General features: G+C 43.4%; 1 protein-coding gene across 1 annotated transcript; it reads left to right on the top strand.

The window, feature by feature from the left end:
• Positions 1–57,471: 57,471 nt before the first annotated feature.
• On the top strand, positions 57,472–110,676 carry LOC124594278. Its single transcript, XM_047132644.1, has 3 exons — positions 57,472–57,666; positions 105,072–105,233; positions 110,338–110,676. Exons 1-3 carry the CDS (start codon positions 57,472–57,474, stop codon positions 110,674–110,676), a joined length of 696 nt encoding a protein of 231 aa, XP_046988600.1.
• Positions 110,677–144,179: the final 33,503 nt, after the last annotated feature.

Here is a 144,179-nt window from a genome sequence, read left to right on the forward strand (position 1 = left end):
CTTCAGTTTGGAAAAAAGATATACTAATAGCACTCTACTGAGTAACTTTAGAGAACCAGCAGTAGATATATTAATTTGTCTGTGTGTAACCTAACAGGCGTGGTGTTACATACTGCTCGGGGAGAGTATTGTGTATCCCTATGCATTCTTACCGACGAATGATACTTGCGAACGAGAAATTACAATTCGAGTTATTACATATGAGAGCTTAACTACTGCTCGGATTTATCGTTTTATTTGCACGTGGAGAATGACGCTATGGGACAACGTGTATTTTCAACATGGGACAGAGATCGTGGTGAAGTTCGCGAGAGTAAATTCCTATGCGGGCATGATATGAGAGTTCCGTGAATTGCCGGCCTACACTGGAGAAACGTGATGTCCCAGGAACAAATGCATAAAACGACAGCAATGAATGTAATTACATTGAATCAAATGAAATTTTGATTGAAAGTTCGGTGTGTGTCCTTCGTTCTCTGTAGAAACTTGTATATAGTTGATTCGAGTTGGATATTATGAATGAAGTTTGATGTTCTCTGAAGAATACTGAACATCTTTGTCGACAAAATATGGAGTATATATACTAAAAGTGTCCGAGTAATTATTAAAAAAAAAGGTCTTATATAACATTTTCTTCAGCAAGAATTAGTCAATCAAAAGAAGTAGTTCTTTACCGCCACATGCAAGGCAACAGTCAAATAAAACTAAGAAGTTAAATCGGAATAATATTACACCTCCGCTGAATTAAATCCAGCCCGAAAGCTACACAGGTAGGAGTTTCAGCGCCACGACCCTGTCATTTTGAAAATGGCCAACGAGTGAAACAGTCGCGAGATCTATGGAGTTAGTACGATTTTGATGAGAACGAAGCCTTATTACATACGCAAGCTCACACATTTCATTTTTTCGGTCAGAGTGGCAAATAGAAGGATAACATCAGTATATAAGTACATGAATTCGTTTCTCCATGCGTGCAGAAAAGATATACCCAGTGCCTTTCCGCAAAACTGGATCAGTCTGATGCAACTGGATACTTTATTTAGGTGGCAGTCACTCGTTCGCTGTCTCCCGTTACCTGTGGTAGTGACGAGAGCGCAGGATACGACACTCGCGAAAACAGTTGCATCACCGTTCGTGCTAATATCGCCATCAATCCCAGTGTATACACGAGAGTTATCTATTGGCTTCTTAATGAACAGCTTCGATCACTGTTGTCGGGCAAACACTTTACCCAACGTGTTTACCGTATTCTGTCACGAACTATAATGCCTCGTTTAATAATTGGGAATTAGTGCCAAGGGCTAAGTTATGAATCACACAGTACGGCGGGAGCCATCTCTCTCGATAAGCAAACTGCTATTTAACTTAACCAAGTAGTTAAGACACCTGACGATTTATTTGGAATGGGGGAGGGTTAGCTGAGGTTTTCCCACATGTGTGGCAGTAAATAAATTAAAATCCGAACTATACAGACCAGCGGCTCACAATGCACAACTGAACACAACTGAATCCAGGTAGACAAGCAAAAGACACTCATAGATAATATGCCGTACGCCGCAAACCAAAGCAAAAAGGTTCAAAAATGGCTCTGAGCACTATGGGACTCAACTGCTGAGGTCATTAGTCCCCTAGAACTTAGAACTAGTTAAACCTAACTAACCTAAGGACATCAGAAACATCCATGCCCGAGGCAGGATTCGAACCTGCGACCGTAGCGGTCTTGCGGTTCCAGACTGTAGCGCCTTTAACCGCACGGCCACTTCGGCCGGCTAAAGCAAAAAGGTATACATTATAACTGTATGTTGCAGCAAACCAACACTTTCTCATGAAATGATACAGTGACGACTGCAGTGCATACAAATATGTTTTCGTGGCGGATTAACTTCTTCATGCGTGCAACAAAGATATGGGACCGAGTAACGAAAGATGACCCCATACCTTGTAATAATGTACATGAGGATATACACAAATTCCCTGCAGTAGCGCTAGTCAAGTGTAGCCCCGATTCAGCCTAATGCATCCGATGAATAAAATGCAGAAAAGTAAGGGGCAACCCCTACTAAGGAATACGTTGTACCTACAAAAAAAAAAAAAAAAAAAAAAGGTTCAAATGGCTCTGAGCACTATGGGACTTAACTTCTGAGGTCATCAGTCCCCTAGAACTTAGAACTACTTAAACCTAACTAACCTAAAGACATCACACACATCCATGCCCGAGGCAGGATTCGAACCTGCGACCGTAGCGGTCGCGCGGTTCCAGACTGTAGCGCCTAGAACCGCTCGGCCACACCGGCCGGCGTACCTACAAAAACTTGCTCTCTAAATATGTAGAAGTCAAGGATAAAAAATGTCTACAGTTTGCTAAAGAAGTAAAAACAATGCAAGAATCAAGGGTGAGGTATTTCGGCGATACGAACGAATACAGAAAAAATTAATTAATGAAATTGGGCGAACAAGGCTTGTACAAAAACATCACACAGTAATCCGATAGATATGAAGAATCAGAATCGGAGAACACATAATTCCTATTCATGTTACAACATGAGTCTGCCACTTCCGCATGATTCGTACGTTTAACATGTCTTATGTTTCTGCCAACAAACTTCGTATCTGTAACATTATTTTCAAAGCAGTAGTTAGCGATACCTAAGAACAAGTATGAAGAATCTTGAATATATAAGAGTCGATGGTATGAAGTTCACTTAGTATGAGCACTCGAGCGGCAATCATTTCAAACAATAAAAAAAATGCATTTACAGACAGTGCATCTCGTCGATACAGATTCCTGCTAAGCCGATTTTCACTCCCCGTTCTAAACCGCTCTTCAGGAACTGTAAGACACGAGTGAAGTATGCTGCATGCACGGCTTACCTTAATACAGTGCTGGCTACCGTAAATGCAACACCAAGAAAGACAAGAGGTAGCACAACACAATTTATTTTGTAGATAACATGTTGACCAAGTATCAAATGATTACGTTTACAGACGTCTGTGACATGTGGTTCCTGCCAGAATCAGTAGCCGGAGTAGCCGCCATTGTTGGAGATCACTGCTGCCACACGTCTCGGCATTGAGTCAAAGAGACGTTGGATGGTTCCTGGGGTACAGCAGCCCAAGCAGCTTCAACACGTTGCCAAAGATCATCTGGTGTGGCAGCTGGGGATGTAATCTGGGTCACTCGTTGAGCAACCATGGACCACATGTTTTCTATCGGCGAAAGATCCGGAGAGCGAGCCGGCCAAGGAAGCAATTCAATCTAGTTATTGACGAAGAACCTTTGGACAATGCGTGCCACGTGTGGTCGCGCATTATCCTGTTGAAATATGGCTGTGGCCGAGCCCTGAAGGTAAGGAAGGACAACTGGCTCCAGCACCTCGGATATGTAGCGCCGGCTATTTAAAGTACCGGCAATGCGTACTAGAGGCGTGCGAGAGTAATATCCAATACCGCCCCATACCATAATACCCGGTGCAAGACCAGTGTGGCGGTGCATAATGCAGCTGTCCAACATCCTCTCTCCACGGTGTCTCCACACTCGAATCCGACCATCGTGGTGCTGCAGACAGAAGCGTGCCTCGTCACTAAAGACAACGTCATTTCATTCTGCCGTCCACATCCGTCTGTCATCACACCATTGGCGACGGAGACGTCTGTGGTTCTGCGTCAATGGTAGACGAAGCAATGGACGTCTTGCGGACAGACCACTCTGCTGTAAACGGCGTCGAATGGTACGCGCAGACACTGGATGATGAGTTACAAACGCAATGTGCTGTGCTATGGTTCGGGATGTCACTGAGCGATCCGTCACTGCCATGCGCACAATTTGCCTATCAGCACGTGCAGTGGTGCACCGAGGTGAATGCGATCGACCACGTCGGTCCGTCGTACCCTCCTGCATCCAACGGTCACATATCCGCATTACAGTTGTTTGGTTTCGTCCAACACGACTAGCGATTTCTCTGTATGATAATCCACAATCTCGGTAAGCCACTATCCTTCCTCTGTCGAACTCGGATACTTGATCAAACGATGTTCGCTGTTGTCTACGAGGCATAACTGATCGTCTTGTGAAACAACCACAAGGTAAACACACGTGCCGAACGTACACTCGTCGAGATCGCCAAGCCTTAAATGGCGCTATGAGGTGGCGCCACAGGCGCGAGTGATGTGCGCCTGCGCTGAAATTCTAATCAGTTGCATATCTCATCGCTGCAAACCCATGGTGTAAATTTCACTTGATTCGGATGCTTCCTTCAGGGTGTTGCATTTACGGTGGCCAGCAGTGTATTATGAAGATCAGGGATGCTGAACCTGAGAGCGTCGACTGCCGTGCTTCTTAAGAAACGAAGTACGTCAAACCGTCTGATATTTATTCGAGCAACACTGAAGGGTATTTTTTGCGAGATACATTTGTTACATCATCCATACTCCAGTGCCAAAAAAGCGTCGGAATGGGTACAATGAAGTTTGGAAATATCCTGACTGTGCTCCATCAGCTCTCTTATGTTTTATACTTCGCTGTTACCTATGTACTTTCATTCTCACGACAAAAACGAGATACATTTCTCAACATTCGACCAAGACAGGTGCAACTCGAATCACAGAAGAAGGGCAGCTCACATGGTTCAGAACCGGTTGCTCCAAGTTGAAGTTCTCTCTTGATCGCAGGGAAGAAGCTCGGCAGCTGATGTCTGTGTCTATAAATTTTTCTTGAAACTTCATATTTTCCTATTTGTTACACAGGCAAAAATTTAGTGCACTTCTTCCTTGTCATTTATTTCCAAGCTGAAACTGAACGGTATCCTTAAGGAAAAACGTGCCACTTACTCATACCTACGCAACGAAGAGATAGCTCGACTTGGCAAAACGTCAATAAGGAAAATGGCAACAGTCAGTAAAACACACACAGGCGTCTCTTTCCAGCTGTTAGCACCAGACCCGAAGCTAGGTAAACACGTAAAGCTACCTATCTTGCCTAGAGACCCAAATTACACCGCTGTTTTATTTAAGAACATTTGCAATCTGATACACTTAAGACGTTGAGAGACGTAGCCATTACCTATACTCTGATCAAAGGTGTTACCTTGTCTCTGAAGCATGATGAATTAAAATTTACTGATGCTAACGTATCTCACTGAAAATGTTGACAGGGAGAGATGGCATCATGTTCCTAGCAACTGACTCTTACATTAGTGGAATACGGTTCAGATGTGCAGACATTGTGTTTTAGAGTTTCCATATGCCATTTATACCAACATCTGTAACAACGATAGTCTTTGATGAATTTAGCCCAAAAGGACAGGTGCTCAGCCTCGTAAATGTGAAAGAAAAGATTTGTCAATAATATTCTCACCAACAACAAACTTCACACAGATATCGTGAAAATCTATACAACAGATGACAGTTTTCGGTAATCCACGAACAAACGTAAAAAATGATTCCATTCCGTCTCTTTCAGTGTGCAAAAAAAAAAAAAATTAAAAAAAACACACACACACACACACACACAAAGACAGTATTGTGGTTCCGGGACCCAGTGTTAGGAATGATGTTCACATAACACATTGCTCATTAAGTCTTCCAGTGATTATCCGCGCCTAGTTCGACAATAAGAACTCTGGTAAGCATTCGATTTGTTACGTTATTAGCTAGTTGATTAGAAGAATAACAATTACCAGGCTACAAGTAATCTCTCAAAGTGAACAGTAACCACTAAAAGCCAAAATACTTAGGTACTCGAGCCATCATAATCAACATCCATTTAACATACACTGATGGATAAAGGCCTTGCCTAGACCTTCCCAAGCATTTCGGTCCTCAGCTCCACGCATTAATGTAGCTCCTGTGGATTTTCTGATTTAATTTACCCTTTCCATGAGGTCGTTATCTTCAGTCAATTGAAGATCGCAAAACGTAAGCTGAAGTTTTAACTTTAACGTCCACACAGGTGAATCGTCCAAACATACCGTTATTTGGCCATCGGACAGACTACCGTATGGACGACATAGTAATAATCGTACCTGGCGTAGAGAAACAACTAAAAGATATGAAAGCAAATAAATCACCGGGGCCGGATGGAATCCTAGTTCGATTTTACAAAGGGTACTATACGGCATTGGCCCCTTACCTAGCTTGCATTTATCGGGAGTCTCTCGTCCAGCGCGAAGTCCTAAGCGACTGGAAAGTAGCGCAGGTGACTCCAGTATACAAGAAAGGTAAAAGAGCGGACCCGCAGAATTACACATCAATATCCATATGTTCTGATTGCTGCAGAATCCTTGAACATATTCTCAGTTCGAATATAAGAAACTTTCTTGAGACTGAGAAGCTTATGTGCACGAATCAGCATGGTTTTAGAAAGTACCGCTCGTGCGAAACTCGGCTTCCCCTTATCTCACATGATATACGGAGAACTATGGATGACGGGCAACAGGCAGATTCTATATTTCTAGATTTCCGGAAAGCATTTGACACGGTGCAGACTGCTAACGAAGGTAAGAACATACGGAATACGTTCACAGATTTGTGAGTGGCTCGAAGACTTATTGAATAATAGAACCCAGAATGTTGTCCTCGACAGCGAGTGTTCATGACAGACATGGGTATCGTCAGGAGTGCACCAGGGAAGTGTGATAGGGGTGCTGTTGTACTCTATATAAAAAAATTGATTTGGATGACAAGGTGGGCATCAAACTGCAGTTGTTGGCTAATGATGCCGTGGTGTACGGTGAGGTGTCAACGTTGAGTGACTGCAGGAAGATACAAGACGACTTAGACGAGATTTCCCTAAATGTGGAAAAATGTAAGTTCAGGCGGATGAATAGAAAGATCAGACCTACAATGTTCGTATGAAGTATTACGAATATTCTGCTAGACACAGTCAAGTCGTTTAAATATCTGGACATAGCGTTGCAAAGCGATATGAGGTGGAACGAGCGTGTGAGAATCGTCGTAGGGAAGGCGAATGGTCCGGTTTATTTGGAGAATTTTGGGAAAGAGTAGTTCACCTGTGAAGGAGACCGCACACAGAGCGCTGGTGCGATTTATTCTTGAGTACTCCTCGAATGTTTGGGATCTGTACCAGGTCGCATTGAAGGAAGACATCGAAGCAATTCAAAGGCGGGCTGCTAGATTTGTTTCCGGTAGGGTCGAACAAGGCGTAAGTGTTACGGAGATGCTTTGGGAACTCAAATGGGAATCCCTGGAGGGAAGGCGACGTTCTGTTCTAAGAACACTATTGAGAAAATTTAGATAACTGGCATTTGATGCTGACTGCCGGAAGATTGTACTGCCGCCAACACACATTGCGCGTAAGGACCACGAAGATAAGATACGAGAAATTACGGCTCATACGGAGTCAGACAGACAGTCGTTTTGGTCTCGCTCTTTTTGCGAGTGGAACAGCAAATAGAATGACAAGTAGTGGTACAGGGTACCTACCGCCACGCGGTGGCTTGTCACGCGGTGGCTTGCGGAGTATCTATGTAGATGTAGAGGTAGTTTCCACCAGAGAACTTCCTTGGTCTGTCTATCGCCCATTCGCCTAGTCCCATCCCCCCTTTTCACATCCATTTTATTTTCATTTCAGTCATTGTGTCTTCTACTTTGCTTTCTACTCCCTCCTACTATTTCCCAATAGTTATCTCTTCACTGTTCACTGTCCATCACCTACTTTTTGATGGCCCACTGCCACTGGTACAAGCCAAAGTTTTTAGATTCATCGGTAGCTTAGTTTTAATATCGCTCCACCCCTTTTTTTACGCATATTTATTTTCCATCCAATCGTTGTCTTCAAACGCCCTAAATCCAAACACTCGTCAACTAGTTCTATGATTACATTGTACAGTTTTATTTTTCATGTGTTCATTGAACATAATGTTAGTCTTATTGTAACTGATATTCGAGCCTACTTTCAGGCTTGCTCCGTGCAGTTTCTTCATTGACCGTTTAATCTTATCTGCACCAGAAGAAGGATACAAGGTCCTCATCGAAAAGAAGGTGGTTCAGGTACATCACAATAACGTGTACTCCTTGAATGGCTGAGAATGTTTTTGGTTACATGGATTCTCCTTGCCTGGAGAATTTCTCACTGGTTTGATGAAATAAAATGGAAGTTTGAAGTATTATTTTCTATAAAAGTTTTATCTTTAGTGTAACATCCAGTATGAACCTGTTTCACGAACGTGTTTTCTTTGAATACATGAAAGTTTTACGTAAATCTTTGTGAGTCAAGAACCACCCAATGTAAATATAATCGCAGTAGTACATTCTAGAAAATCAGCGATATAAAATCAGCCTGTGGCTGAAACAAAACACTTATATGAAGTTGGCTTTCTCTCGTCTTTTGTAAGAGCATAGCTCTGCATATTTTTCATATGTCTCCTTCCTCGGTCTGGCTTAGTGAGCAGATGCATATTATAGGTGTATAGATGTTTGCTAGTTTTCTTCTTAGAATTAAATAGGAAACAAATGTAAAAAAAAGCTCTTGTAATTATTCTTGTCATAAGCTCTCATAGTCTGGATATTTACATTTTTATGTATTAATTAAAACTGTTTCTGATCGCTTTGGCTGAGACAGCGAAGTCGCAGATCATTGTGGACAGAAGTAATGGCGGAACGCGCATTCTGTTCAGTCCTTAATTTGTCACTGATCATTGCAAATCACGGTTCTGAAATTAGATACCGAACATTTTAATGTGTCTTGAGCTTATTACGGGGAAGAAATTATTGCGAATGAATTCATCAATCGTCTCTGATCAACGATGCTGGTGGGCTTCGATCCCGTCAGATACAGGCCCCACTAAATAATACTGACTGCTGGTGGTTGATGAAAACTACCTTAAGTATTTGTTAGTAATACATCTATAATTTTAGTGAGCGTGCGATATTAAGACCATATTTCCGCCATCTAATTGATGTTAATCTCTCTGGCGATGGTTGCATTTTTGCTGAAAAATTCCAGGACTGTCAGTTTCCATTAAATTAAGCTGATCTCCTCACTTGATAACCTTACGCTCAAGCAAAGCAATAATTAACTTATACTGAGAGATAGGGGAGTAACGCATCAAACTGTAACAACAACGTATACATTCTTCAGTAAAATCACATAAGTTGAAGCAATCCTTCTTTGAGTACCGCTGCAAAGATGCCGCTGAAACCACGCTAAAAGCTTGTTCCCAAACAAAACGATAATTCACACTCATGGTTACGTTTTATAATTTTGTTCACAACTTGCAAGTGATCTACTATGACATACGGACCTCCAAAGCTAGCTTGTTAGTTTGCCCATTTGAAAGCTACTTTCTTTTTCCTGCGCTGTTGGTGCCAATAATAGTAACATTCTTTTGAGGCTAACACATTTTAAAAGTTTTCAACGTCTTTCTGTCTTTCTTATGAAATACATTAGTTACAGAATTGTTCCATTCTTGGGGAACAGTCTTTGTGCACAGACATTCTGTTAATAATTTTGGAAGTTTATTTTGCATTTTTTTGCTTCCGGTTTTCTACTGGAAGACCACAATCTCCAGGTGCCTTTCCTCTCTTCCTAACTACAATTGCTTTGTGCACCTCACCTGGCATTATTTCTGACAGTTATTTTCATTGATAACTATCTAGCTTTTTGAACTATGTAGACATTTAAAGACGTTGTGAAATTCTTGTATAATTTTCTCCGTGTATTTAATGTGTCAACTGTCACCTTGTCTGATGAAAAAATTGTGTCTATTGCACGCAATTTTCTGTTTTATTTTTCTCCGAACTCTTATTATCGTCATTTGTTTCATCTTCTGTCGTCCTGTCGATGAAATTTCCCAATAATATTAAGTCAACATTTTCTACATGCTCACTTTAGCGTTTGTTCGAATCGATCACCTTCATGTTAATAGCTCCAACGTTATATTATCTTTACTTCTGATTTCTTTTTTACCTTTAACATCTTTCTCCTTTACCGTAAAAAACTTTTGTCAAATGACAGTCCCTTTCATCTGTGCCCGCATAACCTATTTTAAGATACTGAATCTTATGGTTAATTTAATTTTATTACACTCCCTCTTAAATAAATTGTTATAATATACTTTGTTGATTTCCTGCCTGATGTGATCAGTTCTTTCTAGCTTTGTACCTGTATTCTGCATCTTATCACTTCGTGAGCCGCCACAACCTGTACAATTCCTTATCGTTTCATTAAAAGTGTTAAGTTCATTTTCGTTCTTGTCGAGTCTATTTTCTACTTGTTTTCTTTTTCTCAGGTAGAATGTGCTCAGGACATGAATGGTGTTCTGGGCAACTAGTATTGACGAATGATCTTTTCTGGTATCGTAACCGAAGATTCCCAGCGAAAGTCATTGTTTACTTCCCATCCTACTTTCACATGAAAATCAGTCATCATCATCATCATCATCATCTTGTTGTGGGATTGCTGTTATCTATCAGCTTCTGTAATTCTTCGTATAAGACTGGTTCAAATACATGAACGATTTCCATGGAAAATCTTTTGTTTAATGTAAAAATAAGTTTCGCTATATATTCTTTAAAATATCAGTAGTTTCTGCTGAGACTCTGAATACTCGTGGCGTGTGACCGACAGACAACAGTTACAATTTTTTTTTTTTTTTTTTTTTTTTGCCGAACGAATAACATTTGAAGTTTATTCCACACTGGCATGGAAAATCAATATCACAAAATCTAGAGCTTAAAGGCCATTTCTTGTTAGGGCAGTAGCTGAACTCAGAAGCAGACATAAATTATAAATGTAATTTTTACGTTCACAACAACATTTATCGAGAAACAAACTCTTCAGGCAGCTTATGTTACTGACATTGGAGTTCGTCGTGCTGTTAAGGCTTGGTATCGGCCCTGTTGTAGAGTTGTTACTACTGGCCAATGTTGGACCCACCTACCGCCAACACCTCGCAAGTGTAGCGAAAATATCGGTATGCATGCTATCGCATGCGTGCCTAATACACTGACGGAAAAAATTGTAACAAAAAATAATTAATGTGGGTTAATGAAATACGTTTGTTTAGGAAACACATTTAAGTGATAGCATTGCAATATTACAGGTTAATATAAGCGTGAGATAAGCCATTGCAAATGTGAAATGTAGGTACATTAATAACCGGTGTAACCACCATAATGTTCAATCCAAGCATGCAAACTTGCTTGCATTATGTTGTACAGGTGTCGGATTCAGTTAGTAGGACGGAGTACCACGTCTGTTGCATTTGGCCGGGCAATGCAGGAACGGTTAATGCTGTTTGTGGACGACGCTCGAGTTGTCCGGTGGTGCTTATATGTGCTGCTTTGGGTTCAAATCTGGCGAGCGACCTTGCCAAAGCAACATGTCAACACTAGAACACGTTGGATTACAGCAGTGGTAGGTAGGCTAGCGTTATCCTGTTGGGAAACACCCCCTGGAATACTGTTCATGAATGGCAGCACAAGTCGAATCACCACAACGACTTACAAATTTTCCAGCAGGGTGAGCGGGATAACCGCGAGAGTGCCCATGCTGTCATAAGGAATCGTACCCAAGACCACAACATCAGTTTGTCTAGCACGCAGACAGGTTGTTTACAGGCCCTGAACTGGCCCCCTCGTAACCAACACACGGCCATCACAGGCACCGAGCCAGAACCAGCTTTCATCGGAAAACACAACAGACCTCCACCTTGCCCTCCTCTCGCTTGACACCAATGAAGTCGCAAATGGCGGTGATTTGGGTTCAGTGCAACGCACGCCACAGGGCGTCCGACTCGGAGCTATCTTTGAAGTTACCGAAATGTAACAGTTCCTTGCATCAATGTGGTACAAACTGTTGTTCAAATTGCTGCTGCAGATGCAGTACGATGCTACAGAGCCACACGTCGAACACAATGGTCTTCCCTCTCGGCAGTGCTACGTGATCGTCCGGAGCCCGGTCTTCTTGCGACCGTACATTCTCGTGACTACCGCTGCCAGCAACCTGCCAAGTCGTTTTGCAGAATTGCAAAAGGAACATCCAGCTTCTCGTAGCTCTTCTACACGGTTTCGTTCCAACTCAGATGTGCTGATAGTGGCCACTTTGTCGCCTTAAACGCATTCTTGCCTAACATCAACTCACCACGTCCAATCTCAAGAGCAACTACGGCTCACGACTGCTATAGCGTACCTGATTTGCATCCTCATAGTGCTACTACCGCCACTCTCACGCGGCTGACGCGAAATCAGAAAAGGCATCACCTTTCATTTATAGAAACACGCCTACCAACTTTCGTTTATCACAACCCATTTTTGGTGTCGTTATTTTTTTCCCCATCACTATGTTCCAAATCGCCGCGCATACAAACGTGATTCTCTGGTGTTGATTACTCGGGTTCTATTGGTGATAAAAAGTTTGCGTCAAGTGTTTTGGATAACCCTTGGGCTAGGGGACCATTTGTACACCCAGCAGATACATAGACTTAGTGTCACTATCCTACACGGTCACATATGAATATTACACATTTCTTTCTGTTTAGGGAAATGGAGGAAATCCGTTGCTTCTTTATCCATTTGATGTGGTCTACGCTGGGCTTGATGGGACTTACGGGAGGAACCCTATTTCAATGGGTGTTTCCTTGAAAACTCCCACAAAACGATTTTTTACTATATTTTCAACGTTCCAGCGGACCAAAACCCAGCCGATGATTCCAAGACGCTATGCACAGCAAATGGCTGCAACTTATACGACATACTCTTAAGATCCCGATCTCGAACAAACATTTTCTTCATATATTTATCCGTTTGCGAGATACAGAGATTCAAAATTACCCTACTTGTACACGTAAAATACGCACCTAAAATCCTATGTAGGCGAAAACGTAGTTTATAAAGTGCCAGAGCACGGAGGAATATGTTGTAAAGCGTCTCCGTTAACATCTGGGAACCCCATGTTGCACTGTAGCACATGTACAGTTATTTGCACGTAAATTCTTGTCTGAGGTGTAAAATTACTTTTGCGTTATTTCAGTTTTACGTAAATAAACTTTCTAAATTTTAATGACCAATACATTTATTTCCATATTAGTAACATGCCCTACTGCAGCAGAGAAAAGACGGGAACCAGCACAAATATGCTCCTATTGGAATACAAAAAATGCGTGTATGTTCCCTTTTATTTAAAAGAATCTGAAAAGCGGGATACCAGCTGTCTCATTATTCCTTCCTCAACACCTTTGAAAATTTTCCCGAACGTTTTGCCATGCGAACATATGTTGTTGTTGTGGTCTTCAGTCCTGAGACTGGTTTGATGCAGCTCTCCATGCTACTCTATCCTGTGCAAGCTCCTTCATCTCCCAGTACCTACTGCAGCCAACATCCTTCTGAATCTGCTTGGTGTATCCATCTCTTTGTCTCCCTCTACGATTTTTACCCTCCACGTTGCCCTCCAATGCTAAATTTGTGATCCCTTGATGCCTCAGAACATGTCCTACCAACCGATCCCTTCTTCTAGTCAAGTTGTGCCACAAACTCCTCTTCTCCCCAATCCTATTCAATACCTCCTCATTAGTTACGTGATCTACCCACCTAATCTTCAACATTCTTCTGTAGCAGCGAACATATAATTGCCTTTTTATACTGAGTGATAAATGCGGGAAAGTAATAAACACTGTAAGAGAGAAGACGGTGGCTGCGTTACAGTCTCGGAGCTTCTGAAATATGATGCTGCAGAAGAATGGTAAAAATTAGATGGGTAGATGAATAACTAATGAGGAGGCACTGAATCTAATTGGGGAGAAAAGACATTTATGGGACAACTTGACAAAAGGAAGGTTCAAAATGGCTCTGAGCACTATGCGACTTAAATTCTGAGGTCATCAGTCGCCTAGAACTTAGAACTAATTAAATCTAACTAACCTAAGGACATCAACCACATCCACGCCCGAGGCAGGATTCGAACCTGCGACCGTAGCGGTCGCTCGCTTCCAGCCTGTAGCGCCCAGAACCGCACGGCCACTCCGGCCGGCTAAAAGGAAGGAAGCAGTTGATAAGAAAAATCCTAAGGCATCAAGGAACTGTCATTTTGATAATGACAGGAAGCTTGAATACAGCAAGCAAATTCAAATGGATGTAGGTTGTGGTAGTTACGCAAAGATTAATAGAGGCTTTCACAGAACAGCCTAGCGTGGAGACCTGCAACAAACCAGTCTTTATACTGAAGACCACAACAACAACAACAACAACAACGATAGAAAATCCACAGGCGTCTTTGTGGCATCACGTTGCAAACTTTATCAAGAGACTACACCCTGCTCACAAGGAATTGTAAACACAACTGAGACATCACAGGGCCAATCCAACGCTTTTACTTAACCTTTGAAATTTTTGGAAATTCGTGGTAAGTTCTATAGGACAAATTGCTGACGTCATCGGTCCCTAAGCTTACACACTACTTAATCTAACTTGAACTAATTTACGCTAAAGGACAACACACACAGCCATGCCCGAGGGAGGACTCGAACCTCCGGCGAGAAGAGCCGCGCGAACCGTGACAAGGCGCCTCAACCCTTTCATTACGTCCCTATTTAAAGCAGGAAATTTTGCTATGAAAGTCTCGCAATTCCGGAAATTAAATTTACAGTGATTGCTCTTTTCATCTTTCCGTTTTTCTCTTTGCCTGACAATTTTTTTTTTTTTAACTGTGTATTATGACACATCGCTTTACAGTCATAGGCGGGTCTGACACTTGGATGGCACCAAATGCACTGGGCTAACAAAGCAGTGGCAGGCAGACACGTGCTGTGCGACACCGCTGTGTTCCCATTTCGCCCGTTACGGCGCTTCCTGCAACGCTCGACCCAAACAAAACAGAAGCACAGCTGAGCCGTCAGGTGCTGGGCACGAGGCAGCTGGCGGCCGCGTTCCACAGGCGCCCAGTCTCGCCTCAGACAACACGGCTACCTGGGCCCGGGTTAGGGCCGCAGCTGTTGCTTTCCCCCCCACCCTAAGCCGCAGCCTGTTGCGCGCTGGTCGCCCTGCCTCCAGTGACGTAGCGCCGTCTTCCAGCTGTGGCTGCCTGCCCGGTACACGGAACTGGCCCCGTGCTGCAGCACGTACGTTTCGCTTGGAGCGTCGCATCATATCGTCGCGCTTCGCTGTCTTACGTGAGGCTTCGCACTTAACGACCTGTCACCAGCCTCGACTAGAACTGTCAACGAGCTGCATCGTAAGTTAATGGCGCAATACTGCGTAACAATAAAAGCTTCTGCATAGCTGTATTTTGCCATGTACTGTATACGGATCAGGAGGCCTAGCATCTGACTATCGATCGACTTCAAAGTGTTAGGTTTTCTTCTTTATTTTTCAGCATTTTCTAGACACTGACACGTTGTTGGGACTATATGGTGACGAGGCCGCCATTGCACATACTGTATGTGTGGTGTCACCGCCAGACACCACACTTGCTAGGTGGTAGCCTTTAAATCGGCCGCGGTCCGTTAGTATACGTCGGACCCGCGTGTCGCCACTATCAGTGATTGCAGACCGAGCGCCGCCACACGGCAGGTCTAGAGAATTCCTAGCACTCGTCCCAGTTGTACAGCCGACTGTGCTAGCGACGGTTCACTGACCAAATACGCTCTCATTTGCCGAGACGATAGTTTAGCATAGCCTTCAGCTATGTCATTTGCTACGACCTAGCAAGGCGTCATTATCAGTTACTATTGATATTGTGAATCATGTACCGTCAAAACCGACGTTCATCATTAATGGATTAAAGTTAAGTATCAAACTAATTACGTCCGCTTTCTGAATTCTAATTCCTTGTCATATTCCAGACCTCACGTCAGTATAGTCCTTCCCTCCTCACGCCAGCCTGCGTGAGCTAAAACGCGTACATTTCGGCCTCCACTACTAACACCGTGTTGGCTCTTCTGCCAACACAACAGTATGTCCCCCCGGAAGACAGTGCGGAGCATCATAATCCGGACTCCACGGACAAAATTTCGGAAGTTATTCAGTGGTATTTTCTGAGTATTTTGGTATCCGGTGGCTCGTTACAGAGTAATAATATATTTATGTTCAGTTCCATTTGTTAGCACGATTCCTTCGTTTCTGTAATAACTTAACAACAGTGAAAAAGCCAAATACTTTGAAAATATTCCTGAAAAACCCTCGAAATTTTGTCGGTGGAGTTAAGATTCACTTTGTACACACTGTAACCAACACCGACGTCCCGCTGAAACTGTCTAAAACATTGACGAGAGCAGCTAACGAGTAGACACGTGTACCACCGTTAATCCAAAATATAACTTAACTTGCTCTTTGTACCAATTTACCTTGAACAAAAGCAGAACATTAAAATACATCGATCACTATCTTTCTTTTCAATATTTGGTCATTGACATACAGCCATTAATCACACTTGGATAGTATCGTTTTGGAACTATTGTAGTTTCTTAACTTCAGTTAGCAAAAGAAAAGCAAAGGATTAACGTCTCGTAGCACCAAAACGAACAACAATATATATGGCCGTCAGTATCATTCGGGAAACGGTTACGACCATCATACTACTCCGTGCACAAGTTGTACAGTATGTGACATGTCTCCTCTATGCAATGGCTTCCGCGTACTATAATGATGTTTAGTTTTTACAGGTACAGAGCTTTTGGAAGCATCCGTCGTGGCGTTTGTTGGAAGAGATTCAGGGAGACAACGGTAGACCTACATCAAAGCAGCCTCCTACTGAATGCATATCCAGTCTTAACTTTTGCGCCACCTCTTCAGTATTGGCACGTGACCACAAATTGTACTGGGGGACAAGTGAACAGCATATTCAGAGGCAACTTAGTTGCAATGTAATACACATTGTGAACATCTTACTGGATAACTCGACTCTACTGTTGCTTGTTCCAGCCACGATGTCCATGCCTCCGCTAAAAGACTTGCCTCTACAGGGGCATAGGGTATGCCTTTCTGTTGGCGCTTTGTTAACACTTGTTCGTTATATGCGTTTTCGGCTACAGTATGTCGGTTCCACTTTTGGGTAGATAAGAACTGCAGCACTTGAACACGCGACGTGTGACCATTTCCGTGACATTTACTCAATTGTCAGCGTCGCTCAAATAAGCAGCTCGCCCCATTCTCTTGAAATTAAACTGACAATCGTACTCTTCCGTTTCCTGAAGAATTTTAGTTGAAGTAACGTATCATGTGACCTCTGGATGAAATTGGCATACTCAGGGTTGAGCGTCCCGTTGATACCTAGGCCGCTAAAGATGGAGCAGAAGCTCTCATTCTGAATAAGTTGGGGAAGAAAATCAACCGTGTGCCTTTTCAACGAACTACCCTAGCATTTGCTTAAAGATGTTTAGAAAAAAAAATTCTGGATGGCCGGACGGGGATTTGAACCGCTGTTCTCCTGGATGAGGGTGAAAAGTGTATCACTGCCTCACGTCGCTAGGCCTTTGTAGACAAGAACATATTAACACTGACGTAGACAAAACCCAATTGCAAACTGCTGATACAATGTTGAAAGCATAGTATTGCCAAACGTATTCTTAAATATGTGTTCGGTTTGCATCGTTCGAAACCAGTGAACCGAGCCCAAAACAGGGAGAATAGTGTCGCACCATAGCGCCATTTACTTCGGATTTGTCTACTGCCCAACAAAGTCAGAGATGAGCGAAAGCCTTTCACTTGACGTATGCCATAACCATGATGTTATGTATCAGATTATATATAACGGATTTATCACTTCATGAAATTTTCCTCTGCTTCACAAAACAAAAACGACATTTTTTTGCACAGTATCAATCGACATCCCGCAAAGATGACTCTGTCACTGTACTGTTTAACGTAGCTGCGGATGAATTATGCGCAACAGTCGACAATGCCATTTGATGATTGGCTCGTATGGTACCTTATATAGTTCAGCAGTCCCCATCAGTTAATTTATTAGGCATGTAAGAACGATAACGATAATTGAGTTTAGTATTTCCCATAATGCTTCCATTCACAGTGACATCGTTAAAATGGCCACAGGCCACCACTCCTACTGAACTTACAATTCCCGACAATCATGTTCCTTTTGAAACCGCTCATTATGTCTTTTGACTACTCCAACATAAAACAGGCCTCTGACGATGACACATGATGTCTGTACCTTTGAAACCACAGACTGTTTGCCGGCCGCGGTGGCCGAGCGGTTCTAGGCGCTTCAGGCCGGAACCGCGCGACTGCTACCGTCGCAGTTTCGAATGCTGCCTCGGGCATGGATGTGTGTGATATCCTTAGGTTGGTTAGGTTTAAGTAGTTCTAAGTTCTAGGGGACTGATGACCTCAGCTGTTAAGTCCCATAGTGCTCAGAGCCATTTGAACCACAGTTAGTTTATTCAAATGGTTCAAATGGCTCTGAGCACTATGGGACTTAACACCTGAGGTCATCAGTCCCCTAGAACTTAGAACTACTTAAACCTAACCAACCTAAGGACATCACACACATCCATGCCCGAGGCAGGATTCGAACCTGCGACCGTAGCGGTCGCGCGGTTCCAGACTGTAGCGCCTAGAACCGCTCGGCCACTACGGCCGGTATAGTTCATTCAACACAGTTTCCAGGTATTAGGACCTCAGTGAATCTGGAGGTCGTCTGCATGAAAATGAGAAGTACTGTACGAGTAGGAGGAAGATTTGTGATTTAAACGCACGGAATCCTTAAAGTACACCTACTGTCAACCTCTCCAATGCGCTTTTAACATTGGTATGGCTTCTTGCCGGATGGAATATTTCCACTGGACTGAGTTTCAGCTGCTAACATGTCAGAGATGTCAGATATGTACCTGCAAGGGAAGGGAGAGGAGTAAACCATGTGCTGGCACATACCTTGCTACATATCGACCAAAGTTACTGCTGAGCTTAACGTCCCCATCCAACGGATGCGCTATAGTATATTTCAAATCGCTTCCATATTGGTAGGAACAGAAGACGAGGACCAGGAAACAGTTGGAGGAAGGTGAAGCCCCAAGACTAAAAGCTGCTTCTGCTGCCAATTGGAATTCCCACGATCGTAATTCTTCAGAGAAGACGTTCTTAGCTAATCACACATTCCCCTTTGATAAACGTGGGTAATACGTACGAGGAAGAATTGCGGAGGAGACCCTAGGTTGGCGATAGCGCGGTTGCTGTCGTGCGAGCCGTACACAGGAAAGAGGGAAGGCCCGCGCGTCTGGTGCTTCCTTATCTCTGAGCGCCTCCTGATAGCCGGAGCAGAGGCCGGCGCAGGTCTGCTCGCTGCTCACCCCAGGCGCCCCGGCCACGGCGTCACAGGGAAACAGCCTCTCCTCGCTTATTTTCTGTGACTGGAGTTGTGAAACTACCGTAGGCTTCCGTAAGCTACCATAAGTAACCAAGGACTACGGTGGTTTTTCTAGTAGCTTTGGTCGGTTATGGCCGTACCCGCGTTACCTGTACGTTGGGTATGTTGCATACCTATCGGGCGTTATCTCATAGCAATCGCTTTCTTTCCACACGCGATCAGGAAACCGGGAGAGATGAAGCATCTAGAAACTGAATGAGGATATATAATGGGCCAGGTAACTTACATAACATTTTTGTTCTACATAGTTATCCTTCTGCCTGTAACTTAAGAATAAACAGTGTTTGGACAGTGTCTTGAAAGGAGGATATAAGATGAACATCAACAAAAGCAAAACGAGGATAATGGAATGTAGTCGAATTAAGTCGGGTGATGCTTCGGGAATTAGATTAGGAAATGAGACGCTTACACTAGTAAAGGAGTTTTGCTATTTGGGGAGCAAAATAACTGATGATGGTCGAAGTAGAGAGGATATAAAATGTAGACTGGCAATAGAAAGGAAAGCGTTTCTGAAGAAGAGATATTTGTTAACATCGAGTATAGATTGAAGTGTCAGGAAGTCTTTTCTGAAAGTATTTGTATGGAGTGTAGCCATGTATGGAAGTGAAACGTGGGCGATAAATAGTTTAGACAAAAAGAGAATAGAAGCTTTCGAAATGTGATGCTACAGACGGGTGCTGAAGATTAGGGGGGTAGATCACATAACTAATGAGGAGGTATTGAATAGAATTGGGGAGAAGAGAAATTTGTGGCACAACTTGACTAGAAGAAGGGATCGGTTGGTAGGACACATTCTGAGGCATAAAGGGATCAACAATTTAGTACTGGAGGGCAGCACGGAGGGTAAAAATCGTAGAGGGAGACCAAGAGATGAATACACTAAACAGATTCAGAAGCATGTAGGTTGCAGTAGGTACTGGGAGATGAAGAAGCTTGCAGAGGGTAGAGTAGCATGGAGAGATGCATCAAACCAGTCTCTGGACTGAAGACCACAACAACAACAACACCTGAACTGGAAATGTCGATGTTTAATTTAGGTTTTGTTTGAAAATTGTTGGTTTGTGAAGTGAAACGGAGGGATGTTGTAGTAAAAATGAGGAAAACAACGAAAATTTATCATATGGCTCTATAAGATGCAATTCCCTCAACAATAAGATTAAAAAACAAAAAAATATCAAACATCGTTTCAATCCTTCATTGAACTTAAATAAAATATGTTTCTGTAATTACAGACAGATTTGGCATTTACCAATAATAATAGCAAACTCTTGCCTTTGGTCATGATGAAGAACGTTCTACTGAGTACAAAACAAGAACAGTTATACATATTTTTTTTATGTTTATGCATGTAAACTGTACTTGCATAAAAAGTAATTCAAATCAAATGTGTGTGAAATCTTACGGAACTTAACTGCTAAGGTCATCAGTCCCTAAGCTTACACACTACTTAACCTAAATTATCTTAAGGACAAACACACACACCCATGCCCGAGGGGGGACTCGAACCTCCGCCGGGACCAGCCGCACAGTCCATGACTGCAGCGCCTGAGACCGCTCGGCTAATCCCGCGCGGCAAAAGTAATTCCTTTGAAATTACAATGAAATGAAGACTCTTTGCTGCTTACAGGCGTTGACATACGTCAACGGGGACAGATGAAAATGTGTGCCCCGACCGTGACTCGAGCCCGGGGTCTCCTGCTTACATGGCAGGCGCTCTATCCATCTGAGCCACCGAGGACACAGAGGATAGCGCGACTGCAGGGATTTATCTCTGGCACGCCTCCCGCGAAACCCACATTCTCAACGTATTGTCCCGCACTACATTCGTAGTGCCCCCGCCCATTATACTCATTAGTCGCGGCGCGTTGCCGATTCCCGTAAGAGTTCGGGCACTGTTTGTGCATTCGCACAGAAGAAGATGGTCAAGAGGCTGGTGAGCCTTAACTATATATATATATATATATATATATATATATATATATATATACTATGATGGTATCTGTTCTTTCGGACGTGTCCGAATTAATGCAATGTATTTACAGGTAATCACGCTGTAACAGCATGCGTTCTCAGAAATGATAAGTTCACATTGGAACAACCGAAATAAAATGTTCAAACGTACCTAAGTTCTGTATTTTAATTTTAAAAACCTACCTGTTACCAACTGTTCGTCTAAAATTGTGAGCCATATGTTTGTGACTATTACAGCGCCATCTATCACAAAGCAAAAAGTGGTCCAACTAAAACATTCGTATTTCTTTACGTACTACACGAATATGTAATAAAAAGTGGGGGTTCCTTTTTTAAAAAAGGCAGTTGATATCTGTTTGACCTATGGCAGTACCATCTAGCGGGCCAACCATAGCGCTATCTGGTTTCCCCCTTCAAGCTATACAAGTTTCGTCTTTGTAGTTTTTTCGTTTGACGCTTATTTCGTGAGATATTTGGCCCGGTCACGATCAATGGACCACCCTGTATATTTTCACGAGCAAATAAATGAGGACAAATAAATGAGGATGTTGTGAAATGTTTGGACGACACTTCCCCTATTTTTTCGGATCTCAGTTTACCATACGATATATGGCAAGAGCATCTACTATGGATTTCACTTTGATCATTGTCATTGCTTGTCCCTACATTCTGTAATTATACTCCCAACTTCCGTAGAAAGCACGGTCTCTCGCAAACTCACTTTCAAGGTTCAGGTGTCAAACTGGACAACAGGAAGCTCGCACGCTATATTGTCGCTGATGTGTAAATGAAAATGGTCGCCGGCCGAATTGGCCGTGTGGTTAAAGGCGCTGCAGTCTGGAACCGCAAGACCGCTACGGTCGCAGGTTCGAATCCTGCCTCGGGCACGGATATTTGTGATGTCCTTAGGTTAGTTAGGTTTAACTAGTTCTAAGTTCTAGGGGACTAATGACCTCAGCAGTTGAGTCCCATAGTGCTCAGGGCCATTTTTTTTTTAAATGGTCACTCATGACTAGCGGGAATCAGTACAGGAATGAAACGCCAGGGACGCTTCGGTAAACTTAACTTACCAGGAGTAGTCGTAAAAGGGGCTCAAGCCGGCGGCGAGAGGTGATAGGAGCGCTGAGGTGGAGGGGAGTCCCGGGGCGGCAGCCGACTGTCCTTGGGGTACTTTTCCGCCCAGGGCTCCCTCCGCCGGCCCTGCTGGGGGCTTTCTCGCCGACGAGTCCTCCTCCCCTGGGCCCATCATTAAAGGAACACTCTCTCCGCAGAAGAGCCCACTGGTGACTCCAAGGACGCAAGGTACTCACAAAGCACGATCGCCGACTTACAACCACATCGGCCGTCCACGCGGCACACCATTAGTCGATCTTCTCTCTGGTCTTGGTGAGAGCATCACCAACAGCCTTTCTCGCTGTCCTAAACATTTATTCGTCTACATTTACATATACATATAGTAATCCACTCAACAAAGCATGGCGGAGGGTAAGTCATACCAAATCACCGGATTTTCTTTCCTGTTCCATTCTCGTATAGAGCCTCTGTACGCACTTTAGTGTCTGTTATCTTATTCTCATGGTCCCTATGCGAGACATACGTTAGTGGCAGCAATAAGGTCGCATTCCACTTCGAATACAGGCTCAAGAAATTTAGCCGACAGCGTTTCGCGAGAACCGGGCCATTTTTTCCCAAGGATTACTATTTAATTTCCACAAGCGTTTCTATTACATTTTGCTGACCTGTTAGGATCCTAGATATGCACCTCTGAATTCCTTCGACGTCTGTTGTCAAGCCTAGTTGATAAGGACCCCAAACACTTGGACAGCACTTCCGAGTTTGTCATGCTAGCGTGCTGCATGTCATTACAATTTCCCACAATAGGTATTATACAGTAGGAATTTGGAAAGGAAACTATATACATCACCTACATCTACGTCAATCTGCAATTCATAATTAAGTGCTTGGCACAAGGTTCACAGTACATTTTAGGCTATTTCTCGACCGATCCACTTTCGAGTAGCTCGTGGGAAAAACGAGCTCTGGTTTCCCTTACTTTATTATGTGGGAGTCAATAAAATGTTTTCGCATTCGGCGGAGAAAGTAGGAACATTTCATGGACAGGTCCAGTCGCAATGGAAAGTGCCTTTCTTTTAATCACTGCCGCCCAACCCGCGTATCATATAGGGAGGGGGAAAACCGAACGGTTATAAGCGATGCCGGTATTTTCGTTCTGAATAATCGATATTTTTCGGTATTAGCTCTCGGTTGTAACAAGTTTCTTTTATTTTTACTAATTACAGGGTAACAGAACCGACATACCAATTTGACATCGCAGCACTGCAAAAATTTTTGGTTACTAAATAACACTTTAAAAAAAATCGAGTAATATTTACCCGTAAAATTTCCATTGAAACTGGGAAGAGCGATCACTACTAATTTCATAAAAAACGCCTGCAGTTTGAAAATCGGAACAAATACATGGGATAAGAATCGCTTCAGCACAGCAGAGAGAATAATGTAGCTGCTGCCGTGCGGCGTCGCCTGCTCGACGGTACGCGCGTGTACGTGCAACAGTCTGCAGTACCCCCCCCCCCCCCCCCCGGTAGTTTCTCCCCGTCGTCATCGGGCATCAGTAGTATTGTATTGCAGAATGACACCATCCCTAGTTCGGAAGTATTTTACGAAGTGCGGCAGCAGTGAAACACAATGCTGCATTTACTTTAAAAGATTAAAAGCGGGAGGCGGCACAACATACTTGCGACATCATAATTATCAGGAGAAAACATCCCCAACTTCCTTGGAAGAGAAGACAAGTTCGGTTGATATACCCATAATTTCAGTGATCTGCTCTAAAATTATTGGATATAGGTCCCGCCTTTTGTGCAAAACTGTTTTTTCTTGTTACCCAGACACTGAAACTAACTCTTAATTATTTTTATTAAACTCTGGCCTACAGAATATTTCCTGACAAAGACAACTCAAACTTAATCTATTCATTTATTACCTACAATATACAAGCCCAACGGAATCTGACTGGTATATATTGACAACATGACTTCCAATAATCAACACAAAAGAATGGCCAAGAAATCCTAACAATAATACAAATCCAAAAAATAATATATTAAAGAAATACGAAACTACCTCCAACTCTATTAATTGCCTAAACTCATTTCAATCACGAATCCCAACAGTGCAAACCCCATTCTTCTTCATAAGTCACTTACCTCACAGAAAAATCTTCATAACACGAACTACATCAATTACGGCAAGTAGCAACTACTAAAGCCAGCTAAATAAAAAGATTCTAACTACTATAGACTAACTACTAGGAGGCTTATCGTTAACTAACGAAAGAGTTTTTGAAGAGCAAACTACGTATTTAGAAATTTTACCTTTTTCATGTGACATCCACTTCCAAAAATTATATAGTTGTCAACAATTCCACTGCCCAAACATTATCAACCAAACATCCATCATCATATATTTCCTTAACAACAAAAACTAAAAAAACTGTCTTTAGCCCTCATTTTGTTAGATCAGTTACAACCTAAAATATTTTCAGTTTTTGCAGTTTTTTAATAAACAAAACCCACCGATGATGGCACAGAAGTGCCGAAACATGTTTGGGTAACAAGAAAAAACACTGTTTTCCATAAAAAGGCGGAACCTACGTCCAATGATTTTAAGTGCAAACACGGAAAAATACAAGAGCTGCCAATCCAAAAGATGAGTAGAACGTGCTATAAACTTGGGATAGTAACTGATCCCTTAATTTTTTTGGTTACTTCAGGGTGAAAAACTGATAACATCTAAAAGTGACAATGAAGGGAAGTCATCGACTTTTGGGGCCTTTCGTTCTCGCTGTCGCTGCGCCCGTCTCCTTCACTTTCACAATCTTTGCTGGAGACAATGGCAACTGATTTCTGCTGCAGCCTCAGCCCACATCGATCGTGACCTCTTACTCCATCACATCCAAGAGAATTTTTCAGTCTGTGTTTGAAGTCTATGTTTATTACTGAAAAAAAACAATAAACCGGAAGCCGGTTATTTTGAGCGACTTTGGCACTGAGTTTACCCTGTGTAACCGAAAATCGGTTGTTTCAGGGATAACAGCCATCCCCGGTATCATATCCGTAACACTCTCTTCACTATTTCGCGATAATACAAAAATAGGTGCCCTCCTTTCGAACTTTGTTCTCCGTCAGCCTTATGTGTTAACGGTGTCATACCGCGCAGCACAATTAAAGAGAACGGACAAGCGTAGTTTAGGCAGTCTCCTTCAAAGATTTGTTGCATCTTCTAAGGGTTCTGCCAATAAAACTCTGTCTTTGGTTCACCTTTCCCACAACATTTTCTATGTTTTGTTTCCAATTTAATTTGATTCGAAAGATTTGTGTGATTTTACCGTGTAACAAATTTAGCTGATTCTTTTTCACACTCATGAGGAGGACTCGCCCTTTTGTATTGCTCAGAATCAATTGCCACTTTTCGCACCAAACAGTTATCTTATCTAAAAAATTTTGTAATTCGTATTGATCTCCTTATGACATTAGTAGAGGTAAACGACAGCAACATTTGTAACTAATCTAATAGGACTGTTCGCATTGTCTCCCAAATCAATTAAATAGTGCAAAGAGACGAAATACGAACTTTAACGGTTTGCCGATGGCATTGTAATTCTTTCAGAGAATAAAAATCTGCATCACTTCGCGCTCCACAGCTGAATAATGCAAACGTCAATCAAAACCACCACAGCTGTATTTCAGGTACGTTTATTACGCCACAACCGTTTAGGTGTTCCGGTGACTGCAATGGTGACCTGCCTGCAATTCAGCAAGACAAAGGGTCACTGCTAGGATTCTTCTTTTCTCCCCAGCTTTTTAGCTATCGGCGACCGTGGCGTTTGCAGCCCCGCTGTCCCCCACTGTATCCACTTGTGCGTGCAGCGCAGCGCGTCCTCCCAGAAACAGTTACAGCTCCACCACGAGTCCGCTACCCTGACGCAGAACAAAGCAACGGAACAGCACGTGCAATATGCTGCTCGTCACTTTCCAGAGAGGCTCTGCGCTTATTGTCGGCTCCGCAGCCGGGAGCACTCTCTTTGCTTGAAATAGCCGCACAGAACGTGAGCAACCTGTTGCAACCCTCTTCATCCAGTGTGCACCAACTGTGTGTGTCCACTACAAATGACGTAACGGAAAACTCAGTCGGAGAACAGCCAAAAATGGTTCAAGTGGCTCCTAGCACTATGGAACTTAACATCTGAGGTCGTCAGTTCCCTAGACTAACTAACCTAAAGACATCAAACACATCCATACCCGAGGCAGGATTCGAACCTGCGACCGTAGCAGGCGCGCGGTTCCAGACTGGAGCGCCGGAAACCGCTCGGCCACAGGAGAACAGCAAAGAGAGGATAAGAAAATACTTCTACATTTACGAATGATTCATTCTTTATCTCGCTATCATTGGCTGATGATGGAGAAGGAAGAAATTTCCTCACTCGTGGCGAAACGACACCAGGACCGATCCGGATTATATAATCCACAGAAGTGCCACAATGAAAGTAAGACAAAGATCTTCATTCTCAGGTAACTACCTAACAGTATGTTGGCGAAGATGTACAATAATGTAAAGCATTCCGTGGTGTGAAGTTTCATCGATGTTCCATTACATCCTTAAAGGTCACGGTGTAATCTCTGAATCGTTCCACTCCACGCTAATACTGTGGTGGTTCCTGGAAAACGTAGCACAACTGATTTACGGGCCATCATTGTTCAGTCTGATTTATTCCCTCTCTGCAAGTTGTGCAACTGCAGAGAGAGAAGCCGAAAGCAGCCCACTTGGGTACCAATGCGAAACAAGAGCGAGAACGTTCAATGTGTAGACCGGACCCATTCAGAGGCCTCGAACGAGTTGTTGAATACAGTGAACACTTACTCAGAAGGAACGAAGGTTCAGATTCATCCTGCACCAAAAGTCGTTCTCATATGCAATTTTCTTGTTTTTCCTAAACTAATTGACAAACAAGGGGAGGCCGCGACGTTCGGATCACGGATTTACTTCAAACTTTGTACACCTTTAGTAGGCCATTGAAACCATATAATGTGCAAGTACTAAAGTACACTACTCTGGCAATTCCGAGAAAATCGCAAGGGAAGTTTTACGCAGCTATTACGTAACTGATGTATTTCTACATCTACAGCTACATATATACTCCGTTAGCCACCAAGCAGTGTGTGTGGCGGAGGGCACAATTCGCGCCAAAGTCATATTTCCTCCCTCTGTTCTACTCGCGGATCGCGCGAGGGAAAAACGACTGTCTGAACGCCTCAGTACGAGCTCTTATTTCCCTAATCTTCGAATGGTGATGATTTATATTTGTGAGTGCGTAGAGACCAAAAGTTAGACTTCACGGTGGTCAAGTGGTTCGCGTTGGAGCTTCGTAAGACGAACGGTTCGACTGCCCCTCAAACCTTCATTTTTGTACTACAAGGGTAAATTCTGTGATATTCAAAAATTTCCACGTACACTATTATACATGAGCAACGTCTCACGGCTACGCAGGTTAACTGCCAAACGGGGTCGATAGTTATAAATATGTTTGTTCTAATAACTAAATTTAATTAAAAATAGTAAGTAGCCAAATAACATGAAATCCACAAAAACTTCACGCAAATACACTATTGGCCATTAACATTGCTACACCACGAAGATGGCGTGCTACAGACGCGAAATTTAACCGACAGGAACAAGATGCTTTGATATGCAAATGATTAGCTTTTCAGAGCATTCACACAAGGTTGGCGCCGGTGGCGACACCTAAACGTGTTGACATGAGGACAGTTTCCAACCGATTTCTCATACACAAAGAGCAGTTGACCGGCATTGCCTGGTGAAACGTTGTTGTGATGCCTCGTGTAAGAAGGAGAAATACGTACCATCGCGTATCCGACTTTGATAGAGGTCAGATTGTAGCCTACAGCGATTGCAGTTTATCGTATCGCGACATTGGTGTTGGCATTGGTCGAGATCCAATGACTGTGAGCAGAATATCGAATCGGTGGGTTCGGGAGGGTAATACGGAACGCTAGGCTGGATCCCAACGGCCTCGTATCACTAGCAGTCGAGATGACAGTCATCTTATCCGCATGGCTGTAATGGATCGTGTAGCCACGTCTCGATCCCCGAGTCAACAGATGGGTATGTTTGCAAGACAACAACCATCTGCACGAACAGTTCGACGACGTTTGCAGCAGCATGGACTATCAGCACGGAGACCATGGCTGCGGTTACCCTTGACGCTGCGTCACAGACAGGAGGGCCTGCGATGGTGTACTCAACGACGAACCTGGGTGCACGAACGGCAAAACGTTATTTTTTCGGATGCTGTTTACAGCATCGTGATGGTCGCATCTGTGTTTGGCGACATAGCGGTGAACACACAGTCGAAACGTGTATTCGTCGTCGCCATACTGGCGTATCACCCGGCGTGATGTTATGGGGTGCCATTGGTTACACGTCTCGGTCACCTCTTGTTCGCATTGACGGCACTTTGAACAGTGGACGTTACATTTCAGATGTGTTACGACCTGTGGCTCTACCCTTCATTCGATCCCTGCGAAACCCTAAATTTCAGCAGGATAATGCACGACCGCATGTTGCAGGTCCTGTACGGGCCTTTCTGGAAACAGAAAAAGTTCGACTGCTGCCCTGGCCAGCACATTCTCCAGATCTCTCACCAATTGAAAACGTCTGGTCAATGGTGGCCGAACAACTGGCTCGTCACAATACACCAGTCACTACTCTTGATGAACTGTGGTATCGTGTTGAAACTGCATGGGCAGCTGTATCCGTACACGCCATCCAAGTTCTGTTTGACTCAATACTCAGGCGTATCAAGGCCGTTATTACTGCCAGAGGTGGTTGTTCTGGGTACTGATTTCTCAGTATCTATGCACCCAAATTGCGTGAAAATGTAATCACATGTCAGTTCTAGTATAATATATTTGTCCAATAAATACCCTTTTATCATCTGCATTTCTTCTTGGTGTAGCAATTTTAATGGCCAGCAGTGTACATGTGGTTTTTTAAAAATATTATTATCTACCAAATGTAATATAAATTAAATATAACCAGTGACGAAAAATAGGTGAAAAATTAAGTTTTTGGGGGATCGGGCCATCGCCTCTTACACGCTCGTCTTCCGTAGTTCGAACGCTAACCACTTGACCACCATTAGCTCTAACATCGCAGCACCTACGGACAGATACATCAGTTACATAATAAACGCGTAAAACTTACGATTTTCTCAGAATTGTTAGAGTAGTGTACCTTACTACTTTCACATTACGTTGCTTTAATGGCCTCCTAAAGGTGTACAAAGTCTGAAGTAAATCTGTGATCCCAATGCCGTGGCCTCCCCTCGTAAGTGCTGATAATTTAGCACCTATTATCTTAAAACACTAATCGTCACAAATTAATCGGCGCTAATGACTGGATGACTTCTTCAACCAGTTCACGGCCGATGTCCTTCCCCATCCTACTCTGCCTGAGCTAGTGTCCCGTCAGTATGATCGCACTGTTCGGCGAGTCGTTGAACCCTGACCTTCCTTACTGTCGTTCAGAAACATGTACGAGAGCTGAAACACCTGTAAGCTTCCTCTCAATATGTTGTCTTTGTCTGCTGCCGAACGCCGATGAATAGGCCAGTCTTCCCTACGTCTGGTGTTGCTTTTAGGACCAGGTGTTCATCATTCGACTGTTCTGCGACATTCCCGTTTGCCTCATGCGTCACCTCATTTCACTATGGCTGCTACGTCAGTTCGATGAACGGATCATTGGTTTCGTGTTTGCAATAGCTCGAACTGTTTCAAAAGCATTGCAGTGGTGGCATGAAATTTTCTACAGTGCTGAGACACATGGATCCTTTTAGTTGTTTATTACTGCATTTACGGATAGCTGTGCATAGGTCTTTTCTACCGTGACGAATGACGTCTTACTACCCGATCTAACTTGAAATTGGCATTTCCACGATACCACGTCTGTTTCATTTCATGAAACCATTGATTCCGTTTCGAAAGGCTGCTTTTTATCGCGCAACACTTTCGTTAGTCACCAAATGTGTATTTACATTTATTTCAGCGTATGTCGTAATTATCGTCCCGTATAAGTCTTACACTAAAGTCCTCTTCAAGCTTATCTGTCACACACAAACTTCAGTCTTGAATAGGCCAAGAACTGTTTGTGCGCATCAGAGACAAAAGTGTTTGTTCTGAGTTCTAAGGATGAGAACATCACCACTGGTGAAACAACTCACAAACATGTCGTGGTTGATAAGGCTATACACATACTAGGCACGGAAAACGTAAGACTCCTGCATGTTGAGCGAATTCCGGGAATGCGTAGGTAGTCATAGAAGAAGGCCACGCACAAGATTCGTAGAAACTATTCTCGCATTTTTGAGAACCCCGAAACTCGGACGTAAAGAACTGAGTCACGGTACCAATTATATAACAGCCCGATACAATCCACACCAGAAGGTTACAAATGGACGAAAGGAGATGTTTCGCCGCGGTAGGTCCGTGAATTTATGTAGAGATGCAGTAAATTTTTTTATGAAATCTGTCGTTTTCTGGCAGCTTCGCAAGTTGTGGATGCGTGTTCTGGATACAGACGTACTGACCGGTCGCCTACGTAAATGGAACTACAGTGGAGCGTCGATTATCCGAAGTCATTGAGGGACATGGGTGTTCGGAAAATTGGTTTGTTCGGATAATCGAACTGTACATGTTTATTTGCCAAAAAGAAGTACTGTACAGTAAATTTATCCATAAAAACAGGCATCTCTTTTAGTATTACAAAGTAACATACAAAGGCAACTTCAGTAGGAATATATAGTAATAATCTCGTACTTGTCCCTCATAGAGAGGACAACACGTTTACGTTTAAGCATTATGTATAGTCAAGTTCACTTCTTCACGCAGCAGCACACAAGTGGTCGTGACAGAGAACAGAAGGTGACTGCACCGTGAGAAGCTCTTCTTGGGGGGCGCGCAATCCTTCAAACTGCGCGGAGCGGCACGCCTCAACTCTAAGCTGGCGCAGCTGTTGCTGTGAACAGCTTTGATACTGCCGCTACTTCTACTGCCAGTGCCAAGCCGACAGAAGTGTGCTGATTGTTGAAACACAGCCACTGGCGGCTTCCGGCCGGTCAGCAGCGCTTTGTGAAGGCCCCATTGGAAGCAATGTTTCGCCAGCGGTGGCCCAGTGCGGCGACTACTGAGGGAAACTTTGTTTGGGAGTGAGGGGGATGATGGACGGTAGGGTGGGAGAGTAACAGGAGCGAGCGAGTACACAGTTCTGTTAAGCGGTCGTTCGGTTGACCGATGTTCGAATAATCGACGCTCTACTGTATTGTCTGCATCTGGTGCTAGGATTGACAAGGCCACAAAATAGAAAAGCCAGACTCGGCGCTATATTTAGCCGAATTTTTGCCCTAAAATAGAATCAGCTGGGTATTTTTAGTTGTTTATTAATAATCAGTTACAGTCAGATTTTTGCGTGATCAACCTTAAGCGTGCTTAAAACAACTGTAAACAGCTTTATAGTTTGACAACTATGACAGCGACTAGTTGCTCACTCTTCTTAATCGCTGTCTTCTTCGTAAAATAATCTTGCAAAAAAACTCAAGTAAAAGTCCTTCATTACTCACAATAAGAATTATCTACCCTACTGGAAGGGAATAAGGACAGCTAGTCAACAACTTTGGTCATTTCAATTAGACTTATAAAGAAATAACAATAATCTGTACTTAAATATCAATATTTCTGGTTTGGACCCACTTTATGAAGAACGTTATTTTTCTTGGAAATCACGTCGCGGAACTCTCGGCAGTATAATTTTAAATTATACAGCACCTTCGTAACTGTGTCGGTAGCCCGCCCGGTTAGCCGAGCGCTCTAACGCACGGCTTTCCGGAGCGGGAAGGAGCGCCTGGTCGCCGGCACGACTCCGCCCGGCGGACTTGTGTCGAGGTCCGGTGAGCCGGCCAGTCTGTGGATGGTTTTTAGGAGGTTTTCCATCTGCCTCGGCGAATGCGGCCTGGCTCCCCTTATTCCGTCTCAGCTACACTATGTCGGCGATTGCTGCGCAAACAAGTTCTCCAGGTACGCGTACACCACCATTAGTCTACCACGCAAACATAGGGGTTACACTCGTCTGGTGTAAGACGTTCCCTGGGGGGTCCACGGGGGCCGAACCGCACAATAACCCTGGGTTCGGTGTGGGGCGGCGGAGGTGTGAGTGGACTGCGGTAGGTGTCGTGGGGTTGTGGACCACTGCGGCTGCGGCGGGGACGCAGCTTCTCCGTCGTTTCTGGGTCCCCGGTTAACGTACAACATACATACAACTGTGTCGGTTTGCACTTTATCGTGTTTCTTTGTCCATTGGGCGCTTATGAAAGAAAAGTAATATTCTGCCAGTATCAATAATACCTAAAAAATTCTTCATTACGCACTTCCGAGGCACAACGCGGGTAGGGGCAGCGCGCGAGCGTGGCGAGGTGGGGCCGACTGGTATCGGCTGGCTGGTCGGAACCTACTTAGCCTTGCTCGCTCTGCGCGAAGCGTGGTTGTGACGTCGTGTGTTAGAATCGTTCGGTCTACGAAAAAACGAATGGGAGAGACATAAGAATAGCATTTGATAATTTTCATCGTATATCTCGATATTCTTCCATACACTTGTTCGTCGTGCTTACGTCATTAGCTTGGTACGCGGAACCAACGAGATATACGGACCCTGCAACGAACTCGTGACGGAACACTAGTCGGCTTGTCTACCACACTTCGTAAACGCTCCGTTCCGTAGAGGGCTTAAATTTGTTGTGTGCTATCGAGAACTTCCAAGCATTTAAACGCGCATTCAAGAATTATTAAATTCGTCTGAAATAGTTACCTGCTCCCCTTCGGGAATGGCTTCTGGCACTCGTAAGACCTGTAGTGACTAGTGTCGCGCGCTGTAACGTAAGAGTAACGGCCTGTCTTCCTCGTCGCTACGCTTACTCAGAAATTCTTTTCTTCGTTTCAGTAACAGTAGAGTGCCATAACGGCACTCTGCTGGTTTGCACCGATTTTCCAATTTTCGTATGCTGGGCTATTTTCCGTCCAACCTGTGTAACTGCCACGATTACCATCGTAGCTAACGTGAGGAATTGAAATGTTTTGTAATGAGCTGTCGGCATGTTTTAATGTTCACTTGAATTGATAGTGATATAAAGTTTCGTTGGTAAAAAAGGGGGTTGCGTCGCACAGGGGGTGGATAAAAATATGGAAACACCACAAACGTCGTAGGAAAATCATTGGCATTCAAAACAGCTTCCAATCGTTTTGGAAACGGTAAATAGGGAAAGTAAGTTAAGGTAACAACGGTAGAGGTGGATAGCGATCACGTGCCTTCCTCCCCAAAGTAGACCGCAAAGGTTCAATAACATTCACATTTGGTGACTTTGGTGGCCAGGAAAGAAGCAACAGTTCATCCTGGTGGTCACAAAACCAGTCCTGGACGATGCAAGCCGTCTGAACACGGGCTGTGTCGTCTTGGAACACAGTATCATCGTTGGGGAGAAACATTTATCATAGGACGGATAAGATCTGCCAATAATGCGACCTCGCAGAGTTCCCATGGTGCCCATTGAATACCAAGATATGGCTGCCCAAATCATTACCGAACCCCCGCAATGTTCCAATGTTGGGACGTAAACCCGGCCATCAGCTGGAAACAGTGTTAAACAAGACTCATCCGACCAAATGACACTCTTCCATTGTTCCACAGTCCAGGTTTTATGGCTTCGACATCACATTTTACAGTTACGGGCATTTGAATCACCGGTTTTGGAATTCCATCTAGCCCTGCTTATGGAGCTCCCCTTCCTGGCGCTGACAGGCTTCGCGAATGCGTCACTCATTTCTGCAGTGACTTTTGCAGCTGCTCTCCTCTTTATTTTTCGTCACAATCCTCTTCATTGATCGTCGGTCACGATCGCGCAACACACACTTTTGTCCGCACTGTGAGTTAGCCGATGACATTTTTCAGCTTTTCATGTGTGCGGTACAAAGCTTCGATACAGTGCGTCTTGAAACACCAAACACTTTGCCTCGTTTGGTTACGTAAGCACCCACTACACTGGGCTTACAAGAAATATAGGGTCCGCAATGAACTTGTGACGTCACATTAAAATTGGAGTCACGAAAGGTGGCAGTCGAGTTTAGACTTGTTCTGCGCACCTACGTCACGCGTTCTTCGACAGCCAGTGAGCGTCCAGTAGTGCTCTGAGGGCACTGCTGCGAGTGTTCTATGAAAGACGAGCATTATATGTGATCGCAGTGAGTTATTTAATGAATTTTCATTCTACTTGTTGTGAATCGTCAGGGTTGATGGTGGTGGTACGCGACAAATTCTACACAAGCAAGCGCGAGACATAATTTGCAAGATACAAGCTTTGATCAAGCGCAAATCACGTACCGCAACTGTCACTTGGAAACGGCAGCAACCCCGCCCTCGCTTCGATCTGCGCCTCGCCCGTCGTACTTCACAAATGTTCAGCTCGCTGCAGGGCCCACGAGAAATTGAAAGGTACTCACTGTAGGTGTTGACTCTGTCGTGTGCTATCGAGAGCTTGCATGCATTTAAACGCACAGTTAAGAATCATTAAATTTGTCTGAAATAGTTACTCGCTTCTTGCCGGAGGCGGTTGGTGGCACTCGCAAGATCTGCAGTGTCACGTGATGCGACGTAAGCGCCACGGCGTGTCTTTCTCATGGACCTCGCTGCTATATGTGCACCAATAACGTGCCCCAGGTACTGAGGTTACTGCACAAGTGCCGTTCGTTGTCAAATACAGCAGAGCAACTTGCAGGCTTGATGAGTATCTGCGCAAGCATTTCTCGTAGTGTTCCCATACATCGGTCTAATCCCTATAGTAGATTGGCAAATTTCGAAGCGCAGGTTCAACGCCGAAAGGAAAGTATTTCTTTCTACGCACTCATTTGAATATTTCCTTTCGCGAAGTAGTGACTTGAGTGCGCCGCGAACATATCTGTGACCATGACTCCTAAGCGACACTCACAATTTCTACGCTTCAGAGGTTTAATAAGTATCTTTGAACTTTAGCTGAGAGTAAAGCAGCTGACTCACGAATTAGAAAATATTCGCATCACATTTTGTTGATGACAAGTAATGCGTCTACAACGCGGTCAGATACAGAGAACAAGTGTCTACAGGCAGGACTCAAGGGTGACGCAGCAGAGGCTGCTGGGCTGTGTACGACGCATCAGGTGAGCAGCGGGATCGCTCAGGAAGAGTGCGGTTGGCGATGTCCCCATTACGGACGGGGGACGGAAGCAGGCTGTGACTAGCACGTTACTGGAAGCCAAGCACTACGAAGCGCAAGTGGAATGGCGGCCTCGTCATGTAGGGAAACACGTAATCAGCATGCGCAAGTCTGCTTCGCGGATAACGCGTTTTGACACGGATTTTCTGCCACAACAGCAAGTCCGGGTGACGGTTTCAAAACGTAACATACTCAGAACAATATCTTCATCTCTAAAGAGGTTCTCATCGAACTCCAGTGATAGTCGTTACGGAAGAGCTAGAGCGCGCTCCTGAGGTATTCCAATGGTTCAACCCTACGTTTCAAGTGACAGCGTCAATAGGCTTCCAACAGAAACGGGAAAAACTGATGAGGTGCGAGTGGGACTCGGGCTGTCACGCTTCCGTACGTCCCGGAAATTCCAAGACTTTTGAGAAAGTTTTAATTTTAAATTAAGTCTAAAGACGGATAACAAATGACAAAAAAATATTTTTTCGTGATGTATATAATAACAAATTAACAATTTTCGAATTTTTTCTTTTACTTGTACTGTTAAACCTCGCTTCTTGTCAAATTTCGTGATTGTTGGCCAACGGCAAGTGCCCTATACACCGACTGCTGTGCAGAATGGCATCTTAAAAGTTGTCAGCTGGAGAAATCTGCAGTTGTAGGACACAGGTTCACAAACAAACATAACATACTGTTCGACGAAACCAAAGTTTTTTCCCAAACTCCCACATACTGGGACTCCGTAATAAAAGAGGCCGTAGAAATCAGAACTGTGAGAAAATCTTCAACCGTGAGAGCGGATATAGTCTTGCGGTGCATGGAAGCGAACTCTCATTGCAGAGAAGAGCCACAGATACTCGTCGAAATGATTGCGCTACGATGGGAGCGGTGGCAAAACCAGCGCAGAAGTTGACACTACAGCAGCAGTTTTCACAGTCCGTTGCTCTTAACGAAGATGATGGAGGTAATCGTCTAATGCTCGAGGTTTCATCTTCAATTGACGTGGCAGGAAGTCCGAGAATGTTTTATATAACAGTGCTGTCGCGAAAGACTTCGTTCTATAGGTTTTGATGAGAGGGTGAGAGTTTCAAAATATGTGACACAAACGGCCGTATCTTTAGATTGCATTGATTTAGAAGTTTATGTTTATTAGACCGCCAAGGAACTATAGACCTAGTATGTGACATAAATTTCAACTTGATACATATAACTGTTCCCGAGCAAAAGGGATGCTTGAAAGATGGCGAGACAGGCAGACAATTGGATAACAAATGACAAAAGAAGTTTTTTCGTATGATATAATTACAAATTGACAATTTTAGAATTTTTTCTTTGCTTGTACTGGCTTGCACTGTGAAACCACACTTATTGCAAACTTTCATGATGGAGGATCAACGGGAAGTAACCTACAGTTTTGGTGAGTTAGTTTCCGAGTATCAAAATATGTGAAATAGCAGGCCGTATCTTTTGACTGCAATTACATAGGAGCTTACGCTTTTTACACTGCCAAGGGATCATAAGACTTTGTACGAGACGCAGAAGTAAATTGGACGCAGATGTAAATTTGATAAATGTGCACGTTCCTGACAAAAACGACTCTTGACGGACGGACAGGCAGGCAGTGAGTAAGGTAACAAAGGTGGAAAAGAAATTGTTTTCGTTTGATGTAATTACAAATTAACACTTCTCCTATTTTTTCCTTTAGTTGTCCTGTAAAATCTTGCCTCTTGCCAAATTTCTTGATTCTGGATCAACGAGAAGTACCCTATAAGTTTTGACGAATGAGTTTGCGAGTCTCAAAACATGTGACACATGGCGGTATCTTTTCGTTTCACTGATTTAAAGACTCAAAATATGACACTTCCAAGGAACTGTCGACCTTAGTATATGACATAAATTTCAACTTGATACGTGTACCCGTTAGTTAGTTACATGTTCCACAAATCATTTGAACGATTGTTTTATCAAAATCATGTAGAACGTGTCAGTTTATAGGATGTGCATACATGATTACTGTTAACATTAATGACCACATTATTTTTAGTCCTACTCGTGCAACTACACTTATATAAAAAGCGTAGTCATACGAGTAGGACTATATATATACTGGCTGCCAGTTTTTAAGTAAAAATTCTTCAGTGGAATAGAAGGAGTTGTCCAGGAGAAATTATTTTAAATTAGATTTAAAACTGGCTTCGCTAGCTGTCAGGCATTTTATGTTATTGGGTAAATGATCAATAATTTTTGTTGCTGCATACTGAACTCCTTTCTGAGCCACTGACACTTTGACAGTGGGTAATGAAGGTCATTTTTTTCCCTCTTAGTGTTGTAGGTGTGAGCATCACTGTTCTTTTCATATTGTAATGGATTATTTATGACGAATTTCGTCAGCGAATATAAGTAGTGTAACGGCGCAGTTAAAATGCCTAGCTCCTTCAAGAGGTACATGCATGACGTCCGTGGGTGGACACCGCACATTATTCTTACTGCTTGCTTTTGTGCAGTCAATACTTTCTTTCTAGGTGATGCGTTACCTCAGAAAATTATTCCGTACGACAGCTCCTTCTGGAAATATGGAAAATGTCAGCAAATTGATCCGTTTGTTTCCAAGACTAGCACTTACGCGTAGAGCAAAAGTAGTTGAACTTAATTGTTTGAGAAGCTCAGTAATACGCTCCCCCCTGTTCAAGTTTTCATCAGCACGTATACCCAAAAATTTGGAGAATTCGGCCTATTTACTGACCCATGATCATGTGCTACATCAGCTGTTGGTACGACTATGTGTTGTACAGAACTGAATGTAATGTGCTTATTCAAAATTTAGGGGGAGTATCTTCAGAGAATCACTTAATAGCTCTTTGGAAAATATCATTTACCGCTCATTAGAAGAAGGGTTTCTCACAGCTGGATAGACAGACGGAGGAACAGACAACACAGTGACCCTTTGTAAGGGTTCCGTTTTTTACCGATTGATGAATGGAACACTAAAAATGTGGATGGTAATCTGAGATACTTCAAATTTATGTTGTAAAATGTCGTAACGACACATTCCTTGAGTTCTTTAATGTGATTTTCGCAATAGTTCGTAACATCTCACTGTATCTTCATATACAATTTGAAATTTTTTGTTGCCGATGTGTTTGTTAATCAGCACCACGCGAATTACGCATGTACTTATTCGGTCGATAACAACGTATCAGTGTCTCAGACGGTCCCATATTTGTATAAAGAATCCCATTAGGATATTCGGTAAAAATATAGACGATGGAATTGGGTCTCGCACACTGAATTAACATTCCTAGCAACTTAACAGCTGTTCATAGTTCAAGACAGACTGCTGCATCATCTCATCAGCAGTGAATCTTAGCAAAGGGGCACCGATTCAAAAGTCAAGAATCGCACAAGAAATAACTCTGAAGGTGTGTAAGAAACCATTTCTATTTTTGCCAGTAGTGACATGGGGAAGCATCGAGAACGTAGTGAATGACGAAATTGGCAGCGAAGTATTCGCACATGAAGGAAAAACGTATTACAGTGATTTACCGTCTCGCACGTTCAACTCACGCACGTAGTTGCGGAAGGGCGTCTGCATTTACCATTCTCTGGACGCCTGGCTCGCTGTACAAGGAAATGCTGGAAACACAAGGTGGTCGAGCCTTAAACGGGACCAGTTCTTCAATGACGAACTATCACAGTAGTACGTCACAAAGCGCTGCCCAACGCACTTCAACGCACTTGGTTGGTCTACGAGTATCGCCCCGTTTCTTTTACACTTCGGCGAAGGGAGCAAAAGTTAAATGACTGCACTTTTCGGTAGCAGCTATTTGCAGCGCTTTGAAGATAGTAGAATGACTGCAGTTTTCGGCCGCAGTTGATATGGACCCCTTCGAAAATAATGACATTTCGGCGATAATAACGTAAATGATGTAACAGTTAAGTTTATCCTGAAAGCTGTTTGTGCATTCACTCTACATTGGGGAGAAGTTAGTTACAAGTGACGAGAAGACCCGTCTACATCTGAATCTACATATGCAAGGTGACTCAAAAGGTCATACAAACAGGGTGGGCCAGAACTCCACCGACAATCTTTCAGAGGTGGTAGTATGGACCAAAACAAGACAAAAATGTCCAGTAAACAAAGGTCTATAAAGTGACAACTTTATGAGGTACCAGCATTTGTTCAGTAAATGAGACGTGTTTCACAGTGACGAAAGTGAACATGTGCTCATAGCACACAGTGACGAAGATGAACATGTGCTCATAGCTCTTCAGGTATGTATTTTAGAGCCCACTAGACTTTTTTGTTTTTATTATTGTTTTGGTCCATACTACCACTTCCGAAAGTTTTTCGATGGAGTTCCGATTCACTCCATCTGTTTATGGGTCACGAATTTTAAATCACCCTGTGTGCTCTGCAATCCACCGTACGATGAGTTGAGCGATTAATTCTGGTACCACTACTATCCCCTCTCCCCACCCCTTCCCCTTTCCTATTTCATTCGCGAATGGTGCGAGTGAAGAATGACTGTTGGTAAGAATCTGTATGATCTTTAATTTCTCTGATTTTCTCTTCAGTATCATTTCGCTAGACGTCCATGGCCGGTTCTATATAACACGTACTCTCATGGAATTTCAGCACCAAATCTCTCCGTGATGCACAACGCCTCTTCTATAGCATCTGTCACTGTAATTTGATGAGCTCTTATTAAAAGCTCCCGCTCTTCTTAAATGAACTGGTAACGCAACGAGTCGCTCCTCGCTGCCTCTTATATTAATACTTTGCCGTCCGCATGTCTCGTACAAATTTATTCGCTTGTCGCCGGCAGCGCTAAGTCGGATTACTTGGCTTGTCGACGGCCGCTTGTCACCTTTCCGTTGATGAGAAGCTTCAAATACAAGACTTTTGCGCGCTTTAATTTTCCGGAAATCCTCCATTTTGCAGTATCGTACCACAAACTCGAATTTTCTTTTCAAGTAACTTCTCTGGAAGTGCTACACTGTTATAATAATTATCCATGCAGAGGTGATGCCACTTTCCATCAGAAGGTGTCAATAGTTCCATCACTGTTTTTGCTAAAGGCTGTCCAGCGCCGGAATACATCTTGAATGAGGAAATCTATCCCGTACTCGAATCACACAGCATCCGAATGAGTTTGCCGTATCTCGTAATTTTCGACGGATTGTAAACTTTAAAATTTAACCGTCCAGGCCACGGTATCATTCCTTCATCAATCGAGATGTTTTGACTTAGATCAAACGTTTCTTTAAACTTTTTGGAAAAATGATCAATTACGAATTGCACTTTGACAAGCCGGTCGGCATTATCCAGTTTATCGTTGCTGTCGGGAAAATGTAAAAATGATAATATTTGTCTGAATCGGTTGGGGGACATCGTTTTGCGAAATAGCTGTGTGTCTACCAACGAATTCGTTGATTCTTGCTTTTCTTACGACTCCCATAAGGATAGCAAGCCCAAACCATTTTCTAAGTTCGGGTCCCGTAATGTCGACAAATTTGGCATTTTTTAAATCCAGTTTCCTTCTATTGCAATATTGACTGTAATACTTTTTGGTTCCGTTGCTCACATATTCAAATAGATCGTTCCCAATATACAATTGTACGATATCCTCGACGCTCTGTGTATCTTTGGGAAATATGTTTGGACACAGGGATCCTACAAATTAGTTATTGGTCGTCGGTAAATCAAAGTCTGACCACTGTGCACTGTCTTCTTCGTCTGATTCAGCCGAATCAGTTGGCAGCCGTAGTGTTCGCTGAATTCTTCTTGGACTTATTTCACTATCTTCCTACAATTCTGCTTCACTTTCATTTTTTTGATATCCAGTGTCTTCTTCCCAATCGGCCAAGTCGTCCGGAACATCAGACAAGACGTCCGCGCATTCATCGTAAATAATCCTATTGCCTCTTTCGTCCGCCATGATGAAAGGGCACAGGTACTTATAAAAACAAAACACTTGTTGGCCTGTGTAACTTATTGTTACCTAAACAAAACGCCAACAGAATGCAAAAGATACTAACGTGCTGTCGGCGGCCATTGCGCGATACTATGCTCACGACACCACTGTGGTGTCGCCGGCCATTGACCGCTATTTCGCGCACGATACCACTATGGTGTCGCCGGACGGCATAGTGTTAATCTAACCTGGGAAGCGACAGACTGCAAGCTCTACTCAATAATCGGCCGAAAGCACGTTCCAAAAGCCATTTCTTTCGTGGATGAACCAAATTTCTTTAGGATTCTTCCAATGAACCGCAACCAGGAATCTGCTTTTCCTACAACTATCTAGGCATTTTACGGTTGTTACTGTTTCCAGTGATCTATCGCCAGTAGTGTAACGGAACAGCAACGGGTCTCTCTCTCTCTCTCTCTCTCTCTCTCTCTCTCTCTCTCTCTCTCTCTCTCTCTGTACCTCCTTATGCGCAATATGTTGCTTGTATTTACTTTGAGTATGGGCTAGTCGTCTACGTGAACGACGTACTGTATACAAGCCGCTGGCAGTTGCTGGCCTTAGATTAGCACCCAGGATTCAGTGTGTGGCTCGGCAGGCGACTTTAAAAAAAATTGTTAATGGCTTTTGGGAATCACCCATAAAGCCCGCCTTGGAACCATAAAAAAAAAAAAAACTATCTGTCACATCCATATATACTGACCGTAAATCATTTTATTTGCATTCTTATTTGACGCTGTGTTATAAAACAGTATAAAAGGTTATATACTTCTGTGTCTTCTGCTGCTGAAAGAATTTTAATGTTTGTTGGTAAAGCTGACATTATATTGAAGTGTAAAAGGGTGATGGGATAGCGTTTCGCACATATATGTTGATAGCGGTAGCATCGCGCACACAAGGTATAAAAGGGCAGTGCATTGGCGGGGCTGTCATTTGCACTCAGGTGATACATGTGAAAAGGTTTCGGACGTGATTATGGCCGCCTGACGGGAATTAAAAGACTTCGAACACGGAATGGTCGTTGAAGCTACACGCATGGGACATTCCATTTCGGAAATTGTTACGGGATTCAATATTTCGAGATCGACAGTGTCAAGAGTGTGCCAAGAATACCAAATTCAGGCATTGTCTCACGCCAGGGACAAAGCAGTGACCGACGGCCTTCACTTAACGACCGATAGCAGCGGCATTTGCGTAGAGTTGTCAGTGTTAACAGACAAGGAACACAGCGTGAAGTAACCACAGAAATCAATGTGGGACGTAAGACAAACGTATCGGTTAGGACAGTGCGGCGAAATTTGGGGTCAATCGGCCGCGGCAGCAGACGAGCGATGCGACTGCCTTTGCTAACATCACGACATCGCCTGCAGCGCCTCTCCTGAACTCGTGACCATATCGACGACTGGAAAACGGTCGCCTTGTCAGATGAGAACCGATTTCAGTTGGTAAGAGTTGAATATAGGATTCGAGTGTGGCGCAGACCCCACAAAGGCGTGGACGAATGTTGTCAACAAGTCAGTGTGCAAGCAGGTGGTGGCTCCATAATGGTGTGGGCTGTCTTCCGGTCCAACTGAACGGATCACTGACTGGAAATGGTTACGTTCGGCTACTTGGAGACCATTTTCAGCCACTCATCGACTTCATGTTCCGAAACAACGATGGAATTTTTATGAATGACCATGTCACCGGGCCATAATTGTTCGCAATTGGTTTGATAAACATTCTGGACAATTCGACCGAATGATTTGGCCACCCAGATCGCCTGACGTGGATCCCATCGAACATTTGTGAGACATAATGGAGAGGTCAGTTCGTAAACAAAATCCTGCACCGGCAACACTTTCGCAGTTACGGACGGTTATAGAGACAGCGAGGCTCAGTATTTCTACAGGGGACTTCCAGCGACATGTTGAGTCCATGTTAGGTCGAGTTGCTGCAACACGCCGGGCACAAGTAGGTCGGACGCGATACTAGGAGATATCCCAGGGCTTCTGTCACCTCAGTGTAGAGTCCTGATGGTGCACACTCCTAAACACTGTATAGCTTCATCACTATCTTTTATGTATTTTAGGAAGTGTGCTCTGCGTAAAGCTATTAGTTTCAGAAGGGTTGATAACGTATTTCAGCTTGCTTAAGGCAAATATGAGCTTCAGAAGACTTTTACACAAATTCTGTACGCGGTTTCCTTTACTGGAACATGTTTTCAACCTCTCCTGTGGAGTTGCAAAACGATGATGAAAGATTTAAAAAGGGTTATGACCAATATCCTTCGCGAACATTATTCAGCTGTGTATCAAAATGTGTGCGCTCGAAATGCTTTTTCCATTACTGGACTGAAGATTGTCAGCCAACTGCCTGGTCCTTCAGACATGCATGCATCGCTGAATACATAGTAAAAACACAGGCACTGCAATAAATAGTGTCAGTCAACTGCAAAAATTATTTAAACTCTGATAAAACCATTTAATACCACACAGAATGGAAAATAAGTTGAAAATCCATTAACCGTTGTGGTTTCGGACTGAAATGTAACGAACGCCGGAAGTTATTGGCTTATTCGGAAATTTCCGTTATAAATCAAAGTTCATCGCCCTGTGGCAAGAGTAGCACGCAGCAACATGCTGACAAGAATAGAACGCAAGAATGTCATCTCAGGCGTTACGGAAGATGGTCGAGCTATTTTATTTACAAGCACTAGTGTCAAATGATAGTGTAAAAACAACAATTCTTTCGTTCTAGTGCATTTGTCGCATGAGAAACATCCGTGCCTAGTAAAAACAGCTTGTTTTGGAAAGATATTGTCAAAACTAGAGTTAACTTCACTAGTCATCGCTGAAAACCTTTACAGAGACTGAACTGCAGCAGAACGAAAGTATCTAATGGAAGCAACATTTGCGTGCGTAAGTACTGTATTAAACTTTCAGACAATGGTGACGCCCTTGACGCCCAAAGTTGCTCAGAGAATGCAGACAAATGATCTTAGTAAAGACGGTGTCCGAGGAGTGTGGCAGTTTAGACATCGGGATGATGAGGGTCGGCACACCAATTTAGTGAGAGAAGGATTTGGTTGGATTTCGCCGTGACCTGCTTAACGGATCACTCCAGCATTCGTCTCCTGCGACACACAGGAACCAGGAAGCATCCGTCAGGATGGCTGAAAGAAGATTTGCAAAACGGGAGTGCCCTGCAAGCCGCTACGCATCTCTCGCTCAAAGAGAAGTAAGGGAGAAGGAAGGAAGATTAGGGTTTACGTCCCGTCGACATACAGGTCATCAGGTTCGAGCACAAGTACGGTATGTACCAAAGGGAAACCACGGAAACCTCAATCTGGATGGCCTAACGCAAATTTGAACCGCTGTCCTCCCGAATGAGAGTCGACCTCGCTCGGTACAAGCGAGAAAGAAAGAACAAACGTTGACTTCCAGTTGGAATGGAGAAACAACACAGTAGGACCAATATCGGAGGAGGGTTAACTAGTGGCCCGACTGTAGGAAGCAGCCCGGTAGTGTCCTGTAAGGAAGAACAACTGGAAGTGACCGCAGCGGGAGTCGAACTCGTGGCGGTCGTGAGCGCGCGGCTGCACAAGGCTGGCGCTCGCGGCCGCCGACCTGGTTGGCCTTGGTCCGCTTCTGGAGCCTCGCAGCGCAGCCCTGCCGAGCCGTAAGGACAGCACGCTACACGCCAGCGCCTCCGCCGCTCACAGGGCCACCGCGTGCGGGGTACCGCCACACAGGCTGCCCTCGTCACCACTGCCACTCGTGACGTCTACTTCCGAGTCCATAAACTAAAACCTAGCCTAACTCTTAATCTAGACGAATGGAGAAAGTACTAGTCTCTCACGATTAACGAAGCACAACTACAAAACGTTCTATCGTGCGGATGCCAAGGCAAAACAAAATGTGGAGATTAGAAATGGAACGAACACATAGGGTCATTTCTAAATAAACTAACGCGCAAGCTTCAGTTTACTGCTAAAAGAAATATAGATGTGACATGAAGTCAAGCAGGAGGTGACCATTATAATGATGATCAATAGTTCGCAACGGTAAAAGTCAAGCATCGGACAAGGAATGCCTTTATTGCTCATGTGATGCGTTTCGAAATGCATCCATCATCAGATATCCAGGAGCGATTGCTGCACGTAGGTGTAGCGTTGGATGTGAAACAAACATTCGCAGATTAGTCTAGCTTGTTTCACATACAACTGGAAGCGTTATATCTATGTGCAGAAATCTCTGCTGGATATCTGATGATGGGTAAATTCCGAAACGCATCATATGAACAATAAAGTGATTCCTTGCCTAACGATTGATTTCTGCTAATGCGACCCTGTCAACCTGAATGCAGAGCTCCTGATAATTATAAAAATATACTTTAAAATTTGTATCCTGTAACATCGAAAGCTCTTGTTACATTCATTCTTTAATATGCCACCGCTTCCGATCGAAGACCATTTTACAGCATCGGTAGTACTAACCCAATGAACACGGAGAGTGTACCTGAAAAACGTTATTCAATATTGTGTCAGAAATACAAGGAATACTTATAGTTTCCGTTAAGGCCAAGAGTCACATTGGAATTACAAATGGAACAAAAGGTCAGAAATTGATCTGGAAGATAGACAGGAAACAAGAACAAGCAGCCAGAAGATTGTATGTACAAATATGAAATGTGGAATAACAAACCATTTTACATTACAGTACCTATAAGGGAATACACATGCTTATATGGTACAGAATAGGTAAATGATAACATAAATGAACGATTCTCGCATTTTAGAGACTTATGATGATTTGATTTGGTGGAAGAGAGCAAACAGCGAGGTCATCGATCTCTCGGATTAGGGAAGGATGGGGAAGGAAGTCGGCCGTGCCCTTTCAAATGAACCATCCCGACATTTGCCTAAAGCGACTTAGGGAAATCACGGAAAACCTAAATCAGGATGGCCGGATGCGGGACTGAACCGTCTGCCTCCCAAATGCGATTCCAGTGTGCTAACCACAGCGCCACTTCGCTCGGTTTTTAGAGGCTTGTACGTGCAGACTGCCGCTCCATACATCGTACCAAACATGGTCGAGCCGATAAACAGATACAAGTTCAACAATGCGGCTACTGCTGTCAACCATGCGGCTACTGCTGCATGGTCGACCTTGATGTATCTTTGGGATTTTATGTTGCTTATGAGCTTTGGCAGTCACATTGCTGCACTGCTGTAGTGTGCAGTGCTGTTGGGAAGTTTACGGGGAGTGTCACATCGTATTCCCGTATGGGCTCGGTCCTGTCCGGCATTATGTGTGCAGTGCCAATTTACATCAATGACGTTTGTACTACAGGTGCTAGAAAATGGTCTTCGACCGAAGAATACTTTTAACACCAGATTACGGTGTTACATGAACTCATTTCTAAAGTTTATCACAGCTGTACACCACAATCAACAGAAAATATTTTAAATTAATCCACAAATGCAGTTTTTCAACAAAAGACGGTAATTACAAAACATCTGTACGATACTGCCCAAATACTACTCAACTGTCCGGATTCTACACCAGGTTGCAAAGGGGCGTCTATCGCATACAGTATAGTGCAGCGCGAATAGTTACAGGCTATTGTATTAGTTATTTTGAAGTTACGTCTAACGTACAAGTGAATAACTATGCAATCTATGTTTTGCCATTCCCGTTTCGCCTTAATTTAGTATGAAACTTTTTCAATGACGGTGTCTGTGTTAATGTTGCTGTTTAACAGTTGCCCTGCATTTTATGTAACCAAAGCAGCACGAACTGTTCATACACGCTACGAAGAACACACTGATGCCTTCAGAATCAACTACTACGACAGATATTCAGTAGCTAATCATATGTACTAGAATAGACGTACAGTAAATGTCAAGCACTACAGCCTAACTGGACTCCACATAAAAAGCAACGGTAGAAAACTTGATCTGCTAGAACAAAAATAAATGATCTTACAAAGTGAAAAAGTTTCTGGACCCGTCTGCGTGGCCGCGCGTCTTAAAGCGCCGCTTCCGGGACGAGGACATGCGCCGGCCTCGAATCCAATCCGCCCGGCGGAACAACGACGGGGGTCGGTGTGGCGGCCATCCTGAATTTGCTTTTTAGGCGGTTTCCCTCATCCCACTACGTGAATACCGGGCCATTACCCAAGTTCTCTCTCAATTACACGATTATCAAACATTTAGAAACCTTTCGCTCACTTTCATACGAGTAACACTACACGCAAGTAGTTGGGGGTACACACATATTCCGTTCGAGGAGTAACGGGGTGGCACCAGGAAGGGTATCCAGCCACCCCTTCAAGCCACAGTTTTTCAGCAACGTGAAACGTTTACTTTTTGCTGAAGAAGCCAGAATTTAATAATTTGAAGCATTTTACAACACTCAGTCGCATCTGGTATCTGCAGAAGAAAAGCTTTTTCGCAAATGACATATGTGTATATGCAATAATACAACAGCTTTTATCATCTTAGAAACAGCAACGTCTATATATGTGGAACTGTAACATCTTTACATTTTTATTTTCTTTAACTTGTCTGAATTTTGTTTGCAAAATTTTCTATGAAAGTGAAAGTACTTACATGTAGGCCTATATAAATATATCTGCTTATACTGTGCCTAAAAATTATGTAACTGCTGCTGGTAAGATTTAAGTAATTCTCGTTTAGCACCTGAAGATGAGCCCCTAACGCTCGACAGTCATTATGTATTTAAATACAGATCACAATTTGTGACTGAAGGCCTTTTTTACGAAATTAATACAGTTACGGAAGTAACACGGAAACAATCGACAAAATTACTTTAGATGTCATATATAAAGTTATTTTACACATGTATAAATTTACAAACGTCAGTATTTGATATGTCAGGTATCTATGTCTGCTTCTTGTGGGCAAAGTGGCATTAGGCCGTATGGGGTGTCGGTTGTGCTGTTCGGCATACACCTAGGTTCTACAGTCCGATCTCTGGCGACGTACAGAGAAGGGAAGTAACCCATACGATCATGCAAATTAACTGACTGGTTGGATGTGGTCTGCCATAAATTCCTCTCCTGTGCCAACCGCTTCATCTCAGATTAGCACTTCCGACCTACGTCCTCAATTATATGCTGGATGCATTCCAGTCTCTGTCTTCCTCTACAGTTTTTACCTTCTACAGCTCCCTCTAGTACCATGGAAGTTATTCCGTGATGTTTTAGCGCATGTCCTACAATCCTGTCCCTTCTTCTTGCCAGTGTTTCCCATATATTCCTTTCCTCGCCGATTCTGCAGAGAAGCTCTTCATTGCATATCTTTATCGGTACACTTAACTGTCACCATTCTTCTGTAGCACCACATCTCAAATGCTTCAATTATCTTCTGTTCCGGGTTTCCCACAGACCACGTATCACTCCCATAAAATGTTGTGCTCCAAACGCACATTCTCACAAATACGCTGTACCCAGTGACAATCCGACGAAGGGTTTGGTTTTGGCGAATTCATGGAGAATGATACCTACCATCATGTACAGTGCCCACAGAAAAGGTGGTTTTACGATATGAGGGTCTTTTTCGTGGTTTGGCTGTGGTCCCCTTTTGCATATTTTTCTCTTGAGTCATCAGTCTTCTGACTGCTTTGATGCGGCCTGCTACGAATTCCTCTCCTGTGCCAATCTCTTCATATCACTTGCGACCTACGTCCTCAATTATTTGCTAGATGTATTCCAATCTCTATCTTCCACTACAGTTTTTCTCCTGTACAGCTCCCTCTAGTACCATAGAAGTTATTCCCTGATGTCTTAATAGATGTCCTACCATCTTGACCCTTCTTCTTGTCAGTGTTCGCCACATATTCCTTTCTTCGCCGATTCTGCGGAGTACCTCCTCGTTCCTTACCTTATCAGTGCACCTAATTTTCAACATTCTTGTGACGTCGAGTACGACAAAAAAGATCGCTACGTTAACAGTGAAATGCTTTATAGACAGTCGACAGTGAAACGCACGGACATTACTTATCAATCTTCGTACACTGCCATAATCAGGTTGCGTCCCTCTGTGAGGAGAGCAGTCTGCATACTTTGGTGATCTAAGTCTATACTCATACTCTGCAAACGACTGTGAAATGCTTGTCAGACGGCACTTCTAATTGTACCAGTTATTTTTCAGGGCTTCTTGTCATTTCACTCATGTATGGGGAGCGGGAAAAATAATTGCTGAATTGCCTCTACGTGCACTGTGATTAGTCTAATATTGTCCTCGTGACATCTAAGCGAACGATCGATAGGGGTGTGGTATATTCTTACTTTCATCACTTAAAACTGGTTCTTGAAACTTTGTAAGTAGGTCTTCTGGGCATAGTTTGCGTCATCTTCAAGCGTCTGCCAAATAAGTTTCTTCGGCACCTCCGTGGCGTTTACCCATGGGCCAGTGAAAACTAAGACCACTCGCGATGCTCTTCTCCGCAAACGTTCAGTGTCCTGTGTTAGTCTTATCTGATACGGGTGACAAACACTTGAGCAATACGCAATGTTGCACTTCACACGGAAGGACAGATCATCATTATGACAGTGTACGAAGATTAATAAACTACATATATGCATTTTCCTGTTGACTGTGTTATGAAGCATTTTATGACTGACGTCTGTGACACCATAGTAAAACTTCGCCACACACATCGTTGTAAATAATTCTGTCATACCTCAGGATAATCAGACAACTGAAACTGATAGTTAGTTTATTTATTAGCAGCTCTTAGTGGTTCTGAAAGATGATTTAAAAAAAAAAATACATAGGAGATGTAGGTCTCCACCTGAACAAAGGTGATGAGAATTAGTGTTTTGCTCCAATTTTGTATACTAAACATATTGTATGTTTGTATGTGGATCAAAATAAAAAAAAAAGTGACCGACAGCGAGTTCTGTACAACACCGATAGCACAGCATTAACCAATCATAGCAAGAGTTTGGACACACCTTCTGTCATGTGCACAGTTGTTATACATGAAATGGACAAAAATGAAAGACCAAAAACACAACACGATATTATGCCTAGTACGGTATATGGAAACCGCTGGCATTGAAAACTTCAGCCGTCTCGGATTAGATAAATAAAGGTGCTGTAAGGTTATCAAGATCATGTTATACCATTGTTCCTGCAAAATAGTGGCAAGTTCTGGAAACGGAGATGTAGGTGGATAAGTATCACGCACCCTTCTCCCCAAAATATACCACAAAGGTTCAATGATACCGAGATCTGGTGCGTGCAGCGGTTAGGGGAGGCGGGAAAATTCATCTTCCTGCTGACAAAACCAGTCCTTGTAGATGCGAGCTATGTGTACACGCACCCTGTCAAATTCGGAGGCATAACCACTGGAAAACAAAAATTGTACCGAGGGATGGGCCTGATGAACGAAAATGATCACGTAATCCTTGGCAGTTGCGACCTTGCGAAATAGCGATGGAGCCCATGGAATACCACGATACGGCTGCCCAAATCATCAACGAACCAACGCCATGTTTCATTCTTAGGAAGTAAACTGGGCCGCAAGTCGAACAGAGTGTAAAACAAGACTCATACGGCCTAATGACACTTCCGTTGCTTCACTGTCCAGGTTTTACAGCTTCGGCACCACGTTTTCCTGTCACGGGTATTTGCATCCCTGATGAATGGCTCTTGCTGCAATTCACTGGTTGTAGAACTCCCTTCGTGTCGTTTTGGAGCATACAAGGTTCGCGAGTGTGACCTTCAGTACTGCAGTGTCTTCTGCAGCTGTTGTCCTCTTATTTTTCATGACGATCATCTGCAATGATAGTCAGTCACGGACGCTCAACACACGCCTTCGTCCGCACTGTGATTTAGCGGGTGATGTTTTTCAGTTTTCTCTGTAGGCAGTATAAATCCACGATAGGTGCCTCTTGAAATAGGAGACACTTTGGCTACGAGCACCAACAATTTGCCTACGTTCGAATTCACTTAGTTCCGACACAATGCCCTCAAAACTACACAGAACACTGTTCTGACTATGAGTGACACTTGCAACGTGTTGAGGGCATTCCAGAGGTGCCGTTCGCGGTTAAATACAGCAGCGCAACCTGCAGGCTTGGCCAGCATCTGCATCTACGTTCACACATGCGCTTCAAATGGTTCAAATGGCTCTGAGCACTATGGGACTCAACTGCTGAGGTCATTAGTCCCCTAGAACTTAGAACTAGTTAAACCTAACTAACCTAAGGACATCACAAACATCCACGCCCGAGGCAGGATTCGAACCTGCGACCGTAGCGGTCTTGCGGTTCCAGACTGCAGCGCCTTTAACCGCACGGCCACTTCGGCCGGCACATGCGCTTCTCGCGGTACTTCCATATTTTTGTCAGTACCCTGTAAGTTATTGCTCTGCTGCCTCAACTGCCGGTTACGTCACCTGTGGACGAGAACTGTTGCCCGTAAGTTGCTGTAACGCGTCAGGCGAAAATGCGGTGTATTTGTTCTGCACAGCTGGATATTTGACAACCGCGTGCCTCAGTCCCACCTACCTGATTTCCCGCAGCCGTTACTCTTCTCTCCTTGCACTGCCTGCTTCGACGTATCCTGTAATAATTACTATCTAAAAGGGGGAGGACCCAATCACACAAACAATGCCAACTTAATGTTGTAGAATTCAGTATTTTCTGCTAAACACACATACAGTGTTGGACTGCACTGTTCACAATTACCATCATTCCATAGCTGATGTAGTCAGTTACTTGCCTTACAATCGAGTAATCCGTTGTGACGTACAAGGGTTATTGTCGAAGTAATATTATGCAACTCAGATAAATGCAAGACACAACACGCATAAAGTTCACTATTCAAAAAGTGCTGTATAAGTCGACGAACGCCACAGTCTTTCCAGTTGGTACAAACAGTTCCTTCATTCATTACACAAGCGTGAGCGTGACCGAATCGCGACGCATGAGCTTCAAAAGGTCTAAGTGCGACATCCGAAACTAGAAAGTAACTACGCTCCTGACATTCACACAGTCCAACCACACATTTTTCTTTCACTTGGAACTTGTAATCAGTGTCAGTCCAGTCCACGATATCTTCCGGTAACCATCCCGACGCGGTTGATTAATGACCTGCCAACAGGACACACAAGATCGAAAATCGTCACCTCTGAGGTAAACATTAACATCGAGCCATGAATAATCATATGAATAGTACAACTTGCGCGGCAAACATTTTTTAATTACATCACAATAACTTGAGAAATGTGTGCTGCTGCCACGGCATCAACACAGCACGATGCCCGTGTCCACAGTAACTACTACGACACTCTCTCTTGTGCTCCACAGTCGCCAGAGAGGCGACTAACGAGAGGTTAGCGATAAAATTCTACGCTTACAATACTTGTGGTTTGTTCTTACATGTTTTGTTTCCCTCTGCGATAAGTTTCTTTGATGGGAATTGTTAAAGCAGGGTAATTGTGAAAGTGGTATGACTATGAACGTCCTAAAAAATGGACTCAATACGCAGCATAATGGGGAACGTATTTGCTGCTGTAGCGCCTACCATTCTCAACTATCAGTCACTTGGATATTCTGATCTAGGTATAATAACTGCAGTTATTTATGTGGTATAAACATTACTTTCTTGAAGTAATGAAAATGGCTTCGCTATCTGCAACGCTGGGCAATAATGGGTAACGTAGAAAACCATATCTTCGAAACGTTTGTGCTAAATTGAAGAGCCAGAGAAACTGGTACACCTGCCTGACATCATGTAGCGCCCCCGCGAGCACGCATAAGTGCCGTGACACGACGTGCCATGCACTCGACTATTGTCTGAAGTAGTGCTGGAAGGAACTCACGCCACGAATCCTGCAGGGTTGTCCCTAAATCGAAAAGAGTAATAGGCGGGAGCACAGTGCAAAGCATCCCAGATATGCTCAATAATATTCTTGTCTGGAGATTTTGCTGGCCAGCGAAAGTGTTTAAACTCTGAACAGTGTTTCTGGAGCCACTTTAGCAATTCTGGACGTGTGAGGTGTCGCTTTGTCCTGCTAGAATTGCCGAAGTCCGTCAAAATGCACAATGGACATGAATGGATGCAGGTGATCAGACAGACGTACGTATCACCTGTAAGAATCGTATCTAGACCCATCAGGTGTACCTTATCACTCCAACTGCACACTCCCCAACCCACCACAGAGCCTCCATCAGCTTGAACAGCCTCCATCAGCTTGAACAGTCCCCTGGTGACATGTAGGGTCCATGGATTCATGAGGCTGTCTCGATACCAGTACACGTCCATCCGCTCGATACATTTTGAAACGAGATTCGTGCGACCAGACAACATGTTTCCAGTCATCAACAGTCCAACGTCGGTTTTGACGGCCGCAGGCGAGGCGTAAAGCTTTGTGTCGTGCAGTCATCAACGGTAAACGGGTGGGCCTTTGGCTTTGAAAGCCCTTATCGATGATGTTTCGTTGAATGGTTCGCACCCTGAGGCTTTATGGCCGAGCACTTAAATCTGCAGCAATTTGCGGAACGGTTGCGCTTCTGTCACGTTGAAAGATTCTCTACAGTCGTTGTTGGTCCCGTCCTTGCAGGATCTTTTTCCGGCAGCAGCGATGTCGGAGATCTGATGTTTTACCCCGATTCCTGATATTCACGGTACACTCGTGAAATAGTCGCACGGGAAAATCCCCACTTCATGACTACCTGGGAGATGCTGTGTTCCGTCACTCGTGTGCCGAGTACAACACCACGTTCACACATACTTATGGGGGGAAACCACATTACGAGGTTCAAAAAAATCCGATTTTTTAAATCGCATAAATCGTTAGCTTAACTATCCAAGAATACGCTGTCAAAATTTCAAAGCGAAATTCGCATTCGTTTAGATTTTATGAGCATAGAACCGAGTGCACATCGGGTGCAGGCTCGAGCGCAGATAGGGCGGAGAGTTAGAGGCTTGACCGGTTCAACTGCACAGTCGCTTTGTACATTAAGGTAGGTTTGAAACGGAACCCGCATTTGTATCTTTCTTTTCAAATAACGGTATAGACGGTACTAGAAGCAACAAGATAAGGGATTATTTCGGTTATATTACGTTAGAGCGTCGCTGTACCCTACTTTGAGTCAGTTCTGACTCAGCCTTGTACGAGTGTGTTTGTAACTGAGACTGAGAAATGTCTCCGCATTCGAAAGCCGACAATGAGTCTAAAGGACGGCGCAGTAGGCCGTGCAAAAGAAAGTTCCACGGAAACCAGCACTGCTGCAAACGCAAAAGGAAGCCTATGAGGGAGGAGGATTACTATATGGTGCTGGAATCGCAGATTAATCGGTAAGCATTATATGTTATTTGTTAACTTGAATTTCTAGTTTCCGACAATTCATTATTCTAACGCGTTTATCGCGAAATGACTTTTTTTCACATTTGCGTGCTATCTTACTCAAAAAGTATAGAAGCCTCATTACGAAAATTGATATTATGATTCTTTATAAAATTACAAATTATATGAACCAACTTGTCAGATGATGATACAATTTTAAGGGTATTTTTCTTTGCATAATTAGAGAAAAAAATCGTGAAATCGAAGTACATTACTGGCCATTAAAATTGCTGCACCACGTAGATGACGTGCTACAGACGCGAAATTTAACCGACAGGAACAAGATGCTGTGATATGCAAATTATTAGCTTTTCAGAGCATTCACACAAGGTTGGCCCCGGTGGCGACACCTACAACGTGCTAACATGAGGAAAGTTTCCAACCGATTTCTTATACACAAACAGCAGTTGACCGGCGTTGCCTGGTGAAACGTTGTGATGCCTCGTGTAAGGAGGAGAAATGGGTACCATCACGTTTCCGACTTTGATAAAGGTCGGATTGTAGCCTGCGGATTGTAGCCTATCGCGATTGCGGTTTATCGTATCGCGACATTGGTGCTCGCGTTCATCGAAATCCAATGACTGTTAGCAGAATACGGAATCGGTGGGTTCAGGAGGGTAATATGGAACGCCGTGCTGGATCCCAACGGCGTCGTGTCACTAGCAGTTGAGATGACAGGCATCTTATCCGCATGGCTGTAACGGATCGTGCAGCCACGTCTCGGTCCATGAATCAACAGATGGGGACGTTTCCAAGACAACAACTATCTGCACGAACAGGTCGACGACGTTTGCAGCAGCATGGACTATCAGGTTGGAGGCCATGGCTGCGGTTACCCTTGACGCTGCATCACAGACAGGAGCGCCTGCAATGGTGTACTCAACGACGAACCTGGGTGCACGAATGACAAAACGTCATTCTTTCGGAAGAATCCAGGTTCTGTTTACAGTATCATCATGGTCGCATCAGTGTTAGGCGTCATCGCGGTGAACGCACATTGGAAGCGTGTATTCGTCATCGCCATACTGGCGTATCACCCGGCGTGATGGTATGGGGTGCCACTGGTTACACGTCTCGGTCAACTCTAGTTCGCACTGACGGCACTTTGAACAGTGGACGTTACATTTCAGATGTGTTACGACCCGAGGCTCTACCCTTCATTCGATCCCTGCGAAACCCTAAATTTCAGCAGGATAATGCACGACCGCATGTTGCAGGTCCTGTACGGGCCTTTCTGGATACAGAAAAAGTTCGACTGCTGCCTGGCCAGCACATTCTCCAGATCTCTCACCAACTGAAAACGTCTGGTCAATGGTGGCCGAACAACTGGCTCGTCACAATACACCAGTCACTACTCTTGATGAACTGTGGTATCGTGTTGAAGCTGCATGGGCAGCTGTACCCGTACACGCCATCCAAGTTCTGTTTGACTCAATGCCCAGGCGTATCAAGGCCGTTATTAGGGGCAGAGATGGTTGTTCTGGGTACTGATTTATCAGGATCTATGCACCCAAATTGCGTGAAAATGTAATCACATGTAAGTTCTAGTATACTATATTTGTCCAATGAATATCCGTTTATCATCTCATTTCTTCTTGTGTAGCAATTTTAATGGGCAGTAGTGTATATTGTTCTAAAGCCAGCAACATTTTTAATTTTCATTATTTTCACCTGCATCGAGGTTCATATTCTTAGAAAATAAGTTATTAATGTAAAATCAAAACCTTTTTGATTTCAGATGAAAATCGGAATGGCTACACTGCACGCAATTGGAGAACTGTACTCAAAAACTTCAGCAGACATCAAAGAGTAACTTTGTTAGTTTTGGTTGAAATTATTCAAAAAAATTCACAAAAGATGTTCGATATATGAATGAAATGCTGTCAAAATTTGATTAAATTATAATTAATTCTTCCCACCCAAAATATATCCCAAAAAATCTGTGTCAAACAGCCTGATAATGTGGTTTCCCCCATTAAATCTTGATAGCCTGTCATTGTAGCAGCAGTAACCGATCTAGCAACTGCGCCAGATAATATAGGCGTTGCCGACCCTAGCGCCGTATTCTGCCTAATTACATGTCTCTGTATTTGAATATGCTTGCCTATACCAGTTTCTTCGACGCTTCAGTGTAAATCATCATAAGTACTGAGCACGCTGGTTGCTTTGACGAGACGCCGCTCTACAGTCTTAAGACCCAGTACTGATAGGGTACGGCTGCGTTTGCTCTCAGGGCCGCATGGTTCGCATTTGCTTCCGACAGGCAGACGGCATACGTGCGCGGGTGTCGCTCTTCGCGGACGTTGCGTGAGCGCGCGCGCGGCCCGGGTCAAGGTGACTCAGCGCCCGCCGTGTGCACACCAATCCGCGGGAAAATCTGCGCTGGCGCGGCGCGGCCTCGCAGACGGGAGGAGCCGGCGAGCGCTGACCCAGTTCGCGGAACACCTCGCAGCGATGCGCGCGCCGCCCGCCGCCGCCGCCACAGCTCCTGGCTCTGGCCGCTGCTGCGCCTCACCAGCCAGTCGCCCGCCAGGACGCGCCGTCTACGCATCGCTCCCCTCCACTGGCGTCGCTGCTGTAGAGATGCGGCCCGCCACCACCACCAGACACCTGCAGTCCGTCAGGATCGTCATGATCGCCGTCGAGCTGGTGAGCTTGTCCTGACAGCGCGTGCGGCCACTGCTCTACCGTCCAGTGTTCCTAACTACTCTTTTTCCGACGTCCAACAAAGACATTGGGACAGTGATGTGTTGTGGACTGTAACTAAATGGTGACAGTGGCCTTTACGTATAGTATTTTTTCCCTTTCCTTTTTAAGAGAGTGATCGACACAGCGAATTGGTTGAGTGAGTGAGTGAGTGAGTGAGTGAGTGAGTGAGTGTGTGTGTGTGTGTGTGTGTGTGTGTGTTATAGCTCTCATCCACCTCAAAGTTCTTTTTAACACCTCACTACCTCACTTGGAATGGCCATAATGGAGTTTACATCCGAACGCCTGCCTCAGACCCTGCCCACCAGTTAGTTATTAGACGACTTACAGTTCACCGTGGACACCGAACGACGGTGCAACTCGTCATTTTTCACATTAACTTTCATTGCCTGACGTGAAAGAAGAGTGAGATAAAAATCCCAGAAATGACCGGAGATCAAGCTCAAGATCTTTGGATCCGTACTGTGGCCTTTTACCAACGAAACGCGGAAACACTTGTACAGGACGCGTATTCAAGGGTAGCATGGCTTCGTACAGTCATTCTGATCGACCTTTTCCGTCGTGCTCCTTAACCAGGGTTTCCCAGACTGTGTTCCGAAAGAAGTGAATAAGTGCTCCATCAAGAACTGCTAATGAAATAGCGTTTTTTCGACATTCTGACGATAATAGTTTTGGATCAAAATTTTATTATGGTTTCTTTGTTACTAGTTATGATTTACAATTGAGGTAATCACAGAAAACCAATTTTTCTCATCTTTTAAAAATCTGTTAACCTTCAAAATAAACAAATTCTTCCATCAAAGTACTAGGATTCTCAAAGTGTTCCGTTGCAGGACAAGTTTCGGAATTCCTGTCCAAAGTCACTGGAAGCAAATATCGAAATGGTTCGTTAACACTGTAGCACTAAATAGGGGAAAATCTTGTGCTGCTACTAAACCACGGCAAATTTAGTACTCCAAAATTTATTCTGAGGAAGTCATGATTGCCGGCCGGAGTTCTAGGCGCTTCAGTCTGGGACCGCTACGGTCGCAGGTTCGAATCCTGCCTTGGGCATGGATGTGTGTGATGTCCTTAGGTTAGTTAGGTTTAAGTAGTTCTAGGTTCTAGGGAACTGATGACCTCAGACGTTAAGTCCCATAGTGCTCAGAGCCATTTGAACCATTTGAAGTCATAATTTATATGTTATGCGTTAGTTCATTACCTTCATTAGTTCCCCAACGGACAGATACATACCAAATTTAGTACAAACTATCCAGTTTTATACCCTAATGCAATCTCAAATTTTACAATGGTTAACTAATCTCCTTCTCTCGTCCTTGATCGATCGATGTAGAATTTCATATCTCTCTCTCTCTCTCTCTCTCTCCCCCCCCCTCTCCCCCCCCCCTCCCCGCCCCACTCGGATGCCATTTTTAAACATGATATTCCTACCACGTGAAGCTGTTGTATTACTCCGGAAAATCACGGAATGTTTTTACTGAATAAGAATGGAAGACCCACAGGGAAACGGTCCCTTTTTCTGCGTAAAATTTAACTTCACCGTTTCAGTCTAGATTTGTGAAAATTAGGATGGTGATTTTTTTTACTTTTGGGTCCAGATATGATGAAGATTGTTATGACTTTAAAGAGTCATCAGTCCCTCGTGGAACGAGAAAAGGAGAATTTTCAGCTTCAGGGTCTGTGACTTTGTTGTGGTTGAAAATCTGCGTGACAGTAACATCGTCAGATAGTTAAAAGAGATAAAACCCAACCAACTAAAAACTGTAGACCCTGAAGGGTATACCAAGAAGTGTCGTTACAGTCAGCAGTACTAAAACAGGATGAGAAAATGAAAACTGTACGTACCAGAGCGTCAGTTAGCTTAACCTCTTACTTAGACAAAACGTATACACGTAACTTCAAAAACGCGTGACAGCGCAGAGGTGGAAACCAGCTTGAGACCACCCAGGCGTGGCAGTCACACGCCACAGACACAGGTGCTCCCCAAACATTCCGCCTCTGACGCCGAACGTTGAGGTGCATTAAATGTAACGACAAACTGCTTTACACACTGACTGCCTCATGAAGTAAATACAACTCAAGGGCATATTTTCATTTAAAGTTCCGTGGTAACTCACAAATCATGTTCGTGACGTACGATTTTCAAGATCCGAAGAAAAGTTACTGGCACCTGTAATCGTGAGTTGCATACAATTCACGGACTCAGTCATCTTGGACTTCCTTTTTACAATTTATTATATATTTTTACATAATACTTACACACAGTTTTTATTTACATTTTCAAACAGGAATTGTGACCACAATTAAATTGATAATATTTGTGTGGTGGTCCTTTTGTACCTCTAGCACTTATATACACTTTGGTTTACGAAAATACGTTCTGCACAAAAAAAAAAAGAGTCACAATTCATACATTTTCGTGCAATTTGTTTGCATTTCTTGATAGTTGGCTCTTGTTCACACAGCACACTATACACCTACGTATGCCTGCTCCCATGTTCACAAGTGCGAAATTCGAAGGCAATGCCGAGCGGTTCTAGGCGCTTCAGTCTGGAACCGCGCGACCGCTACGGTCGCAGTTCGAATCCCGCCTCGGGCGTGGATGTGTGTGATGTCCTTAGGTTGGTTAGGTTTAAGTAGCTCTACGTTCTAGGGGACTGATGACCTCAGATGTTAAGTCCCATAGTGGTCAGAGCCATTTGAAGGCAATGCGATGGCTTTAATGAGAGATGTCTCAAGCTCATCTGCATCTTGTGTGCGGAGTTTCAAAGTCGTCTTCACTTTGAATCCAGCCACTGAGATGTTCTTATTGTTGATGTATCGGTATTCCGCAAACCGTCGTAGACAATCGGAGTAGACTCTGTCTGGTCAGAGAGATCTATAAACGACTTTGGTTGATTATAGTCAATTATCATTGCTGTTTTTTTTTTCTTTATGCATCTTTTGATTTGGATATATTGTTCTCCTGCCCATGAATAGTACTTAACATAACACATCCCACTTATCTTTCCATGTCACTGCTACATCTATGCTATTTTCTTTTGCTATGTGTTCGTCCTTCCTCAGATTCGCCTGTACAACAGATTTGCCTGGTACCACTGCACTTTGAAATCTTTCAGTAATTTCTCAATAAGTGGTTGAAGTTGTAACAAACTGTCTTCTCGAGGGCACCTATTGTCATCTGAAAAATGCTACCCACGTAACAGCAATTGGAAATGATTTCGTGACATTGGGTTTTGATGAAGGAAATTTTTTGACCAATAATTTGGAAACTTTGACTTCACATTCAGTGGCATACAGAACTCGTAAATATCGTCCAATTTCAATTTTGGTGACATCAGTCCATTTTCTCAGTCGTGAATTGACACTAACTGAATGATTTTCTAGGACTTCTTTGGCGTGTAAGTTAGATTGCTGCGTCACATACTCTAAAATATCGTTAGTACAAAATATCTGAAGCAATGGTAGGATGTCTGGTCTTGGAGATTTGGTGTAACAAAAGTTTTTACACCAAAATTGGTGTGAATGAAGTATAATGTTTCATGTCTTTTCCCACAACTGAAAGCCCCGCCCCCAGACAATCTCATTAACATTATTTGTAGGGTTTTCATCTTTGGAGATTCCTGGTGTTACAAGTATTTCATTGCAGTATCAAACATCTGTGTCAGTTATTGCACTAACAGGGCTGGAGGTGCATTGTTGGCTGGTTTTTACACCTGTGTAGCCTGCCTCAATAGCTGAATGTCGATATAAAACTTTTCTTCCTGTCTTCACCAACGGTGGAAGATCGTCTTCATTAATTTCTTTCACTTGCAGACTCCGCTGGTAAATTGTCATCTGAGTTAGACCTAAATAATGACGGAGTAACTTCATCAATTATATCCATGACTTCAACTAAAGCTTTTGCACACGCCTTTGTTCACCTTCATAACTTCTGCGTGAGGAGTACCAACCTAAAAGTAATAGCCACATAGTAAATGGCTCCCCTGGCTGGCATACTTACTCTGGCGCCGCATGAGTCATACGTAACTCACACAAAAAACCGCTATTTAAGGTACTATACTGACATATTTTCAGCTTATTTATACATACATTAACAGTTTCTTTAGTGTAAAAAAAAAATGAAAAAAGCTAAATGGCCCTAAGGGTCGGTAACCCAAGTATTCTATGGCAGTCAATGTGTTAAACTTGTTGGTCGGCGTCTGTCGCTGGTCTGCTCAAACTGATGTTGAATGTGTACCCAAAAATGGCAGTCAGTCTTACGTACAATACTAAAGTGTTATAACACTGTCAGTTTGTATCGTAACCAACTGAAAGAACGTACGCTTTGAAGTTAGCACACGTTGCACGATACATGCTGGCAGACATTGCGTATGACAGTGCACGTTAACAGCACACATTTTGTCCGTCAGTGCACATTATATCGATTACACTCAGTTTAGTTATATTCACAGACGCAGAGATTGTCCAGACAGGTACAAACCACCGACCTTTGTCAAAGTTCGTGCCACGCATGTCCCACGAATCCTTCCCATGATATCTAGACCAACTTCGTTCTAGGCTCTCTTGTAAGACAAGTTCTCGTCGAATGGTAACATAATATTTCCTGTAACTTCATGCAGCTTTTATCGTTATTCTTTAGCCTGTCCGTGAATTAGATGAACAGTGATATTCCACAGGTAAAAAGATGCCACACTAAACATTATTCATGTGAAACTTCCTGCCAGATTAAAACTGTGTGCCGGACCGAGACTCGAACTCGGGACCTTTGCCTTTCGCGGGCAAGTGCTCTACCCGAGTTGGAGTCTCGGTCCGGCACACAGTTTTAATCTGCCAGGAAGTTTCATATCAGCGCACACTCCGCTGTAGAGTGAAAATTTCATTCTATATTGTTCATGTGACTCGCCTTCTTTCACTACACTGGGAATGTCTGTTCTAATTAGATTTCTTGGTGTAAGTACAGTCAACTGTAAACGCCTTTCAAACAGTTCTGTATCCCGCCCGCTAGAGGTAGACTTTATGCTTGTTTCCCTCTTTGTATGGCATATTACTGTATTACAGGTTCTTAAATATTAATTAGACACCAGGTGCAGAGATCGCAGACATCATTCTAATATCGTGGTGTCACGGAAGTTGTTTGCGTGTTTTAACAAAGTGGTAGTCATTGTGTGTTGTCATTCGTTAGTTTTAATCAGATGCTTACAAATAATAGCAATTTTTTGCAGATTCGCATTGAAGAAACAGTTTCAAGTGAGGTAGAAATTACCACTGTCGGTGTATATTAAGTTAATTGTAACAGAAATCACATAGGCAATTAGAAAAATGTCCGTTGTCTTCGGGAAAAATGAAGTCATGGCAAAAAAAAAATTAGTCATCTAGGAAAGAACGCCAACTTGACATAAGCGACACAGTAGTTTGTAGGCCACTGGGCTTTGTTGAAAGTCTTCCGAAAGCCGTACTGCCGGTGATGCAGTTATCTATAATGAAGTACTGTCAGAAAAGAGTGTAACGTATTACTATGTTTACGCCGATTATCATCGAGCCATATACGCTATCTCGCATTTCTAGCTGCTTCTCTCACACAATTAATGATAAAAATTCAGAAATTCAGAGTCGCCACCAGCCTAAGCCCTCCCTAACCATTTAGAAAAAAACGGAGCTGGAAAATTATTAGTTTAATTACTTTAGTAATTTAATTACAAGTACGCAAATTTCTTTAAGTAGCCAGATAAATAGCACTCCGTGTCGTGCATGAAGGAACTTGATTAATTCAGGATTGGAAATCGGAGTAAGGTGGTAAGATCGACACCAAAGAATTTATCTTTCACATAGGTTATTTACTGCAACTAAATATTTGGTTGCACATCCTAACTACACATAACTGGTGCCTGACTCGAAATATTTAAGTAAGAATTACGTGAAAATGAAACAGAGCACAATTTAACTACAGCAAGAAGAAATACAGAAGACGGGGGTGGGAGACAATTTGTGATGTCACAGCCAGACACCACACTTGCTAGGTGGAAGCCTTTAAATCGGCCGCGGTTCGTTAGGATACGTCGGACCCGCGTGTCGCCAGTATCAGTGATTGCAGACCGAGCGCCGCCACACGGTAGGTCTAGTCTAGAGACTCCCTAGCACTCGCCCCAGTTGTACAGCCGACTTTCCTAGCGATGTTTCACTGACTACATACGCTCTCATTTGCAGAGACGACAGTTTAGCATAGCCTTCAGCTACGTCATTTGCTACGACCTAGCAAGGCGCCATATTCAGTTACAAGAATGTATTCTGAACAGATAATATTGTGAATCATGTACCGTCAAGAGTGACGTTCATCATTAATGGATTAAAGTTAAGTATCGAACTAATTACGTCCGCTTTCTGAATTCTAATTCCTTGTCATGTTCCAGACTTAACGTCAGTATAGTTCTTCCCTCCTCACGCCAGCCGGCGTGAGCTAAAACGCGTGCATTTCGGCCTCCTCTATTAACACGGTGTTGGCTCTTCGGCCAACACAACAAATTATACTATCATCTCCTTTGCATTAATACCACAAAAATATCTCAGGGAGATTTGCATTACCATTCTACGCATGCACTATTCTGGACAGAGGTTTAACCATTACACAAGGCTGTGCGATAATTATTTAACATACTAACTGCGTCTGCTGCTTGCAAACGGCCGAACGAGAGCACTTGATGCATTCTGACTCAAACTGTTGTGCTGCTTTGTAGAAAGCGCACGAAAGAACAGATATTCTCGCAGAAATTGTAGCTCGTTAAATAAGCAAACTGTTAAATTAAAGCCTATTGCGGTGCCGTGGTGGACCAGAACGGTCATTGATTACCAGACACGTGGCACAAAATCGACACACAAAGACAAAAGCAATTTCCACAAAATATAAGATTAAAAATCATTAAAAAAAATAACTCGCTTCACACGCTTCAGTTACGCTGAAGTGTTTAAGTATTTGACCAATAACTCAGCCTGCTTCCTATCACCTGAAACCCCCCTTACGAGCTACGATCCGTACTCACCAAGCGTTCACCGAAGAGTGCCCCTTTCTCTTTAGAGATTACCTAGCTCCCCGTGCAGCGGAAGCTACCAGAGAGCTAGCCCTCCGTCATCAACCTCACACACAAAAACAGCCTTCGAGACAGCCCTCGACTAAGATGGGTAAACCTCTCTGTTCAGGTATTGGAAACCTAAGTTCTTCATCCTGTGCTCTCCTTCGAACGAGAAGCAAGAGCGTTTCCCACAAAACAAAACCGAAACCCCACATTAAAACACACATATAATAATCAATAGACCTTATTTCAGTGCTCAGTCTTTCTGGAAGAGTTCATGAATTGAGCTAAAATCAGGTAGTAAAGTGAATTAGTTGTGCTGAATTCGACAAGCGTCTTATGAAACGACTTCACAGAGACGTTTCAAGAGTTACACAAATATTCAAACGAATCTTGAGACGATTTCAAAGTGGTGCTTTTAATGTTTAGAGAAGTAAAATTGTGCAGTTCACAAAACGAAAAATGCGTAGTATCGCATGACTATCATATCAATTTGGAATCGGTGAACTCATATAAATACCTGGGTGTAATAATTTGTAGAAAATGAAATGGAACTATCACATAGGCTTAGTCATGGGTAAAGCAAATAGCAGACTTCGATTATTGGTACAATACTGGTAAAACTTCAATGGGTCTACGAAGGAGATTGCTTACGCAACACTCGTGCGACCCACCCTGGAAAACTATACAAATGTCTGGCACAAGTACCAAATAGGACTGACAGGAGATATAGAACATATACAGGGATGGGAAGCATGCATGACTGGTCACAGGTTTGTTTAATCCACTAGAGAATGGCGCGGACATGCTGGAAAGACTGAACTGGCACACACTTGAAGACAGACTCAAACCATCACTAAAGAGCCTACTTGTAAAGTTTCAAGAAGCAGCTTTAAATAAATCTAGACATGTATTACAACCTTCTATGGTCGTTCCCGTTGGGATCAGAAGGACGAGATGAGATTAATTACAGCGCGAACACAGCCATTTAAAAAGCAAATCTTCCTAACACAGGCATTTTAAATGTCATTCTTCCCGCGCGACTAACATTCTACTTACGCGTAGCACGTGCTACATGTATAAATAATGAAGAGATGATCGGTAGCGTGCATCTGATTGCGTGTCATCTGCTATCTCGTGAATAACATCCATCGCATGTATTCGTTCGGAGTTTTCGTCGGATATGAAAAGTGGCACATCTCAAGAAAAGAAAGGATTGACGAAGCTCCAACAATAGTTTTTAGATGTTACGGTCTTGTGTCATAAAGGAGGCGACATGTACAAAGGACTGCTTCCTAGGAACGTAACCATAAATTCCGAGATTTGTCGCCGACAACAATGACGCTTTGCGACCGTAAAGCTCCACAAAAGTACCGAGAATACTGCCTCAAGTGCTGCTGCAACGCCAGTGCACAAGAGCTGCGCGAGGCGGGATTCCACACCCACCTCCCCATACTCAACCTATCTGGTGCACTTTGTTCCGTATTCACAAATCTTCCAGTATAACTTCTTATACAAAGAGGATATTTTCTCAAACGCGGCTTCACAACATGTTGCACGTTAAAGAATCAGAATTATTTCGACGTGATCTAGGGAAATACCCAAACATTGAGATAGTCGTGGGATAATTACGGAAAATGTTTTACTGATTTATTTTCGTATCGCGGGTATCTCAAATTTATAACAGCTCAAAATTTCAGCACGAACCCAATAACTGTGTTCCGCGAAACATTGACCTTGAACTCAGATTCTTCGTCGGAAGGACACTTATCCCCGTGTCTGTCAACTATACATTGAACTGTCAACTTGGTCTGCTGTGGATACTACTTCTAATTTTTAAAAAGTACAAAGCGCTGTTATGATGTAAAGAATGCAAATGCACCGCAAAGGCACCGAGATCGAAATGGCTTGTTAATCTGAGTAATAGAAGAATCAGTTAACCAGTTGCACTTTCCGCATTCAAGAGTTTTTGCGATAAATTAGCGTAAGTTCTACTCGGAAACATAACCACTTAAGTCTGCTCGAAAATGTGAAAGGAATTTAGGGGCTTGGAGGACAGAAAAAGCTAAACGACTTCACAATATTTTGTGGGGAAGATCCAGAAAAACAAATACGACGTCGAAGTCTTGGATAGCAAGATCCAGCACTCGGAAATTCATCTCCAATGGAACATACGTCCAGTTCATATCGGGTTACAAAGATATCCCGTACTTAAAAATATGAGCTGTGGTTTTGCTAGGCGGCCGCTGTTGCCGAGCGGTTCTAGGCGCTTCAGTCCGGAACCGCGCTGCTGCTACGGTGGCAGGTTCGAATCCTGCCTCGGGCATGAATGTGTGTGATGTCCTTAGGTTAGTTAGGTTTAAGTCGTTCTAAGTATAGGCGACTGATGATCTCAGATGTTAAGTCCCATAGTGTTTAGAACCATTTGAAACTTTGCTAAATTTTATGTAATTTGTTTACAGTATGACAGTTTCGTTTCGTACATATACACATGAAAATCTATGTTCTGAAGTCTTAGAACTTGTTCTTATTTTTCTTGCTGCGTTTGAGTTATTACTATCGGTCTTCGGGAATCACACACATAGCTTCATAAAATTTTTACAAAGCAAGAGCGAATCTATACTGTCACAGGAGTAAATTATTATAAATCTTAACGTTTACTTAAGCAATAGTGGTTTCCTGTATTATAAAGAAGGAAAAAGCATTATATCTCATAGGATATGAAATGCTAAAACAGAAATAATACAGTAAAAATGGTAGGTTCATTCTGCAAATCTTCGTAATACACTAAGAGGACTGAGGGAGTTACTAGTGCTTAACGTCTCGTCGACGAGAGTATATGACTTACACTGGTACAAAGAAACCACTAAACGTACACCCGTAACTCAACACTGCATACAAAAAATGTCTTTTCGTGAAACTGCCTCGCTGAATTAAGCTCATAGCCTTGAATCATACAGACTTCAAATTCGCCCCGTAAAAAGGATTACAAATACTATACCTCATATAGGTGTACAAAATTTCGCTATACCGATAATTAGCATAAGAAGTGAACCGTTTGCAACTGCGCTGCCAGAAACATTAGACTGTGCTTCCATCTAGCATGATGTCCAAAGCACAGGCCGCCAATAACAGTTGTATGGTGCGGAGGAAGAGAAACAGAAGCATTTCCGCACGACAGTACCTCAGACCGCTTCTAGCCATAACATTGCGTCACTATGATGTGGTCTTGGACACGGAATGCAAATTATAATATAGAATATATTTTTGTTTATGGGGATGACATCTTTCGGGAGGATACCGGTCCTAGCCATCCCACATGATGCGTGAACGGGGTCCGTACACGATAATGGTTCGAATAAAGTGACGCAAACTTGATTTTCTCGAGAACCAAACTCACAACATCTAAAACTAATTGAACGCTTGAGACGGTCTATATCCCATAGCTCGATTATGTTCGTAAACTGTTATGATAAATGAAAATCTGTTCGCAACAGTGGTCGGACTTTTGGTCTATATACCATGACGACAGGAAATGAAAATAACAATGTACGCGCCGAAGATGGTCATTTATGAAATCTTCTACCGTCATCTTACTAAAGAGGCGCCACATTGCAAAGGAAAGCGGTGACACATCTGAGTCCATCGTTCCGTCGTTGGCGACCTCGTTACAGGTGGAGCACTAGCTCGGATTAGCCAACAACGGAAGCAAATCAGCACTGCTCTTTCAAGAACCCATCCATCCCATCATTCACTTCAAGTAATTAAGAGAAACCACGTAAAACGTAAATCAGTTTTTGACGCAACCTGATTTGAACTCCTCTCCTACCAAATGCAGCTTCACTGCCTTAATGGACACCCAGCTGTACTTAAGGTCAAAGCTGGAGTTACGAAAGCTAGAAGGCTGATGGTGAAAAATGCGGTGAATGTACATTGTATTTATGGCACTTTCACGCTTTGAGTGCTTTGTTTATTTAGGTCGAACAAGTTAGCTTTCTACCGAGGTTGAGCCCCAGATTATTAACGAAGGCTGAAGGTCTGACAGTGGAAATGTACGGCCCAAGCGCAGTGGTTTAACGAGCAGTCCGTCGCACGCTGTAATAATGTGTGCATTAGTCAAGTCAACAAAAAAAGTGGTTCAAATGGCTCTGAGCACTATGGGACTCAACATCTGAAGTCATCAGTCCCGTAGAACTTAGAACTACTTAAACCTAACTAACCTGAGGACATCACACACATCCATTCCCGAGGCAGGATTCGAACCTGCGACCGTAGTGGTCGCGCGGTTCCAGACTGAAGCGCCTAGAACCGCTCGGCCACACCGGCCGGCTCAAGTCAACACCAATTTGTAAATGACTTTCTGGAAATATTGTTTCAAGAAGTAGACTACAGACAGATGTACAGTGACAGTCAGAACATTATGACCATCTACGTAACAGCCTTTATGCCCACCTTTGGCACGGATAACAGCGGCAACGCGTCGTGGCGTGGAAGCAATAAGGCCTTGGTAGGTCGCTGGAGGAAGTTGGCACCATATCTGCACACTCAAGTCACCTGATTCCCGTAAATTCTGAGGAGGGGAGCGATGGGCTCTGACGCTATGTTCGACCACATCCCAGATGTGTTCCATCGGATCCAGATCTGGAGAACTGAGGAGCCAGTACATCAATTAGATCTCGCCACTGTGTTCCTTACCAGCTCCACCACACTCATGGCCTTCTGACGTGGCGCATTATCTTTTTGAAAAATGCCACTGCCGTCGGGAAACATGATCGTCATGAAGCAGTGTGTGTGGTCTGCAACCGGTGTACGATACTCCTTGGCCGTCATGGTGCCTTGCATGAGTTCTATTGAACTCGTGCATAACCACGTGAATGTTGCCCAGAGCATGATGGAGCCGCCACAGACTTGTCAGTACAGGTGTTAAGCAGCTCTTTCCCTGGAAGACGATGGTTTTCACGCCCTCCCATCGGCGTGATGGAGAAGGTATCGAGATTAATCAGACCAAACAACGCTCTGCCACTGCGCCAACGCCCCGTGCCGATGGTCATGCGCCCATTTCTGTCGTCGTTGCCCATGTCGTGGTGTTAATTTTGGCACATGCATGGGTCGTCGGTTGCGGAGGCCCATCGTTAGGAGTGTTCGGTACACTGTGTGTTCAGACACACCTGTACCCTGCCCATCATTAAAGTCTGGAGTTAGTTCCGCCACAGTTCGCCGCATGTCCTGTTTTACCAGACTGCCCACACCTGTAATGAGGGATGGCCTCACAACCCCTAACATCTGGACGTGGTTTCACTTTGGGTCGCCACGTGTTGAAGAAACTCACCACAGCACTCCTCGAACACACGATAAGACGTGCAGTTTCCGTAACTCTCGTCCCGATCCTCCTGTCCATCGCAATCTGCTCTCCGTCAGACTGAGATACATCGCGCGCCTTTCCCATTCTACACGCGGACAGCACGTTCACAGACAATACATGAACCGTGCGTGTGGCTCACTAGCAGTCATTTTTTGTCACATGACGCTGCTATCGCCCCAAGGGGATTTTATCGATAGTAAGTCTAAGGTCACAATGCTCTGGCTGATCAGTGTATAAGAATAACATTAATCTCTGGTGGTAATTCGCCCAGCGCGAGCTGTAAGATGTTCGCTAATACTGTCTCCCAGTAGGTATGACTCCACGCAATCTTTCTGTCCTGGTCCAAAAAAAAAAGATTGTCCTCGACGGCACATTTCTCACAGATTCACCTCTCATTAATTTTGTAGCTTCCAGATGTTAATGGTTTTACTGTAAAACAGACGCAAGAAATTACAGAGTATATTCGTGAGATGACTTTCCAGTATTCTCAGTTACCTTATTTTTCTCGCACACTGTCTTATATACATTCCGCGTCTCTGCGCTAGTTGTCGTGCTGGGATTTTTGCATGGGGGATGTTTCTCCATCTGCTTTTACAGGGTCTCTCACTCAGGGAATCACCCATTGATGCACTTTTATGAAAACTTGATGCACTTTGAGACAGGTAATGTAAGTAGGTACACTATGACTTGCAAGGTCCGCAGCTCGCGGTCTAGTGGTTAGTGTAGCGACCGCAGGGTTCCCGGGTTGTTTCCTGGCCATTTTTTCCATGTAGCTATACTCAGCCACAGTTGCACGCGATAAGTTTACGTGCATAGAGGTTTCAGGTATGCTTCCACCCTTGACCTCAAAGCCAATGATCATGCCCTTTTGGACGTCAGATAAATCGCTCCGTTTTTCATCATCTGAATGTCCCGTGCCTCCAGCTCCAAGTACCATTCCGCGTTCAAAATTTATTAATTCCCGTCGCGCGACCATAATAAACGTCGGAATCCTTTTCATATGGTTCACATATGTAGAAATGATAGCGCGGCCAATGCACAGCCCTTTTATACCTTTTTTACTCGATACCAATGCATATCGTTATCCTATGACTCTTGTCACCTCAGTGTAGCTGCCATACTTCTAACCCCACTTTCACTGAAAAGAGGGCATTGTTTGTGCGAACATTTTGATTTGAAGCAGTGTGTAGTTTGACTTTGGGATCCTTTTCCCATTCGTCCTGAAACCTCTTGATATATACGAGACAACAATGGAGCATTACTCTTTAACTTACTATTAGCGCTCTTTCTAATTGGGTACAGATTCTGTTGACAGTCAAAGTACAGAGCTAAAGGAAATAGCAAAGAGTGAGAATATTAAACCTGCTGACGGACTGGGTCCGGAGAAAATGCAAAGTAAATAAATTAAATAACCAAAGGAACGGTGCGTGAAGGTAGGAAGTAACAAATTACATTAAATTTAGGTGTGAATGTAAATTATTGAAGCGGACACACAACCAGAACCAATGTCATAAAGAGTGTTATTAGGAAGGAAGGATAGTACCCCTCCCGACAGGATTTACATACTCTCCACCGCTAGTGCTGCCACCTGCCATCTGTGACCGAGTGTTGCACGATGACATGGAACGTAGGCGTTGGTCAGACTTGCACAAGGCGGTCGTATTACCTCAGACGGGGGTCACCCGGCCAATAATGCCATACGATCATTTCATGTCATTACCTTCAATTGTAATTGCTGGCGGAAGTGGCGTTGCAGGCTTGGCGGTATGCTGACCACTTTTCCTGTGCTTGCGGCTCACGTTCTTCGATTAAATTCTCCTCTTGACTGCATTAAGAGAAGCAGCGCTGCGTCAGCGCTTCCTTGTGGTGCAATTGCCCGGCACCACGTCTTGGGCTAGACAGTGCATTATGTAGTCTCTTTAAAAACTGCCCACTGGTCTTCTCCACAAGTCATTCACTATTAGATGTGATGCTACAGTCACTAGGCTCCCATCAATTATTAGACATGTCGTACGTTATTTTTTTTAATTTGTGGTAGAGGTTACCTTTGTTTCTTTTGGGCGCTTACTCTAAGGTAGCGTCTTGAAAGGAGGGTATAAGATGAACATCAACAAAAGCAAAACGAGGATAACGGAATGTAGTCGAATGAAGTCGGGTGATGCTCAGGGAACTAGATTAGGAAATGAGACACTTAAAGTAGTAAAGGAGTTTTGCTATTTGGGGAGCAAAATAACTGATGATGGTCGAAGTAGAGAGGATATAAAATGTAGACTGGCAATGGCAAGAAAAGCGTTTCTGAAGAAGAAAAATTTGTTAACATCGAGTATAGATTTAAATGTCAGGAAGTCGTTTCTGAAAGTATTTGTATGGAGTGTAGCCATGTATGGCAGTGAAACGTGGAAGATAAATAGTTTAGACAAGAAGAGAATAGAAGCTTTCGAAATGTGGTGTTACAGAAGAATGCTGAAGATTAGATGGGTAGATTACATAACTAATGAGGAGGTATTGAATACAATTGGAGAGAAGAGAAATTTGTGGCACAACTTGACTAGAAGAAGTGATCCGTTGGTAGGACATGATCTGAGGCATCGAGGGATCGCCAATTTAGTATTGGAGGGCAGCGTGAAGAGTGAAAATCAAAGAGGGAGACCAAGAGATGAATACACTAAGCAGATTCAGAAGGATGTAGGCTGCAGTAGGTACTGGGAGATGAAGAAGCTTGCACAGGATAAAATGGTTCAAATGGCTCTGAGCACTATGGGACTTAACATCTATGGTCATCAGTCCCCTAGAACTTAGAACTACTTAAACCTAACTAACCTAAGGACATCACACAACACCCAGTCATCACGAGGCAGAGAAAATCCCTGACCCCGCCGGGAATCGAACCCGGGAACCCGAGCGCGTGCACAGGATAGAGTAGCATCGAGAGCTGCATCAAACCAACTTAGGACTGATGACCACAGCAACAACTACTCCAAGGTAAATCGCCAACTAATAGGGCAACACGGATCAAGGATTGGTTTATTACTAATGTCGTAGTGCATGTGCTCTAGTATTGCCATTCCCATTCTATAGATAATGCAGCCGATGCGCAGCTGAAGCGTATATACGGCTGTGGTTAGCTTTTACCGTGTTGTTTCTCCCGATATTGGACCAAAGATTAACGGACAGTGAAGCCCAGTGCAGCTGGAAAAACGTAGAGAAAACTGCCGAGCCTCACGCACCCAGTCAATGGACTGATCACCACTAGCTTCTTACGCCTTTAGTCGGTCAGACCACTTACCACCAGAGAACACCAGATGATCAGGAACAGAGCACCGCTACGTCGCCTCCATCTGCCAATGAGGTGTTACGGTTAAATTCCTTTATCGCGACAATTCGAATCGCTAATCTCCGTAATAGAGCTCCACCACATCACAGCGTTCGACCTCGGCTCTTGACGTTCATTTAAGGCGGACCTAACAGTCTCAGTGTCCGCCTTCGTAGCTGAGTGGCCAGTTTAGATGACAACCATGCGGGGCACCCGGCTTCAATTCCCGGTACTGCCAAGGAGTTTTCCTTGGTGGGAGGACTGGTACGGAATGCACTCAGCCTCGTGATGCCAACCCTGGAGCTACTAGAATGAGAACCAGCGGCTCCACGGCTGGAAAGTCCGCAAAACGGTCGGGACAGTGGCGTGTTGACCACAGCCACAGCCCCCCCTCCCCTCATACCGCGTCTGCGCGACACCTCAAGGGATAGGATGTCACGGCGGTCGGTCGACATCTCTTGGGCCTTCGAGGGGGACAAGGAGTTTGTTAATACTGCCAATATGAATATCCTTGGTATTCCTAAATGACTGATCGCTGTATTTTTTACAGAAAAACGAGACTATCAGTAACCACGCGTGACTGATTACATAGCGAAACCGCAGTAATTCACATAGCTGTACTGAAGCAAAGCTTTCACAGGTAATGCAAGGAATAGAACATCAGAAAAAATTAATATCTCCCATTTTCGACTACAAAAGTGAAGAAGTTTGCTTCTACTCATCACGACTGCTCTCATTTATCGTATACTTCTGTAAATCTGAAACATCTAATACCACTAACACACCTGCAGTATCACAAAAAAACATGTTTCATATCTGTTGAATTAAGTCCTTTTGTCATACCTTTACGATTCTTAACATCGTAAATATCAACTGTTGAACATTGCTGTTTTACTCTGCTTTCAAAACTTAAACTCTTCCGTAAATCAAGAAAGAGCAACGCAACACAGAAAATGATGCCGCTTGCATACAGTGAAATGTGGGCAAAGTATACAAAAACCCACTTTCTTGCCACTGGTCGCATACAAAAATGTGACGGCAGCAGTGCAGAAAACCTACATCGTACTGCTGCCACTAATCGATTCTTTTGTTTTTTGAGTACCATCTTACGGGATTGTCTGTGAAACCCTGCTTGACATAGGGACGTCTTTACTGTTTACTAAAGTTAGGCAAAAATTAATGCTCTGTAGCACGCAGTCAAGAGATGAAATTTTCTAGGTTTGGATCTTTGGAACCACAATTCCATATAAGAATCAAGACGATGATGCCAGATTTGTGGGATATCGGTTCATCCCAGTTGGCCAGCCTTCTAAACCGCCATGAGTGCGGTGTGCGGTATTGCCTTACGGTGGTCCAGCGCTCATTGTCTGTGTGATTTCTTTGATCTTAACACAACGTGCATCATTGCTCGAGTCGAAGAGTATCATCGTTCAAATTTGTGATGGTTTCTGGCATAACTGAATATGGTTGGTTTCACTATGATGAACTCTTTGAAGCACATTTCTCTAATTTGCTCAGTTGATCCGATAACAGCTTACTATGAATGGATGTTCCTGAGATATTTTCACTTCTGTGCAGGAATATAACCAGTAATCGTTGGCGTAGAACGGCAAAACGTTGATCGTCCGTGTTGGCTTACCTGAAACAATAGGAAACGAAAGTTATGTACCACTTGTGTAATAGAAGATAAATGTTTCTATTTACTAAGTTTCATTTAGCACGTCTCAACATTATCGAACTACTTGTGCATTAATTTTAGACCGACCTTTGTACATATGTTTGACAATAGGCAGTTAAGACAGTATTACACAGTGTATGAAGGTGAATGAGCGGTGGCAAATGGTAGGGAGTGGCTAGCGCCAGTGAACATACCGCCGTTTAGTTTGCGGTCAGCGGTGATCTCATTACAACTGTTTACCTGTTAAATGTAATCTGATGAGTGATTCGGAAACATCCTGTGGGCATATTCCGATGTAGTAGACCTCTACTTCTCTGCAAAACCCTCTCCAAACATTATCCGAAATACTATCCTTCCTTCCTAATAACACTCTTTATGACATTGGTTCTGGTTGTGTGTCCGCTTCAATAATTTACATTCACACCTAAATTTAATGTAATTTGTTACTTCCTACCTTCACGCACCGTTCCTTTGGTTATTTAATTTATTTACTTTGCATTTTCTCCGGACCCAGTCCGTCAGCAGGTTTAATATTCTCACTCTTTGCTATTTCCTTTAGCTCCGTACTTTGACTGTCAACAGAATCTGTACCCAATTAGAAAGAGCGCTAATAGTAAGTTAAAGACTAATGCTCCATTGTTGTGTCGTATATAATCAAGAGGTTTCAGGACGAATGGGAAAAGCATCCCAAAGTCAAACTACAGACTGCTTCAAACCAAAATGTTCGCACAAACAATGCCCTCTTTTCAGTGAAAGTGGGGTTAGAAGTATGGTAGTTACACTGAGGTGACAAGAGTCATAGGATAACGATATGCATTGGTATCGAGTAAACAAGGTATAAAAGGGCTGTGCATTGGCCGCACTATCATTTCTACATATGTGAACCATGTGAAAAGGATTCCGACGTTTATTATGGTCGCGCGACGGGAATTAATAAATTTTGAACGCGGAATGGTACTTGGAGCTGGAGGCACGGGACATTCAGTTTCAGAAATCGTTTGGGAATTCAGTATGCCGAGATCGACAGCGAAAAGAGAGTGCTGAGAATACCAGATTTCAATCATTACCTCTCACCACGGGCGGCTTTCACTTAACGACCAAGAGCAACAGTGTTCGCGCAAAGTTGTCAGTGCTAATAGACAAGAAACAATGTGTGAAATAGCCGCCGTGGAGCGAAATTTGGTGACATCGCCTGCAGCGCCTCTCCTGGGCTCGTGACCATATCGATCGGAACCAAGGCGATTGGAAAACCGTGGCCTCTTCAGATGAGTCCCGTTTCCAGTTGGTAAAAGCTGATGACAGGGTTCAAGTGTGGCACAGGCTCCACGAAGCCATGGACCCAAACTGTTAACAAGGCACTGTGCAAGTGATATGGACTGTGTTTACATGGAATGGACTGGGTTATCTGGTCCGATGAACCGATCATTGACTGGAAATGGATGTTCGGCTACTTGGAGACCATTTGCAGCGAAACAACGATGGATTTTTTCATGGATGACAATGCGCCATGTCACCGAGCCACAATTGTTTGCGATCGGTTTGACGAACATTCTAGACAATTAGAGAGAATGATTTGACTACCCAGATCGCCCGACATGAATCCCATCGAATTTTGTGGGCCATTATCGAGACGTCATTTCGTGCAAAAAATACTGCATGCGCAGCACTTTCACAGTTATGGAGGGCTATGGAGGCAGCATGACTCAATAATTTTGCAGAGTACTTCCGACGGCTTGTTGAGTCCATGCCACATAGAGTTGCTACACTACGCCGAGCAAAAGGAGGTCCGACATGTTTTCTTTCTTCTTTTTTGGTGGAGGGGGGGGGGGGGGGGATCTCATAACTTTTGTCCCCTCATCTCATTGTATATATGTATGCAATTTTATTAAATTATAAAAAGCAGAGAGATATTTTAATGGCTTTCCACATCAATAATTTACTTACTAATATTCTACAGCACCTTAAATTTTCAACTATACCGGCAGTGTCTGTAACACAATTTTCAATTTTCTTGATAACTTAACGACATAACGAGTAGTTCTGTAGAGGATGCCAGCCTCTACTTAAACGATGGTTCAAATGGCTCTAAGAACTATGGGACATAACATCTGAGGTCATCAGTCCCCTAGAACTTATAACTACTTAAACCTAACTAACCTAAGGACATCACACACATCCATGTCCGAGGCAGGATTCGAACCTGCGACCGTATCGGTCGCGCGGTTCCAGACTAAAGCGCCTAGAACCGCTCGGCCACACCTGCCGGCTACTTAAACGAGGCAGCATTGTTTGTAAAGTGAGTATTTGACTCTATTTACGTTTGATTTTTCTCTACCGACTTGTCATCCAACACGACTGACAAAATTACAGTTGAGTAAGGTCTTTGCCAAAGAACTCTACCGGAGCGATCGATTCGTCGGACGCATTGTTGGGTTGGGTTGTTTTGGGGGAAGAGACCAAATAGCGAGGTCATCGGTCGCATCCGATTAGGGAAGGACGGGGAAGGAAGTCGGCCGTGCATTTGCCTCGATCGATTTTAGAGAAATCACGGAAAACCTAAATCAGGATGGCCGGAAGCGGGATTGAACCGTCGTCCTCCCGAATGCGAGTCAGTGTGCTAACCACTGCGCCACCTCGCTCGGTAGAGGCGATGTCTTGGCTTTAGCTGAGGCGTAAAATGAGCTGGGGGCCTCCGCGGTTTTGAAGAGAGAAGGAAAATGTTATCTTGTAAACAAAAGGAATCTCTGTCAACAACATTAGGTGCAGTTACCAACTGTTGATGGTTCCACGCCACAGCACACGTTTGAATGAAGTTATGCTGGAAATGTGTCTCCACGGGAATGGAGTTCCGTTACGCGATAAGTTACGGATGTTGTTGATACCATACAGCGTAGCTGCATCGGTGATTAATATTAATAAAATTTTGGAAAAATTACATACTGCCCCTGAAGATTAAATAATTATGTGTTTTTATTTTATGTAATTTTTACAACAAGATCACATGAGCATTTCACAACGCTGTAACCGATTTCGACTGACCTGTGATAATCTTCAGACAAAAGGCACTTGCTGTAAGCAGTTTCCATTGTATTGTCAACAATACTATTACGTTTGACGGAGGTAAACTTGTTCTTTCTCGTAATTGTGTTGTATACTATTGACAAAGCGACGGAAATAGCTTACAACATGTGCCGTTAGTCTGAAATTGACCACTGGTTGGTCCAAAGCAATTACGGCATCGTGAAATGCTCACGTGCCTGCGTCGTAAAAATAAATAAGTAAAGGAATGTGAATGAAATTATTCCGCGATAAGCTATTCGAATTGTCACGATGCATGCCCGGCTGGCGATGAAAAGGATACAAGCCATGTAGACCAGACATTTGCAAGCTATGCCGTAGATTATGTCCGTGTTGAAATTTTTCATGCGGCTGTCAGACGATAACGTGACGTTCTGCTTGTACTGGGCTCATAATTTTTCAATTACACATTAAGGAAGGAAGGAATATTGGTGTTCAAAATCCCGTTGACGTCAAGGTCGTTAAAGACGGGGTACAGGCTGATAGGGACAGACAGAAGGAAATCGACCGTAGCCTTTTCAAAGAAAAATCCCCTAAGCGATTTACGAAAACCAAAATTGTATGCCTGAAGGGGGATTTGATTTCAGTTTCTCCAAATCCGAGTTCAGTAACTTCCTCGTGAAGTTATGGGTACTGGAAAGCGCAGCAGTTTCAGGAATTGTCTTGAAAATGAGTGAACGTTGTGGAATTTTGTACCATGCCGTTAAGGAACATACTTCACAAGCAGCTAAAGTAATTCCACTACAAAAGGCTTAAAGAAATATGTCGGCACACTCAGCATCTGTAATGATGAGTTTGACTTTTGAAATACTTATATTAAAGCAGACGGAAGACTTGAAACTTCGCTCTTGTTTTATTTAGACACCAGATTCATACGTTTAAGGCTTCATATGACAACTTCTATGCCTGCTGAAAGTCTGACACATGTCTATATGTACTTCTGCTTCGGTACTGTACCCACAACTATCTTGGAAATACTTACTAATCTTAGTCATCTGAACAGTGAACAGCCGGCCGGAGTGGCCGAGCGGTTAAAGGCGCTACAGTCTGGAACCGCACGACCGCTACGGTCGCAGGTTCGAATCCTGCCTCGGGCATGGACGTGTGTGATGTCCTTAGGTTAGTTAAGTTTAAGTAGTTCTAAGTTCTAGGGGACTTATGACCAAAGCAGTTGAGTCCCATAGTGCTCAGAGCCATTTGAACCATTTTTTTTGAACAGTGAACACATGCCTTCCCTATCTTTTGCCGCTGGTGATGCGCCACAAAGTACGCGTTCCTCTCGAGGAACTGTCAAACATCCAGGGATAAGATCCTCATCTATTATACGCTGCACTTGACTGAAGGCGACTGGGGAGGCGAGGTTTCTTCGTCTCCGATGTAGAGTGATACCCGCGGAACATGTGCCGGAAAAGTAATCTGAAATTTGAGATGGGAAAATGTAAGGAAACATCACGTGTAGAAATAGTTGCTGCATAAGCCCTGCTGCGTAATTACACTGAATATAACTGAATCACAACTGAAAAGGATTTTGAAACAAAAGCGGTACAATAAGGTCCTACATAAAAGTCATCAGAGACGGGAACAATCTTGGTAAGAGAGAACTAGGAGCAGGAATTGTCTGTGGGCTTATATTACGAACCATTCTGGCATTTGCCAGAGATAATTAGAAAAATCACGCAAATCTTAAACCCGATTGCCCTCGCGGGGATTCGATTGCTTCTCCTCCTGAACGGAAGTCCTGAGTCTTTAACCATTGCTCTTATTAGCTCGAACGAAGTTTTGGTTGTGACCAAGAGCTTTCTGCGTGAACTGATCCAACGATTTAGCTATTTTATAGTACCTCTTTTTTGACTTTAATAAAATTGGTAACAGAGTATAAAACATTGATCTCTGTACTTCTGAACGTTAAATCACGTAAAGAAATATTTCGTAAAATTTCAGATGAAAGGGAACAATGCTTTAATCCATTCCGTAGACATCATCGGGAGGTGACACGAGGGCCTCTGGCCAACCAATAAAGAAGGCAGTTAACGGTATGCGAATTAGTTTCGAGTCAACAGTTCGTTTTGTTATCATGTTCACCGCTCAGCTGGACGCCTTCTTGCGCAGTAAACAGTGGAGATTCACCTTTCGGCAGGAGTAAACAGGGCGCTAGCATTCCTTTGTTTACTAACACAGATTGCGGCATCCCACGACGCATACATTATCCATATTTCCCCTTCCAGTGGTCAACGCTTTTTACCAGGCATCTGCGTCCGAAAGACGCATTAACGATAAAGTTTCGGAACTGAGGGAAGATAATGGAAAACTGTTTTAATTATTTCACTTGTAGCGTTACATCAATTCATGAACTGGTGCACGGAAGTTACAACGCAGTGAGAGGCTTTAACACAAAGACGAGGCTGGCTGTTCTTAATAAACTATTCACTGCATTTATAGTGATTTAATATACATTTGTAACTAATGTACCAAATCACGTTGTCTGTACATACTTTACTTCACCGGTTTCTGCTGCCTTCTAGAGAATGAACAGCGTAACTGAAATTGTAATTAGAGAAATATCCACATGGCAACTCTCGAGTAGAAACGCCCCACACCTCTAGCTACCCTTAAATCATCATTAATGATTCCCTCATACCAGCATTGAAATCCGCGTGCTTACTGCCGCTTACGACGACAACGAGCAACAACAAGTTAAACAAGCACCCTGGTACTTCGCAATGTTTATTATGTACGCCAGGTCGAACAGACACGTACCACTACATGCGTCAGTAACAAAGGACGGGCGTTCTTTTACGTTCGTGAGAACTGAGCTGCTGCCATCACAGTGACTTAACCCTAGCAATACTAATGCATTTTTCATAACGCTTAATACCAAGAGGGGGGGGGGGGTTAATTGTGGTCACAACAAAAAAACCTAAAAAAACTTACGTTAAATGTCTTTAGCTTTTATTGACAAGAGACTTCGCACTGATGTATAAGCAGGGTACAGAACCGGAAAACATCTTGCAAAATCTTAGCAACACAAACGCATTTTTCGTGACGTTTACACCGAGTTGACCGGTACTTTATGACCTCCACAAAATATTTAAACAAAATACATATTTCGTTACCTGTCTTTGATTTTTGTTCACAACATACTTTTAAAGTTACTTAGATGTGTAAGACGGGTCCTGAATCTTAAGATACGACATTTGTTGTGAAAAGTTACATTCACTGTTAAGACTTGAATTTTTGGGTTAAGTATGACTGGAAAAATTAAAACAGGTACGGAATCTGAATTAAGAAATCATTAACCGTTTGCATGACACGTATCCCTTTGTGGCCCGTGTAGGAAGATACAGGGTTTGTTGTCAACACTGGAGGTCACGAGGGCCCGGAAGGCCAATGCAAAAACGTTTCAGTTAGTTGTTGAGTGGCTAGTGTAGTGGAAGTTGCCTCAGCTATTTCAAGGTAAGGTAAAACTTTGTTTTTCGTATAATGCTATGGGCCATTTCGGCCCACGTATCACCTCGGCTAATCTGACCTACGTGTCACCAAATAAATTTACGCATGTTGTTACCTCGGTATTTTGTGCAGATGGATCAACCCAGTACATCTAAAACCTGTCCAGCGAGGATAATACGATACTTCGAGTTAATGAACCAGATTCTGGCAATGCTCAGTACACCCTAGGGTGACAAAAAATGATACATGTATATTTCATAAAAAGAACAACGAAAATCAATGGCCTCCTGCTGCAACGGCATTGTTAGATTCGGACATAGATATGTAGATCAGGATCCCAATTACGAGGCGTGTTTTTTAAGTAAGTACTGTATTGAAATTTAAAAAAAAAAAGACGTGCTAAGATATCTCAATAATTTTATTTTTACATGAAAGCCTGTACCTAAAAATGGTTCAAATGGCTCTGAGCACTATGGGACTTAACAGCTGTGGTCATCAGTCCCCTAGAACTTAGAACTACTTAAACCTAACTAACCTAAGGACATCACACACATCTATGCCCGAGGCAGGATTCGAACCTGCGACCGTAGCACTCTCGCGGTTCCGGACTGAGCGCCTAGAACCGCGAGACCACCGCGGCCGGCGCCTGTACCTTAATCTAATTTTCTACATAATTTCCGTCAATATTGAGGCACTTATCATAACGTTGTACTAGTTTTCGAATACTCTCCTCATAGAAGTCTGCTGCCTGACTTGTTAACCACTGCATCACCACTGTTTTGACTTCGTCATCGTCTTGAAGACGCTAACCGCCCAGGTGTTTCTTCATGTGCAGCAACAGATGGTAGACACTGGGCGCAAGATCGGGGCTGTACGGAGGATGATCTAAAGTTTCCCATCGAAAACATGTGATGAGATCTTTGGTCTGATTCGCCACATGCGGACGGGCATTGTCTTGCAGCAAAACGATGCTCTTGCTCGACTTCCATGGACTGTTGGATTCTGGTGTGACGTAGGCCACCTATGTTTCATCGCCCGTAAAAATTTGGCTTAAGAAATCATCACCGTCGTTGTGGTACCGCTCAAGGAAAGTCAATGCACTGTCTAAACGTTTGGTTTTGTGCACATTCGTCAACATTTTCGGTATCGGTACCCAATGTGCGCACAATTTTCGGTAATTCAAGTGTTCTGTGACAATGCCATACAAAACACTACGATAAACATTAGGAAAATCATCCCGCAAGAAGGAAATCGTAAAGCATCTGTTTTCTCTCACCTTACTGTCCACTTCCTGCACGAAACTTTCATTAACGACCGAAGGACGCCCACTCCGTTGTTCATCATGCACATTTTTGCGGCCATCTTTAAATGCTCTCACCCACTTTCTCACCATTCCATCACTCATAATGTTTTCACCGTAAACTGAACAGATCTCACGATGAATATCGATCGCTTTTAGGCCTTTAGCCCTAAGAAATCTTATAACAGCCCGTACTTCACAGTCGTCGGGATTCACGATTATCGGAGGCATCTTAAACACTCAGTACACAACGTAAACAAGGGAGAATCAGGCTGTAATGGAGTCAGTGCGTAGATTAAGGTACACGCTTTCATGTAAAAATAAAATTATTTACATATCTTAGCACATCTTTTTTTAATTTCAAAACGGTACTTACTTAAAAAACACGCCTCGTATATCCCAAATAATTGTAGTTATGCTGAAACAGACCCATCTTATGTCGAAAACGAAGGGGAATCGGACAATGAATCAGCTACTTATGGTAATGTGGTTCACGACAAAATCTGTGTAGCTAAAATTGGAATAGAATGGAAAGCCACAGATCCAGAAAGGAGAGGGAGACCTCCTGCTCACAATATTTTGAGATGTAACTTACCAGGTCTCAGTAGGTATGCAACGCAAAGCTTGGGCGATGAACCTTATGCGTCGGACGCGTGGAAACAGTTCATTGATGATTAGATAATGGAAGTCACGCGTCAGTTTGTCCATCATAAGGAACTACTGGATATAACAAAGGACGAATTGGACGCGTTCATTCGGCTATTGGTACTGACCTCTATAAACAAATCCAACCATGGAAACAGTCAGTCTCTCTTTTTCCACGGTTGTAAAGGGCATCCTATTTTTCGAGCTGCCATGTGTTTTCGCCGCGTTGTGGCCATAAAAGAAGCACTTGGGTTTGATGACGCTGCTACAAGAAAGTAGACACGTAAAAGCAACCCTGTTGCTCCAATTTCGGAAACTTCCTCGAAGTTTATGGCACACTGCCAGACGATGTACGCAGTCAGTGACGGACCACTGTGGATGAAATTCTACTTCCTTCAAGAGGTTATGCAGATTCGGTGTACATAACCCAAACAAGCCAGGAAAGTACGGCATAGAGTTGATGAACTTAGCTGATGCTCATACCAGCTACATGTTCAATTCCTATACGTACAATGGAAAAGGATCGGATGGCAAAACGTTACAAAAGCTGAAAAAATTACGGGTTCCAACTCAAGCTTCGCTCACGGTAACAGCCCCATTTCAGGACAGCGACCGAAATGTGACAGCTGACAACTGGTTTAGCTCAACGGAGGCTGTGAATGACCTTGGTAAAAGAGGGTTGACCTATGTAGGCACCGTGTGGAAAAATAAAAGGGATTGTACCCTGAGTTCACCACCACCGAAAACGCCTCAATGATTCACTCTGTGGATTCTCCATAGCTGATGAAAGTACCTTATTCTCTTCAAAAGTGAAAAGCACAAGGTTATGAAAATTGTATCCTCTGTGAAACACTCTGAAGGAACGGATGACAATGATAAATCTGGAATTAACCTTTTTTACAATGCTACCAGGGGAGGCGTTGACACGTTGTATCACAAATACGCTATCTACTGAACACAATGGAAGGATGAGAGACGGTCTCTTTGTGTATTTAGTGGAATACTAAACACTGTTATGGCAAACAGCTACATTGTTCACAAAAATTTTGTCGCGAACCCTATAGCACGAAGGATCAATATTATCGAGAGCCTCGGGACACAGCTCGTTCAAATGGCTCTGACCACTATGGGACTTAACAGCTGAGGTCGTAAGTCCCCTAGAACTTAGAACTACTTATACCTAACTAACCTAGGGACATGACACATACAAATGCCCGAGGCAGGTTTCGAACATGCGACCGTAGCGGTCGCGCGGTTTTCAAACTAAAGCTCCTAGAGCCACTAGGCCAGATCGGCCGGCGACACAGCTTGTGGAACCACACATGAGAGCAAGGCTAGCAAACCCTGCAGTGAATAACGATGTCAAATCTGGGAAAAGAAAAATACTAAAGATCGAGATTTGTGCCTCGACCATTTCAATGGATGATAAGCTGGAGAAAAGCAAATACTGTTATCTCTGCCTCCAGCGCAGGAAGACAGTTAATAAATGTGTCGGAGGCGAAAAGCCTGTTTGTGCATAATGTTTGAAGAAAATCTACACTTCTTGCCTTCAAAAGAAAAAGAAATAATTGGGTGAATGAGGTAGATAATGTACAGTCTGAAATGTATGAAGCATTATTTTCTATTTTCATGGTATTTTGCTATTTTGAATAAACTAGATTTTATACTGCAATGTTGTTACTAACATGCATTTACTTCCGTGATGAAAATTTCTAGTTGACTACAGCTACTAGGAGACTGGCTATGATCAATAATTACCGTTTACGCCGAAATCTCTTCTAATTTCCTAGTTTGACTTTTCTGGTTCTGTAAGACTAAGCATAAAAAAAAATTATTTTAGAAGGATACAACTACGTTCACTTTGTCGTCTTTTTTATTTTCATGAATCGAGTACGATATTTTCACAAGGTGGGCACAAAATACCCCCTCCAACCCCCTGATGTTACAAGTGGAAAAATTGCTGAAAACAAAATACGCGAGTTAATTTTCGGTCAAAGTAACTGCTACGACTTTTGGAAGAGTTGCAGAGTAAAACTGACTGTTAGTTTCACTTCTCAAACACTGTAGAATGATAACACTCTCTTATTCCATGAATGGGTGGAGTACAAGAGTTAGCAAAAGTTGCTGGCTAAGGATAGCCCTGCGTTTCGCTCCTCGGCTGCAGGTGATCCCTAAAACAACCAGTAAAGCGGATTAGCAGCTGGCCATAAAGATACCTCGTTATGTAACTCTTCCTATCTACGCTTCGCATTTCGCGTTATCAGTGTCGGCAAACACAATAGTTGGAGGAAATGTCGGATGATATGCAATAACACACATAAGATCTTAGAACACTTTGTTCTCCTTCACTTTTTAAATATCAAATTCTCCGTAGGAACGTATTATTCCTCAATTCAAGGGAAAATAAAAATTATAAATAGAACCTTACCAAAAGACGATCTATTGCCCACTGAAACGCACATCTTTTTTCAATTTAACTTGTGATGTACAACGAAAGAGTTACTTCTGATACAACGGATGTCTTATGACGTTTCAGCATCCTCCGCATCTGTCGCACAGGGCTCAGTATACACAAGTTTTGACCAAAAGGATATGCAGAACTGCTCCATTTCGTGTGCTGTGCACGAGTGTTGTCAAAATTGTAGTGGCAGGATACCTGGCCCTAGCATACACTGCCGGGAGAAAAAGCAACGCCCTCAAGGACATGGGCCTTTTATTGACAAGTGACGTGACAGGTAGTAACAAATGAAACACACATGCCACAGTAATAGTTGCCCAAACAGTCACATTAGTACATAGGGTACCACCTTCTGGTGGCAAAGCACGAGTGTATTTTCCCATGCAAACGATCGCAAAGGTGCCCAATGACATTCTGCGAATGTGTCTCCCAACAAACTTGCGCCTTCTGTTGCAATTCGACAACGGTTCTTGCACGCTTTGGAGAACGAGTAGGTTCCCGCTTCATAACGTCACACACGTGTTCGGCTGGTGCAAGATCTGGTGATCTTGCTGGCCATGGCAGTTGTTTTACAACGCGAAGAGCACGTGGCGTCGAAGCAGCCGTATGTAGACGAACATTGTCTTGCTGAAAAAGCGCATCACCTTCCTGTCGAAGAAACAGCACTAGCGCGGGGTAACAGCCTGTGCAATGTAGTGGGCACTGATTACTTTATCCTGCAGAAACACCAAATGTGGCCGCGAGTTGTAACTGATGGCTCTCCACGCGATGAAGCCTGGGATAGGGTTTGGGTGACGTGAGCGACTGCACTCTGGAGTAGGCCGCTCACCAGATCTGCGCCATACACCTTTAATCGCATACTACAGAATATACTCTCATCACTGAAGACAACAGTGTCATTTCACCTCTCCAGTCAACTCTTTCACACCAGAGTAGCCATGCTTGGCAGTGTCGTGGTGTGAGGGCGGCCTGGCCAGAGCCACACGTGATCTTAAGCATGCTGCATGCAGACGGTTCCCAATGGTCCAGAGACGATACAGCAGCTGGAACATGTGCCTTGATTTCGCCCCTGCACGATGATCGGTTGGCCACCGCTGTGGCTACGTCGATCTTGGCGCGCGTCTGTACTACGTCCAGAACCTGGTCTGCAGGTGTTGTGTGTGTTACAAAGATCACGGTTGAAAACAGCGACACACCACCGGTACACTGTGCCCAAAATCTGCAGCAGTGCGTCGATACATCCATCCAGCTTCCCGCAGGCCCACAATGTGACCTTGTTCAAACGGCTGAAGCTGTTCAACAGGAGCATGCACCCGTCAGAGGGACGTGGTTGTACCCTAAAATGAATTTGGCAACACTGTTCACCTCTAAAATCTGTACAGGTGCTGCCCGTAGAGTCAAAACAGAGGGGGCAGAGACAGGCTCCTGAGCGCCATCGGTTCGCCGATGACAGTGAGAAATGAATGACTAGTACTACAACCCTCAGTATGCACGTATTCTGCACTAGTGTCACAGAACACAATCCTTGAAGGGCTTACATTTTTTCCGGTGGTTTATTTTGAAATTGAAGTAGTACTAGATGCTTACTGTATTGTTAACTATGTAGAAGAATACACTTTTTTTTTTTAGTGTGCTCCGACTTTCTAGCTTCTGGAACGAAGATTTGAATTTAATTTGGTTTAACAAGGGAATGAACTGCAGCAGTCCGTTGGGAAGGGTGAACGCTGCTTTTGGTATATCCTCTATAGGGTGATTCACGAAGATATGCAAATATTTTAATATGTTATTCTGCAAGTAAAACTAAAGCAAAAACTTCTTATAAACATAGGCCCGCTTATGTTTCGTTACGGAGTTACGGCTAATAAAAGATTTTGCATGAAACTTGGCAACTTCGTTAAAATGAAGTCATCGCAAAACTGTACGTAAAGTAAAGCACGATTTCCATTTGCTTTGTTGTTATTGGTCTGGTGAATCTAATAAAATATGTCCCAGACGTGTATCTGCATTAGTTTTCACGTGTGCTATGGTATTAATAAAAGCATATTATCTGACGCATTCATACACTTTCAGTTAACGTTATTACCATCATTTTTCCAAAATTAAATTCTCTACAACTTCTGTTGAAAACTTTGTGTAACTTTCTGGAATTTAAAGAGCAAATTGGGCTAAGTAGTTAATAAATTAAAAATTTTACGAAATTACTTCTTTGCTTCTCTGGATGTTGTGGAAAACAACTGCAGATACACGTCGGGGACATGTTTTATTAGATTCACCAGATAAATAACAACAAAATAAGTGGAAATCGTGCTTTACGTCGACCTCGTACAATTTTACGATGGCTTCATATTAGCAAAGTTGCTAAATTTCAGGCAAAATCTTTTATTAGCCGTAACTCCGTAACTAAACATTTGCGGACCTATGTTTATATGAACTTTTTTCTTTAGTTTTATCTGTAGAATAACATACTAAAATATTTGCATATCTTCATGAATCACCCTATATGTACAAAAACAAAGTGACACACACGTCCAAGATGGCCGTGAGGGCGTTGAAGATCAATAATCTTACCAGTAACTTACGACATCATGTAAATAGAATCATTGGTAATCGCCGAACCATTATCATAGTGGTTGCTGATGATGCTGCCATTTAATTTGTCTCATGTTTAAGATGTGGCAGCAAAATTTGTTTCGTGGTCGTTGAGTTTCGACCAAAGCCGGTGCCGATTAAGAATACTCAGGAGATGCTGTGTGAAGTTCACGATCCAGAACTCCTCAAGGCCAAATCGTCCCTTGGAAAAATTTGATATTTGTGGTAAGGTCTTATAGGACCAAACTGCTGAGGTCATCGGTTCCTAAGCTTATGCATTACTTAACCTAACTTAAACTTACTAAGGACAACACACACCCATACCCGAGGGAGCACTCGAATCTCCGACGGGGTGGGGGGGCTTGGAAGTTTCCTGAATAGCGAATGGATTCTTGATGAATTAAGAAGACCGTTTGCTGAATTCCAGAACATAAGACATAGACGCTACTTATTTGACGCTAGGTAGGTGACATTAGTAAACTTTCAGTAGCAGCGTGGATACGTATAGCTAAAAACTCCACTGCTGGGAGCTGTCCAAGCGTGGTTTTTAAGCAGCATTAGACGTCAAACACACACACACACACACACACACACACACACACACACACACAGACAGAGAGAGAGAGAGAGAGAGAGAGAGAGAGAGAGAGAGAGGGGGGGTTGGGGGGAAAGGGGGGGGTACGTGGCTGCCTGTTGCTTTACACAAAGATAAGCGTACCGCTCTACAGACCAGATAGCGTTTTGGAGGGTAGGCTTGACAGCGTACCGAACGTATATATGTCTCGTTGGCAGATTAACTGTCATGCAGAGAAGCTCCGTGGCGGTTTGAGAGAGCTTAGGGCGTCTGCTTCATGCGTTTGTTATGGCCAATAAGGCAACGTGATTTTGTTTACATTTCCCTGGCAATGCAACATTACTGCAGCAATTGGGAGCGACCATTGCTTTCGATCAGTTGTCAGAATACTTCTCTCGACGGCAGGTTTACCAGCAGATAATCCTGTAACTGCCCTATTTTCAAGATATAAACATTATTCGGCCGTAATGTGACAATTTGAGACCAGTGCTTCATACACACTTCGTACTCGTTTGTGGTTTCGATGGAGTTTGAAGCGACGGAACTGAGACTATCACCTTTATTGAAGTGCACTAGGAATACTTAGTCTGGGAGAAGTAACAAGATCCTATTCACGGATTCGTGCGTCCCGCTTTTCTGAGACGTATTTTGTTGTTAATATGCATTCAGCAACTAATAGCCGAATCTAAAAACATCAGCTAACGTTGAAGATTTCTCAAGGGTGTTGTTTCCCTACTCAATAACAAAACTACTTACAGAGATAGTAATATTTTAAGATGTGTTCAATGTCAATTGATGTTGGTGAATTCGGCCGTGAGCTAAGTTGGTCGCCTATATTAGCGGCAGAGAGGTGAAGTAGCGCCACCACTGCAGGACTGTAGGAGGGGGATGTTTTACTGTTCTTCTTCCGGTACTGACAACTCATGGACGTGCACGATCTGTACCAATCAGCTGCTATGGTACGACTACAAATTTTGACACAGATGTAACATGGATGCAAGTAGACGCATTACAGAGACGCTCATCTTCGAATGCGGTACTTATTTATGAAAAGGAACATGAAATTAAATTAAGGCTGTTGTGGTACAGTAAAATTAGTAGAAGAAAAATGGCATTCAAAACATCTAGTAAACATTTGTGATCGTGTCTCACAATGCATAATGCATTTAAGTATAACTACAATTATTGTTATGAATCAATTAATCATCCGCTCACACAGACACCACAACACCACTTCGTCAGCACTTACAGTGTCACAAGTTCTGGGTCGCTGAGGGTAGCAGGAACCCGAAACAAAGAACCGTAGACAAAATGTGTTCCAAATGGTGCCGACTTCGAACGATCAGTACTTGGTGCCTGGCGACCAATTATCGCGCCCTTACTACGGTTAGAGTATCGGAGGTTCATAACACACTAATTTACATAGACTATCAGTTAAATAACAGGACCGGTACATATACTGCCCGAGGTGCCGCCCCAGCAATGTCAGTACTGGTTTCTTTAGCAAGAATGTTTGACCGCCACTGCTCTACAAGGTGTGATAGGGCCCGCCTGTTTCTCTACAAACGATAACAGATTGCCTTTCTTCACTTGCACCCATTTAACCTCACTCTATCACAATACCATCTGCTACACAATCAATAGCGAGGTGATGGCAGCGTATGTCCTTACTTGTTCGCCGCAGGCTTCCTCGGCTTACACATCGTTTAGCACACTATCATGGTTTCGGCCATTAAGCACAACAACATTTTCCCTTATCTGCAAATGTTGAAGAGACTTACTGTAGTGTCATACACTTGTGTTCAATGGAAATAAATGCACTGACGGAACTGGAGGAATACGAAGGACTTGAATCACAATTGTTTCTCATGTGATTAAACCTTCAGGACTGCGTGGAAATCAAACCGCAAATCCTATAAACACGACTGAACGGACAAGAAAACTTTCCTGTCTTTTGTAATCAAGGTATATTACCGAAGATTGCTGCTTTCATTTGAAATACAATAAAATGTACATAGGATGCATGTTGAATGAAGTCAGTCACATTGAAATCATTTTAAAACCACCCTTGAGTAAACTGTAAAGCCATGGTGGGAATTTGCTTACGTCTTTAGAAAGATTTTTCACATTTTTTATGCCTAACTCTTGCGTTACCCATTCTCGGATTCCAAATAGCGGCTAATGCTTACTTAGCTATCAGTTTAGTAAGTCTTCGTTGCGAAATACTACCACGAATTCTGTACAGAAGGAAGTAAAACTGGTAGGTGCCGACCTCGGTGAAGATCAGTTTGGATTGCGGAGAAATGTAGGAACACGCGAGGCAATACTAACACTACGACTTACCTTACAAGATAGCATTTGTAGACTTATGGAAAGCTTTTGACAATGTAGACTGGAATAATCTCTTTGAAATATGAGGGAAGCAGGAGTAAAATACAGGGAGCGAAAAGCTATTTACAGCTTGTACAGAAATCAGATGGCAGTTACCAGAGTCGAGGGGCACGAAAGGGAAGCAGTGGTTGAGAAGAGAGTGAGACAGGGTTGTAGCCTATCCCCGATGTTATTCAATACGCACACTGAACAAGCAGTAAAGAAAACCAAATAAAAATTTGGAGTAGGAATTAAAGTTGAGAGAGAAGAAATAAAAACTTCGAGATTTGACGATGACATTGTAATTCTGTCAGAGACGGCAAAGAATTTGGAAGAATATTTGAACGGAGTGGACAGTGGCTTGAAAGAAGGCTGTAAGGTGAACACAACAAAAGCATGTAGTCGAATGGAATCAGGTGACGCAAATACCATTAGATCAGGAAATGAGACAGAGTTGTAGGTGAGTTTTGCTATTTGAGCAGGAAAATAACTAATGATGCACGAGGTAGAGATGATATAAAATGTAGACTGGCAACGGCAAGAAAAACTTTTCTGAAGAAGAGAAATTTGTTAACATCGAGTATAGATTTCAGTGGAAGGAAAACTTTTCTGAAAGTATTTGTATGGAGTTTAGCTATGTATGGAAGTGAAACGTGGACGATAAACAGCTTAGATAAGAAGAGAATAGAATGTTATGAAATTTGGTGCTACAGAAGATTGCTGAAGGTCAGGTGGGTAGATAAAGTGACTAATGAGGAGGAACTGAATGGGAACGGGGAAAAAAGAAATTTGAAATTTGTTGCACTACCTGACTAGAAGAAGGGATCGGTTGGTAGGACACATTCTGAAGCACCAAGGGATCACCAATTTGGCACTGGAGGGGGGAGGGCGGGGGAGGGAGAGGGAGAGGGAGAGAGAGAGAGAGAGAGAGAGAGAGAGAGTTTGTTTGTGTGTGTGTGTGTGTGTGTGTGTGTGTGTGTGTTTGGCGGGGAGGGGGGGGGGTAATAATCGTAGAAGGAGAGCAAGAGATGAATTCAACAATCAAATTCAGAAGGATGCAGATTGCAATGGTTACTTGGAGATGAAGAGGCTTGCACAGGATAAAGTAACATGGAGAGCCGCATCAAACCAGTCTTCAGACTGAACATGAAAAACACCACCAATTAGGCTTGTTGAATATACATTTAATTAACTTTTTCTCCCGCAATTAAATACATAAAGACGGCATATAATGCTTGTCCTCCAGAAAAATGTGCAAGGGCAGATTAATCTTCGAAAACGGCCTTGAATCTGCGCTAAAGTATATCTCTCATGATAACTACGCCTCAGTGAGTTACACTTATTTATTTCATTTATCGTATGGCAACAACAGCAAACATTGACAGCTTATGACAGTTATTTAAACTAATGCTTATCGAAGTTGCACATGACTAAATGGAAATTTATACTACAGACCGACATGACAATACATAAATAACTGTTGGTTTTCTGTCTGAAGAGTGGTTTGGTGCAGCTCTTCTTACTATTGTATCCTGTACTTGCATCTCCTTTCATCTCTGCGCAACTACCGCAACCTATATCCACTTGAACCTGCTTGGCAAATCTTAGCCTCCCTGTATAGCTTTTACCTGCCCCCCTCCGCAACACACACACACACACACACACACACACACACACACACACACTCACTCACTCACTCTTCCCTCCATTAGTACATTAACCATTCATTTATGTCTGAAGATGTGTCCATACAACCCGTCCCTTCATTTAGTCACGTGCTGCCATAAAGCTCTCTTCTCCCCAGTTCAACGCAATAGCGTGAGCAGTGATTGCTGAAGGACCACCACGGGAGATTTGCCGAAGGAAGGAAGGAAGGAAGGAAGGTTATTTCTCTGCTCCTCATTGACGATGTCATTAGAGACGTGACACAAGTTCGGCTTGACGGAGGATGGGAGAAGGAAGGTTGGTTCGTTGGTTGGTTGAATGTGGGAAAGGATCAAACAACGAGGACATCAGTCTCTCGATCCAAGAATAGTGCATCTGGAGGTAGACTTCCATCGAGAACGTTTTCTGCTGTAGCCGTCAGATTCGTAACAGTGAAAGCGAGAAGGCTAAAATCGAAATGGGTATCTTTCGTACAGTCAATAATAGCAAGAGTCGGTAGGTGGGCATCCCCGGGGCTCTGCATGAGACAGTAAATTAGTTGTGTTAGGGTTGCCAGGCGTCCGACTTTAGCAGGACAGCCGCGCGGGAATAGCCGAGCGGTCTTAGGCGCTGAAGTCATGGTCTGTGCGGCTGGTCCCGGCGGAGGTTCGAGTCCTCCCTCAGGCATGGGTGTGTTTGTTTGTCCTTAGGATAATTTAGGTTAAGTAGTGTGTAAGATTAGGGACTGATGACCTTAGCAGTTAAGTCCCATAAGATTTCACACACATTTGTTTTTTTTTTCGCAGGACATGTCCGGCTTTATACAGTCGTGTCCGATGAAATACATAAAAGGCAGGCCTCTTCTACTTTTGTTAGGCTTTTTAGCGATGAAGACTAGCTAATGACGTAAGCACGGTGGATGAATATTAGGAGGACTAATAAACGACTGAAAATACGTAACTGACAATTGCTATTCAAAACATATAGTCCTGCTTTTAGGAGAAAACGTCCTGCTAAATACAGCGCCGAGCGCGGCTTCTCTATTTTTGGACCTGGCAACCCTAACTGGAACTTCCGTTCTCCAGTTTCTTAACTTTATGCACGGTGTTGCCTTTTTTTTAAAAGTTGCGTTCCTGTCACATCTGAAACGACTTATTTTAATTAAAATGCTTAAGGTCATCACAAACTGATGATACCTGATGCAGGATAAAAAAAAGAATACTGCGTTTCTAGCAAGAATAGTCTCGTATTACGGTCCAGCTGATATAATTTATTTCCCGATATTTGTACTAAGCTGCTAATATAGCGCCCGGGATGAGCAGTGACAAGCTTATAAACTTGGTAACAGGTTTTAGATGTTCGTATCAACTGCCTTTCGGTGGAATACACCTATTGTTTAGCATGTCACAATCAGCACATAAAGTACCGAATGTTAGCAACAGCTGGTACGCTCTGACTTCGCGCTGATGACGCACAGCCCACCGCAGCCGTACCTGGTCATCGCTGAGTCGCTCGTGTCTTGCCGCGTGGCTATCTATGACTGGGCTTCCGGCCAGTCACACTCTCCACACGGACGGGCGTTACCCGTTTTAGTAGACGCTGTACGCTCACTTGAGGGGATCCCTGTTGATTCTTTTGTGTCTGGAATGGAGGATTATCGTCTCCTGTTGAATCCACGACAGCGAATACATCTCTGTCGCTTCATTATAATCTATTTATTCGTTGAATTTTGCTGAAAAGTGCCTACGTACATCAGATCAGCTACATTCTAATTCCCTTGTAACATTACATAGCAGCACCTTCTTCATCGACGTCAAAATGCCACTATTTATAGTAGTTGGCTAACAAATGGAGACGTTTCATTATTATTTTGATTTGGTGGTCTTACAAAGTATTATGACAACAGGGATCATCATTATTGCTCTGAATAATGCCTGCCTGACGGGCAGTTTATCTGTGACTCCATTAGCGCATACCAGAATGTCGTCTACCTTATCCTGCGCCTTCGGTGTGGTACTTCTGCACCAATCGACGAAGTCAACAAATTTTATTTTCACCCGCAGTTATTTGTTATTAAATCCTGTTGAGATAAAACTACGTTTTCTCTGTGTCTGAGGTGGCTGAAACAGAACAAGTGCAAAAACCTTGCACGTAGAGCGAACCGACAGTATTTCAGTCAGGTGCGGCTATTTTCACCTGTTACGTTTCTATCACTCATATCAGAAGATGCGTATTTTTAGTAACTGTTATTTAGGATGTAACAGGAGGACTTTGGAGTTTATCATACCGTCTATGTCGAGGTCGTTGGTCATTAGAGACTGCCCACGAGCTCGTATGATGAAGGAAATAACAATGCTCAGGTGGGTATTTCAGCCCCGTTCACCCCGGATAAGGCTGCAAGGTCTTAACTAATGAGCCACCTCGTCCAGTGGAACCATCCCGGACTTGGTACGAAATGATTCAGGCAAACGATGTAACTAACCATTTGAGTGACTTTTTCCCCAACGTAACACTGAACACATGTAAGTATGTAGCCTCTGTGGAGCAGCAATGAACAGGTGAGGCATGGTAATATAAAGTTTCGCGTTCTGGCCCTAGACGAGCCAGTCGGGCCCGAATGACCTTCATGTCGTCTTCTGCACATGCTGTCATTCGGCTGCGGTGTGGAGGCACATGTGGTCAGCACACCGCCCTCTCAGTCGTTGTCGCCTTTCATGACCTTGGAACCGTCACTAATCGGTAGAGCAGCTCCTTGCTTGGTCTCGCGAGGCTGGGTGTATCCCGTACCAGTCCTTCCAAACAATTCCTGGCAGTACTGGGAAACAAACCCGGTTCCTACGCTTTTCAGTCAGCCGCGCTGAGCATCAGCTACTGCGGCAGACAATAGCAATGAATAAACCTGCCAAATTCACTACGTATATTTAACTCTGCCTTGAGATACGGAGTTGTAAATATTCATACCAATCAATCATAAGAAAAACAATTATACTTCATAATTCCAGTTTTTTTACCAGCGGTATATAATTATTTACCAATGTTCGTTGGTTGGGTGGGAGAGTACCAAATAGCGTGGTCATCGGTCCCATCGGGTTAGGGAATCATGGAGAAGGAAGTCGGCTGTGCCCTTTCAAAGTAACCATCCCAGCATTTGCCTCAAGCGATTTAGAGAACCTACGGAAAACGTAAATCAGGATGGCCGGATCGGGTTTGAACCGTCGTCCTCCCGAATGCGAGTCTAGTGTGGTAACCACTGCGCCACCTCGCTCTGTTCAGCACTGTTACTTTAAGGCTTAAATCTGGATGGTAAGACGAGTATTTCACACGGAATAATCAGCTTTGCAACAACATGGCACGAAGACAACTCGGCTCATATGTACACTAGATACTTCTATTACTTTTCATCCCATATCCCTAAAGGTAGAGTGGGTTATTCGAGTAATGACCCATTGAAGGGTCAGGGACTTCTCTGCCAAATACCAACCTGACTGGTAGTGGGGCAGAGGGAATGTGAATTGGAAATATAATGGGGGGAATTTCCAGTTTCGGCGCTTGCCTTACAACGAAGGGAAAACTCCCGGGAATATTCCTCAGAGCCGGAGGATGGAAGCTGTTTATAATTTAATTCTGGGATTAATGACTCGGAAAAAGATGAAGACCTTGTGCATGTGAAGGTGTAGATGTCTGAGTATACAGAGTAAAGTCAGAGACTTGATCGAAATGTAAAGTACACGATGATGGGCACGACGTACACCGCAAACTCTTCCTTGCTCCTTTAAGTGCTTTCTCGCACAAAGAAACTGCGAGGGAAAACGGAGCAGAGTTTGAAGAACGTTCGCAGCATTTGCCGCCGCTAATTCTGGACAATCTAAATCGGGATGGCTGAACGATGAATATAAGCCGAGCCCAGAGCGTCGGCCTAAGCGACGCGAAAAGACCTCAGGCACTGCGCGCAGCCCTTTCTTTTCCTGCTTATCCACCGTCGTGATTCCCATTCTCCAGGTGTGCAAACGAAGGAAGCAACTCACATTTAGTTTGCCGGGACTCAGGTGCATAGAACTTGGCACTGCGCAACTCACCTGTGGAATTCCGCAAGCCAAAGCGCTACTAAAACGGCTGGCCACCGCCATTTTCGTGTTTACAAATTGTTATGTAGTGTTCAACAGGTGTTCAGAAAAGTATTTCATATTTTGAAAGATAAGTATGGACCAAACAAAACAAGACAATGTTCAGTAATCATAGGCTCTAAAATGAATACCTTAAGACCTTTGAGCAATACTTCATCTTCGCTACTGTGAAACACATCTCTTTAACTGCAACTTCTTTGTGTTACGAACGACTTACAGAATGCAGTAAATAAATGATAACACATTCCTCTGTTACTGTCCCTAGATACAGCATGCAGTGAAGACCTGTTACTGCTGTTATTGTCAACGGTATTCACAGTTTTTAAATAAGTGCAGCGCATACATTAGTCCTAATGGAACCAATATGGGTTTTGGTAGTTTTTGGTAAGCGTAAATATAAAACTGCCAGCAAAAGCATTTTACAACTTAGCAAAACACAAAGTGGTTCTATTAGCTCTAATTATGCCCTGCACTTCCTCAGAATTGTAAACACGGTTTATAGTACCAAAACTGATAACTGTTTACAGCGTGCTCTATCCATGGGCAATAACAGAGGGACGTGACCTCATTCGTTTACAACATTCTGTAGGTCGTTCCATAACAAGGAGTTTGCAGTACAGCAGATGTATTTCACAGTAGCGAAGATGAAGGAAGTGCACATAGCTCTTAAGGTAGGAATTTTAGAATCCATGCTTACTCAACTTTTTTCTTGTTTTGGTCCATACTATCACGTCTCAAAATATGGAACACTTTTTATAACATCTCGTATACACATCTCTACCGTTTAATACTTGGCTGGTGTATACGTCGAAGGAAATACATCCACAGGCATTAAAAAAATTACCTGAATGTGCGCTTACGCACAAAGTTTTAGCACATTACGAAAGTTGTTTGTAAATGAAATACAGTATATTAGTTACGAAAAACAAATATTAAACGAAGTTTACACCGAAAACCTGAGACCTGTTACGTACTTTCAGAGCTATGTAAGGTACAGGAAGAGCTTCAAAATTGCATTAATCGCTAACGACAGTCCCATGCCATATAAAGGATTCTTTAGGCTCTTGATTTTCAGTTTACAGTTTACTGCAAACACCATAATAAAAAAGTAAAACTGCGCTGCAGTGTCAGTAACTTTGCTAGGGTGACTAAATTAGGTGTATATCTGCAACCTCGGGCATGGATGTGTGTGATGTCCTTAGGTTAGTTAGGTTTAAGTAGTTCTAGGGGACTGATGACCTCAGATGTTAAGTCCCTTTGTTCTCAGAGCCATCTGAACCATCTGCAAATGTCGGCCCACTGCCACATAAGTATTACAGCAAAAATCCTCTAAAATTTTGCAAAATCGCATACCGTTATTTGGGGTAGGTGTTTCGTAGCAACCTTGATTTAAATGTTAAAGGAGAAGGCCGACAAAGAGAAGTAGCCCTTAAACAATTCATTCTATTACATGTTACAAAACTGAACCTATTTCAGGGCACATCAATAAATAATATTTTCAGTGTTTTAAAACCTTTTAGTTGAGAAGTAAAGAGTTAAACGTGCTGCCAACGTAGAGATCACTTGTAGTGAAGTATTATTTTCACTGAGCAAAGATAGGGGGTGGTAATAGCCGTGGACGATAGAGATGTAATTCAAGATGGGCAGGCAGACATTGAAGTCCATTCCTCCAAAATACAGGAACACTCCAGTGAAGCGTCAAGCTTCGGTTTCGGGAATGCCGCATGTGACACATTCGACGTTGCCCTAAAGCTGACATTAGTGATTCAGCGTTTGAAAACGAAAGTGTATTACAACTTTTGTCTACACGATTTATGCGTACCATTGCCATATACTACCCACGGGGTAATAACACTGAAAATTACAGGCAGTGGATCAAACGAATACTCTAAAGATGAACAAACGCTTACAATTTCAGAAAAACTGGATGATTTATTCAAGAGAAAGAGCTGCCCAGTAAGCAAGCCAGTAGCTAGTTGGTCCGCCGCTGGCCATTGGGCAAGCAATTATTTGGCTTGGCATTGACTGATGAGAGTAGCTGGATGTCTGCCTGAGACATATTGTGCCAAATTCTGTCCAGTTGGCGCGTCAGATCGTCAAAATCCCGAGCTGGTTGATTGCAGGGCTCTGGGGAGAGATCCGGCAACAGTGTTGGTTAAGGTAGGGTTTGGCAACCACGAAGACAAGCGGTACACAGTGACGCCGAGATCGGGTGGGCATTATCTTGCTGAAATGTAAGCGCAGGATAGCTTGGCTTTTCTCTTGAATAAATCAGCTCGTATTTTTTTCTTTTTTTAAAAAATTCTAATAATTTCTTTGTCTGTACATGTACTTCACATCTATCTGTTTCCGTCCCATTCAGATAATTCCTACATGATGCGCCTTTTTTTTTTCATTGAGAGTACCTGAACGTCTCTAAGGATTTTGTCGAAGAGCACGAGAAAGTTTGCTAGTAGGTTCGGAGTTTGTCACGTCTATGGAGCATGCTTGGATGGCTTAGGCAGTACTGACTTACCCGCAAAATATAAAGATTCGGGTTCGAATCAAAGCCTAGAGAAGACTTCTAATCTGACATAAATCTCATCAAAAAGGAGAACCTTAAGGAATGTGGAAATAGCCAGTGTGTACATTAACAAAAGACAAGAAACAATCTGTTTACTTTATTAATAACAAACCATTACTATGTTGATTAATACTGTACACACTGGGTTTGTCAGCTAAATGTAACGATGTATATAAGAAAGGAAGTCGCTTCTTCCAGAGTTAGATCAAAAAATTCCTGTTCTGGCTTAATACGAGGGCGCGATGGAAAGTAATGCCCCCGGATATCTTATGCGAAAACTCTTAGTTTTTTTAAAAAAACAAGACAAACGCTGTTAACATTCCACATCTTTATTTTCCATGCCTATATACAGGTTGATTCACTAACTATTGTCACCAAGAATAATTACGAAAGTATGGTAGGAGATGAAAAGTTTGAGACAAATGTTGCATGGGACAACGGGGGCATTAACATGACGGTTTTTTGTTGCTAGGCGGGGTCGCTTCAGAGATATGAAGGCCAACTTTTTTTTTTTTAATAGGATGCTATATTTTGGTATTTATTTTCTAATAGCGGCTATCCAGACGAACCCACAGATGTGTAACAGTAAGGTATTTGAAGATCAACGAAGGTCAAAAAGGTGCCATAAACGTCCATTTACTGAAGGTGTTCGAAGTGATAACCATTGGTATCAATGCAGTGCTGCAATCTTATCATGGATTGAGTGATATTCCTTATAACATCGGCACTTATCGAAGCACATGCTCTAACAATTTTCTCTCGCACATCTTCAGGTGTAGTTGGAATGTCTTTATAAACAATGTCTTTTACGAATCCCCACAAGAAAAAATCCAGAGGCGTCAAGTCTGGCGAATGAGCCGGTCACGACGTATCTCCTCCGTGTCCAGTCCAACGATTTGGGAATAAATTGTCCCTGCAACTCATGTCTAGCCATCAGCGAAAAATGAGCGGACACGCATTTGTGTTGATACCACATTCCGTCCCTTGTTTCTAAAGGTATTTCTTCCAATAACAGACCTAAAGCTTCTTCCTGGAATGTGGTGTACTTCCTACCACTAAGAAACAGGAGCCTATAATTCTGTCCTCCAGAATCACGCAACGTACATTCACCGCCCACGGTTTTTGGTTGGCTCTGAGCACTATGGGACTTAACATCTGTGGTCATCAGTCCCCTAGAACTTAGAACTACTTAAACCTAACTAACCTAAGGACATCACACACATCCATGCCCGAGGCAGGATTCGAACCTGCGACCGTAGCAGTCCCGCGGTTCCGGACTGAGCGCCTGAACCGCTAGACCACCGCGGCCGGCACGGTTTTTGGTGTGCACCTTGCCGCAGCCAAAGTGGATTTTCAGTTGCCCAGTAATGCATATTATACAAATGAACATTTCCATGGTTCGTGAATGTAGCCTCGACAGTAAATAAAATCTAGTTAATAATTGTGTCATCCCTCTAAACCTGAAGTTGAGCCCATCGGCAGAATTCAGTGTGACATACAATCCGTACCGGTTAATTCTTAGTGGAGACTGATATGGTAAGGATGATATTTATGGCGATGCAGAACACGAACAACACTACTCTGGCTCATGCCAGATTCCCTTGCGATTTGACGCAAACTAACACAAGGATCTCGAACCACAGTGGCAAGAGTACCAATTTCCGTTTCCTCATTAGTAACTTTCCTTGCCGGATATGTTGCCGATGCGTTAAAGATGCAGTCGTCCTCAATTTATCATACACATATTTGAATGTACGACGTGTAGGGTGAGTACGTTGAGGATATCTTTCAGCGTATAAGTCTCTAACTCTCACTGATTTTCGTTGGCATTCTCTGTAAATGAGAAGCATATCGACTTGTTCTTCGAAGGAATACATCATTCACATTCGCCTGATTCAACGATACTAGTCTTACCGTTCCTATTAGTGTTGCACTGCGAAACCGTCGAATGGTGTTTACATGTCAATGACGCGTTAGATGGATACGCCGTATTCGACAAATATTTACTATTTACACGATATGCGAGAGAGAATTGTCAGAGGATGTGCCTTGATAAGTGCGGAAGTGATAAGGAATGCCACTCCATGATAAGAAGAGTGCAGCACTGCATTGATACCAATGGTCATCACTTCGAACACCTTCGTTGACCCTCAAAGACCTTACTGTTACACATCATTGAATTCGCCTCGATAGTCGCTATCAGAAAATAAGTACCAAACTATAACATCACATTTAAAAAAAGTGTTGACCTTCATATCTCTGACGCGACCCCACCTAGCAACAAAAACCAACTTCATATTATGGTCCCCATTGTCCCATGCAACATTTGTCCCATAAAATTTTGAGCTACTATCACACTTTCGGAGTTATTCTAGGAGACAATAGTTAGTGACTCACCCTGTATTTGCAGGCCTCTGAATCGTAGTGCGCAATATGATGGTGTGTAACGTAACTATGTCGCTGCGTGAGAAACACATACTGTAATCGAGATTCATATTCCAAAAGTTGGTCCACACAAGGAGCACCCTCTCCTTCAGCATGACGATGCCAGGCACAACACACGAGCGCTGCGTTATCTGAAACAATTCGATGTCCTGGGTTCACTGTCATCAATCGTCCTAAATACAATCCCGACTTGGTCTCATCCGATTTTCATCTGTTTCGAAAACTTAAAGGATATCTTCGAGGACTTCACTTTGAGAGCGATAAAGTGGTGCAACCAGAGGTGAAGTTGCCGCTCCTACAACAAAGTCAAACATTCTACAGTGATCATATCAACAAACTGGTCTCTCGTTGGGTGACATGCGTTCGTCGCCAGGGTGTCTAAGTTGAGGAACAAATATGTAGACTTGAGGAATAAAGGTGTAGAATGTTAATAACGTTTGTTTTATCTGAAAAAGCCTTAATAGTTTTCACACAAAAAATTCGGAGGCATTACTTTTCTACATGCCCTCGTAGATACTACATGTTGTTGTTGCTGTTGTTGTTGTGGTCTTCAGTCGCCGGCCGGTGTGGCCAAGCGGTTAAAGGCGCTACAGTCTGGAACCGCGTGGCCGCTACGGTCGCAGGTTCGAATCCTGTCTCGGGCATGGATGTGTGTGATGTCCTTAGGTTTAAGTAGTTCTAAGTTCTAGGGGACTGATGACCTTAGAAGTTAAGTCCCATAGTGCTCAGAGCCATTTGAACCATTTGGTCTTCAGTCCTGAGACTGGTTTGATGCAGCTCTCCATGCCACTCTATCATGTGCAAGCTTCTTCATCTCCCACTACCTACTGCAGCCTACATCCTTCTGAATCTGCTTAGTGTATTCATCTCTTGGTCTCCCTGTACGATTTTTACCCTCCACGCTGCCCTCCAATACTAAATTTGTGACCCCTTGATGCCTCAGAACATGTCCTTACAACCGATCCCTTCTTCTAGTCAAGTTGTGCCACAAACTTCTCTTCTCCCCAATTCTATTCAATACCACCTCATTAGTTATGTGATCTACCCATCTAATCTTCAGCACACTTCTGTAACACCACATTTCGAAAGCTTCTATTCTTGTCTAAACTATTTATCGTCCATGTTTCACTTCCATACATGGCTACACTCCATATAAATACTTTCAGAAACGACTTCCTGACACTAAAATCAATACTCGATGTTAACAAATTTCTCTTCTTCAGAAACGCTTTCCTTACCATTGCCAGTCTACATTTTATATCATCTCTACTTCGACCATCATCAGTTATTTTGCTCCCCAAATAGCAAAACTCCTTTACTAGTGTAAGCGTCTCATTTCCTGATCTATCCAGTCAACATTGTCAAAAGCTTTCTCTAAGTCTACAAATGCTAGAAGCGTAGGTTTGCCTTTCCTTAATCTTTCTTCTAAGATAAGTCGTAGGGTGAGTATTGCCTCACGTGTTCCAACATTTGTACAGAATCCAAACTGATCTTCCCCGAGGTCGGCTTCTACCAGTTTTTCCATTCGTCTGTAAAGAATTCGCGTTAGTATTTTGCACCTGTGACTTATTAAACTGTTGTTCGGTAATTTTCACCTCTGTCAACACCTGCTTTCTTGGGGATTGGAATTATTATATTCTTCTTGAAGTCTGAGGGAATTTCGCCTGTCTCATACATCTTGCTCACCAGATGGTATAGTTTTGTCAGGACTGGTTCTCCCAAGGCTGTCAGTAGTTCTAATGGAATGTTGTCTACTCCCGGGGCCTTGTTTCGACTCAGGTCTTTCAGTGCTCTGTCAAACTCTACACGCAGTATCGTATCTCCCATTTCATCTTCATCTATATCCTCTTCCATTTCCATAATATTGTCTTCAAGAACATCGCCCCTGTATAGACCCTCTATATACTCCTTCCACCTTTCTGCTTTCCCTTCTTTGCTTAGAACTGGGTTTCTATCAAAGCTCTTGATATTCATGCAAGTGGTTCTCCTTTCTCCAAAGGTCTCTTTAATTTTCCTGTAGACAGTATCTATCTTACCCCTAGTGAGATAAGCCTCTATATCCTTAAATTTGTCCTCTAGCCATCCCTGCTTAGCCATTTTGCACTTCATGTCAATCTCATTTTTGAGTCGTTTGTATTCCTTTCTGCCTGCTTCATTCACTGCATTTTTGTATTTTCTTCTTTCATCAATTAAATTCAGTATCTCTTCTGTTACTCAATGATTTCTACTAGCCCTCGTCTTATCCCTCAAAGCTACCCATTCTTCTTCTACTGTATTTCTTTCCCCTATTCCTGTCAATTGTTCCCTTATGCTCGCCCTGAAACTCTGTACAACCTCTGGTTCTTTCAGTTTATCGAGGTCCCATCTCCTTAAATCCCCACCTTTTTGCAGTTTCTTCAGCTTTAATCTACAGTTCATACAGTAAAGCTGCATGCCCTCGATAACAGCAGTATTTTTCGAAGACAATAGCTACCTACATCTGTGAATAGCAAGTCCTATTTACGATACGTTACTGCTTCTCACGCACCTTAGCAATGAATGATAGCTACGGAGAACCTTTCTCTCGTTGAAAATATTCTAACTTCTTATCACTTCCTAGCAGACTCAGAAATCGAGATACCAGATTTACACTGGTCATAAAATGCAAAGTCGCGCAATCTTCTTGGTGAGACAAGCTTACTTCTGTTGCAGGTGCTATCGTGTGCGTGCGCAGTGGTGCTGCTGCCGATGCTGGACGAGTGCTGGCGCATGCGCACGAGCGTCGTGCAGATGACGGCGTTCAGCTGGTACTCCTTCACGGCCGTGACGCGCCTTATCTCCTACCTCAACCGCGACTTCATGCCGCCCAAGATTGTGAGTACACAGACTGCCTGCCACGAGTCAGCACAACGCGCGCCTGCACTTTCGCTTCCTTATCGTACTGCCGACTCGAGACAATTCCTACGCACACCTCAAGTCTCAACATTTCCACGGTGCTGTAGAGCCTCCAGCTCCCACACAGTTCTGCAGTAATGAGCACCACGTTATTTTTAAGCTAGCTTGCCTTCGTCGTTACCTTCCTCCGCAACGGGCACAGTATGACTAACAAGGCAAGCACCACGGCTAGAAAGGCTACAACCGAATAAAATAGTTTGAAAATATGGAGGTGTGTGTGTGTGTGTGTGTGTGTGTGTGTGTGTGTTCTACCACTCATCAAGGTCATCTGCCAGTGGAACTCTGGCGTTCTGCAAATCGACGTTTGAACGTTATCGAATCTAGACTCCACAGGAGAATAAGTTACTGAATTAGCAGTACATGACTATTCTGTAATTCACTCTTCAGTGCTTGGCAAAGGCTTCATGACCACCATCCGACTATTTCCCAACCGTTCCACTCTCGAATGGCAACATTTTCATTGTTTAGGGTTAACTGTCACTTTTGGCGCCCTACAGATAAAAGGTCTAAATCATTTTTTAATTGGTTTTGATTTTCCGAGAATTTTAACAGGTGGTAAGCGACAGCAGCAAACAATCTCAGTAGCTGCTCAGATTGTCTCCTAAATTGTTTATACTGATTAGGAGCAGCAGAGGGTATTATTTGGCAAGAAGCTAAATATTTGCTTGAAACTATGTTAACACAAGCAGTACACACACTCATTTTTCCAAAAACAGAAGAGCTGTGTTTTAAGTTGTCCTTTATTCATAATCGATGTACCAATATATGTAGTGAGTTTCATTGAAGTGATTAAAACATGGCGGAATGTGGCAGCTCGTAGCAAATATCTGCGTAATATTCGACTGCCGCAATGCAGATGGACAGAAAATTATGTACCAGATCCACCCGTCGCCCTTATGAAGTATAAATACGTTCCATCCCGCTGTGTTTAAATAACTTCAGTGAAACTCCATACAGGAGAACGTACTACTCAGAAGCTTCTGTGTTGGGAACTATTATTCTGTAAGCACTGCACATCTTAACGTATCACGTAAGTCCAAGAAGTATGGAGACTGGATTAACACAAAACAGAGAAACGTAAAGCTGGCGATTTTAATAATTCAGGAGTGCTAAGTATCTCCCCCAATTGAATACAGTGCAAAGAACGTTCATAAAGCCATGAGAAACTGTCAGAAAAACATTTTTTGGGATGTTGTTCAACTAGCGAGTCAAATTGGCTTAAACAGCGGTTATGTCGCCAATTCGTTGACCCCTCATATGGTTTTCTGCACTTCGTCGATTTGCGGTAGCTTCATATTGATAACTCCGAGTCTCGTCGCTCGTGATGATTTTTTCCAGAACAGAATTGTCTGCGTTTTGCATTTTAATCAATTAGCACGAGTCGTTTTTTGTCCTGGGTCATATTGTACGGTATATACTTTGCATTCACTTTTCTCTTCTTCAAAACACTGGAGAATGTCCTGAATATGTGATGTAAATATATTGCTCCATTATGACTCGTGTCACAACACCGTTGACGCACTATGGCTACACGTCCATTACATAACACTGCCTGCCCACAACTGACTCATCGTATGCACATCTATTGTTTGCAGTAGTTAGTTCAAGTTGCCAACGTAGTTCAGATGTCGTTCATATGCCAGGAATAAAATTACTATCTGAACTTTTTGGAGGGACTGTGTGTGCTTTGTTGCAAAAAAATGTTTCGACTTTTCCGTGTAATACCTCACGGATGGCTATTGTGGATCTGATGGTCACTGCTGTACACAAGTGGAAAATATTATAAATAAAGGACCTAGAAGGGTGATAGAACACAACGTCACCGTTCTTTGAAATAATTTTTATTCGGTTTTAGTTGTTGGAATTGAGGTCCTTATATCGTGAAACGCTTACAAGGAGCCACAAATCTTTTGTGCCTTGACTATGTGTCTGTCCAGTAGAGCTGCAGCGTGGCACGTCACATTTTGGATGAAAGCAAATGCAACTGGCTGTGTACTCGGGACGCATGATGAATGACTAAGCATACTAGGTGTAACAATAAGGCATCCCCAAACGTACATAAAATTTGGCACCCACAAAAGACGAAAATATGTTACATAGGTATGCGTTCGGAAACAATGTTCACGCTGGAAAGCACTCTTCACAGCACTTTAACCATGGGAAAGCTATTGGAACAGAATTCACCGACAACACCTCTATAGTTTGAAAATTTAGTCTCTCAAGCCTCGATACATGCCTACATTGGTAAAACTGCAAAAACAAGCAAAATACTCAGCGATACATCTAACCTCTGTCTGTGCTAACAATGGGCTCTTTAAAAATAGTTTCATATCGGTTGCTGGCACTAAACATTATGTCCCTGTGTATTTCCCAAGATTAACGTACTATGATGAGTCGTAGAAAACGAGTCCTGAAATGGAAATAAAACGTTCCCGGGCCCAAGTGTGGCAATAGGTTTTGTTACACACTGTACACCACCTCACAGAGTTAACTTCTGCTTTACGACATCTGCGATGTCTTCAGTTCTTGCACTGTTCAGGGACGGGTACAATATCCCCAAAGGACTCCTCAAAAGTTTGGTACCCACCAGCATGAATAGAGGAGCAACATGTGTGTGAGTACCCAAGAGGGGAAGTTTGACCTCAGTCGAACACGAATGTGTTGTGGACTGTGGGCGTCCACTTCGATAAAAATATCGCTGCTGCTGCTGAAAAAGATTAATACAGCTGTTCTGGTAGGACGGATGCGTGGCTTCTAGGGCACACAAACACAATGAAAGTAACAGAGAATAGTGGATGGTAAAATATTACTCATCTTTGCCAACGCTCGTTACAGTAACTGCGGAATGCAGGTTTAGTCTATCTGTCCTGCGTTGACTGCAGTTCCATGAACACAAACTAAATGACATCCTCTGAACTAAAGTCGAAAGAAAAATAATCTTCTGTCTTCATGTACAATTGGAAGAACAGTTCCAAACTAACAATACTCAGTTAAACACCTAGGCAGGCGGTCTCTGTCCATACACGATCGTTCTACTCACTGTTCTGTTTCTACTTAAGTCTAATCACTGTCTATCTACCGGCGATTGCTTCTGTCTCACTCGAAGAACGTTCTGCAGCCACTCACTAACAAGACTCAGACTGAATTGCAACTGGCAACTCAAAACTTTTGCTCGTGCACGGTTACTCAAGCGTTAGTCTTTCTTCCTGATGGCGCTGCCGCTCCAGAGGGCAGCGTGATTAGTTTGCGCGCGTCGATGTTCCTCCTGCTGCTGCTACTGCTGCAAATGGACGTCCACGGTACTTCTGGTACCAACTGTCGCAAACTCTTCTTGTGTGGTATCTCAGTCCACCACAGAACGCACCATTTTTCGTTACAAATACACTACTGGCCATTAAAATTGCTACACCAAGAAGAAATGCAGATGATAAACAGGTATTCATTGGACAAATCTGACATGTGATTACATTTTCACGCAGTTCGGGTGCATAGATCCTGAGAAATCAGTACCCAGAACTACCACCTCTGGCCGTAATAACGGCCTTGATATGCCTGGGATTGAGTCAAACAGAGCTTGGATGGCGTGTACAGGTACAGCTGCCCATGCAGCTTCAACACGATACCATAGTTCATAAAGAGTAGTGACTGGAGTATTGTGACGAGCCAGTTGCATTGACCAGACGTTTTCACTTGGTGATAGATGTGGAGAATGTGCTGGCCAGGGCAACAGTCGAACATTTTCTGTATGCAGAAAGGTCCATACAAGACCTGCAACATGCGGTCGTGCATTATCCTGCTGAAATGTAGGGTTTTGCAGGGATCGAATGAAGGGTAGAGCCACGGGTCGTAACACATCTGAAATGTAACGTCCACTGTTCAAAGTGCAGTCAATGGGAACAAGAGGTGACCGAGACGTGTAACCGATGGCACCCCATACCATCATGCCGGGTGATACGCCAAACACGGATGCGACCATCACGATGCTGTAAACGGAACGTGGATTCACCCGAAAAAATGACGTTTTGCCATTCGTGCACCCAGGTTCGTCGTTGAGTACACCATCGCAGGCGCTCCTGTCTGTGATGCAGCGTCAAGGGTAACCGCAGCCATGGTCTCCGAGCTGATAGTCCATGCTGCTGCAAACGTCGTCGAACTGTTCATGCAGATGGTTGTTGTCTTGCAAACGTCCCCATCTGTTGACTCAGGGATCGAGACGTGGCTGCACGATGCGTTACAGCCATACGGATAAGATGCCTGTCATCTCGACTGCTAGTGATACGAGGCCGTTGGGATCCAGCACGGCGTTCCGTATTACCCTCCTGAACCCACCGATTCCGTATTCTGCTAACAGTCATTGGATATCGACCAACGCGAGCAGCAATGTCGCGATACGATAAACCGCAATCGCGATATGCTATAATCCGACCTTTATCAAAGTCGGAAACGTGATGGTACGCATTTCTCCCCCTTACACGAGGCACCGCAACAACGTTTCACCAGGCAACGCCGGTCAATTGCTGTTTGTGTATGAGGAATCGGTTGGAAACTTTCCTCATGTGAGCACGTTGTAGGTGTCGCCACAGGCGGCAACCTTGTGTGAATGCTCTGAAAAGCTAATCATTTGCATATCACAGCATCTTCTTCCTGTTGGTTAAATTTCGCGTCTGTAGCACTGATCTTCGTGATGTAGCAATTTTAATGGCCAGTAGTGTATATGACTCCACTTCTGTTACGTAAGTACTGTGTTTTATGTTTCCCATCATTGCCTGTGGTTATTCCTTAGCAATTGTGAAGCAATATAGAATCTCAGAATTTTAAAGGGTGCTAGAGGATGTCTGTCTGATGAAATTTACTCAGTGATCTTCTTACGCCACTTATGCGTGAGCATCTCAGCTACTGTACACGATTTCGGGTCTCATTCAGAGGCGCGTCAAATGTCTGTGTAACCTGTTTTGTTTCTTATAATTGGTCAAATCATTTGGGCGTGTTTCTTTTTTTGAGCTGTTGTGTTGGTAACGCGCAGGAGCGGCTGCACGTGATGGCCGGCGTGGCGCTGTTCTCGGTGTCGGGCGCGCTGGGCGTGGACGGCGCGTGGCGCGGCGGCCGCTGGGAGGACCGCGAGCTGGCGGCGGCCGTGCTGGCGCTGCTGGCGGCGCTGCTGCTGATGGCCGACGTGGCCGCCTCCTACGGCGGCGCGCGCGCGCTCGACCGCGACCCGGCCGCCGCCGGCCCGCCGTACTGCTCGGTGCGCTCCGCTGCCTCCGCCGACGACGCCGAAGCCGTGGACGACGCCCCGCCGCCCCCCTACGCGGTCGCCGTCGCCGTCGCCAGCCGCCCCGGCTGCCCACCCGCGACGCGATGACCGCAGGCCGACGTCACAGCCTCCGCTGCTTCTTCTCCTCAACATATACGCCGCGCGCAACGCTACAGCTGCTGCTGGATCTCCGGAGCTTACGCTGCGCAGCGTTCTACTGCCAAACGAGAGACTGATGTGTACAGAGTTACGTGACATGTACCTCTCTGTGTTACGAAAGCACTGATTTTGCGTCCACTGATATTTCCTCACAATCTGTGTCGAAAACGCTTAAATTTGAGATGCGTTAGTGCCCTCAATTCTCATCGCTGAGTCAGTCACAACAGAGAGAACACTGCTATTGCGGATGTTTACATAGGAACACATTCACAATGACTTCATAGCCCACATCACGTCGGAAGGCGCAGGGAGCGCAGAAGCGTGGAGAGGGTGTCATTAGCTCACGAGCCAAAGGGAGGACAAAAGCCTTCCATGTTGCCAACCAAGCCTAAGGAACTGTTGTTGGGGACACCAGAGATAAAACTGTATCACTAGTACAGTATGGAATGCATTATCGCCGCCGTTATTCATGGCAAGCCATATGTAGGTAAAACTTCCTGCCAGATTAAAACTGTGTGCCGGACCGAGACTCGAACTCGGGACCTTTGCCTTTCGCGGGCAAGCGCCCCTTTTTCTTTCAGGAGTGCTAGTTCTGCAAGGTTCGCAGGAGAGCTTCTGTAAAGTTTGGAAAGTAGGAGACGAGGTACTGGCGGAAGTAAAGCTGTGAGGACGGGGCGTGAGTCGTGCTTGGGTAGCTCAGTTGGTAGAGCACTTGCCCGCGAAAGGCAAAGGTCCCGAGTTCGAGTCTCGGTCCGGCACACAGTTTTAATCTGCCAGCAAGTTTCATATCAGCGCACACTCCGCTGCAGAGTGAAAATCTCATTCTGGACGCATATGGAGGTAGGCTAAATATCACTGGCTGTCGGGTGTTAGTAGGGGATTTGGAGGAGGGGGTGGGGGGGACGTGGGGATAGGATACCAGGACAATTCAAAACTGGGCCGCCTTCCGATGTGACGTGCATAACACTCGAAATCACGATCAATGGCAAACACAATGGACTTCCGAAGTGGTAAGACGTGATCGAGAAGCAAAACTGGCTGGTGGTGAATGTGTTCAAGACTAAGTGGAACATAAGTTACCTATACAGGACGATAAAAAGAAACTGAGCTGTATACGACGCCTCGAAGGCCGTCTTTAACTGGATACACAACGCAATGACACGTGCTTGTGAACTGGAAATCACAGAAAGGATCAGTATCACAAAGAATACCAGCCCAATAGATGCAGCATCTTTCTGCATCAGACAGTCATTCTGAAAATGATACAAATTACATTGCGTAACACAGTATTTAGCTTAACTTAAATTCAGAAAAAAATCCTCTCCAAAGCTGAGCAGGAACATGAAGATACCAAAAGCCGTTTTCGGCAGGCGTAGCATTTTATTGCAGAAGAGTGTGTCGGTGAAGTTGTTCCCGCCTTGCGGAGGATGTGAAGATGACTGCGGTGCAGTTGAGTGATTTCTATGTATTTGATGACGTGTAGACTGTGTAAGCAGCTTTTAGTATTTGCGAAACGCAAATACGCTTGTGTTCGGCAACACTGTATAAGGCATGTGATCGCTCAGGTTAAGGAATTGTCGAAACCGTCCTGTGATGAAATCCCTTTTCTGTGATTTTGATCAGTGAGTACTTAATGTGTTCCTGCACTTTGCTGACTGATTGTTGTAAATAATTAACTTATTTGTACCTGTTATCAATGTCATTTACAAAAATAAAAATGTCATTATTAATGTTTGACGCACTACTTTCAATGAATTTGGTAGGAACATGGATTAACTGAATTCATGAACACTGTAGCAAGGTTGTAGTCCTTTTTATTTGATTAATGAAAACAGGATACATATATTAATCCACTCAAAAAAGATATGTTTTGTTACTTTATGGCAGCCATAGCCTGAAACTTGTTTTCTGCAGCTTTGATTGTGTTCAATTGTTTTCCCCTCTACTCACTTTTCGTTCACTAACACAACCCGTATCTTAAAAGACCATGTACACAGTGCCTCTGATCTGAAGGCCACAGTGGAACTCTGAAATAAAAGTAGACTAGATCATCTCTGAACTCTGGAAGACACTTCAGTTTACATAACCACCACCCAGCCTACGTTACAGTACTTGATCGCTGAATTACGACCAGCTAACAAATACAGTGTAAGTCCTCCTTTCGCTTTTCTGTAATCAGCGTTGTAAATATACTTTGTTTTCGGTTTAGTGGTATGGCTAGGGCGACGTCAGTATCTAACGTGGTGGGAAGCGTACTGCTGTACCATTCTATAAACTCTGCACTAATATTTACTTTATATCTTTGCTATCTCAACTCAATATTATGAATGAAAGTTAATATCGTTACACAGTTTCTGCATTAGACTGCTTGATGTACTGCCATCGTGAAAGGCGTTGAAAGCTGCACTAGAGAGTCTATATGGGACTATCACACTGAAAACCCACCGTACTTCATTCTAGAGACACCAAAGGTCGGCTTCCACAGCGTGTTAAGATACCACACAATATGCTGCTGTTAGTGTATACAGGGAGCACCATGCTTTGAGTGGTGTAAAAGCCATGACTAATAAGATCAAAGATTTCTCCAACAACATCAAATAACTTTCCATCAGGAAAGTGAAATGTGCTCAACGACTGTGTTATGATTTTCAAAATGATAGCGAGCAATAATCAGTCGTCGTTTCCGGTCTAGCCACATTATATCAGATCTAAATTTCTGCTAGTAACTAGCCATTATGCCGGCCGGGGTGGCCGAGCGGTTCTATGCGCTACAGTCTGGAACCGCGCAACCGCTACGGTCGCAGGTTCGAATCCTGCCTCGGGCATGGATGTCCTTAGGTTAGTTAGGTTAAGTAGTTCTAAGTTCTAGGGGACTGATGACCTCAGAAGTTAAGTCCCATAGTGCTCAGAGCCATTTTTTGTACTAGCCATTATCAGTGTTAAAAATGCAAAGAGTACATAACTTATTAAATTACATATGTAGTATGAATTGTAATTTTTTTTACGCTATGCTCCGTCTACGTACTTCTTGTATTTTTAGCACTGATAATTTCTGGTTACTAGCCGAAATCTGGATCTGCTTGAATAAAGCTAGAACGGAAACGACGACTGACTGCTGCTCCCTATCATTTTGAAAGTCAAACATTTTTTTCCAATCTTCAGTCGACCATCTGCCATAGTGGTGAAGGGAAGTGACTGCTGGTGACTCTCACAGTGCTGCCACTTACAGAATTACCCGCAGCAAAAGCCAATGGCTGCAGAAAAATCTTCAGCTGCGTGAGGGTAACCCTGAAAGCGTCAATAATAGAACAAGAAAGTTTATCAGAACGCGAAGGCTTTGAGGCTTTGCTTTTTAGAACTTATTAGAAAAGAACAAAACTCAGAAAAAGGCGAAATACGAAGGAAGGTTGTTTATAGCTGTGAAATTACAACAACAAAATGTATTGAGAAGAAAGAAGACAGCGAATAAAGAAAATTCGGGGAAGATGTCTTATTACAAGTGGTATGTTGACGACTACGTGTTTTGTGTTTTAAAGGGAGGAAAAATGAAATAGAAGCTTTTTAGATTTGACAACAAAAACAGGAGGGGGAAAGCATACCTACAGCATCTTCAGAAAAGACACTTGCTCACAATCTGACAATATCATAGATGAGACCTCGTGCCACCCAGTCCCTCATAAGAAAGCATAATTTTATGCGTTGTGCAACAGAGCGCTACGACTGTCACTCAGGAACACAAATTGTGAAGAGAATTTGGAGTTATTAAACAAGCTGGAACAGCAAATGGATTGAGGGCACGAGATGTCACGCGTATGTTTCAAAAACTAAATAACTAAGATAGTAATTAGGAAGGTACCCGTAGAAAAAGGTGGAAAGAAATGTCTCTTTAGCATACAAAGAACGAGTGTCATAAAGAACTGACAATTTTTTTCTAGTTTACCCGCACAGCATGTCGGAATGAAGAGCAGACTGCACACAGATTACGGCATAAACCCAGCTGAGGAAACAAGAACCAATGATATAGTAATTTAGGAGTATACAAAATCAAATGTACTGTGCTAATACATACAGCTGTCTGTTATGTCAAAACTGAAGCTTGACTTTAGTCACGGCCTCGAATATCCCTGTTGCTGAGTGGCCGCTTTCTTCCAATGGAATCATCTTGAATGTTGTAATTTGAGCTTTAAATGAAAATGCCGTTCGGTCTGAAACTAAATATGAACTTTTATTAGTTCACAGAACGAAAGCAACACGATTAGACTCAAACCGAAAAAACGCAAAACAGCACATACAAAAAAGCGTCCATAGCGACGCCGCCAAAGGTGAATGTTCTAGCAGACGCACTGATTCTAAATGAAATTTCCAACACCCACATTAGAAGCCATGCCTCTTAGTACCTCAGCTTTGTAGTCTAAATCCTTAGATTAGTTGATGTCTGGTTCTTGGCAATGGCTTCGTCGTAGTGTCTGCGAGCATTTCTTCTCTCGTTGAAATCTGGTCCACTGTGATTTCTCCAGAATCAGTTTTTTTTCTCATGAAATGATGTCTGGTGTCAATGTGTTTAGTGCGGCCTTTGTATTCACTTGGCTTTGACAGATCAACTGCATGCACCTTTGCTGTCGCAAAACAATTTAATCGGACCTTCTTTTGGGAAAGGGGATATTTCTCTTTGTAGCCAAAGTGCTTCTTGACATGCAGAAGCTAATGCCACGTACTCTGCTTCCTTCGTCGAGAGAGCTACTGTTGGCTGTTTTTCGCTGTTCCATTAAACTGCTGCACATCGTGACACAAACAAGAAAGTGGTGGTCGATTTTCTATCTGCAGTGTCCCCAGTCAGCATATTTTGTATCTTGTGATGCCATCTTTAGTTCCTTCTAGATATTGTAGGATTCTGTTTACTGTTTGCCAGTGGTGTACTCCTGGCTTAGTATAAAACCGACTCACCACTCCAGTTGCACATATACTAGGTCTGTTCTAGTACCTAGTTGAGAATGCGTTAGCCCACCTACAGCTGCACTGCAAGGGACATTCTTCATGGCAGTTTTTTCTGTTCCTGTCTTTGGGCTCATTTCACGAGCTAATACTTCACTGTCATTCAGCGGTGTGGATAACGGATGACAATCTTCCATATCATATTTCTGTAAAATCCGATTTTAATTTCATGCTTGCGATCTCTGGTTACTCGGATTCGTAGACAATTACATACATCTCCGAGATCTTTTAGTTTAAAGTGTTCCTTTAATTTCTCTTTTAATGCAAATTTTTCTTGCAGATTGTTGTAAAAAATTAGCCTGCCCTCTACATAAAATGCTACAATGATTATATCGCTTCCTTAATTTTTGTCGTAAATACAAGTGTCAGCTGTAGATCTGCTGAAACTCAGGCTTAGTAGAGCTTTGTCCAGTTTAATGTTCCAACAGCGACTTCCCTGTTTAAGTCCGTAGACTGATTTCTCGAGGACTTTTGATGCCTGTCTTTGTCGCGTAGTTAAGTGTGGGAATTTTAACATAAATCTCTTCTTTTAAGTCAACTTGCAAAAAATCTGTCACTGTATCAGAATGAGCAATGTCCAAGTCATATTTCGCAGCTAGAATAAATACATATCTTAGAGAACTGTGTCATCACTGGCACGTATAATCCTTCATAGTCCAAACCTCTGATTTGTGCACAACCCTTAACTACCAGACTAGCTTTGCGAAGGATTATTTGTAAGTATCTCTTTACCTTAAAGACCCACTTGACATCGATAGCTTTTTTCCCTGGAGGCAGGGTTGCCGATTCCCAAGTTTGATTTTCTGCTTGTGACTTTAATTCCTCCTGAATTGCTTCAATCCATTTCTGCGGGTCCCTAGGCTGCAGTGCTTCTTACAAAGTTGATGGTTTCGATTCTTATGCATCTTTAGTATGCTACGACACGTATTCATCCATCTTCTTCGGTCTATTCGGGAAGATCTTCTGAGTATCTGTTGAGGTTGTTCAGAATCTTCGTTTATTTCGACTGAGTCTGAGTCTTCTGAAGCTCTGTTATCTCCTGTGGCGTCCCTTGAATAGTCTTCCGCCTCAATGCTGTCCTCCTCATTTGTGAATGGAATAAATATCTTGTTGAGTTCCTCAAATGATCAGGATCAGATATTTCCGGCTCGTCATTACCCTTCTAATATGTTTGTTTTTTTAAAAACTACGTCTCTTGCTTTTACGATTCTTTGATGAACAGGACTGAAAAACCGGTATGCCTTACTGTCTTCGCTTTATCCGGTAAGTATGCACTGAACATATTTCTTTTCCCATTTGTGCCTGCTGGTTTTTGGTATGTGGACATAAGCCTTATCCCCGAATAATCTCAGATGTCGGAGGTCAGGTTTCTTCCCTGAGAAAGCTTCCTCTGGCGTTGTATTGTTCGAAGCTTTTGTTGATGATCTATAAATAAGATAAACAGCGGTGGAGATTGCTTCTACCCAAAATTTCGTAGGTAATTTCGCGTAAGATAACACACATCTTGCCTTCTCCACGATCGTTCTATTGATTCTTTCTGCTACACAAATTTGTTCTGAATTTTGCGGAACTGTTGTTTGATGTCTAACCCCCTCATCCCTTAAGAATTTCGTCAGTCTTTCGTTTACATATTCCTTTCCATTATCAGTTCGTAATATACGTAGTCTTTCACCTCTCTGATTTTGTAGAAATTTCTTAAAATTGTGTGTAATATCAGATACGTGGTATTTATTACTGATAGTGTCCAAAAAATCTTTCTCGAAAAATCATCGATCAGAGTTAGAAAATATTTAGCTCCCCCAATTGACGTGGTTTGCATTGGCCCAAACAAATCTGAATGTACCAACTCCAAAATACTTTTAACTCTAGAAGTAGAATGTGGGATGGACACTCTAGTTTGCCAACCGTCTACGAACGTAATGCACGGCTCCTTTTCATGTGATGCCATTAACCAAACCTTTTCCTAATTCTTCCATCGCGTCTGAGTCCTAATCTTCTGTCCCATTGATCTGCATCATCAGAAAAGGAAGCGCACTTTGCTTCAACATTGTGATCACTTAGTTGATCTAGTTCATACATTCCGTTGATTAACGAGGTTGTGATCTCAATTTCTGCTATGTAACACGAATTCGACAGGTTCTATCATCAAAAATGATCTAGCGGCCCTGCTTCGCTATTTTGTTGACAGAAAGAAAATTTGCACCCAGCTGAGGAACATACAGCACATCTGTCGCCCCCTATGTTTGTCGTCTCTCTGCCTGCTTGCTGTAATATGCGTGCAGTCTGTCCCTTTAACGGGCAAATTTTCGTCGTTAGCCACGACCACTTGTGAATTGGGCGCTGCCGCTGTGAAATTCAAATTCACATGGGTGTTTTCACACATGTGCTGAAGCACCAAAATCCACGTACCAGTCTTTTCATATGGCTTTAGCTGACGCTGACGTCGTTAAGAATGTCTCATAAGTAGCAGCTTTCACGGCAGATTTTCCGCTAGCCTTGTTTTCACTGCAACAGTTCTTCGCTGTGTGCCCATATTTGTTGCAATTGCAACACCTCGGACTGTAATGAGGGTTGCGGTTGTGCTTTTTGTTTTCTTGAAGAGCTGCGTCATTAAAACTTGAATTGCCGCACTTGTCATTCTTCACTTCCTGTAGTAATTTGTTTTTAATGGGATCACACGTTATCGACGTACTGGAATTCTCTAAACCCACTATCACTGATTTGTACTCATTAGGCAGCCCAACGAGTGGAAAACATCCTACCATTTCGTCTTGCACTTCAAAGTTAAGACCATTTAATTTGGTTGACGTTGTAATTGTTCTCGATTTATATTCTTTCACAAAGGAACATTTCTTCAGTTCTGTAGTAAAGTGTTCTCCACAAACTTGTTCTTCGATAAAGTCCTGAGTCTTCACAAATTTGTTTTAATTTATCCCAACCTTCTTTCACAGTTGAGATGTTCTGTAGGTGCATATAAACAACAGAGTCAACCGATAAGATTATTTTAGCCCTTGCGTTACATGTCTTAACTTCGTCTTTGATCTCGCCCATTGCGCACTGCCGTAATTGTTCGTGTTGTACATAAGTTTTCATTTCAAATTGCCATGTGTTGTAGTAGTTTTCCTTTTAGAAGAACGAAGTGCTCGGATCAAGAACGGTGTAAGATAAGGACGCGGTCTTTCGTTCCTACTGTTCAATCTATACATCGAAGAAGCAACGGGAGATAAAAGAGAAGTTCAAGAGCGGAAATAAAATTCACGGTGAAAAAATACCAATTCTAAGATTCGCTGATGACATTGCTATCCTTAGTGAAAGTGAAGAAGAATTACAGGGTTTATTGAATGAAATGAACAATCTAATGAGTACAGAATTTGAATTGAGAGTAAACTGCAGAGAGGCGAAAGTAATGAGAAGTAGCAGAAATGAGAACAGCGACAAACTTAACAGCAAAATTGAGGAATTCTGCTATCCAGGCATCAAAATAACCGATGACGGACGGAGCCAGGAGAACATAAACAGCAGACTAGCGCTGGCAAGGAGGGCATTCCTGGCCAACTAAAGTCTACTAGTCCAAACACAGGACTTAATTTGAGGAAGAAATTTCTGAGAATGTACGTATGGTGCACAATATTATATGGTAGTGAAACATGGAGTGTGGAAACAGAGAAAAGAAACATCTGAGGGACTCTGCAGAATCGTTGAGGAAATGTCTATATGGAAAATATTGGCAAGAAGAAGAGACAGGATGATAGGACATCCGTTAAAACATCAGGGAATAACTTCTACGGGGCTGCTCGGAGTAAAAACTGTGGAGGAAGACGGAGGTTGGAATACATCCAGAAAATAACTGAGGACGTAGGTTACAATTGCTGTTCTGAAATGAAAAAGTTGGCACAGGAGAGGAATTCATGGCTGGCCGCATCAGACCAGTCGCAAGGCCGGCGACTCAAAAAATGACACTCTACAAATGAAACTCTGTTTCTTCCGTTCCTTGCTTGTTGATTCATTTACATGTGATTGACATGTCTACATTAAAACGTTTAGCTATTGCAATTCTTTTTCTGTCATCGTGCTCCAATGTTATCACAATTAATGAGTCTCAATAATGGAAGTTATTTTCGAGGTCGAGTACCAGTATACAAGGCTAAGTCAATTATTATCACCAATTTAGTTATTTTTTTTATTTTTGCTCCGCTGTCTATCTGCACCAAAGAAGAGCAGTAATCCGTTTTTTGAGGTTGGAAGGTGTATCAGGGGCCGAAATTCATCGAAGACTTTCGGTACAGCACGGGAACAGTGTTTTGCCACAATGGAGTGTCTACGAATGGATTGAAAAATACCGAAATGGACGCATCACAGGTGTTACGCAAGATGAAGGAGCCGGACGACCGTTTACTGCCACAAATGAAGAAACCATTGAGCGTTCACGTGAAATGATTCTCTTAGACGATTAACTATCGACGAAGTGGCACATCGTCTGCAAATTAGTCACGGTTCTGCCTACGAAATCATCCACAACAGACTTTGATTTCATAAGGTTTGTGCAAGATGGGTCCCAAAACAACTCACATAGTTGCATGAGCAAACGCGCTTGGACATCTGCAAAAACATTTGGATCGCTGTGGTAACGAAGGGGACAACTTCTTATACAGGATCATTACTGGTGACGAAACATGGATCCATAATTACGAGCCGGAGAGTAAACGCCAGAGAAAGAAGTTCAAGACCTAACCGTCCGCAGGAAAACTGATGCTTACGGTTTTTTGGGACGCACAAGGTCCAGTACTGGAACATTATGGGGAAAGGGACACAACAATAAACAGCGTAATTTACAGTGAGTTGCTTACAGCCAGGCTAACGCCTGCAATTCGAAGCAAACGCCGAGAATTGCCGTGTTGTGTTGTTGCGTGACAATGCCCGTCAGCATACTGCTGCCCGCACTGCTGCAACGCTCCAGAAACTCAAATTTGGAGTACCGGATCATCCTCCATATAGTGCCGATCTTGTCCCTTCTGACTATTACTTGTCTGGTCCACTCAAACAGGCATTAAGATTTTGCCTCGGACGAAGCAGTGAAAGAAGCGGTGCATTTCTGGCTCGCAGCTCAACCGAGAACCTTCTTTTATGAGGGCATCAGGAAGCTTGTACAACGATCGACCAAGTGCGTTGAAACGCAAGGAGACTATGTCGAAAACTGACGTTCTTGGAAGTTTCCTATATGATTACAATAAAATTTTATAACTACTTTGTGGATAATAATTGACTTACTCCCCTACATGAACTGTTCTGCTTCAAGACTTAGATTCTGGTAGTGTTGTTATTAAGGTTGAGTCCTTTTGCAAAACTGTTACGATTTCCATTAACATGGCTCGCATGCGAGTATGCTTGTACTGCCAACTATTCTATGAATGCCACCTACTAATCGTTCACTATGTAGGGCACATAAATTACATTACTTCTAGTTTTCTACAGCTATGAAGATATTCACTGCTTTTTCCACGAAAAGCAAAATAATTCTCCGTCTTTTCTTTCTGTTATGTGAAGCTGCAGTGATCCCTTATAGCTAGCCAAAATACTGAAGAAGGGTCTGTGAGATACAGTGATTAAAAAAAAGGAAGCTCTTAAATGTCATAAACATAGACCAATGGCTTCAGGTACTGCAGTTTCTAAGAGAGTCATATATTCTAAACTGGCGCAGATCTTTCCTTCAGCCGGATGCGCCAGCTCAACAGTGGCAATCGCAAGCTCTTCCGCGAACAGCGTTCATCATAGCTATATTCAGCTGATTACGGGTAAGACCGATGACACTAGTGATTGCCACTATGTAAGATAAAAACAAAAAAAACTTCTGTCTTTATCTTGAAATGATAGGGGGAATCAAGATGCGAATTTCAATCCGGATGGAAGGACAGTGAATTGAATCCCTTATATCTGTAATACTAGTCCAATGCTTAAGACTCCTACGTTCATGTACATCTACATACAGACTTCGCAAGCCACCGTATGAAGCGTCGCAGAGCCCACCTTGTACCACTACCACTAGCAAATATAGTGACTCAAAAACGGCTATCTATATGTCTCCGTACGAGCCCTAATGTCTCTAATCTTTTCTTCATGGTCCTTACGTTAAAAGTACAATGGCGGCAGAAAATTGTTCTGCAGTGTGCCTCAAATGCCGCTCTAAATTTTTTCAATAGTGCTCCTCGAAAAGAACGTCGCCTTCCCTCCAGTGTTTCCCATTTGAGTTCCCGAGGCATCTCTGTAATAACTGCGTACTGCTCGAACCTACCTAGAAGCACCCCTCTGAATTGCTTCGGTGTCTTCCTTTTATTCGATATGGTGCGGATGTCAAAAACTGGAACAGTACTCAACAATAAGCCGTACTAGTGCCCTATACACGGTCTACTTCACAGATGAACCATACCTTCCTAGAATTCTACCAATTAATCGAAACTGACCATTAGCTTCCTGTAGTACAGTCCTTACGTGCTCATTCCATTTCATATTGCTTTACAACGTTACACCTAGATGTTTCATAGATGTGACTGTGTCAAGTAGTACACAACTAACAGTGTATTCGAACATTAAGGATTTGTTTTTCCTGCTCACCTGCATTAACTTCTATTTTTCTACATTTAGAGCTAGCTGGGATTCATCACACAAGCTAGAAATTTTGTCTAAGTCATCTTGTATTCTCCTGCAGTCACTCAACTTCGACACCTTACCGTACACCACACCACACTCACCTCAACATCATCAGTGCACAGCTGCCGACTCGTGCTTCCCCTTTCCGCTAGATCATTTGAGTACAGCAGTCCTATCACACTTCGCTGATGGTACCCTTGTCTCTGAGCAACTCACATACCTGGAAACCTATTCCGTATGCTAGTACCTTCGTTAACAGTCAGCAGTGTGGCACCGTAGCCAATGGTTTACGGAGATCTTGTAATATGGAATCCGCCTGTTGCCCTTCGCAGGGTCTCATGAGAGAAAAAGGCAAGCTGAGTTTCGCACGAGCGGTGCTTTGTAAAAACCTGCTGATACTGTGGACAGAAGCTTTTCCAAATGTTCAAACGTGTGTGAATTCCTAAGGGACCAAGCTGTTGAGGTCATCGGTCCCTACACTTACCATTACTTAAACTACTTAACCTAACTTACGCTAAGGACAGCACAGACACCCATACCCGAGGGAGGACTCGACATCCGGCGAGAAGGGCCGCGCAGTCCGTGACACGGCGCCTCAAACAGCGCGGCCACTCCGCGCGGCAATCTTTTCCCTCCGGAGGAAATTTATTATATTCGAACTGAGAATATGGTTCAAATGGCTCTGAGCACTATGGGACTTAACATCTGTGGTCATCAGTCCCCTAGAACTTAGAACTACTTAAACCTAACTAACCTAAGGACATCACACACATCCATGCCCGAGGCAGGATTCGATCCTGCGACCGTAGCGGTCGTGCGGTTCCAGACTGAAGCGCCTAGAACCGCGAGACCACCGCGGCCGGCGAACTGAGAATATGTTCAAGGATTCCGCACCAAACCGATGTCAGAGATATTGGTCTGCAATTTTGCGGGTCCGTACTTCTACCCTTCTTATCCACATGTCACCTGCGCCTTTTCCAGTCGCTTGGGACTTGGCGTTGGGCGAGAGATTCGCGATAAATGGAACCTAAGTAAAAAAACTAATGCTGTGGAGTAGTCTTTGTAAAACCGATCTGGGATTCCATCAGGACCTGGCGACTTGTCTGCTTTCAATTCTTTCAGTTGTTTCTCTACACCAGCGATGCTTATTTGACCTCCATACCAGAGTATGTGCGACGGTTAAACGGCGGGAGGTTTGTACGAGTCTTTGGCTTTCGTTTTGTTATCTTCGACTGCCACATCAGACTGGTCAGTGAGTGACTGGGTGGAAGACTTAGATCCGCTTAGCGATTTTACAAAGGATCGGAATTTTCCCGGGTTCTCAGCCAGATCTTTTGCTAAGGTATGAAGGTGGTAGTTATTGTACGCTTTGCGCATCGATCTTTTATAGATGCACGAAATTCTATTAACTTCTGCCTGACGTCATTTGCGCGTTCTCTTTTGAACTGCGAATCAACACACAGTGGCGAACCACAGCGGCAGTGAACGTCGCCAGCAGGCGCTGCGGGTACGTGGCGCGACGAATGAAGTATGTAAGCAGAGCAAAGAATAATGGGCAATAATTCTACCTACTTTATGGACCGCAACGGGGAAATGCACCAACGAAACAGACTGTTGCGCATGTCGTCTGAGAACATACATCTCGGAAACTATGAAGCTAGTCCGCTGTTCGCGTGTTCTGTGGTGAGCATCTGTGGAAAGTTGTAGGACAGTGAAGCGGAGAATAGGCGACAAGGTGAGAGAACGTGGAGAGCCTTGTCCGCTCTGTACAGCAGGATAGGCGCGATCTGTGGCAGGTATGACGACAGAGTACAGTGCTGGTAAAAGTGTCAGCTGGTCCGATGAATCACGTTTCTTGTTACACCAGATTGATTGTCGCGTCCGGATAAGGCGTACGCCGACATCCAGGCGAACGACTGTTTGAAATACGCACCGCGTCACCCGAGCAGGCCGGTTGGGGGCAGTATTGTGTCATGGAGGACATTTACTTGGCGTTCTACGGGACCTCTGATAACAATGGAAGGCACTATGAGAGCCATAGACTACGTGAACGTTATTCTGGACCACCCACATCTCTTCACGCTTGATTTTTTATTTATTTTTTTATTTTACACATCTAGTTCCGTAGGACCAAATTGAGGAGCAGATCTCGAAGGTCATGGAACATATGTGCAAACGCAGTCAACAATATAACGTAGGAATCAACTTCATTTTTCAAGGAACTACTCGACAGAATAGAAGGAGTGACCCAGGAGGAAACTCTTCAGTTTCGATTTGAAAGCGCTTGGATTACTACTCGGATTTTTCAATTCTTGTGGTTGCTTACTGAATACGGATGCAGCAGTATACTGCACACCATTTTGCACAAGAGTCATGGAAGTGCGATCCAAATACAGATTGGATTTGTGTCGAGTATTAAGTGAGTGAAAGCTGCTAATTCTGGGGAATAATCTGATATTATTAGCAAAAACGATAGTAAGGAATATACATATTGAGAGGCCAAAGCCAGAATACCCTGACTAACGAACAGGGGTCGACAAGAGATTCGCGAGCTTACACCACTTACTGCCCGAACTGCCCGTTTCTGAGTCAAAAATATCCTTTTAGAATGGGGAGAATTACGCCAAAATATAATACCATACGACATAAACGAATGGAAATACGCAAAGTTGACTATTTTCGTGTCGAACGTTCACTTTCTTCAGATACCGTTCGAATAGTAAAAACGGCAGCATTAAGTCTTTGAACAAGATCCTGAACGTGGGCTTTCCAGGACAGTTTACTATCTATCTGAACACCTAGAAATTTGAACTGTTCCGTATCAATAATCATATGCCCATTCTGTGAATTAAAACGTCGGGTTTTGTTGAATTGTGTGTTATAAACGGTAAAAACTGAGTATTACTGTGATTTAGCGTTAGTTTATTTTCTACAAGCCATGAACTTATGTCATGAACTGGAGTATTCGAAACCGAGGCAATGTTGCACACAACATCCTTTACTACCAAAGCTAGGGTCATCAGCAATACTTTCAAATCACCTGTAATACTGGAGGGCATGTCATTTATATAAATAAGGAACAGGAGCGGTCCCAGCACTGATCCCTGGGGTCACTGTTGTTGATTGAAATGTGAGTATTGCGTTTGCGGTGTGTTTGCCGCTACGCGCCTTGTGATTTAAGTATTTTCTATACTTGTGTTTTTCTTTCGCCCCAAGGCAATCTTTCTTTTGTATTAGTATACAGGGTGTTACAAAAAGGTACGGCCAAACTTTCAGGAAACATTCCTCAAACACAAAGAAAGAAAATATGTTATGTGGACATGTGTCTGGAAACGCTTACTTTCCATGTTAGAGCTCATTTTATTACTTCTCTTCAAATCACATTAATCATGGAATGGAAACACACAGCAACAGAACGTACCAGCGTGACTTCAAACACTTTGTTACAGGAAATGTTCAAAATGTCCTCCGTTAGCGAGGATACATGCATCCACCCTCCGTCGCATGGAATCCCCGACGCGCTGATGCAGCCCTGGAGAATGGCGTATTGTATCACAACCGTCCACAATACGAGCACGAAGAGTCTCTACATTTGGTACCGGGGTTGCGTAGACAAGAGCTTTCAAATACCCCCATAAATGAAAGTCAAGAGGGTTGAGGTCAGGAGAACGTAGAGGCCATGAAATTGGTCCTTCTCTACCAATCCATTGGTCACCGAATCTGTTGTTGAGAAGCGTACGAACATTTCGACTGAAATTTGCAGGAGCTCCATCGTGCATGAACCACATGTTGTGTCGTACTTGTAAAGGCACATGTTCTAGCAGCACAGGTAGAGTATGCCTATGAAATCATGATAACGTGCTCCATTGAGCCTAGGTGGACGAAACTAAAATGAGCTCTAACTTGGAAATTAAGCGTTTCTGGACACATGTCCACATAACATCTTTCCTTTATTTGTGTGTGAGGAATTTTTCCTGAAAGTTTGGCCGTACCTTTTTGTAACACCCTGTATAATGAATACTCGAATCGAATCAAAGTTCCCATATGCAATTTTCATTACTTTTTACAGTCTTGGACATTGATTTGCTATAATATATTACTTTTACAAAGACATGTGTTTCATTAGGTCTCATAAAAGCGTAGAAATGGAGAAAATGAAGGCATTTGACAGACACCGTCTAACTGTACGTCCTGAAGACTATGAGAAAGTACTGCGAGAATTGTCAGAAGAAGAATTACAAGAATTGTCAGAATCATGTGAATCTGAGTCGGAAGAGGAAGTTATTGAAGAAGAAAACCACAGCAGTGACTCCGAACAATCAACAGAGGAAGCAGAGGACGACCTGGTTGAAGAGTGGAGACAACATACAGAGGATTACCGATTTTACGTAGGAAAAGATAAAGAAACTATTTCGATAAGTGAACCGCTTCCTTCTTCTCCTAAAACCAAGGCCAAGAACATCCTAAAAGATTTTCCAGGTCCAAAAGCAAGTGCTGAAATTACGGAAAAAGAAATTGATGTATTTTACCTATTTATTACTGATGGGATGGTTATTTTTCCTTAGGTTAAAAATGTAAAACTAATTGCGGTGCAAACGCCGCAACGCACCCACTCACGGAAGTATGAAAGGCGCGCTCACCGAAGGGTTAACGTCCCGTCGACAACGGCTTCATTAGAAACGCACAACACGCTCTAATTCTCAAAGGATGGGAGAGGAAATGTGGCCATGCCATTTTCAAAGGAACCATCCCAGCATCTGCCTGGAAAAATCACGGAAATCTAGCTCTGGATGGCCGAATGAGGATCTGAACCGATGTCCTCCCGAATGCGAGTTCAGTGCGTCACCTCGCTCGGGAAGTACTTGTTGAATCCGTTGCACGCAGAATGGTTGCTGTACTGCGTTCCAGATGTGGGCCAACACTTTATTAAGCAGCTGCTCCAACTGCTTTGGTTCGTCAGTGTATGTGCTATAGTGTTTGCATTTACTCGTGGTGCCTGCGTAGGTCGTTATCACTGCAAGGCTCACCGTGCACTGCAGAGACAGAGCAGAGCCACAGTAGAGCAGCAAGACATCTGCAGCTCTGCACAATGCGCTCGCAACGCGTAGCACGTCCCTCAGTGCCCACTGTAAACTTCTCGGTGCAGTTGAGAGTTCGATTCTGAGTCTGATTCGGAGCTCAGAAATGTTGTATTTTTTTGTACAGTGCCTACAAGAGTAGTAACAAGCAAAACCAAATGACATGCCGCATTTGTGTTGTATACGGAAGCTCCTGATCAATCAGTAAAGCAAAGATTCCGAGTAAAGAGATGACAGTTCGAAGAGATTCAAACACTGATACAGGAAGACTGACATGGGAAACAAACATGCGACATCCAAAATTACTTCAGAAAAATTAACAATACATTTAAGGTATGTGATCAAATCAAATTTAGTCTTCTGTCAGTATTATTCAAGGATTCAAAGCAATCGTATATAGCTGACTAACAACAGATGTTGTGCAGGTTGTCCAAATTCATATCACAACAATAACATTCCGAGCATATGCAGACATGATAGATGTAGTAGGATATACAGAGTAGAATGCTCGCTGAACATGGGGATTTTCCCGTACGACCGTTTCACGAGTGTACCGCGAATATCAGGAATCCGGTAAAACATCCAATCTCCGACATCGCTGCGGCCGGAAAAAGATCCTGCAAGAATGGGACCAACGACGACTGAAGTGCAACCCTTCCGCAAACTGCTGCAGATTTCAATGCCGGGCCATCAACAAGTGTCAGCGTGTGAAACATTCAACGAAACATCATCGATATCGGCTTTCGGAATCGAAGGCCCACTCATGGACCCTTGATGACTGCACGACATAAAGCTTTATGCCTCGCCCGAGCCTGTCAACACCGACATTGGACTGTTGATTACTGGAAACATTTTGTCTGGTCGGACGAGTCTCGTTTCCAATTGTATCGAGCGGATGGACATGTACAGGTATGGTGTCAACCCTATGAATCCATGGACCCTCCATGTCAGCAGGGGACTGTTCAAGCTGGTGTAGGCTCTCTTATGGTGTGGGGCGTGTGCAGTTTGAGTGATATGAAACCCCTGATACATCTAGATACGACTCTGACAGGTGGCACGTACGTAAGCATCGTGTCTGATCACCTGCACCCATTCATGTTCATTGCGCATTCCGACGGACGTGGGCAATTCCAACAGGACAATGCGACAATCCACACGTTCAGAAATGCTACAGAAATGCTCCAGTAACACACTTCTGAGTTTAACACTTCCGCTGGCGACTATACTCCCCAGACATGATGATTATTGAGCATATCTGGGATGCCTTGCCACATGCTTGTCAGAAGATACCTCCACTCCTCGCCTTGTACTCTTAAGGATTTATGGATAGCCCTGCAGGATTCATGGTGTCAGTTCCCTCCAGTACAACTTCAGACATTAGTCGAGTCCATGCCACGTCGTGTTGCGGCACTTCTGCGTGCTTGCGGGGGCACTTCAAGATATTAGCCAGGTGTCCCAGTTTATTTAGCTCTTCAGTGTATTTTTTCGCCAGGATAAGGAGGGACAAATCATCATCGTAATGAAATAAGAGAAATCAGATATCGTGCAGAAAGATTTTCGATGTTCCTTTTTCTCAAGCGCTGTTGAGAGAATGGAACGGCAGAGAAATAGTCTGAAGATCGTTCGATGAACCCCCTACCAGGCACGTTTGTAAGTGTGTATTTGCAGCTTAGTGACAATACGTGCTCACTAATGCAATTCCTCCGCTATCTTCCTTCTTATCTCTTCCTTTAACTTTTCCTCGCACAGTCCGGATGATTGGTAATCATAAAGCACTAGGTTATCCTTGAATAAATGAATCAAATCTTCCATCATTAAATACAGGGTGTACATAAAGTCCGGGAAAGCTTTGAATTATTTATTGCACAAGAACCAAACATTGTACAGATATTATACATATGGCACTTTAAAGACAAACTCTGAAAGTTTTTTTCATGTATACCGCCACAGCATAGTTCGGTAATATGCCGATAGCCAGCGCTAGTCGCATACATGGTGAGTTCAGGTGCCGAGCGAGCCTTCTGTGTGTTGGAGTTCGCCAAAAATAAGTGTGCTACTGCAGTTCAACGGATGTTTAGAACCGAGTACGGTAAGAAGCCACTAACAAGGATGGCCATTTACCACTGGCACAACAAATTCATTACGACTGGTTGCTTGTGCCCGGCAAAGAGAAGCGGACGTCCCAGTGTCAGTGAAGTGAATGTGGAACGCGTTCGAGAGACATTCATAAGGAGTCCAAAGAAATCGGTGCGTCGTGCATCCCGTGAACTCGAAATGGCTCCAATGACAGTGTGGAAAGTCCTGCGGCACAAGTTGTCAATGAAACCATTAAAATTGGAGCTAGTGCAGAAGCTCAATGACGACGACAAAGACAAGCGTTTTGAGTTTTGTTCGCAGTTGCAACAATTGAATGAGGACGTGGATGGCATTGTTGATCGCTTAATTTTTAGCGACGAAGCCACTTTTTACACTAATGGGAAAGTGGACAGGCATAATTGTTGAATGTGGGGTACGAAGCACCCGCGCGAATGCATTGAATTTGAGCGTGATTCTCCAAAGGTAATTTTTTTTTCACGTCGAAAGCTGCACGGGCCATACGTCTTCGCCGAGAGCACTGTCACTGGATATTCCTACTTGTACATACTGTAGCAATGGCTGTTGCTTCGAATTCAATCGGACTCTCCGTTCATCTTTCAGCAGGATGGAGCTCCACCCCATTTTCATCGTCAAAACACAGAGCTGCCGCATCGATGGATCGGCCGTGCTACAGAAGGGGACAGCTGTTTCTAGAAATGGCCTCCCCGATTACCAGATCTCACTCCGTGTGACTTTTTTCTGCGGGGACACATTAAAGATCTGATGTATGTACCACCTCTACCACGTGATGTAGCAGAGCTCCGGGAGACAATACGGGAAGCAACTGCCACAGTCGACGATGCCATGCTGGGACGTGTATGGCAAGAATTCGATTACCGTATTGACGTCTGCCGGGTCACTCATGGTTCGCATAGAGATGTGTGCTTGTGCGAGCCAGTTACGAAATAGATTCTGACAAGGAATTATTGTTTTTCACTTTGTAATTGGCCATTAAAATTGCTACACCAAGAAAAAATGCAAATGATAAACGGGTATTCATTGGACAAATATATTATACTAGAACTGACATGTGATTACATTTTCATGGAATTTGGGTGCATAGCTCTTGAGAAATCAGTACCCAGAGCAACCACCTCTGGCCGTAATAACGGCCTTGATACATCTGGGCACTGAGTCGAATAGAGCTTGGATGGCGTGTACAGGTACAGCTACCCACGCAGCTTCAACACGATACCACAGCTCATTAACAGTAGTGACTGGCGTACTGTGACGAGCCAGTTGTTCGGCCACCATTGATCAGACGTTTTCAATTGGTATCCAGAAAGGCCCGTACAGGACCTGCAACATGAGGTCGTGCATTATCCTGCTGAAATGTAGGGTTTCGCAGGGATCGAATGAAGGGTAGAGCCACGGGTCGTAACACATCTGAAATGTAACGTCCACTGTTCAAAGTGCCGTCAATGCGAACAAGAGGTGACCGAGACATGTAACCAATGGCACCCCATACCATCATTCCGGGTGATACGCCAGTATGGCTATGACTAATACACGCTTCCAATGTGCGTTCACCGCGATGTCGGCAAACACGGATGCGACCATTATGATGCTGTAAACAGAACCTGGATTCATCCGAAAAAATGACATTTTACCATTCGTGCACCCAGTATCGCCGTTGAGTACACCATCGCAGGCGCTGCTGTCTGTGATGCAGCGTCAAGGATAACCGCAGCCATGGTCTCCAAGCTGATATTCCATGCTGCTGCAAACGTCGTCGAACTGTTCGTGCAGATGCTTGTTGTCTTGCAAACGTCCCCATCTGTCGACTCTGGGATCGAAACGTGGCTGCACGATCCGTTACAGCCATGCTAATAAGATGCCCGTCATCTCGACTGCTAGTGATACGAGGCCGTTGGGATCCAGCACAGTGTTCCGTATTACCCTCCTGAACCCACAGATTCGATATTCTGCTAACAGTCATTGGATATCGACCAACGCGGGCAGCAATGTCGCGATACGAGTAACCGCAATCGCGACAGGCTACAATCCGACCTTTATCAAAGTCGGAAACGTGATGGTACGCATTTCTCCTCCTTACACGAGGCATCAGAACAACGTTTCACCAGGCAACGCCGGTCAATTGCTGTTTGTGTATGAGAAATCGGTTGGAAACGTTACTCATGTCAGCACGTTGTAGGTGTCGCCACCGGCGCCAACCTTGTGTGAATGCTCTGAAAAGCTAATCATTTGCGTATCACAGCGTCTTCTTCCTGTCGGTTAAATTTCGCGTCTGTAGCACGTCATCTTCGTGGTGTAGTAATTTTAATGGTCAGTAGTGTATAATATATATATATATATATATATATATATATATATATATATCCGACGTCGAGGAAAGTACTCTACTGGTCCTATGTTAACTACTTTACGGAAACACGAACATTTTTTTTTTCAATTTATAAGTAAATGAGAGAACACACTTGCAAAATTTTTCAATTAGTTCAGAATGTCTGTGACCTTTTGAGGAATTATGTGGTGTGCTGAGGGCTGTTCTAACAAAGGAAAGTACGCAAATGAGGAACAGTATATCTCCAGAGGAGAGTCTAAATTACTTTAAGGTAAATGAAATGCTTATTTTCTATATACATTTATTTTTAAGGTAAGTTTAAAGTAATTTGTTCCGGTGTATAATACTGAAATACAATGAACCAACTTTTTAATATTTACGCTACCCAGAGAATAAATCAGTGACCACTGATGAATCAGGTAATGGAGGAGGAAGTGTGGCATCACGATTTGACTTACTTGGACATGGACTGCATACAATATATACAATTACTGGTATGTATGAAGTGATTTGAAAATCACAGTTTTCTAGTGAACTGTCAGACTTGCTGCACTGCCTCAAAACTGAAATTACTTCAAATTTAGCGCCCCTCTTGAAATGCTGTGGCACACATTTCGAATCATCTAATAATGATAGTAGAAAATGCTTATCACTGTCGCCTGCTTCAGTCTTTGATGAATTTATGTTTTTGATGTTTGCTGTAAGTACTGAAATAGTGTCTCCTCTTATTTCATCCTTTGTCTCTAAGGAGGGTTGGAGGCAACTCCATCCTGTGCATCGGATCATTTGCTCCACCAGTATGAGCAACAACTTCTTCCGACTCTGCTGGTTTAATGGCAATTACAGCTGATAGGAAAGTCAGCATATCAAAATATACATTATTTTTGTTTGATTCTGCAGCAAAACCAGTTTTTGAGGCTTTCCTTTTGTTGAGTTCTGTTGTGTAACAGTAGCGAGTGTTCTTCCACTTGTTGTGAAACTGTGTGACTGCAGTAAGACAAATGTCTCGCACTTCAGGTACCTAGCTATAGGCTGTAAATTTACAGAGCAGCATTATTCCATCAAATGTGGTACTTCCACTATAACCACGATCGTGTGAGGCACTTCTTAGGAAATCTGGAAAGACCTACAAACCATATGCATGCCACCTGCATAGCTAGAAGACTGGATTAACATAGCAGGAAAGTTTAAAATGCACGTTGATTTTCTGAACTGCCTTTGTGCAATTAAGAGGTGTTAAAACTGAACACAGTGGCTTTTCATAACACAGGTACAAACACTATTTTTCAGTGGTGTTACTAGTAGCTTGTGACGCTATTACTTTCCATTCACAGACGTAGATTCATATGGAAAAAGGGGAGACTCATAAATTTATAAAAATAGTGACTTTCATAAAAGAACGAAAAATAATTTAAATCTGCCAAAGCCTCGACCTTTGTCTAATTCAGGTAAGCCATTTTGCTTTGTCGGCGATGAAGCATTTGCTCGTTTAGCCAACATGCAACGTCCGTACAGTGAAAAATATTTGACAGAGAATAGGAAAGTTGATAATTACACGTTATCGAGGGCGCCGCGCTACATAGAGTGCACGTTTTGGATCCTATCCCACAAATGGCCGATACTTCAGCCCCTTTATATGCGAAGGAGATCTTGCATACAGTAATAATTCGAGCACCTTGCCTTCTGAACAGCTATGTTCGCAAATGAGATGGATTGAAGCTGGATGAAACTTTAGAAATAACTGGTTTAGAAGACGTAAAGGGCGCCACGCCTTAATAACCCGTGCGCTATGCCGCGAGTGTACGAGACAAGATCGCATATTATTCTTTTAACACTGAACATCCTGTTCTTTGGCAAATGAACAAGATTTAAAACGTATTCTAATAAGTAACAAACAAAACAACACATGTTACATTCGTTTTTCTCCAATACAGTTTTATTTTCGAAGCCAGGAACAAACCTTTTACATATTTCTTTCCAAGCGTTGCGTTTTTCCATCTTAGCTGTGGTACTTCTTCCCTAAATCCCAAATTACAAGACGACATTGTAATTCGGTGATAAAAAGTTCCAGGTCTGAAGTCATTTTTGCAACAGAAAAGAAAATCCTTGAAGAGGGCATAGCCAACGAACGACAAATACAGCACAACGAGGCGGGGCAGCAAGTGTTTACTCCCGCCCTGTGCAGCCGCACGGCCAGATCGCCGCGTGTGAAAGGCTCAAACGTCGCGGGTTGCGCCGTCAAATCGCCAGTGTGTAAGGCCTATCCCTTTTTACCATTTTCACTCCCAGTCTTGAAGGGATTGGGCGGACCGCTGAGAGATTTGGGCTCTGTTGGGCCAGTGTTTACATTTTCTTTCATTTATTTCCTTAATTTGATCAGCTTCTTATTCCAATTTACTTCTAGCTCACTTCTAATTACACTTAATTACAATCTGTCTTGTCTTTTTTATTTTGTTTACAGTTTTCTTATTCTTGTTAGCTACAGCTAATTAGAATTTGTTTTGTTTCTTGACCTATATGTTTATAGAACTAACTTACGTCTAATATTATGTCTATTTTACATTTCTCTGATTTTTACGTTGTTGCGTTGTTATGTCTACGATAAACAATACATTTTTGTTGGTTCTACATTATTGTGTTGTCATGGCTATGATATATAAAATGGTTCAAATGGCTCTGAGCACTATAGGACTTAACATCTATGGTCATCAGTCCCCTAGAACTGAGAACTACTTAAACCTAACTAACCTAAGGACAGAACACAACACCCAGTCGTCACGAGGCAGTGTGATATATAATATATTATCTTGTAGTATGGTGGTGTGGCGGTACTTCTTTTTCTCTTTTTGTTTGTTTAGGTTTTATTGTTTGTGTCTTTGTTCTTGTCAGGTATTTTGGTTAAGCTTTTTATCGACAGGATTTAGGACTTGGAGGGGTGGGTGTTATATGTATCATTGTGAGTACATCTTTGTTGTTTTCTTGGTTGGTAAGTTCTTCGTATTCTGTTGGGATGTTGTGTCCTGTAGTTATCCTAGTTATCCGGGGGGGAGGGGGGGGGGGTATTTGAATTTGGGCTTTGCGGTTTGTATCGAGGTTGTGTTGATAATAGGTGTGTCATGTCTGCTCTGTCTGTTACTATGTGTCTGCCATATTTCGCTCTTAGTTTGGGAAGCCTAGTCTGTAGTGGCGTTATGTTGGCTGCCAGAGTAGTATAGTTTTAGTATACTTCTGATTGTCCACCCGGTTGGCCGTGCCGTCTAACGCACGGCTTTCCGGGTGGGAAGGAGCGCCTAGTCCCCGGCACAAATCCTCCCGGCGGATTTGTGTCGAGGTCCGGTGAGCCGACCAGTCTGTGGATGGTTTTTAGGCGGTTTTCCATCTGCCTCGGCGAATGCGGGCTGGTTCCCTTATTCCGCCTGAGTTACAGTATGTCGGCGATTGCTGCGCAAACAAGTTCTCCACGCACGCGTACACCACCATTACTCTACCACGCAAACATAGGGGCTACACTCGTCTGGTGTGAGACGTTCCCTGGGGGGTCCACCGGGGGCCGAACCGCACAATAACCCTGAATGAGTGATTCGGTGTGGGGCGGCGGAGGAGTGAAGTGGACTGCGGTAGTCGTCGTGGGGTTGTGGACCACTGCGGCTGCGGCGGGGACGGAGCCTCTCCGTCGGCGGGGACGGGGCCTCTCCGTCGTTTCTCGGTCCCAGGTTAACACACAAAACATGCATACAATACTTCTGATTAGTCGTCGTTCAGTCCTATATAGACTTCCTATGTTCGGCTTGTGCATACCTGCGAGGAGGGCAGGGGCGTATTCCATTATCGGGTGGATGAATATTCTCTATGTGTGTACTTGCTGTGTTATTATTGCATCGATGGAACTTTTCCTGGACTCTCCTGATAAGATTGTCTTTTTCTGGTTTTGTCTATTAATTAAGTTACATGGGAGTTGAAATTTAGGTACTTATCAATATGAACACCAAGGTATTTAATTTCTTCTGATAGGAAGAGTTGTTTATCCTATAGGCAGAGTCTGATGTTTTGTTTTTGTTTTTACGTTTTGTATCTGTGTGTTTTGTCAGTATTTGGTTTGATTCTCCACTTCTCCATGCATTCTGTGTCTCGATTTGGTAGTAGTAGTAGTTACTCCCGAGCACCAGTAGGCAGTATCGTATGTGTATAGTTGTACGTTTTCATTGCATAGGGTTGCTTTGGGGACAACTGTGCTGCATAGTGAATACAGAAGTAGAGAGATTATTCCTCCCTGCGCAACACCTGCTTGGGCGGGGCGGGGGAGGGGGAGAGAGAGAGAGAAGGGGATGGATAGTGCCCCGTTAACGAGGACCGCACATAGTCTCTTGGCTGATGGTTTTTTGATTAGTCGAACTGTCTTATGACAACTGCGTGTTAAATGAAGAACGCGTCTCTGCCACGCGGGCAAGTCGCGCGATCAAACCGTCAGTGTGTGAGCGGCCTTATACTTGGCAATGGTAAGTAAAGTAATTTAGTAGGTTCTGAAGTCCATCCCATTTTCATCGGTGCGGACATGAACAGCACAGATATGAAATTGGGTACTAACACGCAGTGACGAACAGAGGTTAAGACACTGCACTCACGTTCGCGCGGGGCGATGTACAAATCGCAGTCCGGTGACTCAGAATAAGGTTTTGCGTGGTTTCTCTACATCATTATAGGCGAATATGAACTGTCTGTCCCCCTGTTCCTAGTCAAAATGATATAATGATCAGTCTTAAGTATTTTCTTATGGGGAGCCGCTAAACATTACACTTCCTTTCTTTACCGTACACAAACAAGAGTAGGACACGATACTTTACGAGCTTTGCCGTAATCAAACAAATGATAACTTTATCTAGTTCGGAGGACGAGCTTGAATATCAACATCAGTCACTACAAAATCAACGCCACCAAAAAAAAAAAAAAAAAAAAAAAAAAAAAAAAAAAAAAAAAAAAACCGGGCCATGCAGAACATCTATAATCATTGAAGTATCGGCATTCATATTACAATCAGTCTCCAAATCAATAACATTCTTGTAAACAGTTGGACGCCAACGAGACACGATGCACACGACGGCGAGACAAGTCGGTGAACGAGTAACAGCGTCTGAGCGCAAAAGTCACAGATAACGGACTTAGAATAATTTCAAATGTTGTGATGACGTTATCGTGTTCGCGAGCCAGCCAATGTCCGTAAGGCAGAATCGACGCAAAGAATAGCAACTGTAACTCACTCTTGAGCAGCTTGATAAACATCAATCAATCGATCATTGTGCGCTCTGTCGCTCACGTAGGACACGGCCATACTCAGCATGTATCATGTTGTTCCCCACTCTAGAGCTAACGACCTCTCATCCAGTGGCCAGTATTTATTCAACTGGTTTCCAACATATAAATTCAATGGAATGGTGACCAGGCGCCACATATAGAGAGAAATGGTCAATCGTACACAGGGCCGGTTTAACTCGTGTGGAGGCCCGAGGACGGAAAAATTGTGTGGGCCCTGCTGACTTCATGTAGGCCCAATAGATTTGTGTGAAATTGCAGTAGGAAATTTATGGAAGGACAAATGTTTCTACGACATCAACCATGCCATGCATTAGATGATATTCATAATGGAACTTTCTAAATACACAGAAATACACACAAAGTAACCCTATTATATAAATTCAATAAATAAGGAAAACTAGTACCTAACAAATTTCTTTTCCTACCTTTGGTCGTAGCAAAGTTGTCTATCACATCCGGGATGTCAAGAGAACTGGTCACTTCATGTTCAGCTGCTAGCGAGGGGGTAAATCCGTTTTTCTCGCAGTGTATCCAGTGTATCACGTAATTCGTTCTCGATATGGGTTAGTTGGGAGAATCCATTCTCAGCTTTACAATTCGCGATTGGTGTCGAGCGGAAAATCTGGGAAGCAATCATCACATGTGGAAAAACATCACCAACGTCATATTCAATCATTAATTCACATAATTCGACTGGTGAAATGTTGGCAACCTTTTCGTTGAGATAAAACTTCAAATATTCACTAACATGAAGCACTTCAGAACGCAAACTTTCTGCATCGGTATCACCTTCGTATTTTTCACAATGTTTTTCACGTTTCCATGAAGATTTCTGTAGTTTCCTGCCTCATTTGTCTGTTAAAAGTCGGAAAAGATCGACTTCTCCGCAATACTTTTTTCTCGCTTTTTTGGTTGTGCTTGTAGTTCGTCAACACCCGTAATAAGTATCACACGAAATTTATCACGTTCACTCAGCTCTTCTAATTTTTTTCCATCCTTACGTCGCTCAATATTTGATACGCGTGTTCACTCAAAACTCCTAGCTGGGAATTCATATTCTTCAAAATTTTCGCCAACATTGATCAAAAACAGAGTCAACGATTCCAACGCTTGACACCCGCTAATTCAGTCCAGTCCAGGATTTTGCAAATATTTGTTGGTTCTGTCGATTCGACACAACACGTCGCTCTATAAAACAAGTAATATAGCTTTTTCAAGTTTTTTTTAACATGTTCCGAAGCGATTTTGCCTCATTTCCTGTCCCTGCCTTTTTAGTTCTTTGTTGCTGACTATTTCTTCGAATGAAACGTAAACGCCATCGAAATTATCTCGAACAGCTGATACTGCTTCTCACATCTGGTATCGGACAATGTCTTAAGTAGTCCATTATTCTTCACAAGAATGTGTCATCGACGAGTAGAAGCTACAAAAAAGCCATTTAGCCCTTGCAAAACTTGAACAAGTCAGTTGACTCTGAGGATTCTTATGCACTGTTTCGGGCCACGAGGTTAGGCTTCAATCTTTGCATTTAACTCCGTATATTTACCAGTCGTCTGGGTAGAAAACCGGAATATCAATTAGCCACAGCAGCAGGGCTTTGAAGTACTGCGTGATGTAAGAAAATGGGAAAAGCGATTAGTGCTCTTTTAATAGCAATGCCAACAGATACGAGCGACAAATACAAGGCAAAAGAATTGGTACAGCACAGCTGAGACAAAAATGTACTCGCTGCTATGTGGTGTAGCCTACTGGACGATGGTGCGCGTGGTATACGGAGCGTGAAAGACTTGCCCTATCTGCTGTATTTGATAGTTTCACGCTGTCGTCATTGGTCATTAGTTGTATAGACAGAATGGCAACATCCCTAGGCTGGAAGTATTTTACGAAGTGCGGTGCCAATCAAATACTATGCTCCAGTTCCTTTAAGAGATTAAGAACGGGAGAACCACAAAGAACTTGCGACATCATATAAGGAGAAAACTTATAATTCAACAATTCATTCATATTTTACAATAAAAAGAGAAAATAGCTGATTTGTCGCCTGTGTTCATGCAATGTTCCTGCTTGTAAGCCATTAGGATGGACAAATTAACACGAAGCACTGGCTATTTCTGATGCCCAAATAGTGGTACAATCCTAAATTACAAAACTAGTTTTGAGCAGAGTTACAAAAAATTAGAACCAATTAGAGAATACTGGTGAACTTTGGTAGTATTCAGCCACTTACCACTTGTCGAGAAAAGCAGCGACGGATTAAGTTTTCAATTTAGTTTAGTATTTTGATACTACGTATCTTCAAATTGAGGGAGACAAATTGTTTCCCCTAGCCTACAGCCCTCATAAGCCCCCCCCCCCCCCCCCTCCTTCCACCCCTGAATCCGGCCCTGGTGACTAGCACAGGCGACTTTTCTGTACAGCCGGAGAGCTGTCGGTTACTTTATACATGAGACCAGTCAGTGGATACCCAGCAGGAGGTTCCCCAAGAAGAACCAACGACCGTTTTCGTCTGTTCGACGTCTTGTGCCCGGCCTGTCGATGAGTCACAACGGCCGGTTTGGCGCGGAGTGACCGTGTCTCGTGTCAGGCAAGTTGTTCGACCGGTTACTCGCGCAAGTCCGCTGGCAAAGTAATGAAGTGCGTGTTCCGGGCGTAGGTCAAGGTGATTACGCCAGTTACGTCCGAAGTTTCTAAAACAAGCCATAACTAACTTTTCCAGGATTTTTGCATGTACTACTACAAAAGGCTCTCCAAACACATTAGGGTACTACCACTCCCCCAATCCTGCTACAACAGCTTATTAGTTCACATACCTTGGAGTTCAAGCCACTGATGTTACATGGCAGAGCCTCTTCATTCATATGAATGTACTGTCCTGGGACCTTTGCTCCAGTCTATGGATATACAACGCGTAAACATACACTGAGTTGACAAAAGTCATGGAAAGTGATATGTACATACACAGATGGCGGTAGCATCACATAAACAAGGTATAAAAGGACAGTGCATGGGCGGAGCTGCCACTTGCACTCAGGTGATTCAAGTGAAAACGTTTCCGAAGTGGTTATGGCCGCACGACGGAATTAACAGTCTTTGAAAGCAGAATGGTAGTATGAGCTAGAGGCATGGGCCATTCCATCTACATCTACATGGAAACTCTGCAAATCACATTTAAGTGCCTGGCAGAAGGTTCATCGAACCACCTTCACAATTCTCTATTATTACAATCTCGTACAGAGCACGGAAAGAATGTGTGTGAAATCTTGTGGGACTTAACTGCTAAGGTCATCAGTCCCTAACCTTACACTCTACTTAACCTAAATTATCCTAAGGACGAACACATACACCCATGCCCAAGGGAGGATTCGATCCTCCGCCGGGACCAGTCGTACAGTCCGTGACTCCAGCGCCCTAGGCCGCTCGGCTAATCCCGCGCGGCCAGCACGGAAAGAACGAACACCTATATCTTTCCGTATGAGCTCTGATTTCCCTTATTTTATCGTGGTGATCGTTTCTCCCTACGTAGGTCAACAAAATATTTTCGCATTCGGAGGAGAAAGTTGGTGATTGGAGTTTCGTGAGAAGATTCCTCCGCAACGAAAAACGCCTTTCTTTTAATGATGTCCATATCAAACCCTGTATCATTTCTGTGACACTGTCTCCCATATTTCGCGCTGATACAAAACGTGCTACCTTTCTTTGAACTTTTTCGATGTACTCAGTCAGTCCTATCTGGGAAGGATCCTACACCGCACAACAGTATTCTAAAAGAGGACGGACAAGCGTAGTGTAGGCAGTCTCTTTAGTAGGTCTGTTACATTTTCTAAGTGTCCTCCCAATAAAATGCAGTCTTTGGTTACCCTTCCCCACAACATTTTCTGTGTGTTCCTTCCAATTTAAATTCCTTGTAACTGTAATACCGAGGTATTTAGTTGAATGACTTACATTAGACTGATTTATCGTGTAACCGAAGTTTAACGCGTTCCTTTTAGCACGCATGTGGATGACCTCACACTTTTCGTTATTTAAGGTCAACTGCTACTTTTCGCACCATTCCGATATTTCTTCTAAATCGTTTTGCAGTTTGTTTTGATCTTATGATGACTTTATTAATCGATAAACGAGAGCGTCATCTGCAAACAACCGAAGACGGCTGCTCAGATTGTCTCCCAAATCATTTATATAGGCAAGGAACAGCGAAGGGCCTATAACACTAGCTTGAGGAACGCCAGAAATCACTTCCGTTTTACTCGATGACTTTCCGTCAATTAATACGAACTGTGACCTCTTTGACAGCAAATCACAAATCCAGTCACATAACTAAGACGTATTCCATAAGCACGCAATTTCGCTACAAGCCGCTTGTGTAGTTCAGTGTCAAAAGCCTTCCGGAAATCCAGAAATACGGAATCGATCTCAAATTCCTTGTCAGTAGCACTCAACACTTCATGCGAATGAAGAACTGGTTGTGTTTCAAAAGAACAATGTTTTCAAAACTCAATTGACTGTTTCGACTTAGGTCTCTCAGTGCTCAGTTAAATTCTTCTCCAGTATCGTATCTCCCATCTCATCATCATTTACGTCCTCCGTGCTTTCTGTTATACTGCCTTCAAATTCATCTCCCTTGTATAGACCTCTGTATACTCCTTTCAGCTTTCCCTTCTTTACTTGGGACTGGTTTTCCGTCTGATCTCTTGATATTCATACATCTGATTCTCTTTTCTCCAAAGGCCTCTTTAATTTTCCTGTAGGCGATATGTAACTTTCCCCTAATGAAATAGGCTCCTAAATTCTTACATTTGTCCTCTAACCCTCACCTGACCATAAGGCTTGTTCCTGCTGCCCAAAATGGTTCAAATGGCTCTGGTGAGCACTATGGGACTCAACATCTGCGGTCATCAATCCCCTAGAACTTAGAACTACTTAAACCTAACTAATCTAAGGACATCACACACATCCATGCCCGAGGCAGGATTCGAACCTGCAACCGTAGCGGTCGCGCTGTTCCAGACTGAAGCGCCTAGAACCTCTCGGCCACTGCGGCCGGCCAAGTGGTGAGCGGAATGGCTTCTGCCTCAAGTCGCAGAAGCAGTTACACGAGCCGTCCGGCGTTCCTGGTGCAACTGAACTTCACTAATTCCCACTGTATCTAACTTCAACTTATCCATTTACATTCCTAAAAATTTTCTGACGTTTCTGCGCGATTAAGCGATCTAACAACCCACGCACCGATCCTTAGAACGGCAGTTTTGTTTCTCCTGATGACGACATCCTCCTGAGTAGTCCGCGTGTGGAGATCTGAACATCAATATTTTGACCAAGAGGATGCCACCATCATACAACTACACAGCAGAGCTACATGTCGTCGGGAAAATTACAGCTGTAGTTTCCCCTTGTTATCAGCTGTTCTCAGTACCAGCACAGTAAGGACGTTTTCGTTGATGTCACAAGGCCAGATTAGTCAATAATCCAGACTGTTGCGTCTGCAACTTCTGAAAAGGCTGCAACCCCTCTTCAGGAAGCACACGTTTGTCTGGCCTCTCAACAGATACCCCACCGTTGTGGTTGCACTTGCGGTGCGGCTATCTGTACCGCCAGGGCACGCAAGCAATCCCACCAACGGCTAGGTTCACGGCTCATGGATGGTGCATGGTGATGTATAAATATCAAATAAGTGCTTCATGTACTCCTCAGTATTTCGTCAACACAAGCAAACAATATTGTACCCCAAGGAAGTTCCACCACAAGAGGGAATAAAGAACAGTAAACTGATTTAACAACAAAACAACTGTGTATCAAGACGCATACAGCGTATGAAAATGAACCTGTTGGTTCGTAACCGGTAACGGCGCTTTTTATAAATAAATAGAATCAGCAGTAGTGGCTGATTGCCGTTTTCTTCTTCGCAAAAATCAAGCTGGAAATGAGGATGTACTGATTCGAATCGGGGAAAAGAAATTACACAACTTGAATATGAGAAGGGATCGGTCGATAGGACACATCTTGAGACATGAAAGCATTGTCAGTTTGGTAATGCAAGGAAGTGTGTGTGTGTGTGTGTGTGTGTGTGTGTGTGTGTGTGTGTGTGTGTGTGTGTGTGCGTGCGGATAGGGAGTGAGCAACACTTGTACAGGGACACCAATGTTTGAATACAGTAAGCAGGTTCAAATGGTTGTAGGTTGCAGTGAGCTTGCGCAGGATACAGTAGCATGGAGAGCTGTGTTAAACAAGTCTTCGGACAGAAGCTCACCACCACACCGAAAAACAAGAACAGCAGCACAATAGTAGACATGACGGGCCACAGTGCAGAGAAATCGCTTGCCAATTTAATGGTGGACACTGATAATACATTCCATTGAAAACCATCACCTCACTGTGGAGTACAAAAAATCTACCGCGCCACAAGTGTGCCCCCCTCCTCACCATACTTGAAAGCGCGTAGAACTTAACATGGGTGTAGGAACGTCGCCACTGGATGCCGGAAGCATGGAAAATGTCGCCTGACTGACGAGTAACAGCAAATGTTGGTACACGCAAATGACGTAGAATGAGTAATTTGTACCAGTTCCGGGTTACCTTCCACAGCAGTGTGTGTGTGTGTGTGTGTGTGTGTGTGTGTGTGTGTGTGTGTAATATACCAAAGATGGCATTAGAGAACAGCGAGTCGAAGGCAACCTGGCGGTCAAAGCAGGAACTCTTTCAAGGACAGATGAACACGACCAATAAACTTGAAAATTTTCTTCAGTTGAAACTTCCGGGCTGAGAGGCCGTGGTCGATGTATAAAATTTCCACCTAACGTTTCGTCTCCATTTGCGGGAGACATCTTCTAAGGTCATCCGGCTACTGCCACTGAGGCTCCAGTAGCCGGATGACCTCAGAAGATGTCTCCCGCAGATGGAGACGAAAAGTTAGGTGGAAATTTTATATATCGACCACGGCCTCTCAGCCCGGAAGTTTCAACTGAAGACAACACCGGCCGTGAAAGCCT

The sequence above is a fragment of the Schistocerca americana genome, chromosome 2 (assembly GCF_021461395.2).
Source record: "Schistocerca americana isolate TAMUIC-IGC-003095 chromosome 2, iqSchAmer2.1, whole genome shotgun sequence".
Classification (NCBI taxonomy): domain Eukaryota; kingdom Metazoa; phylum Arthropoda; class Insecta; order Orthoptera; family Acrididae; genus Schistocerca; species Schistocerca americana.

Excerpts from the sequence above, each read along its gene's own strand:
- LOC124594278 (XM_047132644.1), top strand. The coding sequence starts at position 57,472 with ATGCGCGCGCCGCCCGCCGCCGCCGCCACAGCTCCTGGCTCTGGCCGC. Across the intron at positions 57,667-105,071 it reads TCATGATCGCCGTCGAGCTG|GTGCTATCGTGTGCGTGCGC; the intron begins GTGAGCTTGTCC and ends CTTCTGTTGCAG. Across the intron at positions 105,234-110,337 it reads ACTTCATGCCGCCCAAGATT|GAGCGGCTGCACGTGATGGC; the intron begins GTGAGTACACAG and ends GGTAACGCGCAG.